The 144,179-nt window shown below is 38.5% G+C and overlaps 1 protein-coding gene, 1 long non-coding RNA gene and 2 pseudogenes across 2 annotated transcripts; 2 read left to right on the plus strand and 2 right to left on the minus strand.

Annotated features, from left to right (window-relative positions):
• Window positions 1-15,345: 15,345 nt before the first annotated feature.
• Window positions 15,346-37,122, minus strand: LOC110544255 (zinc finger protein 431-like). Its single transcript, XM_060376472.1, has 5 exons — window positions 36,966-37,122; window positions 35,164-35,261; window positions 19,222-19,348; window positions 18,975-19,035; window positions 15,346-17,559 (listed from the first exon to the last, which is right to left on the minus strand). Exons 1-5 carry the CDS (start codon window positions 37,087-37,089, stop codon window positions 16,494-16,496), a joined length of 1,476 nt encoding a protein of 491 aa, XP_060232455.1. The 5' UTR covers window positions 37,090-37,122; the 3' UTR covers window positions 15,346-16,493.
• Window positions 37,123-37,463: 341 nt separating this feature from the next.
• On the plus strand, window positions 37,464-37,976 carry LOC110544887 (zinc finger protein 394-like; annotated as a pseudogene).
• Window positions 37,977-37,978: 2 nt separating this feature from the next.
• LOC132651243 (uncharacterized) lies at window positions 37,979-53,942 on the plus strand. The gene is made up of 8 exons (XR_009589034.1): window positions 37,979-37,997; window positions 38,404-38,530; window positions 38,834-39,312; window positions 39,928-40,035; window positions 40,917-41,007; window positions 43,005-43,052; window positions 49,330-49,475; window positions 53,678-53,942. It is a non-coding gene; the product is annotated as an uncharacterized LOC132651243 (long non-coding RNA).
• Window positions 53,943-67,277: 13,335 nt separating this feature from the next.
• LOC110540088 (cytochrome P450 3A11-like) lies at window positions 67,278-94,450 on the minus strand (annotated as a pseudogene).
• Window positions 94,451-144,179: the final 49,729 nt, after the last annotated feature.

The raw sequence follows: 144,179 nt of genomic DNA on the forward strand, positions 1-144,179 counted from the left end.
AACATCAGACTCCTGAGGCCTGAGATGTTTTTTATGCAGCAGCAACTTGGAAACGTAACCTACCTTGGCCAGGCAGACCAGAACACTTAACTCAACAGTGTCCAAAGGTTGGGCAGGGATTTATTGTTGGGTGAAGCATGTGGCAATTCATAGTTCAGTCATCATCATCACAGTTGAAATATGATCAAAGGAAAGGCCATTTCTGCCTATCTTAGCTACGGACTCTAGATGTCTGGCAGAGAAATCGTTGTCATTACATCTTAAATCCATACTCAGCAGAACTCTCTGAGGGCTTTGAGGGAGAGCATCTAACTTATTGTCATATTTTTTCACTTGAATACTTTTTATTAATTAATTCCATTTACATCTTGGTCATAGGCCCCACCCTCTTTTCCTCCCAATCCTACTCTCTCTCCCACATCCTCCTCCAGTATTCTGTCCCCTACCTACATGCCCCAGCCCCTGTAGTCTTATGACTGAGTTCATTTTCCTCCCTTGTGGTCTGTTAGGGCAGTTCCATCAGGGGAAAGTGATCAACAAACAGAAAATATAGTCCATGTCCACTCTACTAACTAGTGGGCCTGTGTGAAGCATAATCAGTACATCATCTACTTATATGTAGACTAGGTTGAGACCATGCATTGTCCTTGGTGGGTGCATCAGACTCTTTAGGACCCTTTGGGCCTTGGTTGATTGGCAATGATGATCTTCTGGTGGCATTCCTGTCACACAAATATAAATGAATAAGTGTACAGATGTTACCAACTGAATCGATTCTTTAGTCTTTAGTATCACTTTTATGTGACTGGAAAAACATAATCCCTCAGCACAAATGAAAACAGAGAGAATTTCTTCTTGAATAAATTTGAGAGTCTAGGAAAAAAAATTAGGTTATCCCAAATTTCCTGATACAATGTGGAAGCAGCTTCGTGAATGTTTATAGTAACAGAATAAATAAAGAAAACTATGAATCCAGTACAGTACTGGAAACCTCAGAGAGGACGTTAACAGCAAAATGGGGCAAGTTATCATACAGGCCCAAGATGGCTATGTGATGTCACTTGTCTTTTAGATTGGCAAAATCCAGGAGTGTCCTGGGTTACTATATTCTAAAATTATTTTATTCATCAGCTATAGGAAAAATAGATAGATAGATAGATAGATAGATAGATAGATAGATAGATAGATAGATAGATAGATATACATATATAGATATAGTTATCATCTTATCCCTAGAGGTGTCCAGGAAATTGCTCCTCGGGGTGCTGCAGGTAGCCTGGGCTAAGGTAATGAGCCTCTCTAACTATAACATTGCAATCTCTCCACATCAATGAAGTTTTCATAGGTAGTTTTTGCAGACACAGCTCCGTCCAGGAGTTCTCATTTATACATGCATACATTCCTGCAGTTCAAGATTTACTATGGGATAATCCTTGGGGAAAAATAATTCTCTTTCTCTCAGTTGTTGCTCATTGCCTGCTTTTGCCTAATAGATTCTCTCTTAACAGAACATTCAGCCACAGATCCCAGATTTTTTTTATCTTTATTTTTTTTATCAGCTATTATACAAGACAATAATATCTATGTATCTTCAAAACTATATGCCCCAGATAGGAGAGATTATTTTCTCTTTCATCTAGTTGTTTTACCTACTATGCCAACAAAGTTTTGTTGGAAAGTGCTCAGATTTCAGTCCCAACTTCTGGTTTCAAACATATATTTCTCAATATGTGAACACTGATTCTGCTAGATAAGAATGACTTTGTAGACATACTCATTTATTTTTTTTGAGCTTTCATTTTTTTTGAATTTTATTTTTTTCTTATCAGTTATATTTTATTAACTCTGTATCCCAGCCATGTCCCGATCCCTCATTCCCTTCTAGTCCCTTCCTCCCTCCCTCATCTCCACCCCTGCCCCTTTCCAAATCCACTGATAGGGGGGGACCTCCTCCCCATTCATCTGATCCTGTTTTATCAGGTATCTTCAGGACTGGCTGCAAAGCCCTCCTCTGTGGCCTAACAGGACTGCTCCTCCCTTGGGGGGTGGGTTGTCCAAAGAGCCAGTCATTGAGTTCCTGTTAGAAATAGTCCCTGTTCCCCTCACTTTGGGAAACAAATTGGTTACTGAGCTACCACAGGCTACATCTGAGTGGAGGTTCTAGGTTATATCCATACATGGTCCTTGGTTGAATGTCAGTCTCAGAAAAGACCCTGTGCCCAGATATATTTGGTCCTTGTGGAGCTCCTATCCTTTCCCCATCAGACTAACTCCCCTTCTTTCTTATGATTCCCTGTACTCTGCCAAAGGTTTGGTCATGAGTCTTTGCTTTGAAAACACTGCTAGTTAGAGTCTTTCAGATGCGCTCAGTAAGCTGAAAAGCAGCAATCCAAATAATCCAATTAAAAAATGGGGAACAGAGCTAAACAGAGAATTCTCGACAGAGGAATATCGAATGGCAGAAAAACACTTAAAGAAATGCTCATCCTCATTAGCCATCAGGGAAATGCAAATCAAAACGACCCTAAGATATCACCTTACACCCATCAGAATGGCCAAGATGAAAAACTCAAGCGACAACACATGCTGGAGAGGTTGTGGAGAAAGGGGAACTCTCCTCCACTGCTGGTGGGAATGTAAACTGGTACAACCACTCTGGAAAGCTATCTGGCGCTTTCTAAGACAAATAGGAATAGTGCTTCCTCCAGACCCAGCTATACCACTGCTAGGTATATACCCAAAGTTTGTTCAAGTACACAAAAGGAACACTTGCTCAACCATGTTTATAGCAGCTCTATTTGTAATAGCCAGAACCCGGAAACAACCCAGATGTCCATCAACGGAGGAATGGGTACAGAAATTGTGGTATTTTTATACAATGGAATACTACTCAGCAATCAAAAAGGAGGAAATCATGAAATTTGCAGCCAAACAATCTTTCATGAGAAAATTGAGCTTCCTTTTTCAGCTGAATCAGAGTGTGTGGGTTTTAATACATGACTGGAAATATAAAGGTAGAATCAGATGAGGCGAGAGAGATGGGGTTTCTGTCTGACAATCCAACCCTTCCAAATGAGTTCTGACTTGCTGCCTCAGAGGAGAGAATATGTGGATGCCTTATACATTTCACAAAGGTGAGGGAGAAGTGAGTCACAGTTTGATCACCATAAATGGTTGTTGAACACTTAATAATGGAAAGTGAGCTAACTTCAAATCTCCATTCTACACTCATATATAATAACCTCAGAGTTCCCCATAAATACATACAATTTACTTTGTATCACAGTCGTAACCCCTCCCTCATTCCCTCTCAATCTCACCCTCCCTCCCTCATATCCTCCTTGCCCCTTTCAAAGTACACTGATAGGAGAATTCCTCTTCCAATTCCATCTGACCTTAGCTTATCAGGTATCTTCAGGACTGGCTGCAATGTCCTCGTCTGTTGCCTACCAAGGCTGCTCCTCCCTCAGAGGGAAGGGGGAGGTCAAAAAGCCAGTCATTGAGTTCATATCAGAAATACTCACTGTTCCCCTTACTAGGGTAACCCACTTGGATACTGAGCTTGTGATTAATATAAAAAAATAAAAATTATAAAAAAGTTAAACACACAAAAAATACATACACTTTACATAGAGTATGAGCATTTAAGTTATTTAGCCTAAAGTATTTTAAATTAATGTTCAATATTATGACCAGTTTTTCTGTGTTGCCTTCAGACTCCTCAATCTGTATGTACACAGAGCTGTGGTCCAGGATTCTGGAAAGTTCTACAAGAAGAAAGACCCATTTGCTGTTTTTCTTGTGTATTTTGTCCAGAGTGGCACATTTCTAACCAGACAGGTAGAAAAATAATACTTGTCCTCAACTGCTTGGGAATGTAGAAGGGGAAAGTTAAGAAGTGACTATGGTGTCATAATGCAATGCTGTTCTCCATGTCTCTTTCCCTCATCCCTGAATCCATTAGTAATCACTGCTGATGCCACAAAATGTGTGAAGATTTGAGTGGCAATTCTCATGCTATTGTGTCATATGAAAACTACTAAAATAAAAAAAACTGCCTTTTTGTGCATGACGTGGCTATCTCCATGGTATAGGTTCCCCATTAAATGTGAGATCTCCACTTGTCCAGAATTGATTTTCATTTCTGCAATAAACAAACCTAATGATTTTTGCCTGAAGATAACTCCAGGAAAAGTACATGTATGATTATTTCTTGAATGCATGAGAAATTGAATTGCATTTATAACACTTACATTTGTCATCTTCAGTATCAACAATAGTAGCAAAAGCAAGTTGCTGTAAATAAAAATATGGTTGCCTGTTTAGGGTTGTGGTCAAATGTGTGATAACATAAACAAGTAGCTTCATATGGCATGTGCAGGTTGTATTTTTAATACAAACAAACACACACAAACAAACATATAATAAATAAGAGGCCATGAATTTGAGAGAGAATAGATATAAAGTGGCTCAAGAAGATGTTCTTGGCAAAGAAGAAGAAGAGGTATAGTGAGATAATTATGTTCTTTTTAAAATGAAAATTTTTATAAGAAAATAAAAAGTCAAAATGAAAATACATTAATATAATGATGAGAATCTTCTATTTTTTATCATATTCAAAAAGGCCAACCCTTAGACAACTGGATAACAAACAAAAATTTTTGTTTTATTGAAAACAATAAAATGTTGAAAGATTAAATAAATATTCTTTATATTCTGAGATCTAGTGCTAGCATAGGTTAAATTCCTTGCAGTGTGATATATGACTTCACATACTATGTTGAAGAGATATGGAGAGAGAAGGTAGTCGTGCCTTGTGCCTGATTTCAGTGGGATAGATTTAAATTCCTCTCTGTTTAGATTGATGTTGGCTATAGGCTTGTTGTATATTGTTTTTACTATGTTTAGGTATGTGCCTTTTATTTCTGATCTCTCCTAAATTTTTAACATGAATAGGTGTTGAATTTTGTCAGATGCTTTTTTGGCATGTAAGGAAATGATCATTCGGGTTTTTTTCCTCTTCAGTTTGTTCATGTGGTGGATTACAATGATGAATTTCTGTAGACTGAACCACCCCAGCATGTCTGGGATGAAGCCTATTTGGTTATGGTGGATGATATTTTTGTTGTATTCTTGGATTCAGTTTTCAAGTATTTTACTAAGTAGTTTTGCACCAATGATCATAAGCAATATTGGTCTGAGGTTCATTTCTTTGTAGGGTCTTTGTGTGGTTTAGGTATCAATGTGACTGTGGCCTCATACAATGAGGTTGCTGATGTTCCTTCTGTTTCTATTTTGTGGAATAGTTTGAAGAATATTGGTATTTCCTCTTCTTTGAAGGTCTGGTAGAATTCTGTGCTGAAACCATCTGGACCTGGTTTTGATGGAATTTTTTTTTATTACAGCTTCTATTATCTTAGGAGAGATAGGACTATTTAATTTATTTACCTGATCTTGATTTAACTTTGGCAAATGGACTCTATCAAGAAAATTGTGCATTCCATACAGATTTAAAAATTTTGTGACATATAGACTTTTGAAGTAAGGCTTTTCTTTTGATTTTCTTGGTGTGTGTCCTTACATACATGTTTTCATTTTTTATGTTGTTCATTTCGATCGTGTCTTTCTAACTTTTAGTTACTTTAGCTAAGAGATTGTCTATTTTGTTGATTTTCTCTAAGAACCAGCTCATGGTTTTGTTGATTCTTTGAATCACTTTGTTTTTAGTATATTGATTTCAGCACTGAGTTTGATTATTTAAAGCCATCTACTCCTCTTGGGTGTGTCTGTATCTTTTTGTTTTTTTCTGGATCTTTCAGGTGTGTCGTTAAATTGCTTGTATGACATGTCTCAAGTTTCTTTATGAAGGCACTGAACACTATGAACTTTCCTTTTAGCATGGCTTTCATTTTGTCATAGGAGTTTTGGTATGTTGCACCTTCATTTTCAATTAATTCTTGAACATCTTTAATTTCTGTCTTTATTTCTTCCACGACACACCTGTCATTGAGTAGACAGTTGTTCAGGTTCGATATATGTGCAGGTGTTTTGCTCTTTTTGTCATAGCTGAGGTCCAGCTCTAGAACATGGCAGTGTAATTGGATACAAGGGGTAATGTCAGTCTTCTTGTATCTGTTGAGACTTGCTTTGTTCCTGACTTTGTGGTCAATTTTGGAGAAGGATCCATGATGTGCAGAGAAGAAAGCATATTTGTTTGTGTCTAGGTGAAAATTTCTGTAGAAATCCCTTAGATCCATTTGATTCATGACCTCTGTAATCTTCATTATCACTATTTAGCTTCTGTTTCAATGATATGTCAATTGGTGAGAGTGTGGTGGTGAAGTCTCCCACTATTAATAAGTTGGGACTGAAGTGTGATTTCAGCTTGAATGTTTCTTTTACACTGCAGGTGCCCTTGTATTTGGGGCATAGTTTTTCAAGAAACTGATGTCCTAATGGTGGATTTTTCTTCGATGAAGATGAAGTATCCTTCCCAATCTTTTTTGATTAATATTGGCTAAAAGTTTCTTTGATTAGATATTAGGATGCTACTGCCACTTGCTCCTTCAACCTATTTGATTGGAAAATCTTTTTCTAGCACTTTACTCCAAGGTAGTGTCTATCTTTATGGCTGAAGTGTTTCATGTTTGCAGCAGAATGTTGGATCCTGTTTCTGTAACCATTCTGTTAGAATGTGTCTTTTTCTTGTAGTGTTTAGTCTATTGATGTTGGTAGATATTAAAAACCAATGAATGTTAGTTCTTGTTATTGTGGAGTTGGTGCTGATGGTATGTTTGTGTGCTTGTGTTCTCTTGATTTTTTTTGTGTGATGTCATCTATATCCTGTGCTTCTTGGGTTAGATTATCTCATTGGTTGGAGTTTTCCTTCTAGTAGCTTCTCTAGGTCTGGATGCTGCAAAGATATTGTTTAAATTTAGTTTTGTCATGGAACATCTTGCTTACTCCATTTGAGTTGACTGTAACTTTTGCTGGGTCACTTTTGCTGGCATCTGTAGTCTCTTAGTGTCTGCATGACATCCACTGAGGCCCTTCTGGCTTTCATAGTCTCTGTTGGGAAGTCAGGTGTGATTCTGATAGGTCTGCCTTTATATCTTATTAGGCCTTTTTCCTTGCAGTTTTTTTTTTTCCATTGGGTAGATTTAGTGTTTTGATTATTATGTTGCACAAGTATTTTCTTGTCTGGTCTAGAATATGTGGTGTTCTGTAAGCCGCTTTTATGTTTAAGGCTATCTCTTTCCTAAGGTTGGTGAAACTTCTAAGATTTTATTGAAAATAGATTCTGGACCTTAGAGCCTGGAATCATCTGTTTATTTTATTGCTATTATTCTTAGGTTTCATCTTTTCATGGTGTCCTGGATGTCATGAATGTTTTGCACCAGAAACTATCCTTTGAGAGATTTACCAGTTACTTCAACTACATCCTCAATGCCTGAGATTCTCTCCCCAATTTCTTGTATTCTGTTGGTGATGCTTATCTCTATGGTACTTGATCACTTTTCTAAGTGTTCCATCCCCAGTTTTCTTTGTTTGTGGTTTCTTAATTAATTCTAATTTTCTAAGGTCATGAATAATTATATTTCCTTCACCTGTTTGATTGTCGTTTCCTGTCTATGATGGCCTCTCTTTTGTTGTATATGCCTGTATTTCTTTGAGAGATTAGTTGTTTTCCTCTTCATATGCCACAAATATTTGAATAAGCATAGATTTAAGGTCATTTTCTTGTGTTACAGCTACATTAGGATATCCATTGTTTTTTTTTTTTTTGGGGGGGGTTGGTGGACCCATGGTGTCCTGATTTTTGTTGACTGTTATTTTATGCTAGACTTTTGCCATGTGGTTTTCTGTAGCCTTCCTTAGCTGTTTGTTCCTGGAACCTGCACCAAAGACTGGACCAGCCTGTCTTTGGAGTCTAGTGTAGCATTCAGGAAGATGAGGAATGTGCAGTGGCTCAAGAATGGGTGCTGCAATACAGATGCCAGTGTCTTGAAGGGCAGTGAACAGGCCAGGTAGTGAGCAAAAAAACAGACATTGGCAGGTGAATTGCAGGTCAGGGAGTGTGCATGCGTGGGAGCTCCGATGTTTGGGGTGCAGGTGCTGCTGCTGGTTATGAACACTGAGCATATGCAAGTGCCCCAAAGGGCTCCAGGCCAAGGTGACAACAGTGGGGGTTAATCAGAAGAAAGCTGGGCTGCAGCTTATAAGCCTGCCTAAAACTGTGTTCCTTGTATGCAGATTCCTCTCTGCTCTGCCATATTGGATCTGAGATCCCTGTGTTTCTGTTATTCCCCTGGTGTCCACAAGTTGTCCAGAGAATCTGTGGCTTGGTGGCTGGGATTCTGTCACAGCAATCCTGATGTTGACCTCAGGGGAGCAGGAGGGATCTGAGGTCTGGTTGCTACAGCTGAAAGACCCTGGGGGTCCAAACTCACTGCAGTATGTGGAAGGGCAGGCTGCCCATAGTTTGCTACCCCTGGACCTGCTCGATGGACTTTGGGACTCTGATCCTCTACCCTTCAGTTATGGTGTACCCTGGTCTCCAATATGTTGGAGTCTCCTTTTGTAATCTTTCAGCTTCCTTAATTTCTTTTTTGGTAAGATGCTTTCGTGAGCATTTGAATTTCCTCATGGGTCTCTTTAGGCCTATTTAGGATGTTGAATAAAAGTTGAATTCATGTTTGAGTCATGAATTGCTTGGTTGCTTGGGCAAATCTAAAACTTACCCATTTCATGTGCATTTTAAGCACTCTGCTATATACTTTTTCTAAATGTTCTCTTAGAATATTCTGAATTTCTTTGGATTCTGTAGCAATGTTTTTCCATCACTTCTGATTCTACTAATTTGAGTCCTCTATTTCTTTCTTTGATTTACTTGAGACATGTGTCTGTCAATTTTCTCTTCAGAAAGAACCAGTTCTTCCTTTCGTTAACTCTATGCATTTTCTTTGTTCTGTTTCATTCATTTCTATTACAATCTTACTATTTCTTTTTAATGGATTATTAATTGATTTGTTTATGTACTACTGCAGCATCTAATCACACTTTTCCTCCTAGTCCTTCTCTGTCACCTCACCTGCCAACCCATGAGCCCTTCCTCTCTTTCTTTTTTTTTTTTTTTAAAAAAAGGAGCCTCCCTTGGATATCAACCAGCCTTGGTATATAAAGTTGCAATAAGACTGCACAACTTCTGCTATTGAGACTTAACAAGGCAGTCTAATTATGGAAAAGGAATCCAATGGCAGGCAAAAGAGTCAGAGACAGCTTTGATCTTGCTGATAGGTACCCCCATGAAGACCAATCTGCACAATGGTTACACATGTGCTCTTAGAAGTCCCACATGAGGACCAAGTTGCACAACTACTACATATGTGCAGAGAGCACATATCTGTCCCATGACTACTTTCTTGTAGGCAGTTCATTCTCTGTGAGCCTGTACCAGGAACCTTTCTGTGAGGCCATCCTCAGCATGGAAAAGAATTGGAGTATGTTTGCAAGCAGGGTGTTCCACAGAGTATATACTATATTAGGGGTCAGTAAGTGAAGGGAGTGAGTCAGGTGCAGTGGTCAGGGGAATCTCTCAGTTGACATTTAAAATTCAGACATTTCTGTAGCTCTGATTTACTATCGACAAGGTCCTTCTGTATACAAGTTTCACAGTTCAAACGCAGACTAATGATTATACAAGTGGTACAGAGTGGATGTTTGATTTTTTTTCATTACTTATCCAGGGTTACAAGTTCAGCAACAATTAAAAAAATACAAACAGAAAAGATAGTATTATAAGCCCATGACTTTACTTTAAGGAATCAAAAAAAAAATCTCCTGCAAAGAAAACATATTTAATGTATGACAGTTTGCTTTTAGACTGGCAGTGTTTGTAGTATGAGTGCAGTCCAGAAAAACAGAAAATACTTTAATAGGTCTTTGTATAAATAGCAAATACTAATAAATAACTCTTTTTACTATATGCACCATCATCATGCTATAAAGTAGAAAAAGTTTATTTTAGTCCATCTGTCCTATTTACTGAGTTTTATTCCATCAGGAGTGTATCCTCTATGACCTCCTATCTTTAAACTACATTTTCAGGGAGCTCTAAACTTATAATGAAAGGACGTCTTAAATCTATAACTGAATCTCCTGGCCTCTCAGGGTTTGCACAATGCCTTGTTTACTCTGCACCAAAATACTGTTTAGGGGAAGATACCCCAAGAAAACTTCTGAAATAATGGCCCCATATCTAATATGCTTATCTGTGCTTAATGATGTCCCAGACAGAAAGAAGATTTATAAACAGTTTTGGATTTTCATAAAGACTCAGACATAAATTTTTGTAGAAAAAAACAAATGGAATCATAGCGCAGAAATCCACTAGTAAGGAAACACACAGAAAAAATATCCAAAAAGTTAGAAGAACAGTGATTTTAACAATCTGCTCAGCTTTGCTGGCATTACACCAAGCAAAGTAAATGACTTTCACCAACTCCAGTGAATATTACTGTGCCATTTTCCCCTTTCTGATGTAATGATTTAAATATTTATAGACCTCTTGTGTGACATATAGGGCTTTTTTTAGTCTTCAGAAGATGACCAGAAAAACAAGTGTGGAAATTAGAATAATTCCTAGGATTACGCTAGAATTATAATGAAAAGACAGAGTCCTGTACCGAGTCAAAGAATGCCAAAGAATGTAGAAATGTATTTGCAACTTCTACAGCTGAGATAGGTACTGGTTGATCTGAGCTTAGAGTTGCAATTTGTTGATGCAAGTGTTGTATGCTTACCACCAAATCAGAATTGTTTCATAGGCCATGGATGTGGGATCTAAGTTCTTCACATGGTACCTTGGAAAAATATGTAGAAGCAGGGTAATAAATATCTACTGAAACTGTGACTAACAAGAAAAATGAGAAGAACCCATGATGGTGTAATCAGGGAAGTGCATTTGGATACACTGATGTGATCAAAATACTATACTTAGTAATTTAAATCACTTAATTTAAAAAGCACCTGAAGGATTGCTTGACAGTTTTACTTTTTCTGAATATGAGTAATATAGATTTCACTTTAATTGCCTTAGACAAACAGTAATAAATTCTTTAAACAAAACTTATTATTAAGTATCAAGAAAAACAAAAGATTGGGATTCATAAAGTGTTCATGATTTTGGCACTATCATGAAGCCGAATATGACAGGCTATACAAATCATTGAAAAGAACTCTTACGAATTAAATGTGCAATGTGTAAAATACATGTGTAAACTGAAATGTTGATTCACTTACTCCGCACAGATCAGCAGGAGTGCAGTGCTTGCCTAAGTCAAGACTACCCAAACCCTGAGAGAAATCAGTGTTTACCCAAGGCAGTGATATTCCTATCCTTTGAGGATCCTCTGGGCATGGCTCTGGCCTGCACAGCTCTGTTCTTCTCTGTCAGCACATTTATGGTTTTGGGGATCTTCCTTAAACACCGAGAATCAGCCATTGTTAAGGCCAATAACAAGACTCTCAGCTATATCCTGCTCATCTCCATCCTCCTCTGCTTCTTCTGCTCCTTTTTCTTCATTGGATGCCCAAATACTGTCTCCTGCATACTGCAACAAATAACATTTGCACTTGTATTCACGTTGGCTATTTCCACTGTTTTGGCAAAAACTATAACTGTAATTCTGGCTCTTAGGATCATGAAACCTGTGAGAACAATGAGAAGGTTGTTTGTCTCACGCATCTATAATGCTGTCATTCCCATCTGTGTCCTGATTCAACTTATTCTCTCTGGAGTCTGGCTGGGAACCTCACCTCCCTATATTGACACAGATGAACACTCTGAACATGCTCATGTCATCATTTTATGCAACAAGGGCTCAGTTACTGCTTTCTACTGTGTGCTGGCCTACTTCAGGACCCTGGCCCTAGGGAGCTTCACTGTGGCTTTCCTGGTCAGAAGAGCCTGCCTGACACATTCAATGAGGCCAAGTTTCTGATGTTCAGCATGCTGGTGTTCTGCAGTGTCTGGTTCACTTTCATCCCTGTCTACCAGAGCACCAAGGGCAAAGCCATGGTGGCTGTGGAGGTCTTCTCCATCCTGCCCTCCAGTGCAGGGTTGCTGAGTGTATCTTCTTCACAAAGTGCTACATTATTTTCCTACAACCCGATAAGTACTCTTTGAGATGTTTTACAAACAAGACATCTCATAAAATATCATTTTAATGAACTTTCTTAGTCTTTCTTATAAACCATTGGTAGAATAAAATTAAATTATTTAACTACTTTTCAGTAATTTTGTCTAAAATGTATATTTAAAAAAACTAAGAGTGCCTCACTTTGTTTCACAATCACAGGCTTTCTATTTCAAAATAGAAGCTATTGATGAAAACATATTTTATTAAGTTATGCATGTTACTTATTAATTTTTGGACAATATAAATATTCAAAATTTAATCATGATAGGTATTAAAATAAAATCTATGAATTTAATACTCGTTCTCTTTGTCCTTTTTGTAGTTAACAGGGCTTTGGGTGGTATTGGAATGCTTTTATAAAACAGGCACATAGTGGATCTCTAGAAAGCGGGTTGTGCAGAGCAGCTTTTAAACAGATTCAGCCATTGCAGAAATCATTGTGTAGAATTCTCAAACATGTAATAATAAATGTACCATATGACCCAGCTGTTTTATACCTTAACATATGCACAAAGTAGTTGATATACCACTACAGAGATAATTGATCAGCCATGCTCCTTGCTATTCTCTTCACATAGGTAGGAAATTGAAACATCTAAACACATAAGTCATACATAAATATAAATACATATACACACATAAACATACATAGAATTGCATACAGAAATACATATGGAAAGATATGGAACTAGAAAATTTATATTGATTTAGGTAATACAGATCCAGAAAGACAAATATCACTCATTCTCTATGTTCTGAGGCAGCTAACTCAAAATCTTCAGATGTGAGAATTTACCATGGAATAACTGTAGGAACCAGGAAACGTGGTGGGGAAGCAATGCAATAGCAGTGAACAATTGATCTGATTTAGATAATGTGGGGGAAGTACTCTAAATACAAAGGTGGATAAATGTAAAAGAAGGAAGAGTGTGAAGTAACAATAAACGTATGTGAAAGTCATAATTAATCATACTATAAATTATCTACATAAAATATCTATAATACTTGTAAGTCCATGCATACGTATAAAAAGGTTCTTTAAATGGAAAATATACAATGAACACTTTAATAAACCAGAGGCTTGATATGGGAGGGAGGAATGCTCCCATTTCCTGGATAGAAAGGGGGAGGAGAAGGGAAAATTGGGAGGAGTTGAGGGAGGGGCACTATATGGGCTTATAGCACATGAACGTAAAGAAAATACAAATTGAAAAGAGGAATACAGCCTTGTGAGGTCACAGAGGAAGCCTATGCAACCAGTCCTGATGAGACCTTATAGGCTAGTATTAGATGGAAAGGGAGGAGGTCCTATGCTATCAGTGGACTAGGGGAGGGACATAGAGTCAAGAGGAATGGAGAGTAAGATTGTGAGGAGACGAGAGAGGGGGCCACAGCTGGGATGCAAATTAAATAAATTGTAATACATGAAAATAATAAAAATAATAAAACAGCAGGGAAAAAAGGAATGCCGATTATGTTGGATGATGATATCTTAGAACAATGTAGTACAATAAGTTTAAATGCTTGGGGCAAGACTGAAGAACACGAAAAATACTTTGAGTCATTCAGAAAGGTAAACCAGAGTTCACACAAATCTTTCACTGACCTTTTTACAAAGATTTACTTGGGATTTAGATAGAGCAATATCAGATCGAGAAGCTAGAGAAATTTACTTGAACCTTTAGCTGGTGAGTGTGTGAATGCTGAATGCAAAAAGGGCTATTACACCTTTAAGCTCTACATCTGCACCTCCTTCTGTATGCATTAAAACTACTATAGGTATTAAGTGTAAAGCTAACAATTTGGTTGTGGTTGGACAATTTCAAAATATTTGTATGCTCAAAATACACATTGCTCTGATAGGGTAAGATCAGCTCATTTCCTAAAGGACTGTTGACAAATGGTCCCTAATGACTATTTTTCTGGTAATAATCCAGGAAGGAAGTTTCCTGAAATATGTAGATTAGAGAGGAGCAGACATGGGTCATATGAATATGGATCATTTAGAGATGAAAGTGACTGAGGGGCCCAGATCAGGCCTTATAAACACAATTTTAAGTCCTCATCACTGGTCGCTGATGTCTGAGCCCTGAGGCCTCATACTTAAGCCCTAATCCCCAATCCCTGACCCCTCTGTTATCCTTATGTAGTAGTAAATGCTATCATCATGTCTTATAACAGTAACATAGACATACTGCAACTGCCTGTAACCCAACAAGGAGACATCAGGACCCAACACCTGAGACCTAAGACAAAAGGCAGAAAATAATATAGATTACACAGTAAGTTATGTAATTATTTAGGAGGTTGACACGTGAAACGCTGGCCCCATCCTTGGCCCTCCCCCAGCCCCTTGCATGTCAGGTGGGTCTTCAGCTCCATCCCTAATCTCCCTGGCAACTCTACCCTCTCATGTGACACATCCAGCCCCTTCCTGGCTCCACCCACACCCCTTTTGGTTCTTCCTCTCTGGCTTCCTCCCTTCTCTGTCACCTGACTTCTTGACACTTCCCACTGACCCTCCTCTAGTTCCTCCCTACACGTGCAAAAAGTCCTCTAGGAGAGTCCTACAGGCCTCCTCATCTGTGCTAACATGGATGAGTCACAAACAGCTGATTTTGTGGGCAGTATTCTCATGGTGTATCTGACACCCCTGGTTCCTCTGATTCTTCTCTTCCTCAAGGATTCCACACTTGTGCCTTGTGTTTGGTTGTGGGAATCTACATCTACTCCCATCATTTTCTGGAGAAAGTCTCTCTGGTATCTTATGACGGTTCTCCTAGGCTCCCCCGGAGTGCTCCTCACACTCACTTGCCTGAACATGTCCTATGTCACAAAGTATGACTTCAACCAGGCTATAAGAAAGTCCTGCCAAGTACGGTGGCACACACCTTTAATCCCAGCACTTGGAAGGCAGAGGCAGGTGGATGTCTGTGAGTTCTAGGAAGAAAGGACTGAGCAGCCAGAGCTACATAGAGAAACCCTGTTTCAAAATAATCAAAGTAATAATAATAATAATAATAATAATAATAAATATAATAATACTAAAACAAAAAATCTGAGACAGGCCTCATGGCACATTACTGGGTTCTTTTCACAAGGAAGGCACACAGCAGAGTTTATAGATAAAATAGCAGATTGAAGAAAGATTTGAAATTTCATTTTATTTCATTTTTTTAAAAATCTCCATTACAAGAATTTCTTAATGGATTAAAAACAAAGGAAATCAAAGAGGCAAGGAGAAACTACAGAAGATCCACAGGGTGGGGTTGTGGAAAGACACAGGGTTCTAATTGTTTTGTAAAGAGAACATATGAAAACCTTCTACTGAGGAAGAAATGTGCGAAACACTTGAGGAAATATTCTGCATGTCAAGGCCACATTACCACAGTGCCTCTCAGCTTCACCTCTTAAAATGTGCTTTTTTCTCAGAATTTCTCTCCATTATGAAACTTTTATGATGATGAAAAAATAAAGATATGTACAAAGGGCTCACATTTTAAAACATTCATGTCTCTCCAGTATGAATTTTTTCATGATGATGAATGTAAAAATGTGGAAGAGCTTCACCCTGTTAAATACACTGACAGTCTTTCTGTCCAATATGAATTCTTTCATGACTTTCAAGATGATTGTGAAGAGCAAGTTTTACCACATTGGTTATATTCATAAGATTTCTCTGCAGTCTGTGTTCTTTCTGTCATATGAGATTACTATTACGTCAAGAGGCTTTATCACATTGGTTACATTTATAGTTTTTCTCCATTGTGTATTCTTCTATGTACATGGAGATTATTATGACATGCAAAGGCTTTAACACATTGATTACAGTCATAGGGTTTCACTCCAGTAGGTGTTCTTGTTTGAGATGACTCTTACATGAAAAGCCTTTATGACATTGATTATTTTCATAAGGATTTTCTGCAACATGCACTTTTATGTATTAGGAGATGACTGTGCTGTACAAAGGTGATGCCACACAGATTAAATCCATAAGGTTTTTCTCCAAGGTATGTTCTTTTAGGTTTCAGAGACTACTCTGGATTGCATACACTTTGCCATATGGGGTACATTCATAAGATTTCTCTCCAGTGTAAGTTCTCTTTAGGTACTTCCAGATGACTATTCTGTGCAAAGACTTTGCCACATTGGTTACATTCATAAGGTTTATATCCAGTGGGAGTTCTTTTCTGTATTAGGAAATTACTGTTACATGCAAATGCTTTGCAACATTCGTTATATTCATAAGGTTTCTCCCAAGTGTGAGTTTTTTTATGTTTTAAGAGAATACTGTCACGTGTTAGCACACTGGTTACATTCATAAGGTTTCTCTCCAGTGTTAGTTATTTTATGTAGCAGACTACTGTTATGTTTAAAGGCTTTACCACATTGGTTACATTCATAAGGCTTCTCTTCAGAGTGAGTTCTTTTATGTACTACCAGATGACTGCTCCGTGCAAAGGCTTTACTGCATTGGTTACATTCATAAGGTTTCTCTCCAGTGTGAGTTCTTTTATGTACTACCAGACGACTGTTCCGTGCAAAGGCTTTAGCGCATTGTTTACATTCATAAGGTTTCTCTCCAGTGTGAGTTTTTTTATGTAGCAGGAGACTACTGCTATGTTTAAAGCCTTTACCACATTGGTTACATTCATAAGGTTTCTCTCCAGTGTGAGTTCTTTTATGTACTACCAGATTACTGCTCCGTGCAAAGGCTTTACTGCATTGGTTACATTCGTAAGGTTTCTCTCCAGTGTGAGTTCTTTTATGTACTACCAGATGACTGCTCCGTGCAAAGGCTTTACCACATTGGTTACATTGATATGGTTTCTCTCCAGTGTGAGTTCTTTCATGTCCTAGGAGAGTTTTGTAACTTGTAAAGGCTTTTCCACATTCTTTACATTCATAAGGTTTCTCTCCAGTGTGAGTTCTTTTATGTATTTGGAGACTACTGTTATATGCAAAGGCTTTACCGCATTGGTTACATTCATAAGGTTTCTCTCCAGAGTGAGTTCTTTCATGTACTAGGAGAGCACTGTTACGTGCAAAGGCTTTTCCACATTCGTTACATTCATAAGGTTTCTCTCCATTGTAACTTTTTTCATGTATTAGGAGATTACTGTTACGTGCAGAGGCTTTACCCCGTTGGTTACATTCATAAGGTTTCTCTCCAATATGTGTCCTTTTATGTGTTAGGAGGTGACTGTTATGTGCAAATGCATTACCATTTTGGTTACATTCATAGCGATCCTCACCAGTATGTATGCTTTTATATGTGTGGGGACTAATGGGATGTGTAAAGAATTCATCATATCGAGTATCTTCAGAGGCTTTCTCTCCACTATGACTATTTTCAAACCTGCAAAGATGATTGACACATATGAAAGCTTTACCACATTCATTACACTAATGAATCTTTTTGTCCATGTCATTTAATTTTACAATTTGGTGTAAAAGATAAACAGGAATTAACTCTTGAGTTTTCATCATTATTTTTACATTCACAGTGTTCTCATTCTCTATGGGTTTTGCATATTTGAAAATACCTGTGATGGAAAAAATATTTGTTACCTGGCTCACATTTATACTATACTTGCTTCTATAAGATGGTTTTCCATGTATCTGTAGAAAACTCCAAGACCTCAGAGCTTTATCACAGTGACTGGATGAATAAATTTCTCTATACTGTGTGCCATCCTAAATTTGCAAAGATAACTGTGACAAACAGAAGAATTTATATATTCCTAAAACTTATATTTTCTGCAGTGTGATTTTGTGAGAATTCCTAATGAAGTTAAGGAACCTGTTAATTGATGTTGGTGTATATTTTATGAAAGTGTATGAGTATATGTAAATGCTGATTGCTGAGCCAGCAGAGAACTAAGTGCTAACAAGATTGTAGTATTGTTCTCTTTATGGCCCATCATCATCTGTCCTATATTTTGTAAACATTTGTCATTCCTTACTTATCTATTGAAAATAAAAGCTGACAACTGATAGTAGGACAAAAATGGAGGGCAGAACTTCTGAGTGCGAGAGGGTAGCTGGGAAGAAGAAAAACATCAGGCCACTCACCAGCAGGACAGTGAGGTCATCAAATGGACATGAGCAAGAACAAAGAGGTAGAGCTAGCCAAAAAGTGGGACACTGTGTTAAGTTTTATTTGTGTTAGGGAAAAAGAGGGTTCAGAATCTGACCAGTTAAATTGCCTAAGCTTTAAAATATTGCAATGCCTCTGTGTCATTAGTTGTATTGCTTGCATCTCTGAATAGCCCATATAAAGCATAATAGGTATCCCCTTTTTAACATCTATTGAAAATGGGGACTACTATTTATGTTAGTTCTGGGTGGTTCATTGTTTCTTTCAATATACATATAGTAACATGATTTATATTCATTGTGATATACGATATAACTATTAAAAAAAGAAAAATAAATGACATGGTTTCACGTTGCATTCACACATTTGATTTTTGTTCATCACAGACATGTGCTATAGGGATTATGGTTTTTCCACAACAACATTCTTGACTCTAAAAAACTGACCTCACAAAACTGAGCAACATTACTATAAGTATATGAGTATATTTTACTATGGACTACTTGATTGGTATAATGTTTTGGACATACTTTCATTAACTATTTACTGTGAATACCTTTGGCAATATCAGAGTTGTAGGAGACTAAACAAATTGCAGTTCTACCTCATAGTGCTAATGACTAATCAAACTTTTCTCAGAATCACTTTCATATCAGCTTACATATAAAAATTACCTTGCATGTCTTCTAGAACTTTGACAATGCTCTTCAATATTATGATATTCCAAATTGTATCCTAAAATATAGGAAAAGAAAATGTATAATTTGTAATTGGAAATAAGGCAAAATTTAGGTCATGATGTATACTCAAAGAACCATTCACCTCTTCCTTCCAAATCCTCAAGAAAAATTACAGAAGTGGATAAAAAATGAATAAAGAGTCTCCCATATTTTAAAAAGTAAAGAAAATTCACTGTCCTACCTATAGCAGTGAAGTTCCTGTAGGTCTCCAGCATCACCTCTTTGTAGAGACTCCTCTGGGAAGGATCCAGCAAAGCCCACTCCTCTCGAGTGAAGTTCACATGCACATCATTGTAGGTCAATGCACTCTAAAATACCCATGCACATGTACATCAGAAAGCATGATACTTAGAATACTGGAAATGTATACTTCATTTACAATATTTTCAAAGAATTCTGGTGTTTCTTCTATTTATTTCTGATACACAAGTTCTAATGTAATAACCAACTCCTTTTAGGAGGAAACTGAATAGTGAGAGTTACTTTTCTAATTTTTGAATCCTTTAATTAGGATATAGATTTGCAAGAGAAATGCCAATTAACAAAGAGACAGAGAGAGTAAACATATCAATAGTACTGAGCCCATATGAGGGAAATAGTATAAAAGATTCCTGACTATAATAACAATGGGCGAACTGGGTGTATTTTCTGATGCCTTTAATTCCAAAATCACTTAGGAGATAGAGGCTAGTGTACCTCATAGAGCTGGATGCTAGCCTGCTCTCTGCAATAAGTTCCAGGACAGTCAGTGGTACATAAAAAGAACCTGAATAATCTGCAAATATCAATTAAACTAAAAAGATAGAAAGAACTGAGAGATCATTCTCAAGTTTCTACAAAGAGTTATATATTCTATCCAGTTCTGTATACATGTCTAGAAACCTGAAGTGCCTCAATTTAAATTTTAACATTAATACAATGTTGTTAAACTGAAATGACTGCTTGAACAATTACAAAAGGACAGATGCAAATATTAGCAATGTAAATGTTGATCATCAATAGGCAACATGGGGGATGGAGGTATGGCTCAGTGGTTAAGAACACTGTCTGTTCTTCCAGATGACATGGGTTCAATTCCCAGCACCCACATGACAGCTCATAGCTATCTGTAACTCCAATTCAATCAATCTGACATCCTCACATCAATGCACACAAATTTAAATTAAATTATTAGAAATAAAAAATGAATGAATAAATAAATAAATAAAATACGCAACATAGGACATGAGAGATGGCTCAGCAGTGAAGAGATCTTGTTGGTCTTGAAGATATTTGGGCCTGATTGTTGTTACTTACATAGAAGGGGATCAGGTACCATGGGGTAGGTGGGTTAGGGGTGACAGGGTCAACACAGAAAACTGATTGATAATCAAACTCCAGAGACAACATTCAAAGGTGCAGATCAAACTTTGTTATCCAGTGGTACAGCCTTTAAATGACTGAAAGCCCAATCAGACCATACCATACTAGCCTCAAGTACTAGTAACAATCAATCAGGTTGGTGCAACTGTAAGGAATGTGAGAGTTGCCACACCATGACTTAGTTTTGTGATATAGATTTCTGTAAAGAAGGGGGAAGCAGCACCGCACTAGCCTTAGATCCCTTTGAGACTTCACTAGTGTGCTAGGAGTCACTAGTAAAGCAACAGTGTGCATTGGATCAGAACCTTTCAAGGAGTTCCTGAAGCTTTACTTGCCATTCCCTATGGGCCTCTTAAAGGCTTACCTTGACCCAACACATAGGGGCTCACACCTATCTATTATTCTAAGTTCAAGAGTTCTGAGTCTTGTGAGGACCAGGCACACATGAGATATTTATTCACATAAACAGGCAAAATAGTCATATTCATTCAAAAATTTTTAAAACAAGCAATCATATGATTCAGAGGTTCAAACAGTATTAATATCCTAATGAAGAGCATATGTTTGACATATACAATATGGACATTCCAGGCCTATCACTTAATAATATAACAAAGAAACAGAAAGGCCAGGCATGTGGGCCCACAACTAATCCTAGCACTCTAGAGACACTTTAAAGTGGATCTCTAAGTTGAGCCCTGCCTGGTCTACATACCTACTTACAGGACAGTCAGGACTACAAAAAGGAAATGACTTCAAAAACAAAAAGAACAAGCAAACACCACAAAACAAAATAAAACAAAAAAATAAACAAGGCCTACATACACTAAGGAAAAAGCAGTCATTAAGTCTCCAAAATAAAATAAAAAGCTCTGAGCCAGCAGGTTTTTGCACAGAATTCTGCCAGACTTTCAAAGAAAAGCTAATACAAATACTCCTTAAACTATTCCACGAAATACAGAAAAAGAAGGAACATTGCAAAAATCATTCTATAGGATCATAGTCACCCTATAACTAAATAAAACAAAGACACAACAGAAAAAAAGAATTTCAGAAAATCTCGTTTATGAAAGCGATCTAAAAATTCTCAATATAATACTCAGAAACTGAATCCAAAAACACATCACTAATATTGCCCACCAAGAGGAGGAAGCCTCCATCTCAGTGATGCAGGGATGGTTCAATATATGTAAATCCATCAATTTAATTCACCTTATAAATAATCTGATAGAAAAAAAAAACACATGGTTACCTCATCAGATGCTGAAAAGGCCTTTGACAAAATCTAACACCCATTCATCTTAAAAGACTTGTAGAGATAAGGCATACAAGGTTCAAACATAAATATAATAAAGGCAATGAAGAGCACGCCTATAGACTACATCAAATTAAATTTAAAAGAAATTAAAGCAATTCCATCAAATTCCAGGCTAGAGCCATAAGACAACGGAACATGTTCAAGAAGACGGATTGGAAAGGAAGATGTCAAAGAATCACTATACGAAGATGATATAGTAGAATACATAAGTGAATCTAAAAATTCTAAAAAAGAACTCCTACAGTGACGAACACTTTCCACAAAGTGGCACAGAACAAAATTTACTAAAAACATCAATAGCCCTTCTTATACAGACAATAAATAGGCTTAGGATGAAATTAGGGAAACAACACCCTGAATGAAAGTCACAAACAATATAAAATATTTTTGTTATAATGCTAACCAAGCAAGTGAAAGATCTGTATGACTAGAAATTCAAGTCCCTGAAGGAAGAAACTAAAGATACCAGAAGATGGAAAGATCTCCCGAACTCAAGGATCGTACAATTAGCATTGTAAAACATGACCATCTTACCAAATGCAATCTATAGATTCAAAGCAATTCCCATCAAAATTCCAACACAATTATTCATACTTTGAAAGAGCAACCATTAACTTCATAGGAAAAAAATGCAATATAAATAAAATATTTCTGTACTGTAAAAGAATTTCTGGCGGTACCAGCATCTATAATTTCAAGTTATACTACAGAGCAATGGTAATTAAAACTCCATGGTATTGGCATAGAAACTGGCAGATTGATCAATGGAACCAAATTAAAGACTGAGAAATAAACACACATTCCTACAGGATTTTGATATTTGACAAAGCAAAAAAGATACAATGGAAAAATAGAAAGCATCTTCAGCAATTGGTGTTTCTCTAACTTGATGTCTGCATGTAGACACATGCAAATACAGCCATATTTATCACCCTGCACAAACCTCAAGTCCAACTGGATCAAAGACTGTAACATAAAACTGTATATACTAAACACAATAAAAGAGAGAGTGGGGAATAGCCTTGAACTCATTGGTACAGGAGACACCTCTGTGAATAGAACACCAACAGCTCAGACGCTAAGATTAACAATTAACAAAAGGGATGCATAAAAGTGAAAAGTATCTGGAAGTTAAACAATTCTATCAATAGTACAAATTGCAGCACACAGACTTGGAGAGGACCTTTACGAACCCTACATCTGACTGAAGGATAATATTCAAATTAAAGAATTGAACAAATTAGACACAAACAAACTAAATAACTCAAATAAACAATGCCATACAGAGTTAAACAGAGAACTCTAAGCAGAGGAAGTGCTAATGGATGAGAGGTATTTAAAGAACTGTTCAGTGTCCTTAGTCATCAAGGAAATGTAAAATGAAGGATTCTTCATTTCAATCTTACACTTGTCAGAATAGCTCAGATCATGAAACTCAAGTGACAGCACATGGTGGTGAGGAATGTGGAGAAAGGAGAACACAAATCCAGTGATGGTGAGAATGAAAACTTGAACAACCACTTTGGAAATCCATCTAGATATGTCTCAAAAAATTTAGAATAGACAAATGTCAATTCCTACATACCTTAATAGCTATACAATTCAGGGGAATATACCCAAAAGATATTCTACTACACCAGAGGAACACTTGCTCAACTATGTTTACAGCAGATTTATTTGTAAGAAACAAAAACTGGAAACAACTTAGACTTCCTTCCACTGAAGAATGAATAAAGAAAATGTGATACAGTTGCACAATGGAACACCAATTAGCTATTAATAAAAAAAGGCTTCATGCAATCAGCAAGAGAATGGATGGAACTAGGAAAGATTTTTCTGAGTGAGATAACTGAGACCCAGAAAGACCCACATGGTACCTGCTTACTTATAAGTGGAAATTAACCATACATTACAGGATAACCATGGGACAATCCACACACCCAGAGAGTCAAGGAGAGCAAAGGCAGCATGTAGGAAATTCACTCTGAAGAGAAAATGAGATATGTATCTGAATTAAATAGAGGTAAGGTACAGAGAGGAAGGAAGGTAACAAGGAGAAAAAATAGAAATCAGGGTGGGTGAGTTTCTGGGTCAATGGAGGCTCCTGGAATTTTATGGGTGTAGCCATAGCGTAACAGCATTGGTTAATGAGCCTGAAGTTGCCAAAAGAGAAATATGCTCTGCAAAATCTCAAAATTCAAGATGTGAGTAAAGATCAAGTAAACAACGGGTTTGATATGAACAAATTTCAGGGCCATTAGCCAATAATATAAAAAGAAAACAAAACAACACTACAAAGACAGGCATGTGGGCCCACATCCAATCCATGAAATCTAGATCCAGATTCAGGTGGATCTCTAAGTCTGAGGCCCATATGATTCACATACCTACTTACAGGACACACAGGACAACACAGAGAAACTTTTTCTTCAAAAACAAAAACAACAAAATTAATAAAATTAAACAACAGAGCCAATAACGCCTTAGAAAATGGAAGCAGTCATTAAAAAGTCTGCCAAACACACACACACACACACACACACACACACACACACACACACACAAAAACCTGGGTCAGATGGCTTTAGCACAGAATCATACCCGATTTTCAAACAAGAGTAAATACCAATACTTATCAAAATATTCCAAAAATACAAACAGAAGAAACATTGCCAAACTTATTCTGATGGCACAGTCAACCTGATACACAAACCAAAGTCTCAACAAAGAAAGAGAATTTCAGACCATTCTCACTTATAAACATAGACACAAATACACTCAATAAAATACTCGCAAACCAAATCCAAAAATACATCAAAGATATACATGATGAACAAATAGGCTTCATCTCAGGGATACCAGGATGGTCCAACATATGAAAATCCACCAATTAATCCACCATATAAACAAAGTGAAAGAACAAAAATCACATGATCATCTCATTAGATAAGAAAAAGCCTTTCACAAAATCCAACACCCCTTCATGTTAAAAGACTTGGAGAAATCAGGCATACAAAGAATCAGGCACATATTTAACATATTAAGGCAGTAAAAAGCAAGCTGAGGGCCAGCATCAAATTACTTGGAGAGAAACTTAAATTCCACTCATATGAGGTACATGACAAGGATGGGATGCCTATCCTCCCCATATCTCTTCAATATACTACTTAAGTCCTAGCTAGAACAATAACAAAACTGAAGGTGATCAAGAAGATACACATTGGAAGGGAAGAAGTCAAAGAATCACTATTTGCAGATGATATACACGTATACATAAGTGACCCAAGAAATTCTACCAGAGCATTCTTACAATTGATATATACTTTTCACAAAGTAGCTGGGAACACAGTTTACCAAAAAGATCATTAGCCCTTCTGCATACAAATGAAAAAATGGGCTGAGAATGAAATTTGGAAAATAACACCCTTTGCAGTAGCCACAAACAATATAAAATATTTTGTTGTAACTCTAACTAAGAAGTGAAAGACCTCTATGGCTAGAATTTCAAGTCTTTACAGAAAGAAACTGAAGAAGATATCAGAAGATGGAAAGATCTCCGAAAATCATGGATATGTAGGATTAACATAGTAAAACAGCAATTCCTAACAAATACAAACTACAGATTCAATCCATTTCCCACCAACATTCCAACATAATTCTTTACAGACCTTGAAAGAGTAAACATAAACTTCATATGGAAAAATAAAACACCCTTGAGAGCAGACCGATCCTGTACAATTGAAATAAGGACACAGAAATAAACCCACACTCCTACTGGAACTTTACTTTCAACAAAAATAAAACCATACAAGGGAAAAATGACAGCATCTTCAACAAATGGTTGTTGAACTATGTGGTCTAACTATGTGTCTGCCTGTAGAAAAATGCAAATAGACCGCTTTGTATCACTATGCAGAAACTCAAGTCCAAGTGGATCAAAGACTTTGACATAAAATCAGAGATATACTTAGGTAAGACAAGGTGGAGAAAAGTCTGGAACTCCTTAACATAGGACACAATAAAAAAACAACAGCACAGGCTCAGAGATCAACAATTAATAAGTGGGATCTCAGGAAATGGAAAAGCTTTTGTAAGTCAAAGGACATTATCAATAGAACACAATGGCAGCCAACAGATTGGGAAAATATTAACAGCAACCCTACATCAGACAGAGTGGTAAAATCCAAAATATACAAAGAACTTAAGAAATTAAACACCAACAAATCAACTAAACCAATTTAAAAATGGGGTTCATATTTAAACTGAGAAGTCACAACAGAGGAATCTTGAATGGATGAGAAGCACTAAAGGAAATCACCGAAGTCCTTAGCCATCAGACAAACGGAAATTAGAATGACTCTAAGATTCCATCTTACACCACTGGAATGGCTAAGATAAAAAACTCAAGTGACAACACATGCTGGTGAGGATGTGGAGAAAAGGGAACATTCCTCCCATGCTGATGGGAATGCAGACTTTTACAGCTTCTCTGGAAATCAATCTGGTACATTCTCAGAAAACTGGGAATAGTTCTACCTCAAAACGGAGCTATACCACTCGAGGGAACATATTCAAAAGATATTCCATTATAGGACAAGGACATCTGTTCTACTATGTTAATAGCTGTTTTATTCATAAAAGCTAGAAACTGGAAACAACCTAAATGTCCCTCAAATCTAGAAAAATGGTTAAAATTACTTCTGGTACATTTACACAATGGAATACTAATCAGCTATTAAAAATAAGAAATCATGGAAACTGCAGGCAAAAAGATCAAACTAGAAAAAAATCACCCTGAGTGAGGTAACACAGACATAGATAGAAACAAATACTATGTACTCACTTATGAGCGGATATTAGACCTACAGTACAGGATAATCATACTATAATCCGCAGACCCAAAGAAGCTAAATAACAAGGAGGGTCCACAGGAGGGTGCCAGAGTGTCACTCAGAATAGAAAATAGAAGAGAAAACAGAAGTGGATCAAGAAAGGAAACTAGGCAGAATGTTTTTTTCTATTTGTGAAAAATGAGATTATGCTTTTCATTGCATTTGCATTGAATTTGTGAATAGCTTTTGGTAGAACAGTCATTTTCAAAATTTTACCATTATCAATCCAGGAACATGGAATGTCTCTTCATTTTCCAGTGTCTTTCTTAATTTCTTCAAGTGTTTGAAGTTCTCATTGTGGGTGTGGGTTTTTTTTTTTTTTCATCTGTTTATTACTAGATACTTTATTTTCCTTCAGACATTTCTGAATGGGAGTGTGTTCAAGATCTCCTTTGAATGTTTGATGTTGGTATATAAAGAAGTAAATAGATTTCTGCAAGTTGATTCTGTATCCTGTCACATAGCTATATTGTTAATCATTTCATAAAATTTTTGTGATAGAATTTTGCGGAATTGTAATGAATATTATTACATCATCTGCAAAGAGTGATAGTTTGAATTCTACTTTCCCTATTTATATTCCTTTATTTATCTTTATTGCTTAAACAAGCACTTTGAGCAAAATATTGAAAAAAGTGACAGTGGTGAACATAGATGACAAACTTCTGACTTGAGTATACTTGCCTAAACCTTTTCTCTATTAGGGATGATTTTGGATGCAGGTTTCTCAACTATAGCTTTTATTGTGTTGAGAGGTATTGATTCTGGCCTTACAACTTTTGAAACTTATATGATAAAGGCACGCTGGATGTTTTTGAAGACTTTTTTTGGTTTTTGTTTAAGATATTGAGATGTTCATATGATTTCTGCTTATACATCATTTATGTAGTTTTTTATTTATTGACTTATGTTGTGCCATATCAGGGATAAGCAATTCATTCATAGTGGATAAGTTTTGATGTATTCTCTTCACAAGAATTTTATTAGACTTTTGAGTCTATTTTTATTAATTTATTTTTTTAATAAATTAGTTGATTCACTTTGTATCCCCATTTTATCTCGCTCCATTATTGCCTCCCAGTCCTAGCTCCCTCATGTCCTACCATGCCACACCACAAGATGACTGATATGGAAGGTATTCTTCCCCATCCACCTGAACCTAGCCTATCAGGTCTCATCAGGACTAGCGGCATTGTCTTCCTTTGTGGCCTGGTAAGGCTGGAGCCCCATCAGGGGGAGGTGATCAAAGAGCCAGTCACTGAGTTCATGTCAGAGACAGTCACTGTTCCCCTTTCTACAGAACCCACTTAGAGTTGCCATGGGCTACAACTGTGTAGGGCTACTAAAGATTCTATATTATCTCCACGCATGGTTCTTGATTGGAGTAGCAGTCTCAGAAAAGACCTTTAGGTTGGGAGCCCTGGCTCTGGGAGCTGCTTTGATATTTAAATCTCAGTGGAAAGACTGCTTTTACCAGGCCTTCACTGAAGTCAGGGAAGAATTTGCAAGTCCATCTCCTTTTGTTTGTGACAGCAGGTGGGATAGCTTGTGAAGATCACACCTCATGCTCCAGCTCCTTGTGAAAATTTAACCCATTGTTCTGAGCTGTTTTTACTGTGGCTTAAAAGCCCTCTACAATAAAAAGTCAGGCTGTTGCTGTTAAGGCATGTGGCTTGCTGCTGCTGCTACATCTGTTTGTTGCTTGTATCTGTGGCTGCGGCTGCTGCAGTCCAGAGCCTCTTTAAAAAGTCTCCTGTGTGCTGTGTGTTTTTTTATTAATTTCAATCCTCACTCCCGACTCAAGAACAGTTTGACTCTGCTGGCAGGCTTCAGTGCCCCTATGCCTAGATTTCTTGGATCTATTGTTCTCCTTGTGGAGATGTTGTCCCCTCCAGGTCCTCTCATCTCCCCCTTCTTTCATAAGATTACCTGCACTCTGCCCAAAGTTTGGCTATGAATGTCAGCATCTGCTTTGATACCCTGTGGGGTAGAGTCTTCAGAGGCCCTCAGTGGTCAGTCCCTGTCCTATTGCCTGGTATCTTCCACTTCCAATGTCTGTCCCATTTGTCATTCTGAGTGAGGACTGATCATCTAACCAGGGTCCTCCTTGTTTACCTTCTTGAGGTGAACATATTTTAGAATGTTTGTCTTACATATGTCTAAAATCCACTTATGAGTATATACCATGTGTTTCTTTCAGCTTCTGGGATACCTCAGTCAAGATGAGCATTTCCAGTTCCCACCATTTGCCTGCAATTTTTATGATTTGCCTATTTTAATATGTAAGCAATATTCCATTGTGTAAATGTACCACAATTTCTGTATCCATTCTTCATTGAGGGACATCTGGATTGTTTCCAGATCTAGCTATTACAAATAAAGCTGCTATGAACAGAGTTGAGCAAATGCCCCTGTTGTATACTTGAGCATGTTTTAGATATATGCCTAGCTAGGAGTGCTATAGCTGGATCTTGAGGAAACAATATTCCTATTTCTCTGAGAAAGTGCCAGATTGATTTCCAAAGTGGCTGTACAACTTTATATTCCTACCAGCAATGGAGGAGGGTTCCACTTTCTGGACATCTTCTCCAGCATGGGTTGTCACTTGAGCTTTTGATCTTAGCCATTTTGATGGCTGTAAGGTGAAATCTCAGGGTTGTTTTGATCAGTATTTCCCTGATGATTAAGGACACTAAACAATGCTTTAACTGTTTCTCTGCAATTCGATATTCCTCAACTGAAAATTCTCTATTTAGCTCTATACCACATTTTTAATTGGACTACTTGGTTTTTTGCTGTTTAACTTCTTGAGTTCTTTATATATTCTGGATTAGCCCTCTGTCAGCTATAGGGCTATACTTTCCCAATCTGTAGGCTGTCGTTTCATTTTGATGACAGAGTTCTTTGTTTACAGAAACTTTTCAGTTTCATGAGACCCCATTTATTAATTTTTGATCTCAGAGCCAGACTATTGGTGTTCCTTTCAGTAAGTATTCTCCTATGCCAATGAGTTCAAGGCTCTTCCCCAATATTTCTTTAACAGATTTAGTATGTCTGGTTTTATGTAGAAACCTTTGATCCACTTTGGACTTTAGTTTTGTGTAAGGTGATGAATATGGATCTTTTTGCATTTTTTTTCTACAAGCAGACATCCAGTTAGACCAGCACCATTTGTTGAAGATGCAGGCTTTTTCCATTGTATGGTTTTGGCTTCTTTGTCAAAAAACAAGTATCCAGAGGTGTATGGGTTTATTTCTGCATCTTCTATTCGATTCCATTGATCCACCATTCTGTTTATATGTCAGTACTATGCAGTTGCTTTATACATTTGCTTGAGATCAGGAATGGAGATGCCTCCAGATGATCTGTTGTTGTACAAGATACTTTTAGTTCTGGGGATTTTTGTTGTTCCATGTGAAGTAAAGAATTGTTCTTTCAAGATCTATAAAGAATTGTGTTGGTATTTTGTTAGGAACTGCATTGAATCTATTGATTGCTTTTGGCAGTATGGCCATTTTCACTATGTTAATCCTACTAGTCCATGAGCATGGGAGATCGTTCCTTCTTCTGATACCTTCTTCAATTTCTTTCTTCAGAGCCTTGACATTTTTTTAAAACAGGTCTTTCACATGCTTGGTTAGAGTCACACCAAAGTACTTATTACTGGCTAATGTGAAGGGTGTAGTTTCCCTAATTTCTTTCTTAGCCCTTTTGTCTTTAGTACACAGAAGGGCTACTGATTTTTTTTTTTCAGTTAATTTTGTATCCAGCCACTTTGTTAAAGGTGTTTAGCAGCTGAAGGATTTCTCTGGTTTTATTCCTGCAGTCACTCATGTATATTATATCATCTTCAAATAATGATACTTTGACTTCTTCCTTTCTGATTTGTATCCTCTTGATCTGCTTTAGTTATCTTACTGTTCTAGCGAGGACTTCAAGTACTATGTTGAAGAGATACTGAGTGAGCAGCCATGCCTTTTCCCTGAGTTTTACTGGGATTGATTTAAGTTTCTCTCCATTTAGTTTGATGTTGGCTAAATTCTTGCTGTATATTGTCTTCACTATGTTTAGGTATGTGCCTTGTATCTCTCATTTGTCCGAGACTTTAAACAAGAATGGGTGTTGGATTTTATCAAATGCTTTTTCAGGATCTAAGGAGAAGATCATGTGGTTTTTCTCCTTCAATTTGTTTATGTGGTGGATTATATTAATGGATTTCCATATACTGAATCTCCCCTGCATACCGGGATGAAGCCTATTTGGTCATGGTGGATATCTTTGATGTTTTCTTAGATTCAGTTGGCAAGTATCTTATTGAGCAATGTTGCATCAATGTTCATAAGAATGGTAGGTCTGAAGTTGTCTTTTTTGTTGGGTCTTTTTGGACTTTAGGTGTCAAGGTGACTGTGGCTTAATAGAATGAGATTTCAGCTCTGAATTTCATTATTTCTAATCATTTACTCCACTTGAGTGTGTCTGCTTAAGATGAAGTCACACCAGAATTCTACCAGACATTCAAAAAGGAGCCATAATAATCCTTCCTAAACTATCAAGAAAAGAAAAAAAAGGAAAAGAAACAGAAGAAGCACTTTGAAACTCTTTCTAGAAATCTAGCATTCCTGTCATAAGTAAACTAGTTAAAAATCACACACACACACACACACAAAAAAAAAAAAAACCCACAGGCCAATACTCTTGATAAAAATAGACTTTCAACCAAAATTAATGAAAAAAGATGAGGAAGGGCAATTCATTCTCATCAAAGGAAAAATACACCAGAAGGACATCATAATCCTGAACATCTATGCCCCAAATTCAAGAGCTGAATTTGATGATAAATGACACGTGATTAAAGCTTAAATCACACATTGATCTCAATACCTTAATAGTGGGAGACTTCAACACTCTGCTCTTACCAAGAGACAGATCATCTAGACAGAAGCAAAATAAGGAAATAATAATTACAGAGGTCCTAAATAAAATGGATCTAATAGAGGTCTACAGAACTTTTCGCCCAAACAAAAAAGAATATACCTTATTTTGAGCACCTCATGGAACCTTCTTAAAAATTAACCATAAAATCTTTTTTTTATAATTCATTTTTATTTTATGTGCACTGGTATTTAGCCAGCCTGTGTCAGTGTCAGATCTGTTACAGACAGTTATGAGCTGCCACGTGGGTGCTGGGAATTGAACTCAGGTCCTCTGGAAGAGCAGTCAGTGCTCTTAACCACTGAGCCATCTCTGCAGCCCCCCAGAAAGCAAGCATCAAAATATACAAGAAGATCAAAATAATCCCTTGTATCCTATCAGACCAACATGGACTAAAACGAGACTTCAACAACAACAGAAATAACAAAAAGCCTACATACACATGGAAACTAAGCAACTCTCTACTCAATGACAGCTTTGTCAGGAAAAAAAATGGAAAAAGAAATTAGAGACTTCCTAAAATTCAATGGAAATGACGGCACAACTTACCCAAACTTGTGGGATACAATGAAAGCACTGCTAAAAGGAAAGTTCATAGCACTAAGTGCCTCCAGAGAGTAGTTCATCTCATACAAGCAATTTAATGACACACCTAAAAGCCCTAGGAAAAAAAGGAAGTAGGCACACCCAAGAGGAGTAGACAATTGGAAATAATGAAACTCGGAGCTGAGATGAATGAATTAGAAACAAAGAAAACAATTCAAAGAATCAAGAAGACTAAGAGATGGTTCTTGGAGAAAATCAACAAGCTAGACAAATCTTTAGCCAATCTAAGTAAAGGGCAGAGAGAAATTATCCAAGTCAGCAAAATCAGAAATGAAAAGGGGGACATAAAAACAGACACTGAGGAAATCCTAACAATCATTAGGTCTCACTACAAAAGTCTATATGCCGCACAATTTGAAAATCTAAATGAAATGGACATTCTTAATAGACTCCATCTACCAAAATTAAATCTAGATTGCGTAAATAAATTCAATAGGCCTATATCTCCCAAAGAATAAAATCAATCATCACAAGTCTCCTACCAAAAAAAAAAGGAAGAAAGCCCAGGGCCAGATGGTTTCAGCACAGAATTATACCCGACCTTCAAAGAAGACCTAACTCCAATTCTTTTCAAACTATTCCACAAAATAGATACAGAAGGAACCAAACTCATTCTAGGAAGCCACAGTCACCTTGATACCTAAACCCCACAAAGACCCAATCAAAAAAAGAGAACTTCAGACCTATCTTTCTTATGAACATCGATGCAAAAATACTCAATAAAATACTTGCAAACCAAATCCTAGAACACATTAAAGATATCATCCACCATGTCCACGGTAGAACAGTAAGACAACTAAAGGAAATCAAAGGGATACAAATTAGAAAGGAAGAAGTCAAAGTATCAATATTCACAGATAATATGATAGTATACATGAGTGGCCCCAAAAATTATACCAGAGAACTCCTACAGCTGACACCTTCAGCGAAATCACTGGATATAAAATTAACTCAAAAAAAATCTGAAGTCTTCCTGTATACCAAAGACAAGTGAGCTGAGAAAGAAATTGGGGAAACAAAAACCTTCCAATACATCAGTTTAACTCTTACCAAGAAAGGGTAAGATCTGTATGAAAATCAAACAAACAAACAAACAAAAACCTTCAAGTCTCTGAAGAAAGAAATTGAAGAAGATATCAGAAAATTGAAAGATTTTCCATGCTTATGGATCAGTAAGAATAACAGCAAAAATGGTCAACCTACCAAAAGAAATCTAGAGATTAACGCAATTCCCATCAAAATACCAACACTATTCCTTAGACCTTGAAAGAACAATTCTCGACATCATATTAAAAAAAAACAGTACAATAAAGAACTTCTGAAGCTATCTCCATCCGTGATCTAAAGCTCTACTATAGAGCAATAGTAATAATAACGGCATAGTACTGGCAGAGAAACAGACTTGTGGGTCAATGGAATTGAATCAAATACTCAAAAATAAACCCACACACCTACAGAAGGCAGGACTAAGGCCAGAAATTTATACACTGAACCCCCACGGTATGTCCTTCTCCCCATCAAGCTACTTAAGACCTCCAGCCCCTGGTACTACAGCACAGAATCTCCACTTCCCCCACAAAAGAATAGCATATCAGTGTTTTGTCTGAGAGAAAAATCCTGCTTTTGGAAATGCCTGTCTGTTTTCTTTTAAGTCAACTGTATCAATCCTGGTCTAAAAGACACTACAACATGTACTAAGGAAAGCAGAGAATGAGAGATTCATATTTTAAAAGTCTTCATTCAACTAAGCATTTAAATGTAAAAATAATAATAATAACAAATGGGTAGACTTCTAGATGTATAAAATCTAACAACATTAAATCAAGAAGAAAATTATTAAAACAGACACATAACAACCAAGATAGAAGTGGTAATTTAAAAATCTCTCAATTAAAGAAAAATAAAATAAAAGCAAGCAAGCCTAGGTGTAGCGATTCAGCATGAATTCCACAAGAGTCTCAAAGAACTTACTGCAATACTCCTCAAAGTATTCCACAAAAGGGAAAAGGAAGAAACACTTCTATATTTTTGTGAAGACACCAGTATTATCTTGATTACAAAAAATCAATTTCTGAAAATTAATAATACAACCTAATATTATGTTAACTAATTAATAACTCATGTTATAAAGAACTTCTATATAGGTACTTAGTTACCTAAGATATTATGACTGGAAGCCATGATTACAGACTATGTCAATAGCAATGTCAAATATTACTGATTACCATAATACTAAATTATATAGTATACACTCACATTTCATCTTTTATTTACCTATCATTGACTGAATGAAAAGTTCAATAGACTTGCTCAACAATCTTCTTCATGATACCCTATTTGAAGGTGATTTCCAAGGCTCATAAGTGTAAATGAGTCCTAGTTTATATTTTTGTTAAGTTAAAACCCACACATTACACTTATCACTAACAAGCAGAGAGATATGGCCCCTGCACTGTCTGTGTTCTAAAATTTAACAATGGGAGCACGGTTTTGGTTTCACCTTCATCTTACCTTATTAACACTCAATAATCTGTGAAAGCAATTAGTTTTAAGTCACAGTTGATTCTAGGACAGGCTATTTATTGTCCACAAAAGGATCTTCTTATGATCTTTTGTCATAATATATATTGTAATTTAGGTGAAATGGCAGCTTTGGATACAATCCCCTTGTATGTATCTTATGGCATTGGACATATTCAATGAAATCATAAAAATATTGGTTATTAAACTTGCTATATTTTTACACTATTCACACATATATCTTAAAGCATTTCATCTCACACTAGGAAAACATTTGTTGAAAGATATTCAAACTTAGTCTTCAAATGAGTGCTTTCAGTCCCAAATTCATGTAATATAGATATATATACACATACACTTTGGCAGGACCTTTTTTCATTTTAATTTGTACTTTGAATTATAAGATGAAAACGTTTTACTGGCTTGACGACAGTGAATTACTTACCAATAATATAAGATCTTGATGTTTCCCTTGATTATAAGTGAGGCTTACCTGGCATGGCAGAAGCCAGTGTGGGTTTCTTTCTTCTTTAGATCCCATTTCAACTTTGCTCAACCACGTTTTATGGAGGGCATGGGCCACTGCATACACTGCATTCCATATGGAATAGCTGGTTTAATCTTTATAGAACTTGGTTATGGTTCATGAATTTCACATAGCAAAGCAAGAGGTGAACAATCAAAACTGTCAATCCAGAATTTATGGAAGTAAAATTCTCCTGGGTAATGGCAAGGTTTTGATGCCTCAAGAAAATGCTTTAAGCCAGTGATAGCTCTTGTCTTTGAATATGAGAAGCTTCCTCTGGAAAAATTCATCAAGTCATTTCTATTTGATGCAGACTCTAAAAAAATGTGTTGGTTTACCATGTTCTAAACCTTCCTTCTGGTTGAAAATATTTTATCATGTGGAAAAACTTCAATTACTTCTATCACTACAGAATACCTGCACATTTACCTGTGTATGTTGGTTCAAATTCAGCAAACCAACACCGAATAGTACCCAAGTTTCAATTAGCTGGCTCTTTTTTTTTTGTAAAAACCACAGATTCATTCATTCATTCATTCCCTTTCTTTTCTCCCTTCCTCTTTCTCTGTTTTTCTTTCTTTGTTTCCTTTCTTCCTGTTCTTCCTCCTCCATCTCTTACTTTCTCTCTTTGCCCATGTGTGTATGCCTTCAGACCAGCAGAGGTGGCCAGATCCTTCTCTACTGAGTTCCCAGCACCCTAACAACTAAGCCTAGTGGACCTTACCTACTCAACCTCCAGCCCCCTAAACATTATTTATAGGGTCCTCCCTGCACCCATACGTCAATATCAATGTCCCTGTAGTGAACCTGCAGGACAGCAGAGGGCGCCAGAACAATCAATACAAGGTCCTACACAGCCTTATTCCTGGGCAGGGTGCACCCATCTCCCCTAGGAAGCACGCAGGCCTGGAGGGAGTGGAGAACTGTGCATCTTCTCTTCCCGCCATCCCCTGCCTGCGGTTCCGCCCCACGCACGAGCCACTCGGGACTCCAGGCGGATGGATGGAAGGCGAGGGGTGGACAAGGGAGGGATGCAGGGAACCCCAAAATCACTCCTACTCCCCTTCCTCCTGAAAGGTTTAGACTAACTTTGTAACCTATATGTCTTCTAAAGCCTATAGTTTTGAGTTTTAGGTCCAGGTTAAGCTAAAGCCTCTTAGTATCTTTCCAGAGAGTGAAGGAATGTGACCCTATCTGTGAGGACAGATATAAAAAAAGGGCAAGCAAGCAATGACCTTCACTCAGCAAAAGAAGGACCAGACCCTTGTCCTTGAGATAGCGTTTCTTAGCAACGAACCTAGACTTCTTCTGAGTAGCTTTTGACCTCCAGCCAAAAGTCTGTAGCCCCTAATCTTCAAGGATAAGTTAACCACCCCCACCTTAAATTACACTTGGCAGGACTGGCCAAGCTTGAGCACCTAAGACTAACCAATTATCTTACTTTATAACTTCCTCATCCAATCCTAAATTGCCAAAACTGCAACTTCAAATTTCCCGCAATTTTTCTTTTAAAAACCTAAAGGTCTTTGTCTCCCAGTGCCACTGTGCCACTCTTTGCTGACCGGCAGGCAGGGGTGACCCTGTTGTACAATGGTTAATAAACCTCTTGCTTTTGCAACGAGTCTTGGTCTGGGGGAGTTTCTGGGAAGGATGCAATTAAATTCCTGAGCTGTGAGACCCCAGGTCTTACACTCCCCCCACCACCACCCCCCGCCACGTATGAGCAGGACTATGAATTCATAACAGTTTGGGATAAGAAGATTGCTGACCTGGGAAAACCGTTCTGGGTAGCAGCGCGTCTCTGGCGGAAGTCCCGCCCCTTATGCCTTCTTTTCCAGATCCGCCCCCCAGAGAGCAGAGACTTCCTTCCGGACTGGGAGGCCGCCCTACCATCTCCCTGGCCCACGGGGCTGTAAACACAAACCCTCTACTCACAGACAGACCTTTATCCCTTCGTTTCTCACTTCGGAGCTCTTGCTGGTCACGGAAGATGCACTGCGGCAGAGTCCCATCGGCCTGAGAACTACAAACGTGGCTTCAGAGCAAGGACTTCTGGGATTGTATATGAGAACTACAAAAATGGCGACAAGGGGGCGTGATGCATTCTGGGATTACTCGTAGTCCCGAGCCTTCGTCCCTCCTTGTTCGGTGTTTTGACTGTGGCCCCTGATTCGCCTACAAATCCCAGAATGTCGTGCGCGATGTTTCCAGCATCATAAACGCTGAGAGGCGGAGATGCCACTTAGTCGTCCAGGGCGCATAGAGAGACCTTGGACGGGCGCCGCCTCTCTATCTCTCTGTTCAGGGTCGGCTTGGGTTGATGACGCACGTCCGGCCTGGTTTGTTTTCCTGTCCAGGATTGTGAGCTGTTGTGGTGGTGTTTTGGGGGAGACGTGGCCGCGCGCCCCGCTTTCCGGAAATCTCATCGGGGTCTCGGGGTCCCGGAGGCTGCGATGGCGGCGGCCTGCGCGATGGTGCTGGCACTGAAAGCAGAAGCGGAGGAGGAAGAGAAGGACCCCGGGGACTGGCGGGACCCCGACACCTCCCGGAGACGCTTCCGGCGGCTGCGCCCCGGGGAGGTGTCCGGCCCGGAGGAGGCGCTGAGCCGCCGGCGGGAGCTGTGCCGCCGCTGGCTGCGGCCCGAGCTGCGCTCCAAGGAGCAGATGCTGGAGCTGCTGGTCCTCGAGCAGTTCCTCAGCCTCCTCGCGCGCCGGCTGCGGGACCCTGTGCGCCACCGGCGCCCCGAGAGCGGGGAGGAGGCAGCGGCCTAGGAGCGCGCCCTGCATCCAGTCTCCCCGCAGGTGAGGACCCCCCAAACCCCGAGACCGCAGGCGAATGAATTTTCCCACCGCCCTATCAAGGGCTCCGAGAAGGAAGGGCGCATTTTGGGGTGTCAGGGTTGGAAAAGAGCCACAGTGCAGGGCCAGGACGGTGCAGCAGGGGTGGGGCTGGTCCCCTTGTTTCCCAATTAGCAGTGAGGAGGTGGTGGACGCTGGTGCTCCCCTTGTCTCCATTCCGCACATTCAGCCCAGTCAAAGCTGCCGGGAGATGCTGGCTAGCTCAGGCTAGTCCCGAAGCCGTGTTTCAGGGGTCCCTGAGTCCAGTCGAGGTGACGTGGGTCGCTTTGTTATCCTGCCACTCGGCTCACCAGCTCCTTGCTACTCAGCAGAGAAAGCGAGCACTAACTGAGGTCTTGCGCCCCTCCAGGGCACCCCGACTTTCAAGGCCGAGGCTGAATGTCCGACCCAGGGAGAATGGCAGCAGCTGGCCGTGGATCCCCAGAACGGCTCGTGCAAAGAGAGCGCGGAGGACTAAGGGAGCACGACGGTGCCGGGTGAGTGAGGCTCCTCTCTGACGCCCTGTGGTCCGCATGGCTCTGGTGAGCCAGGGTCTCCTCCTGGATGCTGTGATAAAGCATCCTTCCCAGAATACCCCAGTTCTTGTCCTGCCTCTGGAACCCCTCTTCTTCCCAGAATCCCCCAGTTCCCATCCCCCCCCACCTCCCTCTCCCTAAGCGCCCAGGGGAACAGTTCTTATAGATTGATCTCCTGACCCCACCGAGACCTTGGGTTCTAACACTGACATTGGAGTCCCAGGCTGGGCCCATTCTCTCTCTGCTCACATTCTCCCGTTTCAGGCCTGGAGAACCAAGCTACCTGAAACCTAACCTGATCCCAAAGCAGTAGGAGGACTACAAGGGGGCACCAAGCCTGTCCAGGCCTGGGTACAAGGCGCGCCCCCCCTCCCCCTGGGGATGGACTTCGAAAGGGAAGAGAAACCACCTAAAGATGCTGTTCTGCCACCGCCACAGCCCCAGGGTGCTCCAGGAGAGTCAGGGCACACAGCCACCTCTTGCGTCCCTTGTGCGCCCAAGGAGGAAGGGCTTTGGAGAAGTGGAGAGCCAGACGCACGGCCACTTCATAAGTCCTCTGCAGAGCCAAGGAGGAGGGGCTTTGGAGAAGTGACAACCTTGAGGAGTTTGCCACCACTCCTGCCCTTGCTCAGGATCAGCCGCGCCACTTTTGTGAAGTAGCCCCCACTGGAGAACAAGTTTGCTATGGCGAGTGGATTCCAGTTCATCTCCTCTGTCTGCTACTTTGAGTCTGGAAATGACTGGTGAGCCATGCTAATCTCTCTTCCCTTTCTTCCTCTACTTCCTCCTTCATCTCTTCATCTCTGTCCTTCCCTTTCCAGCCCCCGACTCTTCTTAATTCATGTAGGAAGCATTTTCTCCTGACTGCCTTGGAGCAGTTGACTCTATGTTTGCAGAGAGGTTGTAGGTGGACTGGACCTTACTGTGGTCACAGATGTAGTCCCTGAATGTGAGCTGTACATCAGTCCCTCAGGCCAGTGTGGTGCACAGGCCTGAAATTCTAGCTTGATTTTGAGACCTGTGTGGGGTTCACAGCAATTCAGAGACAGCCTGAACTGTGTATAGGAAGCTCTTCCCTGACAGGGCAAGCCAGCCTTCAGCAGGAGCAGCTGTGCACTGTAGGGAGCCCATGAAAATACTCAAGCTTAAGTCAAAGGACAGCCTTATAACTTTAAAAGTGATGGTGCGTACATGAGTTACCTTTATAAATGTAGCTAATGTCTGTCGATTTCAGAATTGAAGTGGTTTTTATAAACATATAGATCAGTTTTATTTGGAGGGGGTTTATGGGGCAGCTTGGAAAATGCTGCTATTTTTGTCTGTGAGGACAGTGTAAACTAGGTTTTTTCCTTCCTCAGGTGGGTGAGCAAGCACATTAAGAAGCCGATTCGCTCCACAGTCTTCAGCTTGGGCTGGCACCTCAACAACATTTGGCTGGCTGCAGGGTCATGTGACTTCAAATGCAGGTGAGGATAAATGGGCACTGCCTGTTGCTCAGCACTGACAGGTACCCGTTGGGCTTCTTTATTTGCAAAGTACAGTACCCTCTGAGCAGCTCGGTGATAAAGGGAACTTCCTAGTCTAGAAAAGGAGCTGGGGCTGGGATGTGGCTCAGCAGGAGGAGAACTTGCTGAGCTTCTCTCTCCTGTATCCTTCTTCTTCCCCTTTCCCTTACTTCTCCATTCCCTCTCTCTACTCTCTCCCTTTCCTGCTCCCTTCCCCTTTCTCCTTTCTCCCTCCCCCTCCTCCCTCCTCTCTCCTCTCTCTCTCCCTTCCTCTCTACTTCTTTCTCCCTGTCTCTCTCCCCCTCTCTCCCTCTCTTTTCTCCCTTTCCCTCTCTCTCACTCCCTCTCTCCCAGTCTCTCCTTTCCTGTCTCTCTTCCTCTCTCCCTCCCTTTCTCTCCTTCTCTCTCTCTCCATCCCTCTCCCTCCCTCTCTACCTCCCTCCTTTTTCCTCTCCCTCTCCTCTGACACCAGATGGCTGTGAGTGCTGGGACTCGAACTCTGGACCTCTGGAAGAGCAGCCAGCACTCTCAACCTCTGAGCCATCCCTGAAGCCACCCTGACCTTGAACTTGTAGCCTTCTGGCCTCCACTTTCAGGTGGCTAGGGCTCCACGCAAGCATCAGTACCCAGTGTATGGCTTTGGGGATCTGGCGAGGGCCTGATGTAGTCTTACTAGCTGGGCCACATCCCAGGTGAGTGAGCCCTCCCACTCTAGGACAGGATCTTGTCGTGTGGCCCTGAGGGATTGGGAGCCTAGTGCACCCTGAGCCATCTGTCTGTGCAGGGCTTGGGAGAATGGCCTCACTCCCTCCATAGACATCATGGTCTTGCTCTTCTTTTAGCCAGGTGTCCATTTACGAGGTGGACCAACAGGACTGTCGCAAATTCTGTACCACTGGCATCAACGGGGCCATGATGATCTGGGATTTCAAGGTATGTCTCTCCAGTGGCAGTTGGCAGCGCTGGGGTGCAGCCCGGGCCATGCATGAACTATCCACTGAGCCGCCCTGCCACAGTGCCTGCTAGAATTGCTGACCCCAGAGTCCCTAAGACAAGGGGAGCACAGCCACCGGCAGGTGGGCGGGTGGTGGCTCCGAGCCACCCTCGTCCTCAGGAAAGCTTGGTGCTATGTTGAAGCCAGCAGTCCACACAGCTGTGCACAGACACAGCTTCACAGTTTACACAGTTGGCCGTGGGCTCAGTCCTAGAATGCCCAGGATTGGGAGGCTGATGCAGAGGGATTGCTCTGAGCTTGGTGCCAGCCTGAGCTAGATGATACAACCTTACCCACACACACACCAAAAAATAATGCAATGAGCCGAGAAGATAGAACATGCATGCACACACATGCACACGTGCACATGCAACAAGTGTGATAATACAAAAAGTAGTATAGGGCCTGGAGTGATGGCTCAGCAGTTAAAGAGCACTCGCCTATGCCTCAGGATTTGGTTCGAGACACCCCTTTGGCAGCTCACGACCAGGTCCATGGAACCTGATGCTCTTCCACAGACAACAGGCACACATGTGGTGTGTACAAAAATAGGTACATACATACATACATACACATAAATTAGCCGGGTGGTGTAGCACACCTGTGACCCCAGTACTCTGGAAGGCGGAGGCAGGGGCATCTCTGTGAGTTCAAGGCCAGTCTGGTCTACAGAGTAAGTCCAGGACAGCCAGGGCTGTGTAGAAAGACCCTGTCTCAAAAAAAACAAAACAGCAAAATGACATAAATACATAAATAAATCCTGAAATAAAGGTCCAGACTTAGGGACACATGTCTTTAATTCCAGGAGTCAGATGAGGATTGGTCTCCGTGGAGTTGGAGGCAGCCTGGTACAGAATTCCAGGCCAGCCAGGGCCAGGCAGTGAGGGGAAGAAGAAGTGGGAAGAAAGGGAGGAACGAAGGGAGGAGGGAAGGAAGGAATGGAGGGAGGGAAGGAAGGAAAAAGGGAGGAAGGGAGGGAAGAAGGAAGGCTGTGCAGCCGGAAGTGATGTGAGCTCTTGGGGAAGGAGATTCCATGCCCCGAGACCGGGGAGTACAGCAGTGTGGCAGAGAGCCAAGGTCTCCAGGGCTGATAGCTCTGCTTTTTCCAGGCCCTGGAGTCATCCATTTAGGGCCTCCACAGCCACACGCACTAGGACCGGGGCTACTTAAATGAAGTAACATGTCTTGGACATAGTAATATTCACTTAATAAAATACATACTTTAAATATTCAAATTGTATGAGCAGGGACAGCAGAGAAACCAGCAAAATAGCAGCTGGTCCATTATTACAGTGAGTAATTTTATTATGGATGAGAGAGGTAAAATGTTCAGAGACACCTGGAAGAGTTTAGAACAGAGAGAAAAAGAAGCAGATTTGATATGACCAAGACTGTCTCAAAGAAAATAAAGAATATTAGGAGAAAAGTAGAGGTAGCTTAGACAGAGAAAAAGTATCCTTTCATCAATGCACAGGCTGGACCTAGGGCCCCCCCCTCACTTAAGTAGCGGGTGTGCAGCTTGGTCAACATGTGGGTCCCTTAAGAATTAGACTGAGAGCTTTCACTGACTGTTGCTTGCCCTTAGTTCCCTTTCCCCTAGCCGGGGTATCTTGACTGTCCTTATTGAGAGAGCATGCTCTTAGTCCTGCCTCATGTGATATGTCAGGGTGGGTTGGTACACATAGTAAACCTCTCTGAAGAGAATGAGGTCATGGGGGAGGGAATAATGATGGTGGGACTGTGAGGAGAGAAGGGATGGGTGCCTGTGATGAAGATATGAAATTAATTAATTAATTGGTGGAAAGAAAGACAGGGTAATTTCTAGAATATTTAGAAAATTAGGATAGTGCAGAAAGAGATGAGGCTGTTTGGGAAGGGACAGGAATCTACATGGGTGTTTTGAGGTGTATAACGAGTACATTTACTCCCCGTTCAGGCATCCCGGAAGCCATCATGGGTGTTAATATCCTGATAGGAGCCACAGGTCAGTAGAGAGCAGTATGTTCCTTTTGTCACAGCAAGAAAAATGGTTATTTTGCTGGACAAGGACTCTTTCACTAATTCTGGATGAATGCTGTTTTTGGTATGTGTGTTTGTTTGTCTGTTTTTGTTGTTGTTTGTTTCTAATCACCGAAATTCCTTTGATACTGCATGTTGAGCAGGTCCAGGACTGACATTTTTAAATAATTGCACTTCCTGGGACCTAACAAGTTTAAACTATTAGGAAAGGCTGTTTACACTCTTCACACCTATTATGTCCTTTTAAAAAGTAATGGGTTTAGTTATTACATGCCACTATAGAGATTTCCTTCTGATGTGTTTTTATTTCCCTGTACTCAAATATGTCATATTTTTAAAATCATAATTATTTGGCAGAATATCTTTATGAAGAACCTAACAGTCTGGTAGAATTTTGCTATCTTAATGAGAACTGTGTAATTACATGTATTAATGAAATTACACACTTCAAGAAAGCAAAAATTATTAGTATAACCAAATACAATCATTTTAAAGACAGGCATTCTAATTTTGAATGATTTGTCCGTGATTATTATATGTCCAAGGTATACTACATTTCTTTATTAGGAAACTTACAGAGTATCTCCCCTGTTTCAGTTACAATTCTTTGTTTCTCTAGGATTAATATATAAAATTTACTGTATGCTAATAAGCATGTGCACTCCTTTCCACTCTTCCAAGCTTTCTGACTTCTCTGTGCATGAAGCTTTCTGACAATATCTAAGTAAAGCACATTCATCTTTAAAATATTCTATGATTTTTGCATGTGTTAGATGCCAAGGTTCACAGTTTTAATGATTTTACGTGCTGCCTTTTTTCACCTGGGCCTTTAAGAGGAATTGATAATCTTTGGAGATGAATATAAATTTCATGATATTTTTACATTACTGTCTTTTAAATATTATTATTATTATGGTTTATTTCAATTTATTTAAATTGTATTGTGGCTGTGGCCCCCTCTCTTATCTCCCAATCCCACCCTCCTTCCCTCTTCTCCCCCTACACCCCTCCTCTAGTCCTCCCCTTTTATTTGACCCTATACAAGTATTCCTCCTATTTGACCCTATATAAGTGTTCCTCCTATTGTTACGCTGATATCATTACAGTTATCTATCCTTCTATCTAACATCTATCCTCTGTCGTCTATATCATATGTCTGTTACACATACATACACACACAGTTTTGAATGTTATTTCTTTGAAACAAATGTGGTTCAAATTTTTTTTAAAAAAATCAATGTCTTAAAGTCAAAATTTGAAATGCATGTGTCCCTTTGTCACATGGCTTGAGCCTTGGAATGTTGACATCACAGTGGTTTCTCCCCCTGACTACTACAGAATGTTACACTTCAGTGGTTCATCTACAAACTGCTGTAGCCATTTTGGCTAGTGCCAGGAAAGAAAAGGATAATTTTGTGCCCAGTGAAAGGTTCTCCATTCCAGGCTCCACTGTAAAGGTATTTTAAAATGATCATTATGATTTCCATGCTAGACTAATGGTTTCAGGAAGTGTTTTGTCTTGATTTCTCTAGAACCTGTGATCTAATTCTTAACAGTTGTTTCATGAAAAGCTACTCCTGTTAGCAATAGTCAGTACCATTCCCCCAAAGAAACAAAGTTATCATGACAGGTATGCTCTGAGCTATTATACAAGACAATAATATCTATGTATCTTCAAAACTATATGCCCCAGATAGGAGAGATTATTTTCTCTTTCATCTAGTTGTTTTACCTACTATGCCAACAAAGTTTTGTTGGAAAGTGCTCAGATTTCAGTCCCAACTTCTGGTTTCAAACATATATTTCTCAATATGTGAACACTGATTCTGCTAGATAAGAATGACTTTGTAGACATACTCATTTATTTTTTTTGAGCTTTCATTTTTTTTGAATTTTATTTTTTTCTTATCAGTTATATTTTATTAACTCTGTATCCCAGCCATGTCCCGATCCCTCATTCCCTTCTAGTCCCTTCCTCCCTCCCTCATCTCCACCCCTGCCCCTTTCCAAATCCACTGATAGGGGGGGACCTCCTCCCCATTCATCTGATCCTGTTTTATCAGGTATCTTCAGGACTGGCTGCAAAGCCCTCCTCTGTGGCCTAACAGGACTGCTCCTCCCTTGGGGGGTGGGTTGTCCAAAGAGCCAGTCATTGAGTTCCTGTTAGAAATAGTCCTTGTTCCCCTCACTTTGGGAAACCAATTGGTTACTGAGCTACCACAGGCTACATCTGAGTGGAGGGTCTAAGTTGTATCCATACATGGTCCTTGGTTGAATGTCAGTCTCAGAAAAGACCCTGTGCCCAGATATATTTGGTCCTTGTGGAGCTCCTATCCTTTCCCCATCAGACTAACTCCCCTTCTTTCTTATGATTCCCTATACTCTGTCAAAGGTTTGGTCATGAGTTTTTGCTTTGAAAACACTGCTAGTTAGAGTCTTTCAGATGCGCTCAGTAGACTCCTGTCATACGTTCAATGCACCTCCCATCTGTCTTTCTAAACAAGGATTGATCATCTTACCCCATTGTCCGCTCTCTTGATTATCTTTTTTAGGTGTATAGATTTCATTATGTTTATCATAGCTTATAGGTCTATATAAGTGAGTATATACCATGTTTGTCTTTCTCCTTCTGGGATATTTCACTCAGAATGATCTTTTCTAGATCCCACCATTTGCCTGCAAATTTCATGATTTCCTCCTTTTTGATTGCTGAGTAGTATTCCATTGTGTAAAAATACCACAATTTCTGTACCCATTCCTCTATTGATGGACATCTGGGTTGTTTCCAGGTTCTGGCTATTACAAATAAAGCTGCTATAAACATGGTTAAGCAACTATCTCTTTTGTGTACTTGAGTGAACTTTGGGTATATACCTAGGAGTGGTATAGCTGGGTCTTGAGGAAGCACTATTCCTATTTGTCTCAGAAAGCGCCAGATAGCTTTCCAGAGTGGTTGTACCAGTTTACATTCCCACCAGCAGTGGAGGAGGGTTCCCCTTTCTCCACAACCTCTCCAGCATGTGTTGTCGCTTGAGTTTTTCATCTTGGCCATTCTGATGTGTGTAAGGTGATATCTCAGGGTCGTTTTGATTTGCATTTCCCTGATGGCTAATGAGGATGAGCATTTCTTTAAGTGTTTCTCTGCCATTCGATATTCCTCTGTCGAGAATTCTCTGTTTAGTTCTGTTCCGCATTTTTTAATTCGGTTACTTGGTTTGCTCTTTTTCTGCTTCTTTAGTTCTTTGTATATACTGGAAATTAGTCCTCTGTCAGATAAAGGGTTAGTGAAGATTCTTTCCCAATCTGTAGGCAGTCGTTTTGTTTTGATGTCAGTGTCCTTTGCTTTACAGAAACTTTTCAGTTTCATGAGGTCCCATTTATTGATTGTTGCTGTTAGAGCCTGTGCTGTTGGTGTTCTGTTCGGGAAGTTGTCTCCTGTGCTAGTGAGGTCTAGGCTGTTCCCCACTTTTTTTTCCAATTGATTTAGAGTATCTGGTTTTATGTTGAGGTCCTTGATCCACTTTGACTTTAGTTTTGTGCAGGGTGATAAATATAGATCTATTTTCATTTTTCTGCATGTAGACATCCAGTTGGTCCAGCACCATTTGCTGAAAATGCTGTCTTTTTTCCATTGAATGGATTTGGCTTCTTTGTCAAATATCGAGTATTCATAGGTGTGTGGGTTTATTTCTGGGTCTTCTATGCGGTTCCATTGATCCTCCTTTCTGTTTCTATGCCAATACCATGCAGTTTTTATTACTGTTGCCCTGTAGTACAGCTTGAGATCAGGGATGGAGATAACCTCCAGATGATCTGTTGTTGTACAGGATCATTTTGGAGATTCTGGGTTTTTGTTTCTCCATATGAAGCTGAGAATCTTTTTTTCAAGGTCTGTAAAGAATTGAGTTGGTATTTCGATGGGAATTGCATTGAATCTGTAGATTGCTTTTGGCAGTATGGCCATTTTCACAATGTTAATCCTACCAATCCATGAGCACAGGAGATCTTTCCATCTTCTGATATCTTCTTCGATTTCTTTCTTCAGAGACTTGAAGTTTTTTTCAAACAGGTCTTTCACTTGCTTGGTAAGAGTCACACCAAGGTACTTTATGTTATTAGTGGCTATTGTGAAAGGTGTTGTTTCCCTAATTTCTTTCTCAGCCTTTTTGTTTTTGGTATATAGGAGGGCTTCTGATTTTTTTGAGTTGATTTTGTATCCTGCCACTTTGCTGAAGGTGTTTATCAGCTGAAGGAGTTCTCTGGTTGAATTTTTGGGGTCGCTCATGTATTTTTGGGATCATCTGCAAATAGTGACACTTTGACCTCTTCCTTTCCGATTTGTATCCCCTTGATCTCCTTTAGTTGTCTTATTGCTCTGGCTAGGATTTCAAGTACTATGTTGAAGAGATATGGAGACAATGGGCAGCCTTGTCTTGTCCCTGATTTCAGTGGGATTGATTTAAGTTTCTCTCCATTCAGTTTGATGTTAGCTATAGGCTTGCTGTATATTGCCTTTACTATCTTTAGGTATGTGCCTTGTATCCCTGACCTCTCCAAGACTTTAAACATGAATGGGTGTTGGACTTTGTCAAATGCTTATTTGGCATCTAAGGAGATGATCATGTGGTTTTTCTCCTTCAGTTTGTTTATGTAGTGGATTACATTGATGGATTTCCATATGTTGAACCACCCTTGTATGCCTGGGATGAAGCCTACTTGGTCATGGTGGATGATATCTTTGATATGTTCTTGGATTCGGTTTGCAAGTATTTATTGAGTATTTTTGCGTCAATGTTCATAAGAGAGATAGGCCTGAAGTTCTCTTTTTTTTTTTTTTTTTTTTGTTGGATCTTTGTGTGGTTTAGGTATCAAGGTGACTGTGGCTTCATAGAATGAGTTTGGTAGTGTTCCTTCTGTTTCTATTTTGTGGAATAGCTTGAGTTGGAATAGCTTGGAGTTAGCACTTTTTTGAAGGTCTGGTAGAATTCTGCGCTGAAGCCATCTGGTCCAGGGCTTTTTTTGGAGGGGAGACTGTTAATGACTGCTTCAATTTCCTTGGGAGATATAGGGCTATTTAGTCTTTCTACCTGATCTTGACTTAGTTTTGGTAGATGGAATCTTTCAAGAAAATTGTCCGTTTCATTTAGATTTTCAAATTTTGTGGCATATAGGCTTTTGTAGTATGACCTAATAATTGTTTGGATTTCCTCAGTGTCTGTGGTTATGTCCCCATTTTCATTTCTGATTTTGCTGATTTGGATAGTTTCTCTCTGCTTTTGACATACTCATTTAATTTTAATTTTATCATGAAACTGCGTTGGCAATATTTTATAAAATACCTTTACATTATTGGTGGATACATTTGATGACAACCTTGGCTGATGTTTCTGTTCGACTGTTCAATTCACAGGGATCTTTACTCCTTCCCAAATAAAAACTATGGCTTGTCAGTACATATTCCTTGAATGAAATAAAATGATTTAGGCATAGTAGTATTTACTTAATAAAATATATACCTTAAATATTCTAACTGTATGAGCAGGAACAGTAGACAAACCAGTAAAATAGTAGCCACTCCATTATTACAGGAATTAATTTTATTATGGGTCAGAGAGGAAAAATGTTCAGAGGCACCTGGAATAGTTCATAGCACAGAGAAAAAGAAGCAGACTTGAAATGACCAAGACTGTCTAGAAGAGAATGGAGATTAGGAGAAAAGTAGAGATAGCTTAGACAGAGACAAACTTTGCTTTCATAAATGCACAGGCTGGACCTAGGTCCACCTATACATATGTAGCAGATGTGCATCTTGGTCAGCATGTTGGTCCCCTAACAATTGGACTGAGGGCTGTCTCTGACTCTGTTGCTTGCCCTTAGTTTCCTTTCCCCTAGCTGGGTTGTCTTGCCTGTCCTTAGTGAGAGAGGAAGGAAGCTTTTATTCCTACCTCATGTGATGTGTCAGGGTGGGTTGTTAAACACAGTGAGCCTCTCAGAAGAGAAAGAGGGAATGGGGGAGAGGAGAATGATGGTGGGACTGTGAGGAGAGAAGGAACGGGGCCTGGGATGAAGATGTGAAATTTATAACTAAATTAATTTGTGTAAAAAAAAAAAAAAGTCAGGGTATTTCTAGACTATTCAGGAAATTAGGATAGTACAGAAAGAGATGAGGCTCTTTGGGAAGACACAAGAATCTAGACATGTGTTTTGAGATGTATAACAAGTCCATTTACTTCCCCTTCAAGGCACCTGGAGGCCACCATGGGTGTTGGTATCCTGATAGGAGCTAGATGTCAATAAAGAGCCATATGTCCCCTTTGTCGGAGCAAGGAAAATGGCTGTTTTGCTGGACCAGAACTTTTGCACAGATTCTTGATGGATGCTGTTTTTGGTATGTGTGTGTGTTTGTTTTTTTCTTGTTTCTTTCTAATCACCAGAATTCCTTCGAAAATGCATGTTGAGCAGGCCCAGGACTGGCATTTTTGGATATTTGCACTCCGTGGGACCTAAATAGTTTATACTATTAGGAAAGCCTGATTACTTTCTTTACACATATTTATTACTATTTTAAAAATAATGGGGTTAGTAACCACGTGGCACTATGGAGATTTCCTTCTGATGTGTTTTTATTTCCCATACTCAAATGTATCATTTTTAAAATCATAATTATTTGGCAGAATATCTTAATGAAGAACCTAACAGTCTGGTAGAGTTTTGCTATCTTGATTAGAAGTGTATAATTACACATATTAATGAAATTACACACTGTGCAGAAGGCAAAAATTATTACTATCAACAAAATACAATCATTTTAAAGACAGGCATTCTAATTTTGAATGATTTGTCCATGACTATTTTATGTCCAATGTAAACTACATTTCATTATTATGAAACTCTTATTTCAGTCACAATTCTTTGTTTCTCTAGGATTAATATATAAAATTTACTATATACTAGTAAGCATGTGCACTCCTCTCCACTCTTTAAAACTTTCTGACTTCTCTGTGCATGAAGCTTTCTGACCATATCTCAATAAAGCACATTCATCTTTAAAGTATTCTATGATTATTGCATGTGTTAGACTCCAAGGTTCACAGTCTTAATGATTTTGCATGCTACCTCATTTCACATGGACCTTTAACAGGTTAAAGAATTAGAAGTTGATAATCTTTGGAGATGAATATAATTTTCATGATTTTTTTTAACATTACTGACTTTTAGTATTCATTTTTATTATCATCATTACATTTTCTCAAATTCTATTGCAGTTGTGCCTCCCTCCCTCATCTCCTCCCAATCCCACTCTCTTCTCTTCTCCCCGTATGCCCCTCCCATAGTGCACTGATGGGGAAGGTCCTCCTCCCCTTCTATTTTACCCTAGTCTATCAAGTTTTATACAAGTATTCCTTTTTATTTTTGCACACATGTTATTACAGTTATCTGTCCTGCTATCTAACATCAATCATCTATCTATTATCTCTATCATATATCTTTTATACACACACATGCATATGGTTGTAAAAATGTCAGTCCAAACATGTGGTTCAAGAATTGTTCAAAATCAATGTTTTAAAGTCAACAGTTTCAAAGAATGAAATGCATGTCACGTTGTCAGTTATGGCTTGAGCCTTAGAATGTTGACATCACAGTGGTTTCTCCCCCTGACTACTACAGAATGTGTACACTTCAGTAGTTCATCTCTAAACTGCTGTAGCCATTTTTGCTTAGTACCAGAAAAGAAAAGCTTAATTTGCGCCCAATGAAAGGTTCTCCATTCCAGGCTCCACTGTAAAGGTGTTTTGAAATGACTATTATGGTTCTCATGATAGACTAATGGTTTCAGGAAGCATTATGTCTTGATTCATTCAGATTATGTAAACCCAGCTTCTTGAAAGCTACTCATATTACAATTTAGTACCATTCCCCAAAAGAAAGGAAAATACCTGAAGTACGCTTTGAGCTATAAAGGAGAAAGGTGTTTGTATATCTTCAAAACTGTATCTGATCAAGTTATGAGTGAGGACTCTTCTCTATACCATCTAATTATAGTACTCATCCTGACTACAAGTATTTGTTTTAAATTTGTGTCAGATTTCAACTTTAAAATCTCAAAAGCTCTCTGGTTTTCAGACTTTTATTGTTTCTGACATATTTTGTGTTCTTTGGCACCTAAATCTCAATATTTTGATATAGATTCAGACTAGACAAGAACTGTTTCCAAACATGTTCTTTTACTTTCAGTTCTGTTATGAAACTGAATTGGTACTATTTTTAACATACCTTTACATTACATACCTTTCATTTATGTGCATATTGAAAACCATTGACTGCTGTCTTTCTTTGACACTTTCATTCATTTCATTAAGTGCTTTCTAACTGAAATCTCTGGGGTTTCTGTATACATTCCTTAATATTAGCAGAGTAATGGTCACTTTTACAGATATATTTTAAATATTCAATTATATGATCTGGATAACAGGAAAAAAACACCAAATCTTAGATGATTACAGGAAAGAATTTCATTATGGATAAAAGAGGAAAAATGTTCAGAGGATTCTAGAAAAGTTCAGACCAGAGAGGAGAAAAATATACTTCATGTGACCAAGCTGTCTGGGAGAAAAGAAAGAATATTAAGATAGAAAAGTGGAGATAACTCAGACAAGTAAAGTAACTGATTTCATAAAGAGATAGAGAGTAATCCTAGAATATTTTGGGAGTTAGCAGAGTGTAGGCTTGTTTGGGAAGTGACAGGAATACATGTGTGAGTTCTGAAATGTATAACAAGTACTTTTACTCCCCTTCACTTGACCTGGAGGCCAGCATTATTGCTGATATCCTCATATCACAGGTTAGTGGAGTGCCGTATGTCCCTTTTGCCAGAGGCAAGGAAAATGACTTCTCTTGTTGTATAAGAACTGTCTGAAAAATTCTTGATGAATATTGTTTGTTATCTGGTGTGTTTGTTATTTTTGTTGTGTTTGTTTGTAACCCCATAAGTCTTTCTATACTCCATCTTGAGATGGACAAAGATGGCCATTTTTGGATATATGTGCTCCCTACTGACTAGTTTAAACCATTAGAAAAACCTGATTATTTTCTTCATGTCTATTTACATTCACTTACAAAGTAATGGATTTATTTAGTTATGGTGTTTCAGTGCCAATACATAGATGTATATCAGTATTTTTTTACTGCATTCCAATGATTCAGCCATTTGAAAGAATTATTGAGTAGAAAATCCTTATAAAATAAAATAAAATCTTTATATAAAGTATACAATTTGGTAGAATTTTTCTATCTCAGTACTCTAAAATTATACATATTAAACTACACAGTTTAGAGAAGGTACAGTTTACTATCAACAAAATTCAATCATTTAAAGAAATAGGCATTCTAATTTTACATGATCTGTTCATGATTATCATTTGTCTAAGGTATACTATATATTTAATCATGAGATTTACCGAGTATCTTCCAGGTTGTTTCAGTTACAATTTTATGTGTCTTTAGCCTTTACTATATACTAATAAGCAAGTATCCTCCTCTATAGACATCAGTGCTGTCTGACTTTCTTGTGCATGAAGCTTTCTGACTATCTCAGTAAAGCACATTCTCTTGTAAAACCTATGATTTTTACATCTGTTAGACTCTAAAGTTCACAGGGCTAATGACATCTCCATGCTGCCTTTTTCAGGTGGAACTTTGATAGGTTAAAAGCATTAGGAATTAATAAATGGGGATAAATATACATTTCACCATGTTTTGTACCAAGTATTTTGCCTCTTATTACACACATATTACATTAGAGTGAACAATGACATCCATGTTGCTACTCCAGTGACCAATTTTTAGGGGTCACCTACTTTGGCCTTCATTTAATGTTTGGCATCAATCTGTCTTTTTTTTGTGAATCACTCCAGTATTTGAGTATTTCTTTTTCTCTCCAATATGATGCTTTGCAATGTGCTTCCTGCTTTTATTTTTAAATCATGAATAATATTTGCAAACCTCATGAATAATGGATAGTCTTTATTACTCAAATTTTAAAAATGATTTTAGTTGAAATACAACTACTTTATTCACCCCCTTCTTCACTCTGAACAAGTGGTTCTCAACTTGTTGGTCCTGAACCTTTTGGAGATGACATATTTGATATCTTCCTATCAAAGACTTAGAACATAACATAACAGTAACAAAATTACAGTTATAAAATATCAATGAAATAATTTTATAATAATAAACCATAATAACCATAAAATATTATGGTTGTATTCTATGACATGAGTGACAGTATTAAAGTGTTAACCATTGATCTATATCCTACCAGCTATATTTCTTCCAACTTGAGTCTTCTCATGACTCTCAAGTTGATCACTTCTGGGGGACAAAAAAAAGCCTATTTCTCCAATCCATTCCCAATACTTCTCTTCCTAAGTGGCCTCTTCCTTTCTATTACATTTTAAGTATGTTTGTAGCTCAACAGAATCCTGCTTTGGGAATTGAGCCTGTGTTTTAAAACTATGCACCCTTTGAAATATAGTATGGATATCAGTCTTGTAATTATCTACTGAATATCTGTTCTGTTCGGTCGAGATCTATCCCAGGAGAATCCATATTGACCCACATGGATGCCTATGAGGAGTTCACCTCCGATGGAATATACTGAACCTTGCTATGCCAAGGCCACATGAAACTCAGAAAAGACAAAAGAAGAAAAAAAAAACTACATCTCTCCTTGTTCAATGATGTTTTGGTTGTGCCTAATAAACTGTGAGTATGTCCCTCATGCCTGCCATACTATTAGAGGCTACACTTTGATTAGGCTGTACTATACAGAAATAAAATAGTTTTTTATTTATGTTTTGCTTTATAATTCATTATTTCCCCATTTTATTTCTTATTACACATCATCCCATGTTCTTACTTGGTCTCTTTTAAAATCATAGCTTATTTTTTAATTAATTGTTGTTATACAAATATACATATATTAAGGTACATACACAGACACATTTGCATTGTCACATATGAGCATGGAGGTGTTTCCTGGGACCACATCACATATAATCTCCAGAGGCCATAATCATAGGCTTCATATTATTTTGAAAGGTATAAAATTGGTCCTGACCTCATCAAGTACATATTTTAAGGGGCATTCTCATAAGTATGTAAATAGATTTTAGGACAAACATCAATAAAACAGTCTACTCAGTTTGGGGGGTAAATTTTCTGGACATCAATGAGTAATATTCCTGAAGATCTACTTAATAAATTGTGAGAAAAATGAAGTGAAGGAGAGAGTTTTTCTATACATTATGGAGACAACCAAATGCATCCAATTTTCTCTCAACCCTGAGAGAAAACTCTCAACGCTCAACATTTTTCTTTTTCTGTAAGTTCCCACCCTAGAAAATGGTGACTTGGTGTCTGACCAATGCAGGCCTAAAATAAGTGAATGGCCTAGCTGTCTGTCCAATCTATCCATCTTTCTTGTCATTTCTACTCAGCTCCCCTTTACTCTGCAGTTTGAAATCCTTATTTTATTTTAAAAGATATTAATCAACTTATTTGAAATAAAAAAATACTTATAATTTTCCATTGATTTGTGAAACAGGTGAATTTCACTTTGACTTTTGAGGATAATGGAAACTAAAATGGGTGGTTTTCTTAAAATCTGTTCCCCTTACCTTTGGTTGAATTGCAAAAGCAGTTAAAACTGTTTTGAGATTATCATTTATATTATGAAAAGAGAATTATCAAGGTGATGAGATGATTGTCATTTTTTCCATTTTCAGTGCAGATTATTTCTATTCAGAAATATTACAATTAGAAGTTACAGGTTTTATTAAGTATTACTTCTGGGAGGGGGATCTAAGATTGCGGCAACCAGCATGCACCATATCTGAGGTGCACAGGATCTGAAACTCCGAAATTGGTGAGTGGAGTTGCTGATGAACCTAGAAAAATGACATCAAGGCTTCCAGGGAGAAAGGGGACTAACTGTGAACTGAGACAATTTAAATTCATGTCACCTGCGAACTCCTGGGACTTCACCAGGAACTTCTCTGCCGACTTCTCCTGGGGACTCAATTCCTAGGTGTTTCCCCTTATCCACCTCCCTACTCTCTCCTTGGCAGAGGCAGCAGAGGTGGCCCACAGTGCCCACCACAGAGCATAGTGTCCAGCCCACAGTGCTGGCTGCTCTTAGCAAAGGAACCTGGCTCAGGATGTGGGACAGAGAATACTCAACCCCCACCACCACCAGGCACTACTCTGGGACTGGCTGCCATTATCCTTCCCTCGCAGAGGGGGAGGCTATGGAGGGAGCCTGCAGCATTTGCCACAGAGCACAGTGTCCAGCCCCCAGTGCCGCGGCTCCTAGCACAGCCCACAGTGCTGGCAGGCACCAAGTTCTGTGGCTACCAACACCACTGAGCTGACTATTAACCTACATTCACATTTGCCCCACCAGGATCAAATCTGAGAGTAGAGAACAAGGGGAACCCCTCTGCTTTCAGATCGGCCCTGCTAGACAGTGAATGTGCCTTCAAGTGAGTACTTGCAGAGCCCCAAATCAAGGGACCCTTTATGCAAGCAGCCAGACATCAGATCCCTACCACCCATGCCCCTATTGTGGGCAACATAGTGATTCTTGGGATAGTGTTCTCAACATTGAAACCTCTGCTCTCCAGGTCTACCAGTGAATTCCAGGCAAACAATTCCTGGAGCCCAGATAGAATTGTATACCAGTGGCCTGTAGGCCTCTGAGGTAGTCAGAGAATCTGTGCCTAAGCACTGCACCCACTAACAGCACCTGTGAATAGCGGCAGCATCACATTCCTCCCTTAGGTATAGCAGAAAGACCAATGCACACTCTCAAACCAGTGGACTTCTCTCATCTTCCTCAAAAAAAAAAAAAAACACAAAAAAATTGACCCAGTCTGAAGTACAGACTCCAGGAATAAACAGTGAGGGTTGCAGATAAGCAGATGGTCAGAGGCTGGGGTGAGAACACACACAACAAAAAGCATGACATCATGGCTTCACCAGCAACCCCAAAATCAATGGACATTTCAGTTTATCAGAAACACAAGAAAACAACTTTAAAACTATGTTTATCCAGTTATTAGAGGCACATAAAGAGGAGATAAATCTTTCAGAGAAATAGACACACAAATAGAGGCACATAGGAAGGAAATGGACAAAGCTCTCAAAGAAATACAGGCAAACAAGTAGAGGCACAATTAGTGACATACAAAAAGGAAACAAACAAAAATAGAAGCCATCATAGAAAGGTAGGAATCCACATTCAAACAGATAAAGGAAACGGTATAAAACATGAAAACAGAATTAGAGTCAATAAAGAAAACACAAAGGAAATCCTGGAGCTGGAGAACTTAGAGAAAAGAACAGGAACCACAAAGGTAAGCATCACCAATAGAATACAAGAGGTGGAAGAGAGAATCTCATCTGTTGAAGATACATTTGCAGAAATTGATACGTCTCTCAAAGAAAAAGTAAAATCAGAAAAGTTCCAAACACAAAAAGTACAAGAAATCAGCATGACAAAATCTAATAATAGGAATAGATGAAAAAGAAGATACCAGGCTCCAAGATCCAGAAAATATTTTCAAGAAAAATTTTCCAACTTAGAGATGTCCATAAATATCCAAGAGGCATACAAAAAAACAAATAGACTAGACAAGAAAAGAAACTGCTCATGTCACATCATAGTCAAAACACTAAACCTACAAAACAAAGAAAAAATATTAAAAGCAACCAGAGAAAAAGGGCAAATAACATATAAAGGTAGACCTATCAGAACTACACCAGATTTCTCAACAGAAACTATGAAAGCGAGAAGGGCCTGGGCAAGTGTCATGGAGACTCTACGAGATCACAAATGTCAACCCAGACTAATATACCCTGCAAAGCTTTCAATCAACATAGATGGAGAAAACAAAATATTCCATGACAAAACTAAATTTATGCAATATCTACACAGCAAACCAGCCCCACAGAAAATACTAAAAGGAAAACTCCAATCCAATGAAAACAACACCCAAGAAAACATAGGATATAGATGAGCACAAAACAAAAAATCAAAAGAATAGAAGTAATGAAACACAGTAACACCCCCAATCCCAAAACAAAAGAAATTCACATTCATTGGTCACTATTAACTATCAACAAAAGTGTACTCAACTCGTCAATAAAAAGACAGAGATTAACAAAATGGTTGCAGAAACAGGATTGAACATTCTGCTGCATCCAAAAAACACACCTCTGCAGCAAACATAAACACTATCTCTGAGTAAAAGGGCTGGAAAAAAGGTTTTTTAAGCAAATGGACCCAGAAACAACCTAGGGTAACTATCTAATAAAATAGACTTTAAACCAAAATTAATCAAAAAAGATGAGGGGTACTACATTCTCATCAAAGGAAAAAATCTACCAAGACGACATCACAATTCTGAACATCTATGCCCCAAATACAAGACCGCCTACATTTGTAAATGAATGAAATATTATTAAAGCATAAATCACACATTGATTTCAACACTTTAATAGTCAGAGACTTAAACATTCTATTGTCACCAAGGGAAAGATCATCTAGAGAGAAAACAAATGGGGGAAATAAAGGCACTTACAGAGGTCCTAAAGCAAATGGACCTAATACATGTCCACAGAACTATTCATCCAAATTCAAAAGAGCACCTCATGGGACCTTCTCCAAAATAGACCATATAGTTGGTCACAAAGCAAGCCCAAACAGATACAAGAAGATTGAAATAATCCCTTGTATTCTATCTGACCAATATGGACTAAAGCTGGACCTCAACAACAATGAAAGTAGCAAAAAGCCTACTCACTCATGGAAACTGAACAACTCAATGACAGCTGGGTTAGGAAGAAATAAATTAAAGACTTCATAGAATTCAATGAAAAGGTACAACATACCCAAATTTATGGGACACAAAGCAGTGTTAAGAGGAAAATTCATAGCACTAAGTGCCTTCAAGAAGAAATTTGTAGATATACCACAATTTGTGCAACCATTTCTCCACTGAGGGGCAACTGGGCTTTTTCCAGCTTCTTACAAATAAGGCTGCTACAAACATGGTTGAGCAAATGTTCTTATTGTGTACTTGAGCCTCTTGGGTATATGCCTAGCTGGGTCTTGAGGAAGCGCTATTCCTAGTTGTCTGAGAAAGCGCCAGATTGCTTTCCAGAGTGGTTATACAAGTTTACATTCCCACCAGCAGTGGAGGAGGGTTCCCCTTTCTCCACAACCTCTCCAGCATGTGTTGGAGAGGTTGTGTTTTTTAATCTTAGTTAAAAACTTAATCTTGAGTTTTTAATCTTAGCCATTCTGATGGGTGTAAGGTGAAATCTTAGGGTTTTTATTTGCATTTCCCTGATGGCTAATGAGGGTGAGCATTTCTTTAAGTGTTTCTCTGCCATTTGATATTTTTCTATTGAGAATTCTCTGTTTAGCTCTGTACTCCATTTTTAACTGGATTACTTGATATTTATGCTGTTTAACTCTTTAGTTCTTTATATATACTGGATATTAGTCCTCTGTAGGCTGTCGTTTTGTTTTGACAACAGTGTCCTTTGCTTTACAGAAGCTTTTCAGTTTCATGAGGTCCCATTTATTGATTGTTGCTCTTAGAGAAATTGTGGTATATCTAAACAATGGAATATTACTAAGCAATAAAAAAACAGGAAAATCATGAAATTTGCAGGTAAATGGTGGGATCTGGAAAAGATCATCCTGAGTGAGTTATCCCAGAAGCAGAAAGATGCACATGGTATATACTCACTCATATAGACATATAGTATAGGATAAACCTACTAAAATCTGTACACCTAAAGAAACTAATCAAGAGGGAGGACTCTTGCTAAAATGTTCAATTCCTATCCAGAAAGGCAAAGAGTATGGACATCAGAAGAAGGAGAAAAGACGGAACAAGTCCGGAGCCTGACACAGAAGACCTCTGAAAGGCACTGCCCTGCAGACTATCAATGCAAATGCTGGGACTTATGGCCAAACTTTGGGCAGAGTGCAGGGAATCTTAGGAATGAAGTGGGAAACAGTAAGATCTGGAGAGGACAGGAACTCCACAAGCAGAGCAACAGAACCAAAAAATCTGAGCATGGGTCTTTCCTGAGACTGATACTACAACAAAGGCTATGCATGGAGATAACCTAATACCTCTGCACAGATGTAGCCCATGGCAGTTCAGTATCCAAGTGGGTTCCATTGTAAGAGGAACAGGGACTGGCTCTGACAAGAATTAATTGGCCTGCTTTTTAGTTACCTCCCCCTGAGGGGGAAGCAGCATTACCAAGCCACAGAAGAAGGCAACGCAGCCACTCCTGATGAGACCTGATTGACTAGGATCAGAAGGAAGGAAAAGAAGACCTCCCCTATCAGTGGACTTGGGGAGGGGCATGCATGCAGAGGGTAGAGGAAGGGAGGGATTGGGATGAGAGGAGGGAGGAAACCACAGGGGGGGATACAAAGTGAATAAAATGTAATTAATAAAGAATAAAAAAATGTTGAAAAAAAAATTGTAACATCTCATACAAGCTACTTAATGGCTCAATCGAAAGCCCTAGAAAAAAAGAAGCAGATATACTCAAGAGGAGCAGATGGCTGGAAATAATCAAACTCAGGGCTGAAATCAATAAAATAGAATCAAGTAAAATTATTCAAAGAATCATTGAAACCAAGAGCTGGTTCTTTGAGAATATCAACAAGATAGACAAACCATTAGCCAAACTAAAAGGCAGAAACTAGCCAAATCAGCCAAATCAGAAATGAAAAGGGGGCCATAACTACAGACACTGAGGAAATTGAAACAATGATTAGATCTTACTACAAAAGCCTATATGCCACAAATTTGAAAATCTAAAGAAAATGAACATTTTCTTGATAGAGTCCATTTACCAAAATTAAGTCAAGATCAGGTAGAAAGATTGAATGCTCTTCTATCCTCCAAGGAAATTGAAGCAGTCATCAACAGTATCCTTTGCAAAAATAGCCCTGGGCCAGATGATTTCAGCACAGAATTCTACCAGATCTTCAAAGAAGTGCTAACTCCAATTCTCTTCAAACCATTCTACAAAACAGAAACAGAAGGAACATTACCAAACTCATTCTTTGAAGCCACAGTCACCTTGATACCTAAACCAGACAAAGAACCAACAAAAAAGAGAACTTAAGACCTATCTCTCTTACGAACATGGATGCAAAAATAATCAACAAAATACTTGCAAACCAAATACAAGAACACATAGAAGATATCATCTACTATGACCAAGTAGGCTTCATCCCAAGAATGCAGGGGTGGTTCAATATATGGAAATACATCAATGTGGTCTGCCATATAAAGAAACTGAAAGAGAAATACCACATGGTCATCTCCTTAAATGCCAAAAATATTTGACAAAATCCAGCACCCATTTATGCTTTAAGTCTTGGGGAGATCAGTGATACAAGACACATACCTAAATATAATAAAGTCAATCTACAGCAAGCCTTTAGCCAACATCAAACTAAACAGAGAGAAACTTAAATCAATCCCACTGAAATCAAGGACGAGGCAAGGCTGCCCACTCTCTCCATATCTTTTTAACATAGTACTTGCAGTCCTAGCTAGAGCACTAAGAAAACTAAAGGAGATCAAGGGGATACAAATAGGAAAGGAAGAAGTCAAAGTATCACTGTTTGCAGATGATAGGTTAGTATACATGAGCGACCCCAAAAATTCAACCAGAGAACTCCTTCAGCTGATAAACATCTTCAACAAAGTGTCTGGATACAAAATTAAGAAAAAAATCAGTACCCACCTGTATAGGAAAGACAAAAGGGCTGAGAAAGAAATTAGGAAAACAACACCCTTCACAATAGCCACTAATAACAAAGTATCTTGGTGTGATTCTAACCAAGCAAGTGAAAGATCTATTTGAAAAATACACTTCAAGTTTCTGAAGTAAGACATAGAAGAAGATATCAGAAGATGGAAAGATCTCCATGCTCATGGATTGGTAGAATTAATAGAGAAAATCGACATCCTGCCCAAAGCAATCTATACATTCAATGCAATTCCCATCAAAATACCAACACAATCCTTTACAGACCTTGAAAGAATAATTCCCTACCTCATATGGAAAAAAAAAAAAAACAGAATTAAAAAACAAAACAAAATGATCCTGTACAACAACAGATCGTATCTGGAGGTATCACTCTTCCTGATCTCAAGCCCTACTACAGAGCAATAATAATAAAAACTGCATGGTACGGGCAGAGAAACAGAATGATGGTTCAGTGGATTCGGATAAGAAGATCCAGAAATAAATCCACACTGCTATGGATACTTGATTTTTGACAAAGAAGCCAAAACCATAAAATAAAAAAATAACAGCATGTTCAACAAATGGTGCTGGTCTAATTGCATGTCTACATGTAGAAAAAATGCAAATAGATCCATATTTATCAGCATGCACAAAACTAAAGTCCAAGTGGATCAAAGACCTCAACATAAAACTAGACATACTAAATCAGTCAGAGGAAATAGTGGGGAAGAGCCTCATTGGCACAGGAGACAACTTTCTGAACAGAACACCAAAAGCACAAGGTCTAAGATCAATAATCAATAAATGGGACCTCATGAACCTGAAAAGCTTCTGTAAACAAAACAGCCTACAGACTGTGAAAGGATTTTCACAAACCCTGTATCTGACAGGGTTCTAATATCCAGAATATATAAAGAACTCAAGAAATTAAATAGAAAAATATCAAGTAGTCCAATTAAAAATGGGGTACAGAGAATTCTCTGTAGAGGAAAATAGAATGGCAGAGAAACACTTATAGAAATGCTCAACGTCCTTAGTCATCATGGAGATGCAAATCAAAATGACCATGATATTTTGCCTTACATCCATCAGAATGGCTAAGATAAAAAACTCAAGTGACAATACATGCTGGGGAGGATGTAGAGAAAAGAGAACCCTCCTCCATTGCTCGTGGGAATGTAAACTTGTACAACCACTTTGGAAATCAATCTAGCCCTTTCTCAGAAAATTAGGAATAGTGTGTCCTCAAGATCCAGCTACACTACTCCTAGGCATGTATTCAAAAGATGCTTAAGTACAGAATAAAGACATTTGTTCAACCATGTCCATAGCAACTTTATTCGTAATAGCCAGAACCTGGAAACAACCCATATTTGGTAAATTTACACAATGGAACACCACTCAGCAATTAAAAACAAGGAAATCATGAAATTTGCAGGCACATGGTGGGATCTAGAAAAGATCATCCTGATTGAGGTATCTCAGAAACAGAAAGACACGCACAGTATATGCTCATTTATAAATGGATACTAGACATATAATATAGGATAAACCTACACAAATCTGTATACCTAAAGAAACCAAGCAAGGAGGAGGACCCTGGTAGGGATGATCAATCATTACTCAAAAATACAAAAAGGATGGACTTTGGAAGGAAAAAACAGGAAATAGACAGGAGCCTACCACAAAGGGCCTCTGAAAGACTCTACCCAGCAGTGTATCAAAGCAGATGCTGAAACTCATAACCAAACTTTGGGCAGGGTGCAGGAAATCTTATGAAAGAAGAGGGAGTGAGTAAGACCTGGAGAGGACAGGAGCTCCACAAGGAGAACAACAGTACCAAAATATCTGGGCACAGGAGTCTTTTCTGAGATCGATCCTCCAACCAAGCACCTTTCCTGGATATTACCTAGAACCCCTGCTTAGATGTAGCACATGGTAGCTCAGTATCCAAGTGTGTTCCTTAGTAATGGGAACAGGGACTGTCTCTGACATGAACTCTGTGGCTGGCTCTTTGACCACCTCCCCCCCCAGGGGGTAACATTCTTGCCAGGCCACATAGGAGGACAATTCAGCCAGTCAGTCTTGATGAGACCTGATAAGCTAGGGACAGATGGAAGATGAGGAGGACGTTGCCTATCAGCGAACTTGGAGAGGGGCTTGGGAGAAGAGGGAGGGAGGGTGGAATTGGGGGGAATGAGGGAGGGGGCTACAGCTGAGATATAAAGTGAATAAACTGTAATTAATATAAAAATAAAAAATTAAAAAGTAAACAAAAAATCTTATTCCTCCTGCAGTTTTAATACATACTTTTGCTCACTTTAACATCTGGGTTAAAAAAATCATGTTTCAGGAGCTAGAGTATATTTTTGATTTGCTCCTGAGGTTAAAGTTTGTCATTTTTGTATTATTCAATTGGGCTTGCCACATTTGTTAGTTACTTGATCTATCTCAATACAAATTTTAAGACTTTTCTGTTATTTTGTGTTCCTAATAGTTTAGCTATAATATATTATTAAAATCCACAAGCAGCCAATCTCTCTCTCTCTCTCTCTCTCTCTCTCTCTCTCTCTCTCTCTCTCTCTCTCTGTGTGTGTGTGTGTGTGTGTGTGTGTGTGTGTGTGTGTGTTGGCAGGGTTCCAGTGTGCATGGTAGGATCTGGGACAGGATGCAGAATCTCTATTTTCTTTATGCCTTGGGTTGCCAGGCAAGTGAGCAGGAAGGATGGTTGGAAGGAAAATAAATAGGAGAGGGGACCCAGGATTTCTTCTCTAGGATTAGGGATTGATTATACTGTTGCTAAGGAGGAAAGCTAAAACTGAACACTTTTTTTTTCTCTGACTGAAAATGTAAAAAGTGGCTTTTAGCCAAAACTGCAAGGGTTTGTTAAAAAGGGCCCTCCAATCTGAAATTAGCTCCTGTGCAGGAAGAGGCCTTTGTGGAAGCCTTCTCAGTTACATCCTGACATAGACATGCACAGTGAGAGTTGAGAATTCCAAAGTATCTCATATTCTTCTATGTTGACTAGGCATTGGTTTCTTTGTTAATTACTATCTGTGGCAGGAAGAAGCTTCTCTGATGAGGGTTGAGTGATGAATTATTTTACAGATATAGCAGTGTGTCATTAAGAATCTTTTTATTGCTACATTAATTTAATAGGTTAATGGTAGTAACCTAATGGTTTCATCTATGGCTTATGATTTATCTGCTCTCTGGTTTGTGGCCTCAATGATGGTATGACAGCATGGGATCCATCTTATTGAGTGGGCATAAAATCCAATTTAAAAAGTGATTGGTTACTTCTGTAACATTTGTGCCCAATTGCACCCGTGGGCATAACTTTCAGGCTGGTCATTATTGTAGCTTACATAGTTCACATCTGAGTGAGACTAACTATTACTTTTTCATCCAGTATTGGGCACAGAACCTTTCTGTAAAAGCAACTTTTTTTGACATGTTTTCTTTGTTGTCTGAGAACTTAATTGCCTTCTTTGCTAAACTAGGCCTACTCCTGGAAACTTATAGCTTCCATACAATCTAACCAAGGCCTAAAATGTTTTCAGCCTCTGAGATTTACTGCTATATAAGCTCATCATTTCTTGTTCTCTCTGAGCTCTGGACTGGATGGCTCAACTCAGCTTTTCTGGCTCTAAATCCCCTCCCAGCAGACTCATTCAATTGGGCTTTTCTCTTGGCCTCTGAGTTGCTCTAGTTGGGCCTCAAACTAACTTCAGCAATTTGCTCTAATATCCTGGCTCCTTCTCATTCTCTGGATCATTCTGTCTTCCCCTGAGTTTTGTCTCTGTAAACTGTCTCTATTACCACCTCTGCTTCTGCCTCTCCTTCTCCCTCTGCTCCTCTCCTTCTCTTTGTCTCTCTCCCTCTCCCTGGAGTTTTTAGATGTTATATACCAAATGAACCTAACAGATATTTATAAAACATTTTACACCCACATTCACCCACTCACCAAAACACACACACACTCACACACGCAGACACACACCCTTTTCTCTGCACCTCTGGGAACATTTACTTAAATTGAAGACATACTCAGACTCAAAACAAATCAGAACAGGTATAAGAAAATTGAAATAATTCCCTGTATCCTGTCATACCATCCCAAATTAAAGCTGGGTATCAACAATAACAGAAACAACAGACAGCTTACAAAGTCGTGGAAACAGAACAGCTCTCTACTAAATGAAAAAATTGGTCATATCAGAAATAAAGAAAGAAATAAAAGACTTCCTAGAATTCAATAAAAATTAATACACAGCATATTCAACCATTTGGGACCCAATGACAGTGGTACTAAGGTGAAACTTTATAGCACTAAGTGCCTATATTTTTTTTAAAGGAAACTGGAGTGATCTCATACCAGTAACTTAACAGGATATCTGAAAGCTCTAAAGCAAAAAGAAGCAATCACATCCAAGAATAGTGGAAGACAAGAAATGACCAAACTCAAGGCTGAAATCAACCACATAGAGACAAAGAGAACAAAACAACAAATACAAGAGCTAATGTCAAGAATCTTCATATTATACCACAAAATAAAAACAGAAGGAACATTGCCCAATTCATTTTATAAAGCTATAGTTGCCAGGCATAGTGGTGAACACTTGTAATCCCAATATTCCAGGAGACAGAGGCAGGTAGGTCTCTGTGAGTTTGAAGTCAACAAGTCCAGGACAGCCAAGATTATACAGAGAAACTCTGTCTTGAACACAGTTAGGAATTAGTCTCCAAATGATATTCCTATCTGCCACTGATACCTCAAGATCCATTGGGTCTTGCTTGATCATATAATTTAAGTGGTTGGTAAGCTTGAATAACAGCCTGGATCTGGTGAAGAGGCTTTTCCTTTTCCGGGCCTCACACTAATATAGCACCTTTTTAAGTCATTTGGAATATAAGCCAGAATAGCACACCCAAGGGAAGAAACTACTGTCTTCAGATACCAATTAGGCTTCCCAGATGATGTCCTTCTTTCTTGGTGGTGTGAGCGGCCAAGCGCAATAAATCACCTTTCACTTATGAAGGAATAAGTGTGCTTGACCCACACCATTGGACTCCTAACAACTTCAGTGAGCTAGTCTCTTGTTTTTAGTTGGATTTATTTCCAACCTGTGACACGCATACATATTACTAATGATCCAAAGTGTTTGCTACCTCCTGCTTACATGATCCATTTTGCACAATGCCATCACTATAGTAGACCAATGGATAGTTCATGGAAAAGACAGATTACAAAGATCCTTAATAATCAAATATTGATACAGACCCAAAGAATTACAATATCCTTGAGGCAAAACTGTAAAAGTATACTGCTTACCTTCCCAACTAAAAGCAAATTGTTACCGATGGTCCTTGTGTACATGTACTGAAAACAAGGCATTTCTTACATCAAAAGCTGCACACCATCTATCATGTGTTAATTTGCTCAAGGAAGGACACAGCATCAGTTCAGCAGCTATAATAAGAGTCACTACCTGATACTTGTTGCTTAGAGTAAAACAGTGGCTGATAAATGCATTGGCTGTTTGAGTTAAAGATAACATGCTGCTATGTTACTTATGCCTAGACACCCTAAAAGGCCCTAAGAGCTCCCCTACACTAAATCCAAGCCAAGGACCTTCAATATTTTTGTCTAGCTACAGTACACTTGGAACAAACACTTAAAACAAAATCTATGATGTTTACTAGCCAAATAATTTAATGCTGTATTCTCTTGCTTCCTACACCTGGTTACCAGGTTATTACTTGGTTAAGGTTTTTTGACTAAAAAGCCATCCTTAGGAAAACACTGGCATCATAGTCTGGCTCCTAAATCCAGATTATGGCCTAGACTGGTCAGTTTTTGTTTTATTTTGCTTTGTTTTGCTTTAAAACAGTGGGAGAGAATGTAAAGGTAGTTGGGAACAGAGGTGGGGAAGAATATAGGGGAAGTTGAAGGAAAAGAATATGATTAAAAGACATTGAATGAAGCTCTCAAAGATTTTTTGAAAGAGATGTGTATTTATATTTTCAGTGTAACTTTTCTTGTAGAATATTGCAACTAAAACATCTTACATAGGTTGTACAATTTGAATTATCACAATAGTTCATATTTTCATCAAAAATCATTGATCAAATTACATATACTTGGTTAGTCTCAAAATAGCTCAAAACAAATTGATGGAACCAACCAGATGTGGATGGAGATGATCCCATGAGAATCAGCAAGATGAATTTGCTGTTCTGTCACTGACTTACTCATCTCCTTTACATGATATGGAACTCTGTATAGACAGAGAAAGCTCACTGGGTGTACTGAATCAGGACCAGTAGATTAAGCAATATCTTCATCTTGGTTTTATTCATAATGAAAGTTAAAGAGCCCAGTGTTCTTAAGACACCACTTTCCTGAAGTGTATATCAGAACTCCTTGAAGGAAAGTCACACTCCATTTCTGATTGCATCCATTGACACAACCTTCAGAGAAATGGGCTTTTCTGGTTGAACAAATGGTCTTCTGCTTAATTTCAGAGGTATCTGCAAAAGTGGTAGAAAAATATTAAGAAGCAATAAGTGAGCCAAAACAACTCCAGAAAAAATTTAAAAAAAATTCAGCATAATAAGGCTTTGCAAAAACATATAAGCTACATTTATCATCATATATTTTGACCTCATATTCCTGAAACATGCTTTGGGTAAAAAGTTGATTGATAATCTTTTTGTTTCAGGCCCAAGAAAAGTCATGTTGATTTATATTATTTCTGTTCTGTGTAGATTTAAAGTAAAACAGGTAAGCTTAACGTTTTTATCCTAATTTTTATTTAATGTGTCATACTATTGTTTAAGTATTGAAAAGCTACTTTTGGTTTGTTGAAACTTACAGGGTAATCCTGAGAGGATACATTTCAAATCTATAAACAGTCCTCAGCTCTTAGGTCATATGTCAGCACTACAGTTGAGCCACTAAGGGCACATCTTCAGGAGACACTGACAGTGGTGGTTTTGCTAGCATCTATTCGTGGCTTCAAAGGATAGAATGAATGGAACCTGGGGAAAGCATCAATTGCAGGAAAAGGAAGGTAAACAAAGTTGTCGTGGAGATTAAGAAATGTCAAGTTTCAGATCACTGGAGCTTGCCAGAGCACCTGCCCCTTGTCAGGTGTGCCATGGGCTCTCAAAGCTGGACCCTTGCTTTGTCTTTCTAAATCATTGTTCATGATTTAAATGCTTTAGTGATGAATTACTAAAATGAGGGAATTTGTGTGTAGATAAAGGTATACAACTACGTTAAGTCACAAATAAAAGAATAAACACTTCCATGCCTCCTCTATTTGTTCAGAAGTAAAACTAACAGAAAAAAAGAGCCATACTCCAAATGAACAAGTCCTGTAAAGTGTAGCCATCCCTTCACATGAAACAAAAACAAGTTGTTCAGAAAAATATAAACATTCTCTAAATGCCTTACCTTACACTATTAAAACTTTTAGTACTATACTTAAGTCTTCCATGGAGGCATACAAAAAAGATGTGCATATAAATATATATACCAAATATACATTTTAATTTTTAATTAATGTTTTTATGAAACATATTATAACCATAAGCCATATTTTAAACCTTTTAACAAAAGCTTTCAATGTTCAAATTCCCTTAAAAGAACAACTTGGAGTTTGTGGAAAGAATAATTTGAGGTGATACATAAAAGAGAGGGGGTATCCTTCAATACAGAGAAAATAAACATAACCAAACTGGACGTTTTAATGACAAAGGATTACCATAGATGAGGACAACAGCTTGAAGAAGCCAAAAGTAAAACAGAAAGTAAATGAGGACAGAAAACTAAGGGGAAGATTAATTAGGGGAGTGAAGGAGAACTTGAACTGTGCAAACAGAATAAGGAGGAAAAAAAATACATTGTTTCTTGAAATATGGCAACTACCTGTCTTCTGGAGCAGAGCTCTTGAGAAATCATGTAGAATCAGCTCAATGTCCTCCCTAAGGATAGAGTTCATCATAACCACCAACATTTTTAAGGTTTATATTTTATGTATAGGAGTGTTTACCTACACATTTGCATCTATAGCACATGTGCACTTTCAAAAGATACCAGAGGAGGACATCAGAACCCCTGGAACCGGGGTGACAATTGGTTTTTAGCTATGACGTGAGTGCTAGAAACTGACCCCAGGTACTTTGAAAGAAAAGCAAGTGCTCTTAACCACTGAGGCATCTCATGAGACCCAGAAATTCTATTTTGAGATATTGATTCTCAAATTGGCATCACGTGGGAAATCAGAGATGAGCTTTTGAAGCCACACTATGGGTGAGTTGTTGTGGGATTTCAGAATGACCAACCATCATGAGTTTCTGTTTTTACTTTTGAGACTGGGTGTCACATAGCCCATGCTGGCTTCAAATTTACTAAGTGGCCAAGGATTCTTTGAAATTCTATCCTCTACCCTCTAGTGCAGTGATAATAGGTATGCAACACCAAAGCTAGTTCATGTATTTCTGCCATCTGAGAAATATCTAGACACCATATATGAGTTTTAAAGCTCCTCGTTGATTCTAATGAACAGCTAGAGGTTGAAAGGACTGCAAGAATAGGCCTTGTGTGAGATCTGGGAGAAGAGTTAACCATTCAACAAACACTGAAAAAAAAATGACCATTGTGCTGCCTGGTGACACATAACACCCAATTTCCAATGGACATGACAAGAACTTCAATAAAATGCATATAATTCTGTCACATTGGCCTGCACTGACTTTATAATGCTACAGTTGCATTCTATATAGACACAGAACAAAACGCCTCTTAACTAATTTCTGGATAGAAATAGCTCATTTGGCCAGAAAAGGAAGTATTAAACCTCAAAGAAAAGCATATTTGTTTTTATACACAAAACTCCAGTTAGAAAAGTGCCTCCTGTAAAACTTCATTTATACAGATGGTTTTCTCTCTCACCTGTGTTTCCTTACAAGGCTCAAAGGAGAAGTTCTTCAGAACTTTAGCGATAGCAAGTTTCATAATCATGAGTGCAAACCTCATGCCAATGCAGTTTCTGGGTCCATATCCAAAGGGCAGGTATAGATAAGAATCAATGCTGCCTTTGTCCTTGCTGAACCTGAAGACACAACAGTAGGTGACAAGTTAAAAAAAGAATAAAATCACAAGGGCTACATATGTGAACTTGCCTTTTGACATCTATCCAGCAACATACAGACAGACAGTTTGGGATAGGTTCTGTGAAGTTCTTCTTGTAGGTATTTGCCTCTGAGAATTGTACACTAAATGTCCTTTCCATTCCACTTGCCTTATCAGAGTCCCCATACAGTTGAGATGAGACAAATGTTATTCGAAATAAATGAATCTTATGTGTCCACTAGTTTAATTGTGGTGATATGGGTAGATAGAAGAACCATTTTCTGATTATAGTGGCCGTCCAACTTTGAGAGGAAATTTATGTCTGGTATTGTAAATCTGGCTAGTGAGGTCACAGATACTAGAGGAGAGCCTACTACTATTGCTTTGCTCAGAAGACATGGTATCAGACTGCCTTCTAAATATATAAGTTTAGATACAAAAATTAGGGTTGATACTAGCCTTTGTCAAAAGAGCTTCTGTTTGCAGTGGGAGACAGTTAACATAGAATCTCATGACTGCTCAAAGTGTTGAGAATAAGAGATGGTGGAGTGCTTAACCTAACCTCCTCCAAGGCTCAGGGAACATCACAGAAAGGGATCAGAAGGAACTTGAGAGCCACAACATGAAATAGGTGCTGTGAAATACTATCATCTGGACATGGCATGCCATTGCACTCATGAACTAACAGATAACTACAGAAGATTAGACCTCTCAATAATCCATCACAGATGGGAAAGAGAGTTCATGGTACTCCACATCCTTATGAAACTACTGCCATTTAATAGATGCTGAAGGAGGGAGAAGTTTTTCTTCAGTAATGTAGCCATGGGTGAGTTGCCCATTCTCCAGTAAACAGCTCCTACACTTACACTTATTCAAGCAACCATACTTAATTTTATGAGTCACAAGAAAACTAAAAGATATAGAAGCAGGAGAATTATTGAGGATAAGCTGGGATTCAACATGAGTAGGAGAGAAAAGTGACAGGATAATGTAAAGTGAAAATGATCAAAATACATTATACATTCACCCAATTCTCAAAGAACAAAAATAATAAAAGAAAAAGAATAAACAAGGAAATGCACCTTTAAACACTAAAAATTCATTCAGGATAATGGGGCATTCCAAGTCTGGAAAGCACACATCATTTAGATTGAAAGAAAAGTGGGTTCCTGCCTCACACTTAAGTTGTTCATTTATTGCTTAAATAATGAGAAAAAAGCATTCTGTATTTAGGTTGTCATATTTTCTATCCATCTCATGTCCCCTCTCCTCTCTTTCTTCCCTTTCTGCCATTCTCATCACAGAATGCAGATGGATTCAAAATCATACCTAGACCATCTTCTTACAAGAGACACCATAGTGTGTAAGACCAACATAGTTTAGAGTGGGTTCCCACTCCTGGAATTCTGGTACCTTTCAGGGTGGAATTCCTGAGGCTCTGGCCAGTGCTGTGGATCATGGTGAAGAGCATAAGATGATATCACCACTAATGACCCTTTAGGAATAAACACACCATCAATTTCAACATCTTTTTTACAGACCCTCTGAATTCTATTAACAACTGGGTATAATCTGAGGGTTTCTTTTAACACCATATCCAGGTACTCCATGTCCATCATGATCTCATAGCTGGGAGGTGCCTAGGTAGAAAGAAAAAGATTTGTGCTGAGATTTTAGATTAACTTTACTCAGTCTACATTGTACTGGTAAGTTCTCTGCACCTCCAGAGCAAAGCCCAGCATCTCAGAGTGCCTTTGTTAGCATTTACAACACATCTAAATGGTTTTAAAATTGTTTTATTATGTGTGTCTACGTGTTTTGAGTACATATATGCCCCACATGGGTACAGTGCCCACAGAAGCCAAACAGGGCATCTGATGTCCCATGACTAGGGTTTGACAGATTTGGCAGTTGCCATTTGGGTGCTGGGACTCAAATATGGATGGAACCTCTGGAAGAGCAGCCCAGTGCTCTTAACCATTGTGCTATCCCCCAGCCCCTTACACAGCAGTTTATATAACTATCATGTGGGGCTGGGTGGATGTCTCAAGTAGTGAAGTGTCTGCTACACAACCCTAGGGACCTGGGTTCAGACATATATCATTAATAAAGCCATACACAGTGGCACACATCTATTACTCAAGCAGTTGGGGGACAGAGACAGGGCCTGGTGCTCACTGGCCAGAAACCCTAGCCAAATTGATAAGTTTCAGGTATAGTGAGAGAGAGAGCCTGTCTCGAAAAACATGTTGAAGAATAATTTTAAAAAATATCCCCTTTAGGTCTGTGACCTAAACGCACACACACACACACACATACACACCACTCACACTTACACACACACACCATTGCATGTGATGAAAAGCTGTCTTTGTTGAGCCTTCCCCTTTCCCCTCCTACTGCAAGGACCAACCAGTCACCTTATTGGGCAGAGCCGTGTCGATCTCCACTTGCAGTTTCTTCTGGACATCAGGGTGAGTGGACAGTAAATGCAGGACAAAGGAAAGTGTGGTGCTGATGCTGTCATAGCCAGCAGAAATAAAGATAATTGACTGTGCTAAGATCTCCATGTCAGTCAGTTCTGGAAGTTATATATATATATATATATATATATATATATATATATATATATCAGATAAGTCAGATCAAGGTGGACAATCACAGATAGAATGAGGGAGGGGAAACCAAACAAGGCTCCAGTTTTCCTAAAGGAAAACATGGAGAAGCTGTTTAGTCACCCTGACTGAGTCTTATCACTGTGACAACCATGTGACACATGCAGAGATGTGGGAGAGCACTTCAGCCAGGTTGTCCCGAGGTGTGTGCTATGTTCCTCATTGTCACCAGTGGGCAACTTCAGGACATGGGATTTCTTCTTTTTAACCCCACAAGGAGAGCAACAGACCAGCAAATCTGAACACAAAAATTCCCAGAGACCCATACTCCAACCAAATACCAGGCATGGAGATATCCTAGAACCCCTGTATAGATGTAATACATGGCAGTTTAGTGTCTAAGTGGGTTACATAGGAATGGGAAGAGGGACTGCCTTTGACATAATATGATTGGCCTGCTCTTTGATCATCTCATCCTGAAGGGAGAGTCTTACAGGCCACAGAAGGTGACAATGCAGCCACTCTTGATGTGATCTGATAGACTAAGATCAGAAGGAATGAGAGGAGGACCTCCCCTATCAGTGGACTTGGGGAGGGGCATGCATGAAGAAGAGGGAGGGAGGGTGGGACTGGGAGGGGAGGAGGGAGGGGCTTATGGGAAGATACAAAGTGAATAAAGTGTAATTAATAATAATAATAATAATAATAAAACAAAAAATATTTATTTCATTTATGTATATTTGTATGTGTTGTGTGTATATTTGTATGTATATTTGAGGGATATGTCTGGGAGGTGTGCCCATGGAAGCCAGAAAAGGGCATTTGAAACCTTTGTGAAGGATTTGTAGAAAGTTGTGAAGAGTCAAAGGTAGGTACAGGAAACAGAACTCCAGTCCTTTGCTTGAGTTTAAGATTTTTTAACATTTTTATTTATGTGTGCTTACACACGTATGTACAAGTGCCCATGTAAGCCAGAAGATGGTATTGAAGACCATGGAGCTAGATTTATAGGCAGTTGTAAATCTTCTGCTATGGTTCTCTGATTCTGTTGTTGGTAAATTCTTTCTCCTAAGTAGTTGCTTCTATGCTGAAACAGGATTATAAGCCCACAACCAGTCACTATTTTCAAAATTAATACTTATTTTAGCAATCAAAAATGAAACAGAATGGCTGAGGATATGTAGCTCAGTAGGTGGACTGCCCTGGATTTAATCCCCAGCACAGACTTTTAATCTCAGAAGTTAAAAGTCATGCCTTCTCAGGCACATCATGAATGTGAGGTCAACCTCACCTTCAAACAGGGCCACGTAAAAACTGTTTATGAAGGAAGAGGAGGTTCAAAAGAAAGGAGTTAAAGTCAGTTGATCACATGAAAGGCTTTCAAGTAGACAAACTGGGAGAAATATACGTAAAAAATCAGTGACTTTGAAAAGTAAAATCATGCTGTTATATATGCAAGCAAGTGTATGCACTAGAAATAAGCAAAGAGGTAACAATGCAAGGCACATGGAAAAAAAAGTCTGGAATTGGAATGATGTCATTTTGCAACCATGATAGTAATGATGGTTTTAAATTTGAAAATAAACACAAATGAGAAATTAGAAAGCTGGCTCAATGGGTAAGAACACTGATTGCACAAACTTGAGGACCTTGAATCTTCTGTCCCCATGTGAAAAACCAGGTGTGGCAGCACACCACTGTCATCCCAATGCTGTGTATCATTGGGAATTACTGTCTGCCAGCCTAGCTCCAGGTTTAATGAGATGAAATAAGGCAACGTGGCTTGGTGCCTTCTCTGTTATCTGCACACACGACTAGGGTCTTGCACATGTGTACATACTCATGAACATACATGCATGTGCCACACAAAGAAGATTAAAATAATTAGTGTGTAAAAGAATGGATAGAGGCAGCAAGTTTGTGCAAAGAGGCTTTCTTCAGAAGCTACTTATTCATCAGGAAAAGGAAAAGTAAATCTCTACCATAGATTAAGGTACAGAACACATGCACATCAGGGGCTCCCAGAATGCATCAGTGCTGTTTGTGTACATGCCTTCTGTCTGGATGCTTAGCCTCAGATGTCTAGGCTGAGTTCCAAGTCAGGGTGGGAGAAAAGACAGAAACAGCACCTGTGCTGACCTGGATAACACAGAGACAGCTCAGGTCTTCCATTGTGACTACTCCCTTCATGTTTGGAACAAAGTTATGCCCATGTGCTTCCAGAAAATTCCATTTAGAGAATAGCCATGTCTGCCTTTCAGCAACTTGACAGAAACATTCCTCTACCTACAGAAGCCTCCTTGCATATTTTCTGAGCGGCATGCCCACTCCCCAAGAGCTTCCCTGTGCATAGACCAGGAAGTCCTTGGTTACCTTTGTGAAACTCTGTGTCTTTGGCATTCTTGTGAGCGTTCATCATCAGCTGGAGAAAATCCACTCGGTGCTGGAAGCAGAAAGAGTATTTACACATGTAGGTCAACTGATGAGGTAGGAGATGGATCGAGAGTACAGAAGCTTAATTCTCTCCTTTCTGAGTATGTGACTCCCTTACACTCACAAGCATAGTTAGTGTCCCTTGAGTCATCAAAGACCAAACTCACAAGTGACTAAACCAGGAAGCAATCCAGCCACCGTACAACTACTTTTACAATAAATTACAAATAGGTGCAGTTTTAAACAGTGGATTTTATACTTTGCAAATGATTTTGAATGACAGGAAAATAATCAATTTTATTTGTTATTAGAGAACTTCACACATGTACACAATGGGATATCGTCATATCCACCCCATTCTTTCTTCGATCCAATTCCTTCTATATCCTATGTAACAATTTTTCCTTCCTTAATAACCCACTGAGTCCAACTAGTGCTGCCCATATGTGCAGGACTGTGGGGACATCCACTGCTACAAGGGAATCCTTCCAGTGCCCACAGCCTCCATCCACAGCTATTAACTGCCAATAGTCACTCAGCAAGGAGCAGAACTTGGAGAGTTCCCCTCTGATATATGTTAGAGTTTTATGATCTTGATTTTGTGCAGGTCTTCTGCTGTGACTAATTCTTTTAATTTTTTTTTAATTCTTATGCCTATCACTCTAGTTTTTTTTTTTTTTTTTTTTTTTTGAAATTACTAAGGGTTATTTCCTGGCTTATTCTCAATCAAATATTTAAAACTCCAACTGCTCCTCCCCCAGAAAATATAAATATTCTGTCTCTGTCTAATGGACTCTTTTCTATCTACCTTTACTGATAGATGAAGGGAAATACACAGCTCATATGCTCACTGCTCAACATGTTTTCAAACTGTGGACCTCCCGTGAGAGCCACTTTTTACCTTCTTGTTTGAATCCAGGCGATTTTCCTTCATTTTGTCCACAAATTTTTTGAAAAAATGCTAATGAATCCTTTGAGAACATGGATATATTTAGCATCTCATATATTGGGTTGAGGAATGGAAAGAGTACTAGAAAGAAAAAAAAAAGTTTTAATGGACATGCATGGTTCATCTAGAGAAGTCAAAACACAATACAAATAAGCCAGTGTCTCAGCCACAATCTGTTTTCCCTTTGATCTTGTTCTCACACTGTGACTGTGATTACATTGTGTCACCTCCACACTGCTCCTTCTGCAGTTTGTATCAGCCAGAGCTTCAAATCTGCCTCTTGTATTGAACTCTGTTCCTGTAGTCCTTGTAGACTCAGACAGAAAAGCTGGGGGCTTTTGAGATAAAGGATATTGCAGGCAAGTGTGAAAACCTCAGCTTGATCCCTGGATCCCACACTGTGGAAGGACACAACCACAAGCAATGTGAACATGTATAGACACACACACAAACACATACATACATACACACACACACAAATAAGGACAGCTGATGATACACAGAGAAATCCTATCTCAAGACATAAAAAGACAAGCTCAAAAACAGGTGACCACAACCCAGAAAGAAAGAAAATCACATAATGTCCCTCATTTCCCAGTTCTAGCCTATAATGAATAAATGTAAATATGTGAACAGGTATAAGTGTGGCTATCATATAATACTTACAAGGAGACCAAGAGGAGAATAGTAAATGGTGAGGAAGGATGGAATGTAGGCAAAAGGACACACGATCTGTGTGTGGAAATGTAATTAACAAGGAAAAGCATTAAAGCCCTAAATGAAGCAACATGTTAAATGGATCCAGAATATATATATATATATATATACATATATGTACATTAAGATACATAAACATACACACACACACACACATATATATATGGCCACTGTACACTGGCTGAAGATATGCCACAGAAGTTAGCACTGGCTACTTTTGAAGAGAACCCAGGCTTCATTCCCAGCCTCCACATGACTGCTCTCTAAGGAGAAGGAGGTGGGTGAATGAAAAGAAGGGTTATGTGAGAAGACAGAGACAGCAAAGAGAGATGGGGGCTGTAATCAAAATGTAAAGTGAATATATAAATAAAAATTTAAAAATAAAATATTTCTACACAAAAAAATTAAAAATAGGGTTACCTTTTATCTAAGCAATGATGATTCTTAATATATACCATGAAACATAAAAAAGTAACTATACCCTTCTATGCATATGTTAATAGCAATAAAATTCATGGCAAACATGTGAAACTAACTTCATGTCTATCAATAGATACAGCGCAATTTTTGCTCAGGGGTACAGCAGGTAGTGATGTTTGTTTCATTTACTATTGCACTATATAAAAGATGCCTGCCACAGAGACCACAATCTATGATCCCATTGACGTGAAGTGCCAAGGATATGTAAATATACAGAAAGTGAACAGGTGTTGCTTAGGTCGAGGTGGCTTAGGTCTAGGTGAAGGATGATGGTCAAAAGAGCCAACAGAGCCAACAATGTACTATACAGTCCTCATTGGCAAGGGGCCGTGTGGTCCTTCAGTCAATGCAGATTTCCAAGTGATCAAAGTTTGGAGAATCAGTGACTGCTGACTGCTCAGCCTTAAATGGAGTAACTGTATCAACACCCCACCCTTCAAGGCTCAAGGAACATTCTGAAAGAAGGTGTGGAAAGAAAGAGACAGCAATGGGCATGTGCAGTGCCATATCCCAGATGTGGCATGGTCCACTCAAGGACCAAACACCTACATAAAATCAGGCCAATAATACTGTTCCCCATCCTAGCATGCAGTGACTGGGTGCACTGGGTTACCAAAACACAGAAAGGGATGTGAAATAAGGAGGAGAGCATGCTGGGGTGTCTGAGGGAAGTGGGAGGGAAGAGTTATGGGTGGGTCTAATCAAGATATGTTGTATTCCTATATGACACAGTCAAAGAATAAAGAAAAGCATTCTAAAGCAAAGCCAGGAGTGCTGGTGCATACTTTAGTCCTCAGGAGGTAGAAGCAGGAGGATCACTATGAGTTCAAAGCCAGTCTGGTCTACACAGAAATTTCCAGGCCAGCTAGAGATACACAGTAAGACCCTGTCTCAAGATAAAATAAAGTTATAAAACAAACATAATTGGCTACATGTCTTTGAATGCACTAAAAGCATTGAATTGTGCTTTTAAGAAAACGGATTACATGGCAACTGAATTACATTCCAGTAGAGAAGCTAGTTTGTGGGGAAGTGTGAAAGAGAAGGGCAGAAGTGACAAATGCAGCCACAGATAAGACTAATGGAGCAAAAGATAGAATTTTCTACATACCTACTGACAAGAACAATGGATTAAAAAAAATCAAATCTTAAGAGATTCTTGGCTTTCTCCACAAAAGGATCATTTGGGTTGTTGAGGGAATCAACGTTCACTCCAAATGATGTGCTGGTGACCACATATATTCCGTAGGCCCCAAACACTCTGAGGAGGAAGAGACATGGGAATTTAAGACAAGCAGCATGAAGCCTGAAATGGTTCATAGTTTTGGGACAAGAGAAACAAAGCCACCTCAGTATTGACCAAGTGCCTTCCCATCCTGCCCACCCTCTAGCCTTGTGGCTTTCAGGCCATCATGATTCTTCTTTTTAAACTATGTATTTATCTAATATATATATATATTAGATACATATAATATACACATACATGTAATCTATGTATAGTATCTAAAGGTAGAGTATATGCAGCTAGGCCATGTGAGATACACAAGGAAAAAGACTCTCTGATGAAGTTATCCTCCCAGATAACCTCCCAGAACCACCTTGGATGCACCACCACTTACTCTTTAATAGGGACAGGCTTGCCTTTCTCTGCCTCTCCTCTCAAGTATTTTACCAAAATATCTCCATACTGTTCAATAATGGGGAACATCTGAGCACAAAGCACAAAAGCATCCATAGTTAGGTTTGGAGAGTCAGGTCACACAAAGATCTCAATCATAAGTCCTTTCAGTCACCTCTTTGAGTTTTCCACTGGTGAAGGTGGGAGACAGCAAGGCTCGGATTCTCTTCCACTCGTCATCCTCAGAGAAGAAGACAGCTTTTTTCATAATCCCCACTGGGCCAAAATTCTACAGTCAAAAAAAATGGTTTTGTGTAAGTATGGAACTCACCATGGTTGCAAAAGTACTGAGCAGATAGCACCATATTACAATTTGTTACACTGTTTACTGTTATACTGTTTACTATGGACTGAACTGAATGTTGGATGCAAAAGAAAAAAAGTTTAAAATTTCAGCACTTCCTCACAGCCTATAAGAAATCCAGAGCTCACCAGGTAACCTGTTGTGGTTTCAAGCCTGTATATCCCAGGATTCTTTTAAATGCAAATCTCTCTATAAATTTAAATTAGGTCCAATGTTAGGGAAAAGATAGGAACAATAAGGAGCAGGTGCCCCAGAGTTGTGAACATGGCAAATGGCTTGGACACAGAAAGAAAGTGAACTTTGCATCACAGAGGTTCTCCAGTTCTGTCTTTATAACATAAACAGTGTGTGTGTGTGTGTGTGTGTGTGTGTGTGTGTGTGTGTGTGTGTGTGTTTGTGTATGTGCACAAGTAAGTGCTGGTGCACCTGCCCATGTGTGGTCAAGTGAAGACCAGAGGTCTGTGATCTTCCTCTATAATTCTCTACAGCACTTTTCTCAGGCAGGGTCTGTCACTGAATCTTGAAGGTTCTAGTTTGGTTGGAATAAACTGGCAAGCAAGCCCTTAGGATCTACCTGTTCCTATGCACAGCTCTGGAGTCACACATGCATGCTGCTCTGCCTTCTTTTATGTGTATACTGGGGATCCAAACTCAGGCCCTGTTCCCATTGATGGTGCCAGTAACACTTAAAAGATTTGATGTATGAGTTTTTAACAATTTGTTTTACTATTTTATGCATGCATGTATGTATGTGTGTGTGAGTGTGTGTGTGAGTGCATGTACATGTGTGTAGTGTACTCAAAGGACAGAGGAAGGATTTGGATCTGGTAAAGCTGGCAATACAGTTGGTTGTGAGCTGCTGGATATGTAGACAACCAAGCTCCCATCCTCATTCAGAGCTTTCAGCAACTAAAACATCACTCTAGCTTCTGGATGGTTTGATTGATGGATCAGTTGTTTTTGTTTAGAAATAATGCTATAGAAATCCCTTTTCCTTAATTCTTTATACAGTGATAAAGAGGCAAAAAGAAATTTTTCCCTAATAGGACCTTTCTTCTATCTTTCATATTTATATATATTTTTAATTTTTTATTTAACTTTTATTAATTACACTTTATTCATTTTGTATCCCCCCATGTGCCCCTCCCTCCTCCCCTCCCAGCCCCCCTCCCCCCCTTTCTGCATGCATGCCCCTCCCCAAGTCTACTGATAGGGGAGGTCCTCCTCTCCTTCTTTCTGATCTTAGTCTATCAGTTCTCATCAGAAGTGGCTGCATTGTCAGGGTTCTAGGTTATCTCCATGAATAGTCCTTGGTAGAAGTATGAGTCTCTGTGAAGTTCCCTGTGTTCAAATTTTCTTGTTCTGTTGCTCTCCTTGTGGAGTTCCTGGTATCTCCAGCTCTTACTATTTCCCACTTCTTACATAAAATTCCATTCACACTGCCCGACGGTTGGCCATCAGGCTCAGCATCTGCTTTGACAGTCTGCAAGGCAGAGGCTTTCAGAGGCCCTCTGTGGCAGGTTATATTTTATGCTAATGTGGAGTCCTCAACACACCCTTAAACTACAGTACTCAGCACTAAAGGAAGAAAGGAAAACAGCTTGACATGATGAAGGGCAGCTGCAAACAAGGCCTTCAGCGAACTTCACCAAATGACCAAAGACTAAATGAGGTCCAATAAGCTATCTCAAAAGGTAAAGGTGATTGCTGCCAAGCCCAACAACCTGAGTTTGATACCCAGGACCCACAGTGTGGAAGGAGAGAACCAACAGGCTTCCCCAGATAAAACAGTTAGCTAGCCATGGTTTAAGAGAGAGGCCATGCATGGGAAGAGCCTAGATCCCCTCTTCAGAGGAAGCCCATTGGGGCTTCAGTTTCCAAGTGGGTTCTCTGGAAAGGAGTACAGGGGCTGACTCTGATGTGAACTCAATGGCCTGCTCCTTGATCACCTATCCATGGAGGAAGATGATCCAGCGAGCCTTGGTATGACCTGATAGACTAGGGTCAGAGAGAAAGAAAGGAGGTCCTCCCCTATCAGCGGACTATGGAAAGAGCATGGGGGAGAAGAAAGGGGGTGCAGAGACTGGGAGGAGATGAGGGATGGGGCTACAGCAGGAATACAAAGTGAATAAATTGTAATGAATAAATATATAAATAAAATTATATTAAAAAAGAGAAGTGGGGACATTGAAGTAAATAGTATCCTGCATAGAAAAATTAACATAAATAAAACCATAGATTTGAGATCAAATCTCAAGAGCAAATCTATGTGCATGTGATAGGTAAAAAGTCATGAGATTTGACACCTAAGAGCACAGTCCATGAGAAGGAAAATGGATAAAAAAAGGCAAAGAGAAGACAGGCTGTACACAACAGCTAATGGGCTCTAGAGGGAGCTGTGTGGTCAAGGAGGTTCTCTGTATTCTGAATGTTTGACACCACAAAAATCAATACCATACAGACATAAAAAAGGACTTGTAAATGGGAAATGTAAATTACTCTAGATGACAAGTGTCTACCTACAACTAGATTACAATGCCATAGTATATTTAAACTTGCTCAACACATTCCTATTAGCAATACTAATACCTAGACCCTGCTTGTACATTATTATGGAAGCCACTTGAATCTGTATTTATTTCATTTTTAAGTAAGTAAAATATAAAGGTTTAAATTATGAAAAGGGGAGGTTGTGGAGATGACTCAACAGTTAAGGGTGCTTCCTGTTCTTCTGGAGGATATAGATTTGGTTCCCAGCACCCCTGTCAGGCAACTCACAACCATCTGCAACAGCAGCTCCAGGGTATGTCATACCTTCTGCTGGCCTCCACAGGAACCTACACACATGGCATTCGCTCACATATCCATACATATGTAACTGTAGGCATAAGGTTGTTGTGTAATTCAAATGCTGACTTCTGTACTCCCGCATATCTGGTTGCCATCCTTGTTCTGAGACTCTCCTGTCTCAGTGCTATATAAACACTGCTCCCAATGGTCCCCTGATATGTCAAGAAAGAAGCTTACAGCTCATTGCTGAACATGGGAGAAAACGGGGTAAGACTTCTACTAGCCAGGGAAGGAGGATTTAGAAAAGGAAGTAGGGGATGCAGTCACAGAATAGGTTGAAGAGACATGAATAGAAGAAGCCAGAACAAGAAAAGCTAAGTGCAAGTACATCTGTGATGTACACTGGGAGGAAGCCAAATTAGCTTAGAGGGTTAGAAATAAATTAATAACTTCTTAGCTATTGCATTGTGAAGCTTATTACTAAACAAATATAAAAGAGTGAATTATTTGTGTGATGTCTATATTTAGAGAGAAACTAAGAGTAACAAATACAGCTTTATAAAATTAACATTAACATATACACATAAATAAATAAAATAACAAAATAACCATAAATAAAATAACAAAAATGATCATTTAAATTTTTTTTAATTAAAAAAAGAAGTTACGTACCCGCCGGTTTGTGAAGGCAGAATAGCATTCTTTCACTAGCACATTCCGGATCATCTCTGTGTCTGTGATGGCAAATAGAGGTGTTGGACCTTCAAACAGCCTATGCAAGGAAAACAGCTGATTAATCCAAAACCAGGCTCTGAAGTGAGAGCTACACACAGACTTTGATTTTAATGGAGCATGACCCTCACTCTGGTTATACAACACACTGTCACAGGAGTTCCCAGGGCAATTTCCAGATTCTGACCTGGGACACAATGAAGTCTTTGTATAATGTAACGTCATTCAAGACACAGTGAGTCATTTAAAGACAAAACAATTCTGAAAGACATAACTAGAAATAAGAGGTGGGAATTTGATAAGTCTAAATGTCCATGTGTGACAGTTGCCTATACCATTTTCTGTGATTTTTTAATAGATAAAATTCTGTGAGGAGCTGGAGAGAAGGTACCACAGTTAAAAGCACATACTTCCCTTTTAGAGGATCTTAATTTGGTTCCTAACACTCATATTGGGTAGCTCACAACCCCCTGTAACTAGAGCTCCAGAAAAATCCAGTGTTTCTGGCCTCCAAGTTCATTTGCACTCATGTGCAGAGACACATATGCACATGCATAATTAATAGTAATAAAAAGATATGTTTAAATATAAAATATTAATTAATAATAATTTAAAATAAAATATTACTATTAAATTAATACCAACAAATTCTCAATAAATAATTAATTACTTATTAACATACACTATTAATAAATATAATTATTAATAAATAATCATTTATCTTTATTAATAATTATTTATTTTTATTGATAATTAATTATTTATTTTCTTATTTATTGAGAACATATATTTATATCATATATAAATCTATAATATGAACATATATATAAATATATATGTGTTCATATGTTCATATATGTTCATATAAATGTTCATGTTCATATAAATATATATGTTCATATATATATATGTTCATATATTCATATAAATATATATATGTTCATATGTTCATATATGTTCAGGAGACAACTTCCTGAACAGAACACCAACAGCACAGGCTCTAAGAGCAACAATCAATAAATGGGACCTCATGAAACTGAAAAGTTTCTGTAAAGCAAAGGATAAGGTCATCAAAACAAAACGACTACCTACAGATTGGGAAAGAATCTTCACTAACCCTTTATCTGACAGAGGACTAATATCCAGTATATACAAAGAACTAAAGAAGCTGAAAAGCAGCAATCCAAGTAATCCAATTAAAAAATGGGGAACAGAGCTAAACAGAGAATTCTCGACAGAGGAATATCGAATGGCAGAAAAACACTTAAAGAAATGCTCATCCTCATTAGCCATCAGGGAAATGCAAATCAAAACGACCCTGAGATATCACCTTACACCCATCAGAATGGCCAAGATGAAAAACTCAAGCGATAACACATGCTGGAGAGGTTGTGGAGAAAGGGGAACCCTCCTCCACTGCTGGTGGGAATGTAAACTGGTACAACCACTCTGGAAAGCTATCTGGCGCTTCCTAAGACAAATAGGAATAGTGCTTCCTCCAGACCCAGCTATACCACTGCTAGGTATATACCCAAAGTTTGTTCAAGTACACAAAAGGACACTTGCTCAACCATGTTTATAGCAGCTCTATTTGTAATAGCCAGAACCTGGAAACAACCCAGATGTCCATCAACAGTGGAATGGGTATAGAAATTGTGGTATTTTTATACAATGGAATACTACTCAGCAATCAAAAAGGAGGAAATCATGAAATTTGCAGGCAAATGGTGGGATCTAGAAAAGATCATTCTGAGTGAAATATCCCAGAAGGAGAAAGACAAACATGGGATATACTCACTTATATAGACCTATAAGATATGATAAACATAATGAAATCTATACACCTAAAAAAGATAATCAATTGAGCGGACATGGGGTTAGATGATCAATCCTCGTTTAGAAAGACAGATGAGATGTGCATTGAACGTATGACAGGACTCTACTGAGCGCATCTGAAAGACTCTAACTAGCAGTGTTTTCAAAGCAAAGACTCATGACCAAACCTTTGGCAGAGTACAGGGAATCATAAGAAAGCAGGGGAGTTAGTCTGATGGGGAAAGGATAGGAGCTCCACAAGGACCAAATATATCTGGGCACAGGGTCTTTTCTGAGACTGACATTCAACCAAGGACCATGTATGGATATAACCTAGAACCTCCACTCAGATGTAGCCTGTGGTAGCTCAGTAACCAATTGGTTTCCCAAAGTGAGGGGAACAGGGACTATTTCTAACAGGAACTCAATGACTGGCTCTTTGGTCTCCCCACCCCTGAAGGGAGGAGCAGTCCTGTTAGGCCACAGAGGAGGGCTTTGTAGCCAGTCCTGAAGATACCTGATAAAACAGGATCAGATGAATGGGGAGGAGGTCCCCCCTATCAGTGGACTTGGAAAGGGGCACGGTGGAGATGAGGGAGAGAGGGAGGGACTGGGAGGGAATGAGGGATCGGGACACGGCTGGGATACAGAGTTAATAAAATGTAATTGATAAAAAAAATTTAAAAAAAGTGGAAAAAAAAAGAAAACATATATTTATATCATATATAAATCTATAATATGAACATATATAAATATACATTTATATTAATTTTTAATATCTTCATTAACAATTATTTATTTTTATTAATAATTCAGCAACATTTTATTAATAATTAATTGTTTAGTTTATTATTTATTAATATTATATTAATAAACATGATTATTAATGAATAAGTAATACCTATAATTAATTATTTATTAATGTATTATTGAAATATAATTATTAATGAATAATTGATAAATATTAATATTAAAATGATATTAATGTTAAATATTAATATTAATATTCCTCCATTGCTCGTGGGAGTGTAAACTTGTACATTCATTTTGGAAAGTAATCTGGAGGTTTCTCAAAAAATCATGAATAGCTCTATCTGAAGATCCAGGTATACCACTCCTAGGTAGATACCCAAAACATGCTCTACTATTCAATCAGGACATCTGTTCAACTATGATCATAGCAGATTTATTCTTAATAGCGAGAATCTGGAGACAACCCAGATATCTCTCAAGTGAAGAATGGATAAAGAAACTGTGGTACATTTACACAATAGAATACTGTTTGGCTATTAAAAACAAGGGTATTATGGAATTTGCAGGCAAAATGTAGAACTAGAAAAGGTCACCCTGAGTGAAGTAACTGAGAAGCAGAAAGACACTCATGGTGTGTACTCAATTATAAGTGGATATTAGCCATATAGTACAGCATAACCATACCACAATTCACAGACCCAAAGGAGATAAGTAACAGAGAGGACCCAAAGAAGGGTGCTTAAATCACACTCAGAAGGAAATAGAAGAGATATCAGAAGTGGTTGAAGAAAAGGAACAAGGTAGGAGAGGGAGCATAGAGAGAAATGAAAGCGGAGATCAGACCTTGGGAGAGCAGAAGCAGGAGGACAGAGAGAAAATAAACAGAGTGGGGACATCTCTTTGACAAGCAGGAGACCTATGACAACCTAGTGGCTTCTGGGAGGATATGGGGATGATCTGGCTGAGACACCTAGTAGCAGGTGTTATGGAGACTGAAGAGGACATCCTCTTACTATATAGGACCCCTTGTAGAAAGGGGAACACCAAGTAACCCACAAAAACGTTGACTCCAAATTTACTCTACCTACAAGATGTGCAAGGATAAAGATAGAGCAGAGATTGAGGGAATCTACAACCAATGCCTGGAACTATCAATGATACTCTGCTGTGATCACAAATAAGTGCCCAGCATAGCTGTCTCTGAGAGTCTCCGCCCAGCAGCAGATAGAAACAGATGCTGAGACTCACAGCTAAGCCCTGGGTAAGGCATAGGGAGTCTTGTAGAAAAGTGGGGTGTGTGTGTGCAGAGATAGAAGTATCTGGAGAGGACAGGAACTCCACAAGAAGACCAAGAGAGCCAGTTAAACAGAGCCCAGAGCATCTGAGGAGACTGAAGCACCAATGAAAGACCATGCATAACTAGGCACCCTATGCAAATATAGCGAAGGCATCATGTGGGTTTCCTAGTAAGGGAGTAATTCCTGTCTATGGATTATATTGCCTGCTTTTTGATCACTTCTGTTTGGTGGGGCTGTCTCAACAGGCCACAGGGGAAGAGAATGAGCTCAGTCCTTATGAAACTTGATGTGCTAGCGAGGGTTGGTAGGGGGCACTCCTTTACTGAAGAGTAGGGTAGGGGAATGGGGTGGGGAAAGGAGGAAGAGTGGGATCAGGAGTAGGGAAGGGAAAGGCTACAATTGGGATGTAAAAAGAAGAAATTAGTTAATTAATTAAAATAAATAAATGAAAAAAATTAATGACGCACCTACATCAAATTCTCCAAGGCTCATATAATGTTTGGAAGACAAGGCAGAAAGAACATGAGAGTGAGGAAGTAGAGAGGAGAGCAGCCAAATGCTGACTTCTATACTCTTGAACTCACTGAAGCTGGGGTTACTCCACAAGGGCTGTGGATGATTTTTCTGTCTTCATTCTAGCAGGAAGTATAAGGTCCTGACACTGCCTGAGTATTGACACACAGCTAGTTCCTGGAGGGAAAGCACAATGGCCCAGTGATACAGGCGCCTGATGAGGTCCATTCAGTCCCTGGAATCTACATGCTGGAATGAGGGAACTGACTGTCACGGTTGCCATTTGACCTTTACGTGTATACCACAGAACACGTGTCACATTGACGAATAAATCTGTATAATAAAAAAACATCGAAAAGAAAATAGTTGCTGAGGGAAGACAAGGTATCATCTTCAGTGATGGACCATTGGTGAGTTGCTCATGGTCATGTAAATAACCTCTCACTCACTCATGATTCTGTAAGTCCAATTAAATTCACTGGTATGCACACACACACACACACAAAAAAAAAACTATTTTTTTTTAAATAAGCAAAATGTTTGCTATAAAAACCATAGTAGGTCCAGGCATGGTGGCACATGTCTCTAATCTCAGCACTTAGAAGGGTGACTCTGACTGATCTCCAAACTCAAGGAAAGCCTAGTCTACATAGTGAGTTTCAGGATAGTCAGGGCTACATAAAGAGATCTTTGTTGTGGTTAGTCTAAAAATATTTATTAACCCACTATCACAGTCAATAAAAGACACAGACAACTGATAGATTTTAGAATAGCCTTATATCACCTGGGGCAAAGTAGATAGTAACCTTCTAAACAACCTTTACTTCCAAGCCTCAACCCAGGCTGCCTTCCACCCATGATTCCATAAACACTTGCATATTCTCTCATTTGTATCATTTCTTCCATCCATACCAACATGTGCTTCTTTAAAGCTAAGCCGTGATAGCTCTCTGCTTTCTTCCTCTACCTCTTCCAGTACCTGTCTTTCTACCCAACATACTTCTGTGCCCGAAGCCCAAGAACCTTAGCTCATCTACCTCTTTCTTCCCTGCCTGGGTATAGGCATACTAATCATCCAGTAATAGATAATTGAAGAATATTCCTTAACATCCCATGGTTACAGGAGATAGTTAAACATTATAACAATGTCCATGGCAGGGCAGTAACCAGATCTCAAGGCACTGAAATAGCATTTGAATACATAACACATGACTAGTTCCCAACAGACACTGTTAGATAGATAGATAGATAGATAGATAGATAGATAGATAGATAGATAGACAGATAGATGATAGATAAATTATTAGGTCAGAGAAAAATGAAAAATCACTATCAATTGCCAACAAGCAATAATATTGCAAGGAGAAGTTCATACAGAGCCATTGGACAGACAGCAAAGCCTGCAGTTTGCATTGAATGATATGGTCTTTATGGACTATATCAACTTAGTAGAGCCCTATGTTCAGACCTGTGGTTCCTAAGAATGGATAAGAAGAGATGAAGAGGCAGGTAGAGCCAGAGCCTCTTCCCACAGGTTTGTGTCTCACAGCATGATGACATTTGCTCCAAGGCTCTCACTAAACTTCCAGCATCAATGACAGAAAACAACTGCTGCTACTCGCTTTGCTGCTTTGTAGAAAGAACCATTAATGCCAGAGATTCGAGAAAGAAAGGTGTGGTTTTAAATACATTGTCTCTCCAAAGTCGGTTTAATTCAACAGGACACAATGATGTACAGCCATAAAAATCCTAGCTGGTGCTGATGAGATTGGTCAACAGATAAAAAGCAGTTGTACCATGTCAGATGGACTGAGTTAAATCACCTGAAGGTACAAAAATTACTTCCACAATTGTCATCTGATCTACATATGTGCCTGATGGCATATGTCCCCCTTGGTTTGAAGTAAAATATCACAACAAAGTCTCTAACATGTTTTTTGAAAGCAATAATGGGATGACACAGATAAGGCCTTGGCAAATGATTTATGCTCTAGCATTAAAAAAATAAAACTTCTGCACATGTAAAGTCAACAATAAAGTGAAAGTGTGGGCTTCTAAAGAGAAGTGAGTGGATGTGGCAAGGAGATAGTATTACAAATTTTCAGAGCACTGAATGTATTTCATGTAATGAAAATTCATTACATTCAGAAAATGTAATGAAATTTCAGAAGAGGTTAGGACACTGGATAAAACACCAAAACCAGATAAAAAACAGTGTGCAATGTTCTCAAGTTAATTAGAACTATAAGCAGTGACATTTAATGACGGACATGTGAAAGTACCTTCACAAAAGAGATGTCCATTACTACAGTTCTGGGCTGGTATTGTCCTTGCATAAGTATGGCATTTTCTCCTAAAAAGAGTTGACTTGATGGAACTTTCCAGAATACTCACCCCCATATTTTTCCATACTTTTTATAGCATTCCGCATCATATTTCCAAATACCCTGGAAAGACAAACAGTATGAAATCCATTATTGTCCTGTATGCACTAACTCTTGTGCAGCCAGAGCACAAAAACCTCAAAGCCCATGAAATCAGGTTTATTGTCTCTGACAGAGAAAAGTTCTTCTTCAGAGATGATTGAAGTATCACCAGCAAGATGTCTCAGTGGGAAAACACAGTGATAGAGCAGCACATCTTTCTGCAGCCTCTGCATGCACACTCATAGACACAGTTACCTACACAGACACAAGATACATACAATACACACATGGACATAAATTCGATGGTGATGATGATGAAAATGATAATGAAATTGTTTAAAGAATGTACAAGATAAGTGTAGAACCTTAAGAAGAAACCTGAGCCAACAGCAACACAAGCTTTGCCACATGTCCTTTTGATGTGAGTTCAGGAACATCTATCTGGGACAATGACCATGGAGCAGGTAAGTCACAAATTGTCCACCTAGAATTAAAGTCTACATGGTATATACTCACTTATAAGTGCATATTACACATATAATGTAGGATAATCATACTAAAGTCTGTACAACTAAGGAAGCTAATCAAGAAGGATGACCCTGTATATGATGCTCAATTTTCATTCAGAAAGGCAAATAGGATAGACATCAGAAGATGGGGAAACAGGGAATATGACAGGAGCCTACCCCAGAGGGCCTCTGAGATACGCTACCCAGCAGGGTATCAAAGCATATGCTGAGAATCATAGCCAAATTTTGGGCAGAGCGCAGGGAATCTTAGGAAAGAAGGGGGAGATACAAAGACATGGAGGGGCCAGGAGCTCCACAAGGAGAGCAACAGAACCAAAAAATCTGGGGTCTTTTGTGAGACTGACTCCAAACAAGGACCATGCATGGATATAACCTATTACCCCTGTGCAGATGTAGCCCATGGCAGCTCAGTGTCCTAGAGGGTTCCCCAGTAATAAGAAGAGAGAGTGTCTCTGACATGAACTCATGGGCTGGCTCTTTGATCACTGCCTCCTGAGGGGGAGGCAGCCTATGAGGCCACAGAAGAAGACAATGAAGCCAGTCCTGATGTGACCTGATAGAATAGGGTCAGATGGAAAGGGAGGAGGACCTCCCCTATCATTGGACTGGGATAGGGGCATAGGAGAAGAAGAGGGAGGGAGGGTGGGATTGGGAGGAAATGGGAGAGAGGGCTACAGCTGGGATATAAAGTGAATAAACTGCAATTATTAAAAATAAATTAAAAATTAATAAAAGTCTGCACGGAACATTGAATTTTCATTAATTTCCCATTAATTTTGTTTAATCATTCTTTCTCTAGTGGTTTTGCCTTTAATGAATCTTTAAAAGGAATAGGAGAAAAAGATTTCACTTTATAGTTAAGTATTTGAGGTGACTGACAGCCATCATCCTGTCTCAGATATTCGCAACTCAGACTCATGCATAGGATTCTGCCGTTAAAGAAAGAGAAGCAAGAAAATTTGAACACAGGGAACTTCCCAGAGACGCATACTCCAACCAAGGACTATTCATGGAGATAACCTAGACCCCCTGCACAGATGTAGCCCATGGCAGTTCAGTGTCCAAGTGGGTTACATAGTAATGGGAAGAGGGACTGCCTCTGACATAATCTGATTGGCCTGCTCTTTGATCACCTCCCCCTGAGGGGGGAGCAGCCTTACCAGGCCATAGTAGAGGAAAATGCAGCCACTTTTGGTGTGAACTGATAGACTAAGATCAGAAAGGAGAGGAGACCCTCCCCTATCAGTGGACTTGGGGAGTGGCATGCATGCAGAAAGAGGAGGGAGGGTGGGATCGGGAGGGGAGGAGGTAGGGGCCTATGGGGGGATAAAAAATGAATAAAGTGTAATTAATAAAAAAATTTTAAAAAAAAGAAAGAGAAGCAGCTGTAGTTATATTTCAGAGGCAGAGCATGTTGCCTAGCATACTTAAGATCCTGGATATCATTCTCAGGACTGCAAAAACAAAACAGAAGCTAAAATTTTGTCATTGGAAGCTGGAGATATGGCTCAGCAGTTAAAAGAGGGTCTGTGTTCCCAGTACTGATTTCCAGATTCTTACATGCAGCTCTAACTCTGGCTCCAGGGAACACCGCCCCCTTTTCTGTCTCCTGTAAGTACTACACTCACATGCACAAACCTGCACACATCCAAACACAGAATCTTACTATATGAAGCAATCATTACCCAGAACCCATAGTGAAGCAAAATACTCTAGTTACTTTGGTTCTCAAGAAGATCCCAAGCATGCCATGAATAGTAAATGCTGGGGCTAGAACCATAGAAATAAGTTCAGAGGTTCAATGACTATGCAGAAAACTCCAGTATATGAAAAGTCCCCCAAAATTGTGTATATTGGCCTGTTATAAGTGGATGCTTCTGAAATAGTCAACCAAAAGAAAAAAATGTTGAACATAGCCCTGGTACAAAGAGGAGATTTTAAATCTAGTGCATACTTCAGTGTCCTAGAAGTTGGAAACCCTCTCAAGATTTTTTCCAAATAAGTGCAACAGTACCTTCTCAGAATCTACACTGGGTAAGAAACAAACTCTTCTTTGATTGTTCACAAAGTCAGAATATCAAGACTGAATGAGTTGGAGATCTTGGCACTTCTGATGTAGAAGTTTCAGGGTTTTTTTGAAAATTTAGATGTGTCATGTGATGTTTTGCTACAGGCTGTCTTGTGAGAGGGCATATGATGTCTTGCTACAAGCTGTCTCATGCAAGGGGCATGACTGTCCACCTGAAAACACCTGTGTGTGAACTCTGAGGAGAGGATATATATAAAATCCCACAGACAGCGAAATAAGATTCTTTGTATCTACATCACTTCGCTAGTCATCTGTCTTCAACACTTGACTTCCCAGAGACAAACATTCCAGAGAACTTCCTGGGGAAATCCAAATGAGGCTTGCAGCTCTCACTGACTTGCTATGATCTTCTGAATCATGCTGATCTGTGTTGTAGTTTGGTGTTGGCCTTTGGACTGGACTGCTGGTTTCAGGTCAATGAAGAGTGGACTTGCTCCAAGGAAATACTTCTAAAATGTCTACAACTCCTTATTACTAATAACCTTCTTTTCTTTTCCTACCTCTGGTCAGTGGGTAGAAGAGAGCCCAAAGTGTTGAAGAACCTTAAGTAAAGTAGATTTGTTGAAAAATCTAAGCCTAAACACTTCACTTACTGTGAATTTGAATCTCAATAAACTGACAATAGGGCCAGAGAGATGGCTCCAAATGAGAAGCACTTGACACCAAGCCTGATAACCTGAGTTCTGTCCCTAGGACTAAGATGCCTGTACACACAGTATAATAACTTCTCTCTCTCTCTCTCTCTCTCTCTCTCTCTCTCTCTCTCTCTCTCTCTCTCTCTCTCTCTCTCTCACACACACACACTCCAATTGTTAATTTGGCAATAGAGCCCTAGGAGACACACAGAAATTCTCTAGAACTATGAGAACACATAGTATGAAGGCCTGAAGTCTCAAAGTTTTCTCTAAAAGAGCACTTAATAGAATGAGCCAGAATTGTCAATCAAGAGAAACCATATGAAAAGCTCAATCAATACCCACCTTGTAGTAATTCAGTACAGTTCCTAAAAAGGGCAGAGGTGTGGGCCCAGGAATTCCCTGTTTCTTAAAAACACCATGTGTACGAGTCCCAAACCTATAAGGAGAAAGAGAGCCTTGTGACCACACACAAGAGAAACATGATCATAACCAAAACAATAAAACAAATCAACAACATGGCTGCCCCTCCAATTTGCAGAGTTTAGGGAATGGTGAAGGAACCTGTGTGCATGGCATCACACTGTTCATTTCTGTGCCTACTGAGTTCTTGTGGATCTAGGATTAACACAAAAGTCAATCAGGCCATATCAGGTGTAAACCTTATCAGTAAACCTCACCAAGAGGGAATAGAAGAAGGGTAGAGGTGGGGTTAGAGGTACGCAGAATATCTGCATAACATCAGTATGAACTGTGAGATTTAATATCACTGGAGCTATTGTTCAGTAGTAAAGGCATTGCCTACTAGATATAGGCTCTGGCTTGATTCCCCATACCACCAAAAACTTAAAATGCAAAATTAATTCAGTTGTCATTTCATTTGGGACCTTCAAGATGATGATACCACAGGTAGAGACACTGGATGCCAGTACTGATAATCTGAGTTGGATATCCAGGATTCACACAATACGAGGGAACTGAGTCTGCAAAGTTGTCCTCTGAACTACGCATGTACACACACACACACACACACACACACATACACATACACACACACACACTGTAATAGTGATGCCCCTAACCAAAATGAATAAAAACACAAAATTTTATAATGTTTATACAAGACTTCATTTCAACTTCTGCTATTACTTTTTAAATTTTTATTCTGGTGCCTGTGGAGGGTGTTGGATACCCTGGAACTACAGTTAGTGGTGACAGCCAGCTCCTTGTTGATGTTCAGACCTGTGTCCTCTAAAACAACAGCCAGTACTCTTAGTCACTGAGTCATTGTCTTTCCAGCCCCAGCTTCCAAAACCAGTTGTGACCTTCCATACAAAATAGGTCTGAGTATTACCCCAATCACTAGGACATGGTCTGGGGAGGAACTTTGGAGGTTACTCACCAGTAGAGGAGCATGAGACTAATTGCCAGGAGGACCCAGGTTTCCGGGGAGAAAGCTGAAATCAGATCCATCTTTGCTTGTCTGTCAGCAAATTACTCCTATGTGCTCTCCCTCCTGCTTTGCATGCTACCTTTTGCAGGGCTTCCTTTCTGCCCAACTGTGCTGTAGTGAGCACAGCCTTCAATGTTATATAATGGGAAGATGGGTGGGGCAGGGCTCCAACCAGTAGATGGCTCAGCTTTGTTTCATCTGGACTTTGGTATCCTCTCCAACTTGAATGTTTGTAAAAGTTTATTCACAGCCTATTTTGACCTCCTTTGAGTTCATATTCTGTGCAGCAATCAATAAACAACTGTGTCATGTAAGTGAGACCAAATGCTCTTCCTTTCCATAAAAATTCAACCAAATTTATTGATATGAAATCCTTTTCACCAAGGCTCTCCTCATCCAAGAATACCTGAAATAAAGCCAAAGTAGTGTCAACCACAGATCTTTACAGAATGTCTTTGTCTACCCATGACAGATACTTTGTCATTTATCAAAACTTAACTCAGGAAAATGTGGCAGTCTGTCTGAGTCTGCCTGGACCTGGACCCCTAACAATAAATTAACTCCCACACATGGTCATCTTCTTCACTCTAGACCACAGTGAGGGTCTTCTTGTATATCCCCCTTGACAGACTGTGAGGCTACTCTGGACGTGGTCACCACTAGGCAATAGCATAGTCATTCAGACACACTTGTCAAGTGGGGTCAGGTCTCATGGACGAGTCAGTGGGCACAGTTTAGTGTGGGTCATGATTTATGGATGTTAGGAATGAGATTCATGGCTGCAAGTGACTCCTGACAGCTACGGGTCACAACAGAAGACTTACAAAAAGCTACTATGAAGCTTATAAACCATTTTGTTCAGTTGCTAATATATTGTAGAGAAGGTGTTTTTTTTTTTTTTTTTTTTTTTTGGAGTGATGAAATGTTCTAAAAGGGACCAACTGTTCACCTTCTTTAGCTTTATCAATGCTTCATATTGAGAAACATATGTTTGAAACCAGAAAGTTATTGGGTTTTGGCCTAAAATCTGAGCAGTTTCCAGGAAATCTTTGTTGGCATACTGGGTAAAACAACTAGATGAAACAGAAATTAATCTCTCATAACCTGGGCAGATAATTTTGAAGATATGCACATATCAATCTCTTAAACAGTTCAGAGCATACCTCTCTGACATGATAACTTTGTTTCCTGGGGAAAATGGTATTGACTGTTGTTATCAGAAGTAACTTTTCATGAAGCAACTATTAAGAATTAGTCCACATGTTCTAGAGAAATAAAGACAGAACATTTCCTGAAACCATTAGTCTACCATGGGAATCATAATAGTCATTTTAAATACCTTTACAGTTGAGCCTGGAATAGAGAACTTTCACTGGGCACAAAATTATCCTTTTCTTTCCTGGTACTAACCAAAATGGCTACAGCAGTTTGTAGATGAACCACTGAAGTGTAAACATTCTGTAGTAATCAGGGGAGAAACCACTGTAATGTCACCGTTCCAAGGCTCAAGCCATAACTGACAAAGTGACATATGCATTTCATTTCCTTAACACTTTTAAATTCAACAAGTTCTTTTGAACAATTTTTGCACTAAAAGTGTTTTATTAAATTTACGTTTTTACATAGCATTTACATATATATGATAGCTATATAATATGATACATATGATTTTTAGATATTGATTAAAATCAGCAGTAATGTGCACCTCCAAACTACAGTGTACTATCAAAAACAGACATCCAATGACAATATTATGTTGCTTACTGTTTTGTAAGGACAAATAGCCTAGTCTTATCCATTTATTTTTGGGGACATGATAACCAGCAGAGGTCATTTCATAGCAAATAACCTCATGGATATGACGTTTAGGAGAAAGCACATGTGAGAAGAATCCAGACAGTGAATAAGACATTTCCTTACTCTCTTCCTCTCTTGATGCAAAGATTACAAATAATTTCAGTAAAACATCAATCTCTAAATGGTAGCGCTTCCAATGACAGAATATCTTCAATACAGACCTTGTCTCTTAAAAAGTGACACTACCTACCATCACTGCAATACTTGAGACTAAACTTACAGCAAATTATCTCATGAGCATCAGCCTTTTCCAACCAAAGAACCAGGATATAAGTCTTTATACAGTGAACAGTAAGACATTCCCACTACTATAAGGATCCTTTATATTATTCTTCAACAAAAACACCAACTGACACCCCAATTTGAGCACTGTTTTAATGGCACTATAGTATTTTCCAATTCTTCTTTTTTTTGTTGTCTTGTTTGGTTTCTTTGCTCATTTTGTTTTTAAGATATATATTCCGGAATATATGGAATATTCAGCATATTTATTTTTTCTAATAAATATAACTGAAAATTAGTTTAATATTTCATATTGTTGCATAGTATTTGAGGTTCAGGCATAAGAGTAAGGATGTATATGGTTATCAAATATGGTGCTTCTTTTAAAAACCATTTTACTAATAATAGATATATGGTTGCTTCAAGTCTGGAAATACAATGGTTAAAATAATTTGTAATAAGAATTTTTAAAGGGCATGAGAGTTTAATTTCTCAACTATATAACAATGAAGATGATGATTGGTTTACATATGATAAAAATCTTTCTCTTTAGTGTCCCAACCCGTGGGACTTCAACAGGTTCCTAAATGGGGGGGGGGTGTTGGAAAGAATGAAGTAAGACAAAGAGACACAAAGAATGAGGCTAAGTCTGTTTGTCTGATCAAAGCCTCGTTTATTTGAAAATTTTACACAACTATATAGGGAGAAGGCAGGAAAAGGGGAAGGCTAATTTACTGCTGCAGAAGATAGCAAGAGTGCTTTATGGTTTGAGATACCTCCTGCAAGATACCTCAAGAATGTTTCCTTAAGATATCTCAAGGATGTTCCAAGGTGTTCTCACATAAATCTATCACCCATGACCTAGGGTCCTTGTGCAGCTGTTGGTAACTTTTCCACTAAATGGCATTGGCTCCACTAAATGGCTTTGGCTCACTAATTGGCTTTGGCTTCAGTAAATAGCTTTGGCTCCCAGCATCTCCTCCCTTCTTAAACAATTTAAGAGGCTAGCAGGTAGGTTTTGAACATGAGGTCTTTTGCAGATGGTGGGCATTAACCAGAGGGGGGAAGTAGTGACCTGATCCTCCCAAGGCATTTTGCAGCCTTTTCGGGTGTCTCTTTGGGGAGGAGAGGAAGACCCCATCAACACCTGAGGGCATCCCCAGCAGGTTGTGGTTAGGGGTAATCAGACACCAACCTCTATGCAATCAGGTTTGCTTCTCAGGGGACTCAGAAGGGGGCAATTGGGCCCTCCCCCTGCAGTACTTTGTCTTGCACCCCTTATAGGTACCCAGGCTACATCAGGCAAGCATTTATCTGAGTATGCTGTTCTCATGAGAGCCAAATGCAAGTAGTGAAGACCCATGTGATAGACTGTCAGCAGTCTTCCTTGGGCTCAGCTAAGCCTCTGTCAGCCAAATCAAGTCTGTGATAATGAACTTGTATAGGTTTAGATGCCAAGGAGTCAATTTGTTGTTTTACAAAGCTAGTAAGTCTTTTAATGGCCCATGGGTCAAAAGATATGAGGAGAAGGAAACCCACCATGGGTCCCACAATTGAAGGAAGGAAGGTGGTGAGCCAGGGAGAGGTTGAAAACCAATTATAAAACCAACTCTCCTCTTGTTCTCTCTGTCTCTTTCTCTCTTCTAGGCCTTCCCTAATCTTATCCATGCTGTCCCTTACAATCCCAGTATAATCTGCATAAAAGCAGCACTCTTCCTTCAGTGAAGCACAGAGTCCCCCTTTCTGAAGGAAAAGCAAGTCTAGCCCTCTTCTATTTTGTAGGACAACTTCAGACAGTGAGACGAGGGATTTCTCCAAGTTGGTGATGCCAATCTCCAGTCTCTCAACATCCTTGTCAATTGTCCAGCAAAGGTCAGAGTAATGCTTGTTGGAGAGAACGAGAGAGGTTATACCCATCCCAGAACCCACAGCTCGAGGTCAAGGAGGACAGTTAGTGTAATAGCTGTTATGGCCTCTCTTTTTGTTCTAAGCAATGCATGGTCATTAATGGAGTCCCAAAACTGAGCAAAATCTTCCCCAGAATAATAAGTCAGGCAGGGAATTAATTAGACAAGGACACAGATGGTAGTAAGATTGCTTTTGAGGGGTGGGGTGTGTATACAGGGAATAAGGCCATCACTGCAAGTCCACCAGCTGTTGTTGCCTGGGAGGATATAATTGGGAAAGGGGTTTGATGGTGTAATGGTTACATTACAAAGATGTCTGTGTTTCTGAAGAATACTATTGCCTATGCATAACTCAAGGCCAGAAACAGAAGTCAACGTCAATCTAGCCTCAGCCTGTTGTGACCATCTGCATTTAGAATGGTCAGAAGAGTAGAAGATTTCCTCAGTGACAGCAATGCCTTCATAAAAGGGTGGGGCAGAATCATACCAAAGCCAACAGGACTCAGTAAGTTCAGGGTGTGTATGATTCAGGGCTAAAAAGGTATGATTAACAAGGTCTAAATTAATATGGCGTGTATCAATCCCATCTTCAATCAAGGAGGGGATAGGCTTATCAGCAAAGGAAGGAGTCGGGGAGGCAGGGACATTTTGCTTAGGCTCTGTCCGTGCAGGAAAATTATTTTTCTTGGGTTCTATCTGTGTGGGAGGGGCAAGGACAGGATTGGGTCCAATAGCTACGGGTGGAATAGCTGATTCTTTCCTTAGGGTGAGGTAAATGATAACTCCTGGACTGTTCACACCTACCTGCATGCTCACACCTACCTGCACACTCACACCTCCTTGCATGCTCACACTTCCCTGCAGGCTCACACCTCCTACCACACTCACACCTACAAGCACGCTCACACCTACTTGCATGCTCACACCTCCCTGCATGCTCACACCTCCAACCATGCTCTCTCTGTCTCTCTCTCTGTATCTCTGTATCTCTGTATCTCTGTCTCTCTCTGTGTCTGTCTCTCTGTGTCTGTCTGTCCTTGTCTCTGTTTCTCTGTCTCTATCTCTCTCTCTGTGTCTCTCTGTCTCTGTCTCTTTCTCTGTCTCTGTATCGCTCTGTCTCCGTCTCTCTGTCTCTGTCTCTCTGTCTCTGTCTCTCTGTCTCTCTCTGTATCTCTGTCTCTGTCTCTCTCTCTCTCTGTCTCTCTCTGTCTCGGTCTCTCTGTGCCTCTGTCTCTGTCTCTCTGTCTGTCTCCATCCCTGTATCTGTGTTTGTCTCTGTATCTCTCTGTCTCTGTTGGTCTCAGTCTGTCTCTATCTCTGTCTCTCTGTGTCAATGTCTTTGTCTCTATCTCTGTCTCTGCCTCTCTGTCTCTCTCTGTGTCTGTCTCTCTGTCTCTTTCTCTCTGACTCTGTCTCTCTGACTTTGTGTCTGTCTCTGTCTCTCTGTGTCTCTGTCTCTGTGTCTCTGTCTCTATCTCTCTGTCTCTGTCTCTCTCAGTCTCTCTGTCTCTGTCCCTGTCTCTCTGCCTCTCTCTATATCTCTGTCTCTGTATCTCTGTCTCTGTCTCTGTCTCTGTCTCTCTCTCTGTATATCTCCATCTCTGTCCCTGTGTGTGTCTCTGTCTCTCTCTGTCTCTGTCTCTCTTTATCTCTGTCTCTGTCTCTCTGTGTCTGTCTGTCCCTGACTCTGTCTCTCTGATTGTCTGTCTCTGTCTCTCTCTGTCTCTTTGTCTTTGTCTTTCTGTCTCTGTCTGTGTCTATCTCTGTGTCTCTTTCTGTCCCTGTGTCTGTCTCTCTCTGTCCCTGTCTCTCTATCTCTCTCAGTCTCTCTATCTCTGTATGTCTGTGTCTGTCTCTATCTGTGTATCTGTGTCTGTGTCTCTGTCTCTCTGTCTCCGTCTTTCTGCATGTCTCCATCTCTGTCTCTGTGTGTGTCTCTGTCTGTCTCTGACTCTCTCTGTGTCTCTGTCTCTGTCTCTATCTCTGTCTCTGTCTCTTTGTGTGTCTGTCTCTCTGTCTGTCTCTGTCTCTGTGTCTCTGTGTCTCTGTTTCTGTCTCTGTCAGTCTCTGTCTCTGTCTGTTTCTGTCCCTGTCTCTGTCTCTCTCACTGTCTCTCTGTCTTGGTCGCTCCTTGTCCGTGAACCTCAAGCATTTAAGCTCATTTAAATATATTTGAATGTGTTTGATTATATTTAAATACACGGATATTTAAATAAATTTGAATGTATTTAAATACATTACCAGATGTGCTGGAATGAGCTGTGGAGCTCAAAGGATGCCCTTCCAGGCCAGTCCCTCCCAGCTCCTCAGATGTCACCTCCTGGAGGTTGGCCTGATGGTAAGTGCTCTCCCTCTGGGTAACCTGCCTGAGGGGTCACACAGGGTCCTTGTCCTACGACCTGGGTCACATGACACTGCCGGGAGGATGGCAAACATGTTATTAGTATGTTATAATGATAATGATGTGTTATCAGCTTCTTCCCTCTGGGCTCCGTCCACACAGGGTCAAGTCCATTGTCAAGACCGATGGACTTGACCCTGTGTGCAAATCCTTCAGCCCTCTGTGCACTCATTCATTAATTCATTCATTCATTCACTCATTAATTCTCCTCCTCCTTCTCTTCCTTCTTCTTCTCTTTCTCCTCCTCCTTCTCCCCCTCCTCCTTCTCTTCCTTCTTTTCGTTCTCCATCTCCTCCTCCTTCTCCTCCTCTTCCTCTTTCTCCTCCTTCTCCTCCTTCTCTTCATCCTTTTCCTTCTCCTCCTCCTCCTTCTCCTCCTCCTTTTCTTCCTCCTTTTCCTTCTCCTTCTCCTCTTCCTCCTTCTCTTCCTCCTTTTCCTTCTCCATCTCCTCCTCCTCTTTCTCCTCCTCTTCTTCCTTCTCATCCTTCTATTCGTCCTTTTCCTTCTCCTCCTCCTCCTCCTTCTCCTCCTTCCTCTCCCTTCTCCTCCTTCTCCTCCTCCTCCTTCTCCTCCTCCTCCTTCTCTTCCTCCTCCTCCTTCTCCTCCTCCTTCTCTTTCTCCTCTTCCTCCTCCTCCTCCTCCTCCTCCTCCTAGGCCTCCAGGATCCAGGAAGCATCTTAAAGTCTTGGGGAGACAGTTGAAAGGTCCGACCCCCCGTCCTCACCTCCACCCCGGAGTGTGTCTGACTGTGACCCTCTCCTCACCTCCCTGCCCCCCTCACAGCGTTCTTCGCCCACAAGGTGGAACACGAGAGCAAGACCCACAAAGGCAGGAGCTTCCAGAGGACCGGGACGCTGGCCTTCGAATGCGTCTACACCTCCAAGTGAGTCCAAACCCGGTGGGGGCTGCCGGCTGGGAGAGGGAGGAGAGGGGAGGGGAGAGGAGGTCGGTGATTCGGTTCCTGCAGCATTCTGGAGCTCTGGGAGGCCAGAACGCTGGTTCACAGAGCGAATCCGGGACTTGGCCGGGCCACACGGAGAGACCCTGTCTCGAAATAACTCACAAGCAATGCGGCAGCCTGGGAATTCTTTCTCTCTTTCTTTCCTTCCTTCTCTCCCTCCTTCCTTCCTTCCCTTCCTCCCTCCTTCCTTCCCACCTTCTTTCCCTCCCTTCCCTTCCCCTTCCTTCTTCCTTCCCTCCCACATTCCCTCTTTCCTTCCCTTCCTTCTTCTCTCCTTCCTCCCTTCCTCCCTTCCTCCCTCCCTCCTCTCCTTCTTCATTCCCTCCCTCCTCCCTTCCTTCCCTCCCTCCTTCCTTCCTTCCCTCCCTCCCTCCCTCCCTCCCTCCCTCCCTCCCTCCTTCCTTTCTTTCTTCCTTCCTTCCTTCCCTCCCTCCCACCTTCCTTCCTTCCTCCCTCCTTCCTTCCTTCCATATCAAAAAGGGGAAGGCCAAAGGTAGCCCAAACAAATGTAAAAATCCAGGTACAAGATGCCTAGCATATCCTTAAATGCTAAAGGTGAAAGGGAGTTTATATAAAGTTTGGATACAAAGGCCCATCCCGTGTAAAAAAAAAAAAAAGGGCAAGCCAAAAAATAGCCACAACCAATGTAAAACCAAAGTACGAGATGCCTAGGGTATGCTTAAATGCTAAAGGTAAGAGGGAGTTTAAATAAAGTTTGGCTATTAAGGCATAACTCGCCATTCTATATAAAAAGGGGGACAGGAAAAATAGCTACAACGTATATAAAAATCTAGGCCTGAACCTTTAAACAGGTACAAGATGCCTAGGGTCTGCTTAAACTCTATATTAAAAAGCAGTTTATATAAAGTTTACCTAAAACATGCCTTTTCTGTTGCTCAAGGCAACCAGCTTGTCTCTCTAATGGGAGACCTCTCAGGAGATAGGTAGCAGCTTGGCCTAATGCAACACTTACCCAAGACTCCAAAAAAGATACTTTGATTTATCCAACCTTGTTTTTATTTCAACGTGATAATGATTGTATGTTCAATAATAATGGTAACTTATATTGCTGATCCCTTTACATGGAAACAACTCTCACCCTGACTGAGACATAAAAAATAATGTCTCCAGTCAAAACATCAATCATACATGGCCAATAAATCCTTGGCTATAATATCTTCAAAAATTTCATTATGCCATTATTTAAATTGGCGTAGATAAAATTGGCTTACAGTCTAGTTTCATCCTGCACATTTCATACATTCATAATTTTAGAACTGTATGATGTTTGTGAGAAATTATATGTGTTCAGAACAAAAGGACTGGGCACTGGAGATGCTGGATAAAATCTGACAGAATCCTCTTTCCAGTATGCTGAGACCTTAACATATCTATTCCAGCATCTTGCATGTTCCAGCATTCTGCTTGTTCCTGCCTCAACTGCTTCAATTGCTGTTTCTCATCAATATTTCAATATTATTTGGTGATATTTGACAAAAAAATGGGCTTCTTCTTCAGACTATGTTATCTGAACTGAAATTTCTAGGCTAGGTGTATGAGCGAACATACCTGTAGGGTAAGCAGTCAGGAGGCAGAGGCAGGAGGATCACATTGCCAGACACATTTTCAAGAAGGAATTTATGGTATTAATTTGTTGGTGGTCCCATCATTATTTCATTCATTCTTCCTTCCTTCCTTTCTTCCGATCTATTTATTTATTTATTTATTTATTCATCCACCCATTTATTTATTTATTTATTTATTCATTCATTCATTATACAGTGTTCAGCCTACATGTACACCTGCAAGCCACCAGAGGGCACCAGATCTCACTATAGATGGTTGTGAGCCACCATGTGGTTGCTGAAATTTGAACTCAGGACCTTTGGAAGAACAACCAATGTTCTTGTCATATGAGCCCAACCCTGGTCCTACTTTGTTTTAGCTCATGTTCCATAAATTTTCTTAAACATAAAAGACATTAAGAAATGTCTTAATGATTCTTTACTGTGGTCACACATAAGTTTGAACAAATACTGCTGAGTTCATCTCAAGAGCTCACGTCACCATGTGGTGAATTAAATTTATCATTGTGTTTTCAGGATGATAACTATTTCTTACCTATGACCACTAGGAAGCTGTAAGCTGCCTTAGCTGATCAAACTGGATGGATGAGTAAACAGCAGCTTTTAAGCCAGCCTTGAACTTGTGATCCTCCTGTCTCAGCCTTCTGAATGCTAGGGTTCCAGGGTTGGGCTGCTAAAGTGAGAACAATGAAGCAAATGATACATTTATCTGTTTGCGTGGGGGGGGGATTATCACATTTTTACATTTCCAAACTTTATATGCATGACCTATCTCCCACTTTTAATAAAATATTAAAATGTGTCACTCTGTCATGTAGCCTTGACAACCCACAAATATGCCCTTGATTTTTTCTGTTGCCATCTGTTGCTGCTCAGGGGGCTAACTGGTTAGTCTGGTTTGTGGCCCCTTGGAGAAAACTAACTTTAAAATTTATTATTAGTATAATTTAAAGAGGTAGTGAGTGTTCTTTTTGGAGGGAGGGGAACTTTATTGATGATCCATAGTGTATTATTTTTTTCTTTGAAAATTTATTATTTGTAGAGTATGCTGCCTGCATACCAGAAAAAGGTGCCAGATCTCACTATAGATGTTTGTGAGCCACCACATGGGTGCTGGAAATCAAACTCAGGACCTTTGGAAGAGAAGCCTGCACTCTTAAGCTATGTGATGTCTCTCCAGCCCCGTCATTTATTATTATTTTATTTTTTTAAATTTTTACTGATTCATTGTACATCCCTGTCATAGACCCCTCCCTTCTCTCCTCCTGGTTCTACACTCCCTGTTTCCCCTATCACCCCTCACCTGGCTCCTCAGAGAAGGGGATCACCCCTCCCCTGTGTCCACCCACCCATGCCACCATATCAAGTCGCATCAGGACTCAGTGCATCCTCTTCCCCTGTGGCACGGCAAGGTAGCCCCAACAGGGGAATGTGATAGAAAGCTAGCTTGTGAGTCAGGGTGCATTCATATGTATGTTGGTCCCGCTGTGTTTAAAAAACCTTGTTACCCTCGTGTCCTTCATCCCCTCTGGTGCTTACACTCTGCAAACAGAGTTCCTTGAGCCCTTGAGAAGGAATTGCTGGAGACATCTCATTTAGGGTGGAATGGTCTAAGGCCTCTCACTGTGAATCAATTGGTTTTGGGACTCTGTATTTGTTCCCATCTGCTGCAGGAAGTTTTCTATGATGGCCGAGCAAGGCACCGATCTGTGAGTATGGCTGCTCCTTTAGCACAACTATAGCATTTACATTTCTCTGATGTCCCTGGCCTGTGTAGACTCAGGCTCCTGGCCACCCAAGCCATGTTGGATCAAGGTTCCTTTTCATGGAGTGAGATTCCTGAAACTCAACCAGATATTAATTGGTCACTTGCATGAAATTTGTGCCACAAGCACACCAGCAAAACTTGTACCCAGGTTACCATTGGAGAGTGAAGGGTGTATGGGTGAGTTGGTGTGTACTTTCCTCTTTAGGTGGACTGTGGTGAATGTTAAGGGGAATGTGAGCACCCACAAGCATGCATGCCATGTCTTCAATATCTTATATATTGTTGAAAAAGCAGGCAGTTGAGAATAACTATAAAGTTATGCTCCAAGAATCTGACATTTGGTGGAAATTAAACTTTCAGGAATTAGCATGGCACCTCTTCATTTTCCTAGTTCCATTGTATCCTGTTATTTTCAGGTATTTCAGACCAAACAAAAAACATCTGTTCAGGCTGGAAATGGACTGTAGTTTCCAGGTTAGATATAGCAGTAGCATAAAATTAGGTCAGTGGTGAACTATACTTATCTGTATGCATTATTAAAAACATTTAGATTGCAACATGTTTATATTCATGAATAGACTTACATGTATTATAGGGATTTTATGTAGATAATTCACAATATGATTGCCGAAAACTCTCTCAAAAATTTACTGTTATTTCATCAACTTACTTCTTTTATATTTATCCTCCTTCATAATTAGAGTACCTCCCTGGTTTATCCCAATCAGATCAATTGTACCTGCCATTGTATTGTGTCCCTACCATGCTTTCTTGTTTCTACAGTCATTCCATGATGAATACTCACAAACCAACATTTGGAGCTAGATGCCCAAGAGTAGAGAATGAAAGATATTTGTCTTCTGGATATGAGTTACCTAAATTATATTTTTCTTACTTACATCTATTTATATGTATGATATTTATCATGTTAAACATACTTATGAGTTTCCATATCCTACCTATTGTGAACAGAATAGCAGAGCACCAAGGGCAAGGCCATGGTGGCTGTGGAGGTCTTCCACAATGAAGGCGACTGAGCAAGTATTTGTAGAGTGGGATGTCGAGTCATTTTTATGTATGTCAAGGAAAAGAGAGCAGGGTCAGGCATCAGATTCATATTTCTGTTTAGAAAATTCTCTACTCTGATTTCTGGGATGGTTCAAGCTGTTTAATAGACATCCCACCCCTTTACAGAGATTGATTTTCATGCCTGTTCTGTAGAAGAATCTCATATACCACCCAAATCTTCTTAAACTCCCAAAAATAACAAAGAGAACAAGTATTTAGTTCATGTACTATTTATATCAATTACTATCATATAATTACATTTCGAATATGTATACTGTCCACACATTAATAAGTAACATGCATAACTTACTAAAATATGTTTTTAACAGCAGTTTCTATTCTGAAATAAATGTCTGTGATTGAGAGTCAAAGTGAGGGGCTCTTATTTTTCTTTAAATACACATTTCAGAAAAAGTTACTTTAAAGTAGGTAAATGATTTAATTTTAGTATGCTAATGGGTTTCATTAGAGAACTAATACATCAAAATGATCAATTTTTATTTGCTAGTTTTTGTTTTTCAAATGTCTCAAAGAGTTTTTATTAGGTCTTAGGAAAATAATGTAGCACTTTGGGAAAAAGATGCACACCAACAGCCCTGCACTGGAGGCCAGGATGGAGAAGACCTCCACAGCCACCATGGCCTTGCCCTTGGTGCTCTGGTAGACAGGGATGAAAGTGACCCAGACACTAAGGAACACCAGCATGCTGAATGTCAGGAACTTGGCCTCATTGAATGTGTCAGGCAGGTTCCTCACTAGGAAAGCCACAGTGAAGCTCCCTAGGGCCAGGGTTCCTAAGTATGCCAGCACACAGTAGAAAGCAGTAGCTGAGCCCTTGTTGCATAAAATGATGACATGAGCATGTTCAGAGTGTATATCTGTGTCAATATAGGGAGGAGAGGTTCCCAGCCAGACTCCAGAGAGAATAAGTTGAATCAGGACACAGATGGGGATGACAGCATTATAGATGCCTGAGACAAACAACCTTCTCATTGTTCTCCCAGGTTTCACGATCCTAAAGGCCAGAATTACAGTTATAGTTTTTGCCAAAACAGTGGAAATAGCCAACGTGAATACAAGTGCAAATGTTATTTGTTGCAGTATGCAGGAGACAGTGTTTGGGCGTCCAATGAAGAAAAAGGAGCAGAGGAAGCAGAAGAGGATGGAGATGAGCAGGATATAGCTGAGAGTCTTGTTATTGGCCTTAACAATGGCTGATTCTCGGTGTTTAAGGAAGATCCCCAAAACTATAACTGTGCTTACAGAGAAGAACAGAGCTGTGCAGGCCAGAGCCATGCCCAGAGGATCCTCAAAGGATAGGAATGTCACTGCCTTGGGTAAACACTGGTTTCTCTCAGGGTTTGGGTAGTCTTGACTTAGGCAAGCACTACACTCTTGCTGATCTGTGCGGAGTAAGTGAATCAACATTTCAGTTTATACATGTATTTACACATTGCACATTTAATTCATAAGAGTTCTTTTCAATGATTTGTATAGCCTGGCATATTCGGCTTCATGATAGTGCCAAAATCATGAACTCTTTATGAATCCCAATCTATTGTTTTTCTTGATACTTAATAATAAGTTTTGTTTAAAGAATTTATTACTATTTGTCTAAGGCAATTAAAGTGAAATCTATATTACTCATATTCAGAGAAAGTAAAACTGTCAAGTAATCCTTCAGCCGCTTTTTAAATTAAGTGATTTAAATTACTAAGTATAGTATTTTGATCACATCAGTGTATCCAAATGCACTTCCCTGATTACACCATCATGGGTTCTTCTCATTTTTCTTGCTACTCACAGTTTCAGTAGATATTTATTACCCTGCTTCTACATATTTTTTCCAAGGTACCATGTGAAGAAGTTAGATCCCACATCCATGGCCTATGAAACAATTCTGATTTGGTGGTAAGCATACAAAACTTGCATCAACAAATTGCAGCTCTAAGCTCAGATCAACCTGTACCTATCTCAGCTGTAGAAGTTGCAGATACATTTCTAAATTCTTTGGCATTCTTTAACTCAGTACAGAACTCTTTGTCTTTTCATTATAATTCCAGAGTAATCCTAGGAATTGTTCTAATTTCCACACTTGTTTTTCTGGTCATCTCCAAAAGACTAAAAAAAGCCCTATATGTCACAGAGGTCTATAAATCTTTAAATCATTACATCATAAAGGGGAAAATGGCACAGTAAGATTCACTGGAGTTGGTGACAGTCATTTACTTTGCTTGATGTAATTCCAGCAAAGCTGAGCAGATTGTTAAAATCACTGTTATTCTAACTTTTTAGATATTTTTTTCTGTGTGTTTCCTTACTAGTGGTTTTCTGCGCTATGATTCCATTTGTTTTTTTCTACAAAAGTTTATGTCTGAGTCTTTTTATGAAAATCCAAAACTTAACTTTATGTGTACACTGTTTGTAAATTTTCTTTCTGCCTGGGACATCATTAAGCACAGATAAGCATATTAGATATGAGGCCATTATTTCAGAAGTTTTCTTGGGGTATCTTCCCCTAAACAGTATTTTGGTGCAGAGTAAACAAGGCATTATGCAAACCCTGAGAGGCCAGGAGATTCAGTTATAGATTTAAGACTTCCTTTCATTTTAGGTTTAGAGCTCCCTGAAAATATAGTTTAAAAATAGGAGGTCATAGAGGATACACCCCTGATGGAATAAAACTCAGTAAATAGGACAGATTGACTAAAATAAACTTTTTCTACTTAATAGCATGATGATGATGCATATAGTAAAAAGAGTTATTTATTAGTATTTGCTATTCATACAAAGACCTGTTAAAGTATTTTCTGTTTTTCTGGACTGCACTCATACTACAAACAATGCCAGTCTAAAAGCAAACTGTCATACATTAAATATGTTTTCTTTGCAGGAGACCTTTTTTTTTTGATTTCTTAAAGTAGAGTCATGGGCTTATAATACTATCTTTTCTGTTTGTATTTTTTAATTGTTGCTGAACTTGTAACCCTGGATAAGTAATGAAAAAAATCAAACACCTACTCTGTACCACTTGTATAATCATTAGTCTGTGTTTGAACTGTGAAACTTGTATAAATACAGAAGGACCTTTTTGATAGTAAATCAGAGCTACAGAAATGTCTGAATTTTAAATGTCAATTGAGATTCCCTTGACCACTGAACCTGACTCACTCCCTTCCCTTACTGACCCCTCATATAGTATATATGCTGTGGAGAACCCTGCTTGCAAACATACTCCAACTCTCTTTTTCATGTTGAGGATGGCCTCACAGAAAGGTTCCTGGTACAGGCTTACAGAGAATGAACTGCCAACAAGAAAGCATTCATGGGACAGATATGTGCTCTCTGCACATATGTAGTAGTTGTGCAACTTGGTCCTCATGTGGGACTTCTAAGAGCACATGTGTAACCATTGTGCAGATTGGTCTTCATGGGGGGGCACCTATCAGAAAGATCAAAGCTCTCTCTGACTCTTTTGCCTGCCATTGGATTCCTTTTTGATAATTAGACTGCCTTGTGTAGTCTCAATAGCAGAAGTTGTGCATAGTCTTATTGCAAATTTATATGGCAAGGCTGGTTTTATATCCAAGGGAGGCTTCTTTTTTTCTGAAAAGAAAGAGAGGAAGGGCACATGGGTTGGCAGGTGAGGTGACAGAGAGGGACTAGGAGGAAAAGTGTGATTAGATGCTGCAGTAGTACATAAACAAATTAATTAATAATCCATTAAAAAGAAATAGTAAGATTGTAATAGAAATGAATGAAACAGAAACAAAGAAAATGCAAGTGTTAACTAAAGGAAGAGTTGGTTCATTCTGAAGATAAACAAAATTGACAGACTCTTGTCTCAAGTAAATCAAAGAAAGAAATAGAGGACTCAAATTAGTAGAATCAGAAGTGACGGAAAAACATTGCTACAGAATCCAAAGAAATTCAGAATATTCTACGGGAACATTTAAATATATATATATATATATATATATATATATATATATATATCAGAATGCTTAAAATGCACATGAAATGGGTAAGTTTTATGCCCAAGCAACCATGATTCAAACATGAATTCAACTTTTATTCAACAGCCTAAATAGACCTAAACAGACTCATGAGGAAATTCAACGCTCACAAAAGCATCTTACCAAAAAAGAAATTAAGGAAGGCTGAAAGATTACAACAGGAGACTCCAATATGTTGGAGACCAGAATGCACCATAACTGAAGGGTAGAGGATCGGAGTCCCAAAGACCATCGAGCAGGTCCAGGGGTAGCAAACTGTGGTGCAGTCAGCCCTTCTACATACTCCAGTGAGTTTGGACTCCCAGGGTCTCTCAGCTGTAGCAACCAGACCTCAGATTCCTCCTGCTCCCCTGAGGTCAACATCAGGATTACTGGAACAGCATCCCATCCACCAAGCCACAGTTCCTTTGGTCAACCTGTGGACCTCAGGAAAACAAGAGAAACACAGGGATCCCAGATCCAATATGGCAGAGCAGAGAGGAATCTGCATACAAGGAACACAGTTTTAGGCAGGCCTATAAGCTGCAGCCCAGCTTTCTTCTGATTAGCCCCCACTGTTGTCACCTTGGCCTGGAGCCCTTTGGGGCATCTGCATATGCTCAGTGTTCATGACCAGTAGCAGTACCTGCACCCCAAACATCGGGGCTCCCGTGCATGCACACTCCCTGACCTTCAATTCACATGCCCCCATCTGTTTTTTTTTGCTCACTACATGGCCTGTTCACTGCCCTTCAAGACACTGGCATCTGAATTGCCAGCACCCATTCTTGAGCCACTGCACATTCCTCATCTTCCTGAACACTACACTAGACTCCAAAGACAGGCTGGTCCAGTCTTTGGTGCAGGTTCCAGGAACAAACAGCTAAGGCTACAGAAAACCACATGGCAAAAGTCTAGCATAAAATAACAGTCAACAAAAATCAGGACACCATGGCTCCACCAACCCCCCCCCAAAAAAACAATGTATATACTAATGTAGCTGTAACACAAGAAAATGACCTTAAATCTATGCTTATTCAAATATTTGTGGCATATGAAGAGGAAAACAACTAATCTCTCAAAGAAATACAGGCAAATACAACAAAAGAGAGGCCATCATAGACAGGAAACCACAATCAAACAGGTGAAGGAAATACAATTATCCATGACCTTAGAAAATTAGAATTAATTAAGAAACCACAAACAAAGAAAACTGGGGATGGAACACTTAGAAAAGTGATCGAGTACCATAGAGATAAGCATCACCAACAGAATACAAGAAATTGGGGAAAGAATCTCAGGCGTTGAAGATGTAGTTGAAGTAACTGGTAAATCTCTCAAAGAAAAGAAAAAGTATAGTTTCTGATGCAAAACATTCAAGACATCCAGGACACCGTGAAAAGATGAAACCTAAGAATAATAGCAATAAAATAAACAGATGATTCCAGGCTCCAAGGTCCAGAAGCTATTTTCAATAAAATCATAGAAGTTTCACCAACCTTAAGAAAGAGATAGCTTTAAACATAAGAGCAGCTTACAGAACACCACATATTCTAGACCAGACAAGAAAATACTTGTGCAACATAATAATCAAAACACTAAATCTACCCAATGAAAAAAAATAAAAGCAGCAAGGAAAAAGGCCAAATAAGATATAAAGGCAGACCGATCAGAATCACACCAGACTTCCCAAAAGAGACTATGAAAGCCAGAAGGGCCTCAGTGGATGTCATGCAGACACTAGGAGACCACAGATGCCAGCAAAAGTGACCCAGCAAAAGTTACAGTCAACACAAATGGAGTAAACAAGATGTTCCATGACAAAACTAAATTTAAACAATATCTTTGCAGCATCCAGACCTAGAGAAGCTACTAGAAAGAAAACACCAACCAATGAGATAATCTAAACCCAAGAAGCACAGGATATAGATGACATCACAACAAAAAAATCAAGAAAACACAAGTACACAAACATACCATCAGCACCAATTCCACAATAACAAGAACTAACATTCATTGGATTTTAATATCTACCAACATCAATAGACTAAACACTACAAGAAAAAGACATATTCTAACAGAATGGTTACAGAAACAGGATTCAACATTCTGCTACAAACATGAAACACTTCAGCCATAAAGATAGACACTAACTTGAAGTAAAGTGCTAGAAAAAAAGATTTTCCAATCAAATAGGCTGAAGGAGCAAGTGGCAGTAGCATCCTAATATCTAATCAAATAGATTTTTAAAAAATATTAATTAAAAAAGATTGGGAAGGATACTTCAAATTCATCGAAGAAAAATCCACCATTAGGACATCAATATCTTGAAAAACTATGCCCCATATACAAGGGCACCTGCAGTGTAAAAGAAACATTCAAGCTGAAATCACACATCAGTCCCAATTTAGTAATAGTGGGAGACTTCACCACCACACTCTCACCAATTGACATATCATTGAAACAGAAGCTAAATAGTGATAGTGAAGATTACAGAGGTCATGAATCAAATGGATCTAAGGGATTTCTACAGAAATTTTCACCTAGACACAAACAAATATGCTTTCTTCTCTGCACATCACGGATCCTTCTCCAAAACTGACCACAAAGTCAGGAACAAAGCAAATCTCAAAAGATACAAGAAGACTGACATAACCCTTGAATCCAATCACACTACCATGTTCTAGAGCTGGACCTCAGCTATGACAAAAAGAGCAAAACACCTGCACATATATCAAACCTGAACAACTCTCTACTCAATGACAGGTGTGTCGTGGAAGAAATAAAGAAAGAAATTAAAGATGTTCAAGAATTAATTGAAAATGAAGGTGCAACATACCGAAACTCCTATGACAAAATGAATGCTGTGCTAAGAGGAAAGTTCATAGTTCTTCATAAAGGAACTTGAGACATCTCATACATGCAATTTAATGACACACCTGAAAGATCCAGAAAAGATACAAAAGATACAGACACACCCAAGAGGAGTAGATGGCTTTAAATAATCAACCTCAGTGCTGAAATCAATATACTAAAAACAAAATGATTCAAAGAATCAACAAAACCATGAGCTGGTTCTTAGAGAAAATCAACAAAATAGACAATCTCTTAGCTAAAGTAACTAAAAGGTAGAAAGACACTATCGAAACAACATAAAAAATGAAACATGTATGTAAGGACACACACCAAGAAAATTAAAAGAAAAGTCTTACCTCAAAAGTCTATATGTCACAAAAATTTTAAATCTATATGGAATACACAATTTTCTTAATAGAGTCCACTTGCCAAAGTTAAATCAAGATCAGGTAAATAAATTAAATAGTCCTATCTCTCCTAAGATAATAGACGCTGTAATAAAAAAATCCCCATCAAAAAAGCCCAGGTCCAGATGGTTTCGGCAAAGAATTCTACCAGACATTCAAAGAAGAGGAAATACCAATATTCTTCAAACTATTCCACAAAATAGAAACAGAAGGAACATCACCAACCTCATTGTATGAGGCCACAGTCACGTTGATACCTAAACCACACAAAGATCCTACAAAGAAATGAACTTCAGACCAATATTGCTTATGATCATTGGTGCAAAACTACTCAGTAAAATTCTTGAAAACTGAATCCAAGAATACAACAAAAATATTATCCACCATAACCAAATAGGCTTCATCCCAGACATGCTGGGGTGGTTCAGTCTACAGAAATCTATCAATGTAATCCACCACATAAACAAACTGAAGAGAAAAAAAAGACATGATCATTTCCCTACATGCCAAAAAACATCTGACAAAATCCAACACCCATTAATGTTAAAAATTTAGGAGAGATCAAGAATAGAAGGCACATACCTAAACATAGGAAAAACAATATGCAGCAAGCCTATAGCCAACATCAAACTAAACAGAGAGGAACTTAAATCTATCCCACTGAAATCAGGCACGAGGCACGACTGCCTGCTCTCTTGATATCTCTTCAACATAGTATGTGAAGTCATATATCACACTGCAAGGAATTTAACCTATGGTAGCACTAGATCTCAGAATATAACGAATATTTAATCTTTCAACATTTTAGTGTTTTCAATAAATCATAAAATGTTTTGTTTGTTATCCAGTTGTCTAACGGTTGGCCTTTTTGAATATGATAAAAAAATAGTAGATTCTCATCGTTATATTAATGTATTTTCATTTTGACTTTTTACTTTCTTATGAAAATTTTCATTTTAAAAAGAACATAATTATCTCACTATACCTCTTCTTGTTCTTTGCCAAGAACATCTTCTTGAGCCACTTTATGTCTATTCTCTCTCAAATTCATGGCCTCTTGTTTATTATATGTTTAGTTGTGTGTGTGTTTGTATTAAAAATAAAACATGCACATGCCATATGAAGTTACTTGTCTATGTTAACACACATTTGACCATAACCCTAAACAGGCAACCATATTTTTATTTACATCAACTTTCTTTTTCTACTATTGTTGATACTGAAGATGACAAATGTAAGTGTTGTAAATGCAGTTCAATTTCTCATGCATTCAAGAAACAATCACACATGTACTTTTCCTGGAGTTATCTTCAGGCAAAAATCATTAGGTTTGTTTATTGCAGAAATAAAAATCAATTCTGGACCAGTGGAGATCTCGCAATTAATGGGGAACCTATACCATGGAGATAGCCATGTCATGCACCAAAAGGCAGGGTTTTTTTTTTTTAGTAGTTTTCATATGACACAATAGCAAGAGAATTGCCACTCAAATCTTCACACATTTTGTGGCATCAGCAGTGATTACTAATGGATTCAGGGATGAGGGAAAGAGACATGGAGAACAGCATTGCATTATGACACCATAGTCAGTTTGTAACTTTCCCCTTCTACATTCCCAAGCAGTTGAGGATAGGTGTTATTTTTCTACCTGTCTGGTTGGAAATGTGCCACTCCGGACAAAATACACAAGAAAAACAGCAAATGGGTCTTTCTTCTTGTAGAACTTTCCAGAATCCTGGACCACAGCTCTGTGTACATACAGATTGAGGAGTCTGAAGGCAACACAGAAAAACCGGTCATAATATTGAACATTAATTTAAAATACTTTAGGCTAAACAACTTAAATGTACATACTCTATGTAAAGTGTATGTATTTTTTGTGTGTGTTTAAGTTTTTTATAATTTTTTTTATTTTTTTATATTAATCACAAGCTCAGTATCCAAGTGGGTTACCCTAGCAAAGGGAACAGTGACTATCTCTGACATGAACTCAATGACTGGCTTTTTGACCTCCCCCTTCCCTCTGAGGGAGGAGCAGCCTTGGTAGGTGACAGACGAGGACATTGCAGCCAGTCCTGAAGATACCTGAAAAGCTAAGGTCAGATGGAAGTGGAAGAGGACTTCTCCTATCAGTGGACTTGGAAAGGGGCAAAGAGGAGATGAGGGAGGGACAGTGGGATTGAGAGGGAATGAGGGAGGGTTTATGACTGTGATACAAATTAAATTATATGTATTTAAGGGGAACTCCGAGGTTATCATATGTGAGTGTAGAATGGAGATTTGAAGTTAGCTCACTTCCTATTATTAAGTGTTCAACAACCATTTATGGAGATCAAACTGTGACTCACTTCTGCCTCACCTATGTGAAATGTATAAGGCATCCACATATTCTCGCCTCTGAGGCAGCAACTCAGAACTCATTTATTGTATGAATTATGGAAGGGTTGGATTGTCAGACAGAAAACCCAACACTCTCGCCTCATCTGTTTCTACCTTTACATTTCCAGTCATGTATTAAAACCCACACACTCTGATTCAGCTGAAAAAGGAAGCTCAATTTTCTCATGAAAGATTGTTTGGCCATTGGTGAATTATAATATATTTCTGTGATGTTTACCCATGACTCCCAGTGGTAGGAATTATACTGTACCTTTCCTTTCAAACGTTAGAGACATCATCACATAGGATTTTTACCAATTGCATTCTTAGTTAATCACAATAACTACTAAACTAATACAGTTTTAGTTCATTATATTTTAGAAATTGTGTAGGACAGGAAATATTTCTATCTTTCCTTAGACATCTCATCTGCCTTGATTTGGATTCAGTTTCTGTCTCATAAATATGTCTATATTAACAGTATTATGCTTGTAGATAACTGGCTCAGCAGTTAAGAGTGCACATCGCTCTTGCATAGAAATATGAGTTCAGTTCCAAACATACGTATTGGGCAGCTCATATACATTGGTTCCAGAAATGTCTTTTATCAAAATCCATAATTATGTCTTGTTTATGCTACCTCAAAATCTTGTAAAACTATTGATATGCTTGTGTTGGAGTTGTGTGAATGGAAGGATGCATTGAGCTTCAGCTTGCCTGTATAATTAACATATGTGACTATATAGATAAGTTTGTATCCATGTGTGTGTTATCATGTGTGTGTGTTTACATGTGGTAACACCCACAAACATGCCTATATATAACCATGAACACTCATTCATTCATTCATTGCATCATCAATGAACACAAGCATTCAGGTTCAATTCATCTAATTCTAGCTAAGGAATTAGCTGACATTATGTGTGCGTCTGTAGGTGTACTTATTTGTGTATGTAGACATTATATATATTTGAAATACTGGTTTATTTCAGATTTAAAGTCATCATACAGAAATAAAGGGATTACTAAGTATGTAATGCTCTTGCCACATAAGCATGAAAGTCTGAATTTAATCATGATGAAGGGATGAAAAGAAAGTTTGGGTGCAAAAAATATGCCTGTAATCCAAGCTTTATGATCATGAAGACAGAGAGAGTACATAGGTAATACTGTCCACTGAGCAGAGCAAAATCAGAAAGTAAGGGTTTCAGAAAGATATCCTATTTAAAAAGAAAGTGGACAGCAACTGAGGAAGATAATCACAGTTAACTGTGGCCTTAACCAGCACATGTGTTCATATGCATGAATACCCACAAACAAACTCACAGTCACAACAGAGCTAAGAGCTTGAAATTTCACAACAGGAACTCAATGACTGGCTCTTTGGTCTCCCCACCCCCGAAGGGAGGAGCAGCCCTGTTAGGCCACAGAGGAGGGCTTTGCAGTCAGTCCTGAAGATACCTGATAAAACAGGATCAGATGAATGGGGAGGAGGTCCCCCCTATCAGTGGACTTGGAAAGGGGCACAGTGGAGATGAGGGAGGGAGGGAGGGACTGGGAGGGAATGAGGGGTTGGGACATGGCTGGGATACAGAGTTAATAAAATGTAACTGATAAAAAATAATAATAATAATAAAAGAAATTTCACAATATATATTACACAATCAAGTTTATAATTCTTTACAAATAATTCCCTTTATATTAAATGCTGAAAATTTTTCCAACCTGATTAAAATTGCTTGGCCATTGAATCAGAACTTCATTGATGAAAAAGCCTTGGTCTTGTGGACTCTTGAAGACAAATTCTCCCACTTTAAGTATTAATGAATTTTGCTTACTATATGCAATAAAGTTTTGTATATCATATGTTTCCATGACATTCTTGTTCTCATCAAAGCTTATTTCATCTCCAGCAGCATTTGTCACTTTAATTTTCCTCAAAAATGGATGCAGCTGAAGAGAGACAAAATTTTATATGAGTGGCCCACACAGATTACTGGTTGACCTTTAAGAGAAATTCATTTTCCCTCTCTCTGATATGGGTTTCTTTTTAAAGGTGCTTAGTTTGTTTAGGAGTCTCCCCAGTTGTATAGCAAGATTAAAATTATTCCCCTTTGAAGTAATGCTAGAGTTACTAAACACAAGTAGAAATATCATTTATGAGAGAGAAGATAGTATAGTGTGTAACGTGTCCTTAGTTGGGAAAAAGGTCCTGTGTCTTTCTCCAGCACCAGAAAAAAATATTTCCATTTAAAAGATGGATATTTGAAGAGGATTCAAAATGGTGGTGCCCAGTCCACATGGTTTCTGAGTGCTAGAACTCTAGTGACTCCACAGCAAGTAAGAGGCTGTGCTGTGGACCCCAAAACACCAATGTCTATGCTTCTCAGCTTTAACGTACACTAGAAGGAAAACTCCAAGCAAATAAAGTTAACCACACCCAAGAAAACAAATAAGATATAAAAAAACACCATTGCTGCAAAACCAAAAGGAGAGAAACACAGAAACTCACTACAACCATAAAAATCAAAATTACCAGCACTAGCAAACATTAGTTATTAATATCACTCAACATCAATGGATTCAATTCCTCAAAAAAAAAAAAAAAAACACAGACTAACAGAATAGATGCATAAGTAGGACTGCTGCAAACAAGAAACACATCTTAACAAAAAAAGAGGACATTACCTCAGAGTGAAGGGCTGGAAATAGCTTTTTCAAGGAAATGGACCCAAGAAGCAAATTGAAAGAAGCCATCCTGATATCTAATAAAAATAAACTTTTAACTGAATTTACTCAAAAGATATGGGAAAGGATGCATATCATAGTAAAATGATACATATCATATAAAAAATCCACCAAGATGATGTTTCAATTCTGAATATTTTGCTTCAAACACAAGGGCACCTACATTTGTAGAAGAAGCATTACTAAAGCTTAAATAATACACTTATATGTCCACAGTAATAGTGGGAGACTCCAAAACACGGCACTAACCAAAGGACAAATCATGAAAACAGAAACTAGATAGAGAAACAATCAAACTAACTAATGATCAAATCAAATGGATTCAACAGATATCTACAGAATTTTCACCCAGACAAAAAAGGATATACCATCTTCTCAGCACATCACAGAAACTTCTTCAAGATTGCCCATTAACTTGGTCAGAAAGCAAGCCTCAACAAGTATAAGAAATTTGTAATAACACCTTGTATCTTATCAGACCACCATGGATTAAAGCTAGAGTTCAATAACAATGGAAACAATAGAAAACCTATAAAACTAATAGAAACTGAATGACTCAGTAATCATTGGGTCAGGGAAGAAATAAAGAAAGAAAATATAGATCTTCTAGAATTCAGTGAAAATGAAGAGACAACATACCTAAACTTCTGGGACACAATGAAAGCAGTGCTAAGGAGAAGGAAGGTTCATAGCATTAAGTGCCTTTCTAAAAAGAATTACGGAATTCTCATAGCAGCAATTTAAAAGTACATGTAAAAGCTCTAGAACAGACTGAAGTAAACATCTAAGAGGAGTAGACAAGAGGAAATAATCAAACTCATAGCTGAAGTTAGTGTCAAAGAAAAAAAAATGGGAACAATACAAAGAATCAGTGAAACCAAGAGCTGTTTTTTTTGAACATCAACAAGATAGACAAAGCTCTAGCGAAGCTAACAAAAAGGGAGAGAGATAGTATCCCAATAAACAAAATCAGTTATGAAAAGGGAGTGTAACTCCAAAGAATCATTAGGTCTTATTTCAAAAGACTGTATTCTACAAGTTTGGAAAATCAAAAGGAAATGGAAGATTTTCCTGATATATGTCACTTGCCAACATTAAATTAAGATAAGGTAAGCAGTTTAAACAGTCCTATAACCTCTAAGAAAATAGAAGCTGTCATCAGAGGTCTCCCAACCAAAAAATCCCAGAGCCAGATGGTTGTAGCATGGAATTCTACCAGACTTCCAAAGAGGACCTCATTCCAACACTCCTGAAACTATTCCACAAAATATAACAGAAGGAATATTGCCAAATTCATTCTATGAGGCTACAGTTACTCTAATACCTTAAACCACACAAAGACCCAACAAAAAAGAAAATTTCAGAGCCATTTCCCTTACAGACTTATATGGAAAAGTACTCAATAAAATACTAGAAAACCAAACCAGGATCACATCAAATACATCATCCACCATGATCAAGTAAACATCATCACAGGAATGTGGGGATGATTCAACACATTTAAATCCATCTCTGTAATTCACTGGAAGAAAAAAATAAACATGTTTATCTCATTAGATGCAAAAAAAATGCCTTTGATAAAATCAAGCACCACTTCATGATAAAAGTTCTGTAAAGATCAGGGTTACAAGGCCCATACATAGACATAATAAAGGTAATATACAGCAAGCAGATAGCCAAAATCAAATTAAATGGGGAAAAATTCAAAGCAATTATACTAAAATCAGGGACAAGACAAGGCTGCCCACTCTCTCTATGTATCTTCAATGTAGTACTTGAAGTTATAGCTAGAACAGTAATATAACTAAAAGAGATCAGGGGGTCCAAATTGGAAAGGAAGAAGTAAAAACATCCCTATTTACAGATGATGTACTATTATATATAAGTGACCCCAAAAGTTCTACCAGAAAACTTATACAGCTGATAAACCACTTCAGAAAAGTGGTTGCTTTAAAATTAACTCAAAAGATCAGTAGTGGCCTGAATACAAATGAGAAATTGGCTGATAAGAAAATTGGGGAAATAGCATCCTTCAGAACAGCCAGAAATAATATCTTGGTGGAACTCTCCCCAAGCAAGAGAAAGACTTCTGTTACAGGAACTTCAAGTCTCTGAAAAAAGAAACTGAAAAGATATCAAAAGATGGAAAGAGCTCCCATGCTCATGGCTCGGTAAAATTAACATAGCAAAAATGACCATATTAGCAAAAGCAATCTATATATTTAATATAATTCCTATCCAAAAAACAACACAATTCATCACAGACCTTGAAAGAACAATTCACAATATTATATTGAAAATAAAAAAAAATAATAATAACCCAGCATTTCTGTGCAATAAAAGAACTTCAGGCCACAGAGGAAGACAATGCAGTCAGTCTCGATGAGACCTGATATGCTAGGGACAAAGGGAAGGGAAAAATGACCCCCCATCAGTGGGCTTGAGGAGGGACATAAGAGGAGATGAGGGAGGGAGTGTGGTGCTGTGACAACACATGCTGACAAGGACGTGGAGAAAAATAACCCTCCTCTATTTTTCATGGGAGTACAAATTTGGACCACTATTTTGCAAATCAATCTGGTGCTTTCTCAGAAAATTGGGAACAGTTCTACCTCAAGAACCATCTATAATCTTCCTGGACATATAACAAAGATACTTCACCATAAATGGACATTTGCTCAACTGTATACATTAAGCTTTATTTGTAATAGAAAGAATCTGAGAACAAATAGGTGTTCCTCTACCAAAGAATGGGTAAAGAAAATATGGTACATTTACACTACTCAGCTATTAAAATCAAACAAATCATGAAATTTGTAGGCAATTGGGTGGAAATAGGAATGATCATCCTGAGTGAGGTAACCCATGGCCAGAAAGACACATATGCTATGTATTCCCTTATAAGTGGATATTAGCCATATAATAACCACACTACTAATCATGGACCTAAAGAAACTAAGTAACAAGAAGGGCTCAAGGTAGGACCTTCTTAAATCTCACTCAGATGGGGAAATTAAATGGACAGTGAAAGAGGAAATATAGAGGGAATTGGACAGGAGAGGTTGTGTGGAGTGAGATGAGGGAAAGCAGATATGAGGAGAATTGGGCGGCAAGGTTTAAGGGCCTGGAGACAAAGGGTGAAAGAAGGTTGGGGAAATCATTGAGACAAACTGTTGAGATGGGTCAGGCTACAGGCTACAGGGAGGATATGGGGATGTCTCTAGCTGAGCCTTCCATCAGTGTGGGAGTTGAGAGTGTAGAAAGCCCCCTTCTAGCCAGGAAGGACCTATAGTGGTGGGAAGGAAATACCAATTTACCTGAAAACCTCCCAAACAAAATTTATCTTAACTCCACGGTGGACAAAGACAAAGATACAGTAGGTCTGATGGAATGAAAAATTAATACCTGCCCCAATGTGACACCCACCCCATGGGAGATAGCCAATCCTTGACAACATTAATGATATGTGCTATGTTTAGGGACAGGAGCCTAACTTAACATTTCTCTAAGAGCCTCCTCACCCTTAGCAGTTAATCGAATCACATGCTGAGACTCACAGTCCAGCATCTCACAGAGCTTGAAGAGTCTCATGTAAGAGTGGTTGGGAAGGATAGAAGGAACCCAAGTGGACTAGAATGCTGCAAGAATACAGAGTAAAGTGACCTACATCCACCGGGGCTTTATACTTGGAATGAAACTAGGTGCAATACATATATGTAAATGATGGGATGTTGGATCTTCATGTGGGTCCCTTAGTAAGTTGAGCAGTTGTACCTTAGTAAGTTGTGAGTAGCCATGTATGTGCTAACAACGACACTTGGGTCCTCTGCATGTGCAGCAAGTACATGTAACACTGAGTCATCCTCCAGTATGATTCAATTACATATCTAACTTAATACAATGGGTAAACAGTTCAGCTACTGAGACATGATATTGTGTTACCTAATTAACAATGTGTGTTATAAAGGTTGCTTAGGTGCTAAGTTATTTGTACACAGGACATACTAACTTAGATAATATCACATCTCTAGAAAGCTATATTCACAAACTGTGTCAGTGTTTATGCCAAATATTATTGTTTTACATGATACTCTAAATTACACAGTGCACTCTATGTTCAGAATTCATTTTATTTATTTTTGAATGGATTTAAAGTCCAATTGACTTGTCCAACAAACTTCTTCATGGCACCCTATTTGAATGTGACCATCAAGGCTCATGTATATAAATGAATCCCATGTTTATATCTTGTCGGTTTAAAACCCAAACACATCCATCTACCACTAATACACAGAGATAGTGCCTAAGCTTATGAGCACTGTGTTCTAACATTTAATAATAGAAACACAGTCTTGGTTTTTCCTTCATTTTAAGTAATTAAGAATGAAGAAATTATAAAAGCCATTACTTTTCAGTTACTTATGTCACTTGCACAGGCTATTAATTTTATGGTCTTCTGTCATTAAATATAGATTGAATTTTACGTGAAATAGCAGCTTTGGATATGGTCATTATATCTAAAGCTTATTTCAATGGGTATATTCCAAGAAAATATAAATTTTGATTATTGAACTTGCTATATTTTGACATTAATCACATATTTATATTCAGAATTTCATGTTAGGTTAGGAAATATTTGTTTAAACACATTCTAATTTAATGTCTTCAAATCTGTGCTTTCAGTTCCAAAATCATGTCAGATAATTGTAGACATATATAGATATACTATGACAAACCCTTTTGCATTTTAAAATATTCTTTTAATTATAAGAAGAAAATGCTTTCTTGGTTAACCACAATAAATTGCTTACCAATAATATGTGATCCTGGTGATTCCCTTGCTTATGAATGAGGCTTACCTGCCATGGTAGAATCTCACCCTTGTTTCTGTCATCCATAGGTCCCATTTCAGTTTTGGTCAACAGCATTTTATGGAGGGCATGGGCCACTGCATATACTGCATTCCATATAGAATAGCTGGGCTCAGAAGTAGTCATCACATCATTTATTTCATCCCCAGTCTTTAGGGAAATATTTGCTGGACAGGGTTTAAATTTTTCACATAGAAAACCAAGAGGTGAACAATCAAAATTGTCAACCCAGAATTTAGAGAAGTAAGAATCTCCTGGGTACTGGGAGGGTGTAAGTGCCTCAAGAAAGTGCTTGAAGCCAGGGATACTTCTCCTCTTTGAAAACGAGAAGCTTCCTCTGAAAGCATATATCCAAAAATTCCTGTCATTGAATGTAGATTCTAAATATGTCAGGTGTTGCTTTGCCATGATCCACACCTTTCTTCTTAAAAATTTTTTAATGTATGGGAGAGAGATCACCAAGTCATCCATATTACCATAGAATAAAATCACATTTACTTGTATATGTTGGTACAAGTTCAGCAATCCATAATCATATATTATTCTATATTTTGAGTTATCAGACAGTTTTTCTGTAAAAGCCATACAGATATCTTCTGATCCAATCTTTACTGTCAGGTCTGAGAGAAACTCCCTTCCTATCCCATCATCAGACACAATGACCCCCAGCCACTTCCAGCCAAAGTGGAGCAATAAAGAGATCAACCCTTGGGTTAGAGCTCTGTCTTTAGGAGACATCTGATAAAGGGTTGGGAATGTATCTTTGTCACTTAGCATGGAATCAAAGGGACCATATGTGACCTGAAGAAGCAAAGGGAAAAAAAAAGGTGATTATAAGTTTTATGTATTTGGAATCATCATCACCTGGAGGGAAGAAGTGAGTTCGTACTTTGCATATGAGAATCAAAGAACTGCTTATTGGTGAAGAGGATGTCTTCTCTGAGATTAGCTTGTCTATCTGATCACATGATGGAATATGTCTTTTTTTTCCTAATACTATGATCTCCAACATTACTCAGATATCTGAAGTAAACAATATTCTGTTCACTGTCTTTGAAAGACATGATAGATCTCCCTTGTTGCAATACAATGAAACAGAGTATCTGATGTAGTGAAAGACTGCAGAAAACATTACCATGTACTTTCTGGTCACATAACACCATATTTCTCAGAACCATCAGCTTTAGGAAAGCAAATACAGAAAGAGACTAACAAAGTTTTTAGAGATTCATTTACCTAAGTTAAAATGGTGCAGGTTGTGAAGATCTGAAATCACATTGCCAGGGGTTATTGCATCATCCCTGTCTAATGATAGATTTGACTGAGACAAAACTCTGAAACAGATGTAAACTATTGTGTGTTTCATTTTTTTTAACATTAGGATAAAATACATTTACAAATTATTTAACTGAGTGATAACAATCAGAGTTACACTATGGGTTTTATAATCTTGATTATTCCTGACCCTTGTGCTCACAGAGTATTTTCTTTGCATGTAGTAATGCCTGCTGATGGATGCCTTTATTCAGTGTATCCTGGAAAGAGTCAATTGTGGCAATCTATTTAAGTGTTTGGTCTCTGTGGGTGCTATTCTGAGATCTACTTTCCTGCATGAGATCGTTAATTCCTTGATTTAACATCAGATTTTCATCAGTGATGACCTTGAAGATTGTTCTAAATTTAGTTACATGTCCCAGACTTTCTTTTTTTCATACATCAGTATTGACAACTGCAGGAATTCTGAGATGGTTATATGCTTTCTTTGGTACTTAGGTATCTTTGTTGTACAATTTGACTTATGACAAAATGCAGCCTGAGTATCCACAGTACATCTTCCAGTGTTTGACAATAGAGTCATGGTTTCCACTAAGTGATCTGCTTAGAAATTTTCAGAATGTACTGAGCATGATTTTTACCACACTCTTTCTACTGTTAACCATTGCCATATGAAAGTAATATATTCACTTCTCTTTTAAATCTGCCTATCCTAAACATAAAACACTTCTCTGTTTTCTTTTGTTTGTGTTGTTTTGTCAGGTTTGACCTGTGATTGTGCACAAAAAAATACTTCCCTAACTTACTTGTGGGACTTTGTAGAGCTCTGAAAGTGTTCCAATTGCAGCAGAAAATTCTGACTTGGTTCCTGAAATGATTTCTAGAGCTTTGTGTTGTGTTTTGCATTTGTAGTTAGGAACATACTCTCTTATTCCAGACATCAACATCAAAAGGCCCTCTAAGGTTCTTTTGTTAGAATTAAAGGCATTGTAGACATGAAAACCCAAGGTCACATTGGGAAGCAGTTGTGTGTCCTTATTGATCTGACCAATGGCAAAGTATAAGGTCAGCAAATATAGATAGTTTCTCCATTTTGGTCTAAACAGAAGAACAGAATGATGAGTGTAGTCAGTCCATTTTTTTTCAGAAACTCTTTATCAAATTCAGGAACCTAGAAGTGTTAAACCTTGACTTTTACTGTGACATGTACAGCTTTTGTGAATAAGCCCCTGATGAATCAGGAACACCATGGAATGGCTCCTAAACTCTCAGAAATTGAACTATAACTAATAATGGTTTCCTTGCTGTAGATTTTGTGGATAAAGTGTCAATTTTTATGTCCTGTGACTGCTGACTATATAGGTGCTTATGATGTTTTCCTTTATGGAAGCATTGGGATACGGAAGAGTCACTAAGGTGTTCACTAGGAATGTGAATAAGAGCTTCATATTCTTTTGTTTTGCAATTATTCATTTTCGTACTCACTTACAAAAATTGTAACAACTTTGTATGCACTCTTAGTGTTAAAGTGTTGCACTGAAGGATGGATAGACGTCCAGGCATCTAGGCACACTGACCCCTTTTGTACAAAGAAGAGCATCAGTCTCAGTGCCCACAGGATGTCCTGGAACCATCTGTAGCTCTAGGACATGAGATCCCTTTTGTAATTTAAGACCACCAGGCACACATGTTGTATTCACACAAGAAGGCAAGCACTCAAGTACATGAAATAAAAATAAATACACCTGTGTAAAATAGTGTTTGGGGAATGACTTCAGAAATGACTGAGATGTTATGAGTACTTGATACACTTGTGGAGGACTCTGATTCAGTCATAGTAGCCACTTTTTGGATTACCATACCATTTAACACCAGTTCTAGGGGTCCTCCTCTCCCCTCTGCACACACCAAGCATACCTGTGGTACACAAAAAAACAAGTAGGCAAAACACTCATAAACACAAAATAAAAATACAAAAATTTTTTATAAAAATGTAAAAAGTAATAACTTATAGAAAAGTGCTTCTATAAGTTTTCAGACTAAATAGTTAATTTGAGTTTCCTGGGTAAGGTAAGGCAGTGAAGGAAAAGAAGTTAAACTAGCATAAAAAAAGGAGGAAAACACAAGTCCTATCAGGCAGTAAAAAATTACTCATTATAGGAGGAAATGTAATTTTGGTGCAGGTAGTTGGGCTGAACTGTCTCACTCATAGACTTCCATGTTTGGGGATGGGTCTTCAGATCCTTCTTTCCAAACTCCAGGTAGGTGAGAGGCTGCCTGGCACTAATAGAGGCAGAGTAACAGAAATCATTAGCATGAAGTCCACTGGTTTCTACTGAAGGAAAGATTCTGCCTTCATTCCAGCCATCACCAAGTAGAAATTCCATGTGGTTGCAATATATTAAATTGAGGTCTATGGCTAGATGCTGTAAAGAGAATCTATTGTTCTAAACCATGAAATTAGCAACCATTGACAGAGGGAGGATTAGTCTTTCCCAGGAATTACTCAATACCAAATATTCAACTGTGCGAATGTGTACATGTATGAATGATAACTCCTGGAAAGAGCTATGTTTGCAAAGACTGGCTATAAAAACTTCATTGATGATTTTAACCTTTGGCTACCTGAGATGTGACTTTGGATCCTAGTCCCTTAGCTGAGATGCTTTGTCTGCCCTCAGTGGGAGAAGATGATCCTGGTCTTGTAGAGACTTAATGTCCCAGGGCTGGCTGATGCCTATGTGGAACCTTCTGCTGCTGTGTAGAGGAGAAGGGAAAATGGGGGAAAGTGTGTGTGAGAGGAGGGACTGGAGGATAATGGGAGGGCTTCTATCAGAATGTAAAATTAATAAATATATAAATTAATGGAGAAAAACTTGTAGCTTATATATAAGCTATATATAAGATTTATATAAATTTTAAGATTTCTAAGAATATTTTTTATACATTCTATAACTCAGGATTTGTAAATTCTTGGGTGTGGTTTAAAACTCTGTAAAGTCATCAACAAAATGTCAGGTTAAAAATTGTAAGAAAAAAGATTAATAGGTAAAAAATACAACATGCTTGTGTATGATGTGCATTCAATTAATATTTATAAAAATAAACGTGTGAGAACATAGTGTATATGTTACAGGAATACAATTTCTATTTCTGGAAAATAGAACTTACTAACATCAAATGTTTGACAATGGTTTATAAATTTCTAAGGTCATAAATATCTATTCAGGTTAACAGAGACTGACTTAGAGATGTATGTCTAAGTTTTTAAGTGTCTAAAAACACACATATATCTCTACTAACTGTGTTCAAAATGAGGCTTGTAAAAACCTAGGTAAGGAAAAACAGATGTTAAATAACTAAGTTATGTTTTATAAATAAGGTCTATTGGAGGTTGTTCTGATGTGTGTTACTGGCACTCAAGGTCTGTTACAACTATCTTAGTTTTGAAAACCTGCCTAAGACATACCTGATTGTTTGATTAAATGTCCTATATCTGGGCAGGGCAGAATGGGTTAGGCATGGCAAAGATTCTGGGGCTTTTGGGAAAGGAGAATCATAAGACAGATGGTCGGGAAGTGAGGAGGAAGAAGGATGCCATGATGGGTTGTTGTGAAGAAAAGAACATGTGGGCTGAGGAAGGACTCTAATAATGGCACGAAAAGGCTCATATGTAGAATGCTACTATGTACCATGGAATTATAGATTGAAGGTGGACCAGATGAGGAGGATTAAGGTGGAAGGCATTGGATGAGGGCTGGGAGATGAATGGTGAGGTTATTGAGGCAGCATATGTGAAATATCTGTCTGGCCCAAAAGAAATAAGGCAAATATAAAATCTAACCAGTATCTGAGTCTTATTTGTGATACTGGGTTAAATAATACCACAGTGATAGTGTTATTGCAAATAATAATAAATAGTATAGAGCCCAACAATCATTTTTTTAATTTTCTGCAACAAAGGTCTATAAATTCCTAAGTTCTATCTAGGATACCAGAATTTTACATGAAGATGTAAATATAACCTCTCTGTCTTTTCTTAGTATGTTAGCGTTTAACTATCTGGACAAACTGAGTCATATAAGAAACTAATATTCTGTACGATACACTACAAATGGATCTGGAAAGTGACATTCCTAGTCTTTCTGTGAACTCTATGTTTTAAGGTTCTTTTTTTTTGTAAAAAATCTTTACCTAAATCTTCATATCAAAATGTTAAGGCTCAAACTTACCATGGGCAAAAGTGCAAAAGTCTAATCTTAAAAGCTGTGAGCTTGTTGAAAACTGTAAAAGATAATTAATATTAGGGATAATGGTCAGACACCTTACAGATGACCAAATACTTTAATATGTTCAAAGGTAGGCCTGTCATCATGCACAGTATAAACATAATGCCTACACAGAGATAAAAGTGTCTGTGTGTCCAATCAAGGACAAACCTTACACAAGTAACTAAATATCCATGACGTTTATTTAATATAAAATATGGTTAATAAATTAGATGTTGTTCCCCAAACCCTTCAGAGAGTTCTTCTAAATACGGATTTAAGAAACCTAAAGAAAAAGTCTCCCTCTAGTAGACAAAAATATACACTTCCAGTCATAAGCTAAGGCAATTCACAAATACTATGGACAGAAATGGCCTTTGTCTTGATCATATTTGAACTGTAGTAATGCTGACAATTGAACCAAGAATTGACATATGCTTTATTATATCTCTGACCAACCTCTGAACACTGTTGAGATGAATACCCTAATCTCCCTGGCCAAGACAGGTTAGTTTTCTCAAGTTCCTCTTCCATAAGACATCTCTCAGACTTTACGAGTCTGGTGCTTGAAAGCTGTTGATTCCCTATGTTGCAGCTGAAGTCTTAATGTTGTTTGGGTGACATCCAAAGAACCTCTGCTCACCACAAAGTATTTGAACACCATGGAGGAACCTAGACTGGGTTCTTTTTGACTGATACAGAGGCCATTTGGTTTTATACTACTTACTCAATTTAACCCTCTCAGATCTCTGGTGGTGTTGACAGCAAGTTGTCACTATAGAAGTTGAACAGCAACCAGGAAACCCTAGGCAGATCTTCAAAATGAGGCTGCAAATGCATGGTCAGTCCATACTATATGTGACAATCAATCCTTGTTCTTTCTACAGCTAGTAGGTCACCTGCTGAAGGAAGCATTATGCCAGAAAGGTTTGCCTTACTGACAGGCATCACAGTGAACAACATAATCACACAAAAATAGATACATATGAAAGTCAAACTAAAGCTATTATGTAATTAATATCCATCAATCTAATTGTTAGAATTTTTATTTAAAACAACGTGCTTTTCAAGCACTGCTTAATTAACAGAGTCTCCTGGTAAAGGTTTGGGGGGGAACAAAGTCTTTAAACCTGACATGAAATTAATGGTGGGCTCTTTGACCTCCCCATCTCCAAAGGGAGGAGCAGCCCTGCTAGGCCACAGAGGAGGACTTTGGAGCCAGTCGTGAAGATACCTGATAAAAAAGGGTCAGATGAAAGAGGAGGTCCTTCCTTATCAGTGGACTTGGAAAGGGACAGAGAGGAGATAAGGGAGGGAGAGTGGAATTGGGAGGGAAAGGGAGAGCGGGGTACAGCTGGGACACAAAGTTAATAAAATGAAACTAATAATAAAAAATAAATAAATATAATAATCAAAAACTTCACACAAATTTTTACTGTCTAAGACAGTGAATGGTGGTACCTAAATGCAAGTTGTGAATATCTGAGACAGTGGTTTAAGGTATGAGAAAATGAGACTTTATGATTTCAAAATGTCAAAGTTTTAAAATATTAATCAGTGGAGTTCTGATATCCTATGGAAACCACCTGATGAAAGATGTGGTTCCTGTTTTCATAGTTACAGAATCTCATTTTAATGTCCTATCATTGTTTTAAAGACACAGTACTTCCCATTATGCAGAAATCTTATCTGTCATTATATATATATAGACAGAGGTAAGTCTGTTCACTTTTCATGACTTTAATCCAGAACCATCCTTTTTTGATCTCCAAGCTTTAGGTATATCTGTAAATCATGAATCTATCCCAGCTGTTTACAGACACTTGCTTTTCCTACAGTGAGGATTACAGTGTGTGTTCTGGATGGTGTTCATATTAATATATTTGAAATGTTCATCTCCTTAAGTAAAGTTTTAAAACATATTTTAAAATTCAAGCAATTGAGACTTAATCCCCCTAACACAGGTCAAACAGATTCTAGATTAAGACTTCTGACAATTAATAATTCATTCTTTCTGTCTCTTTCCTATCTCTGAGGAGGGATTCTTTTCTTTCTCTGGTCTTGGGACTCTTTCTACCTCCTGCTGTAGGGGGCTAATGAACTATAGTTTCTCCCTCTTTTGAAAGCATTCGTAAGAGTACTTAACTTGAAAAATAAATCAGGCAACCTAGGATTTTTTTTCTCTTCACATGCTCTATAACAATACAACTACAAGTTAAACAGGCTTATAGGTTTGTTTCCTCCTCACAGAGAGGTGCATAGAATGAGCCTTCCAGAAGATACTTCTCAGTAAAGTATCATCCTAAGCCAGAATCATTACTCAAGTGAACAAATATGCCAAGTATACCATGAATGGAAAAACAGGAAATATGGAAAACCCAAATGACTCCTCCATAATATCATACATAACCAACAAATGAACACAAATGTACTCAGAGAGATAAAGTGGCCAATGAATACTTCAGAAAGTAAAGAGGTGAGTAACCCAAAGGAAGATGAAATCAAACAGTGAATTTGACTGGGCATTGAGACAAGAATCAACAGTGCACAGGAGAACTTGGATGAGGGATCAAAAAGAATAATATAAATAAAACATTCAGTACCAAAAAAAAGAGAAATCCTAAGACAAAATTCAATTTCTAGAGCAGGAGAAGGACAAATGTTAATATTGAAATGAAAACCACTAAGCCCCCAATCACACCACAAGGCACTGTTTCCAGCAGAACTAAGTAGACAACAGAATATCATGCATGAAGGACATGACTTTCAGAGCATTGCATTAAAGTATCAGTGAGAAATAAATAAGCCATAACTATGACTGCAGTGTCCAAACTCTGAGACACTTTAAAGAAACTAATGCCAGAGAATGTGAAACAGTAGATGCTCAGATTTGTATTAAGGAGGTGGAGATACTCAACTTCATTTTAGCTGAAATCTCCAAATCTGGGGAAATAAACATTCAAGCAAAAGATACTTAAATGCCCAAATAAAGGTGCACAGAGAAGAAAATTACCTTGACATATTAGAGTCAATGCGTTAAAAATATATAAGCCTGATCACGGAATTCTACAATGAAGCAAACATAAAAGGTGGTGGATTCTCTCATTGATTTCTTCCTCTCTTGACATAGAAGGAAGAGAAATATAAATATTTGTAGATGTGTAATGAAGGAGGACAGTTTGAAACTTTCTTTTACATTTCTCTGTAAGTAGTTCAATATTGTAAAAGAAATTATATGTTCACAGAAGAGCAGTCACTGTCTTCTAGCCATAACACCAAATGCACATTCACACAAATACTCACAGAAAGACGTTCCATAGCAGACTTGGTTCGCTGTCAAAATTATTCATGAAGTTGATGTGTGCTTCTACTGTGGTGTAAATTGGGATAAATGCACCTAGGATTATGTCTGCCTTCATGTATGTGTTGGGCTGCTGCCAGTAATCAAAACAACTGTGGTGAGTCCCCTCCATTGATGTAAATGGAGATTGCAGGAGTAGTAAGAGACATAGCAAAGGAAAGGACATGTCAGGGTCTTCACAACACAGAGACAATGCACTGCATCTATGTTGATCCAAGGAGATTATTTGCTTCGGTCATGCAGCAGGCTCAGACCTCAACCTTGTCCAAGAAGTCTTTGTATGCTACAGCTGCTTCCTACTGTTACTTCAGGTTCTGAGTCTGTGTACAACCAAGGGGTCTCATGACAAACCCACTCACAAACTGAAGCAAAGTCCAGACATTAGGATGTGGGTCACAGTGCTGAGATATTTCTGTAATTGTAACCAGAGTCACTCGAAATTTCCTGGCTTTTCATTGTTGTATTTTCCTCTCCTACCTGTGTTCTGGGGATCCCATAACCCTGGGGCTCTGCACCTGCATACTCGATGTGGATGAAAACATGTTTGATTCTTTCTTTTTTCCCCAACCTCCATGATTTCATCATGGTCCACAGTGACTTCGGAGAGTCCCATAATCTGAAACAGAATTGTAGGTCATCTAAAACTACCTTTTTTGTTGTGGATTGCTGTTGTGAAGGTAGTTCGAACAGGTGATTTTTAAAACAATAACTGTATTCCACAAAACTGCACTTAAAATATTTCAAGATTGGCAACTGGTGGTGTCAGTCTCTTGTGTCTGCCATTCAAAAGCACAATAGCCTTGTATCTATCTTGACTCCGTTATCTATTGTCTTCTCTTTTCACCAATAATTATTTTTAAAGATTAAAGATATTACAGTCAAGTACACATGATCATTTCCTATGTCACCCATTCATAATATTAAGATACTCAAACATTAATCTCACAATCTGTGTTCTGCTAATAGCACACTCATGTACTCCACAATTACATTTTTTAAATAAATCCAGTGTTGAATTTTGAAGCACCAAAACAATCCAAAAATCACAAAAGCCCAGGAAAGCATGATCTTTATTTGAATTATGCATCAAAAACTGACCATTCTGGGACAAAAGCACAAATTTGGGTATTGACTGATTTTCTGAACATTCCTCATAGTAAATATGGAAGCTGATGACAAAAATCTTACTGCATTCAGGCCACTACTGATTAATTAGGGTCCCAGAACAGACTTTGTAGCTGAACTACAATGTTAAAGTAAAATTGTACAGCATTTTTATAGGATTAAAATACAAATCAAGGGGGAGCAGGGAAGGCTGTAGCATTTTCCAGTCATATTTTGAAAGAGAGCTTTGATCAAGGAAATAAACATTGGTGACAGAGCCCTATCCAGGACACATGCTTTTTGAGTTCTTGACTAAGCTTTTGCAATCACAACCCCTCCTGGCCTTACAGGAACTAAGAGGGGAAAAGCTGTTCATAATCAATTTAAGTCATGACAGGCAACACATTTACAACTTGTGTGCCTCAGTTTAGATGATCAGCAACTTCCCTCTTTACTTTCTTTACCTATTAACAGGTAACACCTGAAGAAGAAGGTTAAGAGTTGGGTCTGGGGCCTGGGAATATGAACTCAATTTTCACCCTGCCAGTAAGAAGCAGGTTGTTCCTGAGATGGCTTGACTCTGGCAACCATCTACTAACAACTAAAAAGAATAATACTTTACTTCTATACTTTTTCTGCTATTCTTTAATACTGTTTATCATAAATATGCTGGATCTAATTTTATGGTTATATTATATATTACTGTTACTATAATATAAAAAAAATTTTGAAATGTTACTTATATAAAAACAGTTTATGAAAAAGTGGCCATGAATTTTTAAAAGCCCAAAAAGTGTGTTCAGGAGACTTTGAACGGAGGAAAGTGAAAGAAAAAATGATTTATTTATAATTTAATATATAAATAATATATGAATAAATGAAAGAGCCATGCCCAAAGGATCCTCAAATGACAGGAAAGTCATTGACATGGGCAGGCAGTGGTTTCTCTCAGCGTTTGGGTACTCTTGACTTGGGCCAGGGTTAGGGTTAGGGTTGATGCAATCCCGTTGATCACCGGGGAGGAAGACAATCAACATTTAAGCTTGTGTTCTTATTTACTAATTGAATATTTAATTCATCAGTGTGATTTCCTATGATATGTGTAGCCTGACATATTCTGCTTCATGATAGTGCCAATATCATGAAAATTTTTATGAGTCCGAAATAGCAATATTTTGACTTCTTCCTCACTGATTTGTATGCCCTTGATCACCTTTAGTTGACCTACTTTAGTTTCATGAGGTCCCATTTAATAGTTGTTGATCTTAGAGACTGAGCAGTGGATATTCTGTTTAGGAATTTGTCTCTTGTGCTAATGAATTCAAGGCTCTTCCCCACTTTCTAATCTAACATATTTAGTGTATCTGCTATTTATAGTGAGGTCTTTGATCTACGGGGGCTTCAGATTTTTTGCAGGGAAATAAAGATGATCTATTTCATTTTTCTACATGCAGAAAAACAGTTAGACCAGCACCATTTGTTGAAGATGTTGTGTTTTTTTTTTTAATTGTGTGGTTTTGGCTTCTGTCAAAAATCAATTGACCAAAGGTATGTGTGTTTATTCCTGCATCTTTGATTCAATTCCAATGATCAATCATTCTATCTCTATCGCAGTACCACACAGTTTTTATTACTATTGCTTTGTAGTATAGCTTGAAGTCAGGGATGGAGATAACTCTAAGGGTTCTATTATTGTATAGGATTGTTTAAGCTATTCTGTTGGCATTTTGATGGTGATTGCATTGAATCTGTAGAATGACTTTGGTAAGATGGTCATTTTTACTGTGCTAATCCTCTGGATCCAGGAGCATGGGAGATTTTTCTATTTTCTGATGTCTTATTCAGTTTCTTCAGATACTTGAAGTTCTGTTCAAACAGGTCTTTCACTTGTTTGGTTGCAGTCATACCAAGATAATTTATAGTATTTTTGACTATTGTGAATGGTGTAGCTTCCCTAATTTCTTCATCAGCTCATTTCTAGCTTGTGTACAGGAGGGCTACTGAAGTTTTTTAATTAATCCTATATCAGCTACTTTGCTGAAGCTGTTTATCAGCTGTAGGAGTTCTCTGGTGGAATGTTTGAGGTCACTTACATACATTATTATCTCACCTGCAAATAGCGATATTTTGACTTCTTCCTTGCTGATTTGTATGCCCTTGACCTCCCTTAGTTGTCTTGTTGCTCTAGCTAGAACTTCAACTACTATTTTGAAGAGGTATCTAGAAAGTAGATATCCTCTTGTCCCTGATCTTACTGAAATCACTTTTGAGTTTTTCTGCATTTAGTTTGATGCTTGCAATCAGCTTGCTGTATATGGCCTTTGTTATGTTTAAATACGGATCTCTCTAAAACTTTCATCATGAAGGGATGTTGGATTTTTGTTAAAGGCATTTTATGCATCTAATGAAATGTTCATGTGATTTTTTTTTCTTTGAGTTTGTTTACATGGTGGATTACACTGATGAAGTTTTGTATAATGAACCATCCCTGCATACCTTGGATGATGCCTACTTGGTCATGTTGATGACGTATAGGATGTGTTCTTGGGTTCAGCTTGTGAGTATTTTAATGAGTATTTTCCTTTGCTGTTCATGCATGAAATTGGTCTGAAAATTTCATTCTTTGTTGAGTCTGTGTGGTTTAGGTAACAGGGTGACTGTGGCTTCTTAGAAGAAATTTGTCAATTTTGCTTCTGTTTCTATTTTGTAGAATACTTTGAAGAGGGTTGGTATTAGCTCTTCTTTGAATGTCTGGTAGAATTCTGCTCTAAAACTGTCTGGACCTGGGCTTTTTTGGGGGGAGGGGGATATTTTGATGACTCCTTCTATTTCCACAGCTGTTATAAGACCTTTTATACTGTTTCCTGATCTTGATATAGTTTTGGTATATGAAATCTATCAAAAATCATCTGTTTCTTTATCCCAATTTGTGGAATACAGGCTTTTGAAGTAGAACCTAATTATTTTTTGTGTTGCCTCTGTTATGTCTGTTATGTCACCCTTTTTGTTTATTAGGATACTCTCCCTCTGCCTTTCAGTTAGTTTGGCTAAGAATTTGTCTATCTTGTTGATTTTCTCCAAGAACCAGTTATTGGATTTATTGATTCTTTGTATCAGTCTCTTTGTTTCCATTTTCTTGATTGCAACCCTGAGTTTGAATATTTTCTGTCCACTACTCCTTCTTTGTGTGTTTGCTTCCATGTGTTTGAGAGCTTTCAACAGTGCTGCTACATTACTCATATGGGATCTCTCCAATTTTATTACGAAGGCACTAAATCCTGTAAGCTTTTTTCTTACTACTGCACTCATTGTGTCTCATAAGTGTGGGTATGTTGTGTCTTCATTTTCATTGAAAGCTAGAAAGTCTTTATTTTCTTTCTTTGTTTCTTTCCTGACCTAGTAGTCACTGAGTAGTGTTGTTCAATTTCCAGATTTTGTATGCTTTCTGTTGTTTCTCTTGTTGTTGAGTCCAGCCTTAATCCATGGGGGTCTGATAAGATTCAGAGGTTTTTCAATCTTCTTATCTGCTAAGGCTTGCTTTGTGAATGATTATATGTTCAATTTTAGAGAAGGATCCATGAACTGCTGAGAAATGTTCTGTGGATATCTTTTGTTCCATTTGATTCATGATATCTATTAGTTTCTTTATTTCCACATTTGGTAGTACTGTCCATTGAACATAAGGATATGTTCAATATCCTTAGTCACCAGAAAAATGGAAATCAAAAGTAGTTTGAGATATAGTCTAAAAAGAGTCACAATGGCTAAGAATATTCATACACTGCTAGGAGGACAAACATGTTTAGCCACTAAGGATATATTTGGGGCTGTTCCTCACCAGGATTTGTTTTGCACCAAGAACCAGCTATACCACTCTTTGGCATACATCCGAAGGATGCTTCATTGTACCACAGAGAGATTTGTTCAAACATATTTATGTCTACTCTAATCAACATATTCAGAAATTGGATATAACACAGATGTCCATCAACAGAAGAATAATTAAAGAAAATGTAGTACATTTACACAACAAAATATTACTCAGTCATTTAAAAAAGTAAGCAAAGTAATTTTAACGTAAATGTGTATTTACAGGTAAACTAGAAAAAAATCAGAGTGGGTATAGTAATATAAGTTCAAAAATAAAAGTATGTCGTGTATCCACTGACATGTTAACATTATTTGTAAAGTGAATTATAAGCATGCTACAGCACATAAAACATGTAGTATACAAACAGAATAAGGGACTAGGGTTCAAGAAGAACCAAATGGATCTCCCTAGGATAGGGTAATAAAAAATGTATTTATAGCTAGAAGCTGGGCTCCAAAAGGAGAATAAGTTGGAAGTAGGGAGGAAAGAGGGTAATGTGGGAGGTAATATAAGGAAACACAGCTAAAATTAAATGTCATTTGAATGTTACTGTTGTAACCTAATCCAGTAGAAGCTTCCTAAAAGATACATATCTGAAAGTGATTTAATGAAATATTATGAGTGAGTACCAACAGGATGTCACTTCTCATCAAATGAAGATTCCAATACTGGTAATGGGTAATATCTACTTGAGGTGTTGGCCGAAGGAGTTTTACTGGAATGCTCAAACAATGCAGACTTTTGTCAAGATTATAGGTTGCTCTCCCAAAATTGACTGCAAGGCCCTATTAATGAATACAATACTTACACAACTCACTGAACATAGAGAAATTGAGCTCGTGCATATATATATATATATATAAATTTCTATGTATAAATATATATTTATATAGAGAAATCTAAAATATAATATACATTACATATTATATTATATATTATGTATTTTATGATATATAATATATTAAGATATTATATATTATATATAATACATATAATATTACATGTATTATTTATTATACATATTATATATTATGTGTAATATTATATATAATACATATAATATATAATGTATAAAATTTTATATATTATATATAGTATATAATATATATTATATATAGTATATAATATAATATATATTGTATTATAATATGTATAATATATAACATGTATATAATATGTAATATATTATATATGATTATTACATATTATTATATGTATTATGTTATATTATATGTAATTATGATATATAAATTTTTATATAGAAATTATATATACATAGAGAGATATATAGACAGATAGATAGATTGATAGATAGATTGATAGATAGATATGTTTTGTGTGTATAATCTGTATATATATATAAAATTCCAGTAACAAAATTTTGTAAGATTATCCATAGAAGACATTAAATAATTTTTTTCTTTGTTTGTATATTAAACAATCATTACATCATTTTTTTTTCACTTTCTTCCTTTCAAAGCCTCTTGAATTTTTTCACTGTTTTGAAAATTCATGGCCATGTTTTCATGAATGGGTTTTTCAAAAGTGAGATATCAAAATTTGATTGCATTATATTGTATTACAATAACAATATTTAATACTACCATAAATTATATCAATTGTGTTAATTATAAATAGTATTGCAGGAAAGTAGAAAAAGCATAGAGATGAAGTATTATTTTGTTGTTGTTGTTGTTAGGAGACAATCGCCTGAGTTCAGCCATCTCAGGACTTCTGCTGTCCAGTTCAAAACTGAGTTCATACTCACAGGCCCCAGAACCTTCTCCTATCCTGATTCTTCACATATTTCATGTTTGTCTGTTAATCAGGAAATATGTAAAGAGTGAAGTTGCTGATCATCTAAACTAAGGCACAAAAGTTGTAAATGTGTTGCCTGTCATGACTAAAATTGATTATGAACACCTTTCCCTCTCTTTTGCTCCTGTATAATTCTGAATTTGGTGCCAGACATCCCAGAGGAGATTTGAATACAAAAGCTGAGTTTTGAACCCTGAGCCCAAGTGTCTTGGATAAGGCTGACAGCAGTGTTTAGTTTCTTGGTCAAAAGCTCATGTCAAAGTATGACTGCAAAATATTACAACCTGCTCTGTTCCCTCTTGACTTGTGGTTCCATTCTATAAAAATGCTGTACAATTTCACTTTAAGGTCATAGTTCAGCTCTCAAATATGTTCTGAGAACCTGACCAATCACTTGCAGCCTGAGTACAATAAGATTTTGTCATTGCTTAAACATTTACTAAGATAAATGTTCAGAAAACTAGTCAGTGCCCAAATCTGTGTTATTGCCCCTGACTGATCAGTTTTTGCCCCCTAGTTCAAATAAAGTTCTTGCTTTGATGGACTTTTGCAACTTCTTGGATTTTTTTTGTGTTTCAGACCCCAACATTGTGTATTATTGAAAATGTAATTGTGGAATGGCTGGTACAAAAATTTGCTAATAGCAGAACACAAATTGTGAGATGAAGGCTTAAGAATCTTAATACTATGAAAGGGTGAGGTTGAAAATGATTATCTTTACTTGGCTGTAATAAACTTACTCTTTTTTAAAATTTATTATTATAGTTTCAAGGGAGTGCTTCTGACCAGCAGACATTAGAAACTGATATTACCAGTTCCTCTCTTAAAACAAACACTAAATTGAATATTTTAAGTTTGTGCTTTGTGGAATGCAGCTATGGCTTTTGTTAAAATCACATATTCTTTTCTGGTGACTTCTTTCATTGTTATTATTATTACTAATTGTATATTATTGACTTTGTAACCCAGCTGTAGCCCCCCTCCCTCATCTCTCTGTCTCACCTTCTCTCCTTCTTTCCCCCGTTTTCCTCCCATAGTCCACTGATAAGGATGGTTCTCTTCTCTACTATTTGACTCTAGCCTATCAGGTCTCATCAGGACTGTCTGGATCCTCTTTCTCTGTAGCCTAGTAAATCCACCTCGAGTGGGGAAAGAGATGAAGGAATAAGCACCCAAGTTAATGCCAGTGACTGCCCCTGCTCCCTTTACTAGGAGGAATCAGGTGTTCAAACTATCTTTCACAATAGCAATCCAAATCAAACAAGTTGTTTTTTGATGACCTAAAATTTTGTCTCAGACTATCGTGCTGTCCAAAGTCACTGTGGACCATGATGAAATCATACAGTTTTGGGAGGAAAGAAAGAACCAAACATGTTTTACACCCACATAGAAGAACCAGGTGCAGAGCCTCAGGACTATGGAATTCCCAGAGCACATGGATGACAGGGAAGTAGAACAATAAAAAGACAGCAAATTCAGAGCAAGTCTGGCTATAGTGACAGAAATACCTCAGCACTGTGACCCTCAGTTGTCTGGACCCTCATTGTGCTGGCCTGTCATGAGAACCATAGGGTGTGCACAGACTGATAGCTTGAAACAACTGTAGGAAGCAGCTGGAGCATAAAAAGACTTCCTGACACTATTGAGATCTGAGCCTGTTCCATGACATAAGTCAATAGTCTTGGATTAGACTAGATGCAGGGGACTGTCTCTGTGTTGTGATGAGCCTAACATGTCCCTTCCTTTGCTTGGTCTCATCCTATTCCTGCAACCTGTGTATACATCAATGGAGATTTCTCTGCTCCCTTGTGATTATTACTGGGAGCCCAGCACCTACATGGAGGCAGATATTATCCTTGGTACATTTATCCCCATTCACATCCCAGTCCATCTACCCCAAGATGTCCAGAACCTTTTTGAGAGTGAACCAAGTCTACTATGGAGGACCTTTCTGTGAGTACTTGTTTGAATGTGTTATGCTTGTTCTGGAGAAAAGATAGTACATGATCTGCTAATCTCATGTACTCCATTGAGAATAATGAACTATATAAGGAGGAATATGAAAGTCTGTTTCACATTTTCCTGCTTTATTGTAGATTTGCAAACATTTCCATTTCTCTTTGTTATGTTTCCAGTCAGGAAGAAATCAGAGAGAGAGATAACCTACTTTTGTGTCCGCTCCATGGTGTGATTCCATGGTCAGACTTACATATTTTTAACACATTGTCTCTAATATATCAAGATAAGATTCCACTCTGCTCACCTCTATTTGGCCATCTAAATGTCTTATGTTTGAGTATCTGTTTCTTTCCAGGGACTTGGAGATTTTGTGGTGAAATGAACTTGAATACACTTATGACCTTAGTTCAGATCTTAGCATCTCCTGTTCCACATGTTCTGGCTGTAGTATATTTAAAGTATCTCAGAGTTTAGATACTGTGGTCATACTTTTGACTTATTTATTTACCATTGATATTGTAATGAAGTGTTCTGACAGTCATGCCATTCATGTCTGAAATGCAGTGCTTTGTGTTTTGAAGGTTTTATGATTTTCATTTCCAACATTTGTATCTGCTTCTCCCCCCCTCAGAATCTCAATTTTGTCTTAGAATTTGTCTTTTATGGTACCGAGACTTTCCCATGGATTGCTATTTATTCTATTGCTATTCCAAATTCTCCTGTACACAGTTGATTCTTCTCTCAATATCCACATTATTTCATTGTTTGCTCCTGTCTTCTTTTGTGTTACTCATCTTTTTTACTATCTGAAGTATTCATCTGCCAATTTAACTCTTTGAGAAACTGTGAGTTCAGTTGTTGGTTATTTATGATACTGTGGAGGAATCATTTGGCTTTTCCATGTTACCTGTTTTTCTGTTGATATGATTGGCACATGTGTTCATATAAATATGAATTTTGGGATCAGGATGGTCCTTTGCTATGAAGTGTCTTCTTGAAACCTCAGTACATATTTCCTCTCTGAGCAGGAAACAAACATATAAGCCTGTGGACCAGGTAGTTGTAGTGTTATGGAATACTAGAATAGAAAAAAACCAAGATGTCTGATTTATTTTGGAAGTAAAGCACTATTAAGAATGCTTTCACAAGACAGAGAAACTATAGCTCAGTAGCCCATTGCAGCCAGAGAGAGAAGGAATCACAACACCAGAGAAAGGAAGCAGCCCATCCTTAGGATAGGCAGTAGGTAGAAAAGACTGAAGTGTTAATTGACAGAAGTCTTAATGTAGATTTTGTTTCACCTGTGATAGATGGATCAAGTCTCATTTCCTTGAAGCTTAAGTTATAGTTTTTAAAGTTTACCCACAGATATAAAAGTTTTTAATATATTAACATGACCCCAATCTCTAATTTACACTGCAATCATCACTTTAGGAAAAACAGGTAACAAGCATCTATAAACAGCTGGGTTAAATTCATGCTTTACAGCTAAACCTTGGACACCAAGTAGGATGGTTGGTTCTGGGGTTAAAAAAGGAACAATATTTCCTCTCTGTATATTTAATAACAGATAAGATTTCATCACAATGAAAATCATTGAAGTATGTCTTCAGCAGGAATGAAAGGACAATAAAACTTTTGATTCTGTAACTATGAGAGAGAATCCAGTGCTTTCACATGGTGGTTTTCATAGCATATCAGAACTCCAGCGATTAATATTTTCAATCTCTGAAAATTTAAAATCTTTAACTCTCATTTTCACATACTTTAAACCACTTTCTCAGATATTTACAACTTGCAATTACATATCTTAAATCAGTTTCTTAGATATTCAAATTTTACATCAACTTTAAAGTGTTTGTTTGTTTGTTTTATTCTTTATTAATTACACTTTATTCACTTTGTATCCCCCCCATGGTTCCCTTCCTCCTCCCATCCCAATCCCTCCCTTCCTCCACCCTCTGCATGCATGCCTCTCCCAAGTCCACTGATAGGGGAGGTCTTCTTTTCCTTCCTTCTGACCCTAGTCAATTAGGTCTCATCAGGAGTGGCTGCAGTGTCTTCTGTTGCTTGGTAATGTTGCTTCCCCCTCAGGGGGAGATAATCAAAGAACAGGCCAATCAGTTCATGTCAGAGACAGTCCCTGTTCCTATTACAATGGAACCCACTTGGACATTGAACTGCCAGGGGCTACATCTGTGCAAGGGTCTTAGGTTATCTCCATGCATAGTCCTTGGTTGGAGTATCAGTCTCAGGAAAGACCCCTGTGCTCAGATTTTTTGGTTCTGTTGCTCTCCTTGTGGAGTTCCTGTCCTCTCCAGATCTTACTGTTTCCCACTTCTTTCATAAGATTCCCTGCATTCTGCCCAAAGGTTGCCCATAAGTCTCAGCATCTGCATTGATAGTCTGCAGGACAGAGCCTTTCAGAGGCCCTCTGTGTCAGGCTCCTGGCTTGTTTCCTCTTTTCTCCTTCTGATGTCCATCCCCCTTGCCTTTCTGGATAGGAATTGAGCATTTTAGCAAGAGTCCTCTCTCTTGCTTAGTTTCTTTAGGTATACAGATTTTAGTAGGTTTATCCTATATTATATGTCTATATGAGCGAGTATATACCATGTGCATCTTTCTCCTTCTGGGCTAGCTTACTCAGGATGATCTTTTCCAGATCCCACCATTTACCTGCAAATTTCATGATTTCCTTGTTTTTTATTGCTGAATAATATTCCATTGTCTCACTGCCATCTTTTCTGGTCCCCTTCCTAATATATTTGGAATACATTCTGGTCCCCTTAAAATGTTTTTTTTTCCTGTATTTGGGTCACACATATTCCATTTCTGTGAGACTTTTTTTCACTTCATTTTACTTTTTTAAATTATATTTTTCATTTTAAATTTTTTATGGGTATGGGTATTTGTCTTGCATAAATTTATGTGCATCAAATCCTTGCCTGGAGCCCAGAGGAGGGTGTAAAATCTCCTGGACCTGGAATTACAGACAGCTGTGTGCTGTCATGTGGGTACTTGGAATATAAATCAGGCCCTCTGCAAGAATAGTTAGTGCTTTTAACCTCTGACCCATTTCTCCAACTCCTAACACTTCTTTTTAAAAGCTATACTCTGAAACAAAATAACTTTTAAAATCTGGCATAATCTATGCAGCATACTAATCTCATATTATTGATTGATTGATTGATTGATT

The sequence above is a fragment of the Meriones unguiculatus genome, assembly GCF_030254825.1.
Source record: "Meriones unguiculatus strain TT.TT164.6M chromosome 13 unlocalized genomic scaffold, Bangor_MerUng_6.1 Chr13_unordered_Scaffold_41, whole genome shotgun sequence".
NCBI lineage: Eukaryota > Metazoa > Chordata > Mammalia > Rodentia > Muridae > Meriones > Meriones unguiculatus.

Excerpts from the sequence above, each read along its gene's own strand:
- LOC110544255 (XM_060376472.1), bottom strand. The coding sequence starts at position 37,089 with ATGGTAGGGCGGCCTCCCAGTCCGGAAGGAAGTCTCTGCTCTCTGGGG. Across the intron at positions 35,262-36,965 it reads ACCCAGAACGGTTTTCCCAG|TGTATGCAGTGGCCCATGCC; the intron begins GTCAGCAATCTT and ends TATGGAATGCAG. Across the intron at positions 17,560-18,974 it reads AGTTCTAGAAGACATGCAAG|GTTTGAAAATAGTCATAGTG; the intron begins GTAATTTTTATA and ends TCATCTTTGCAG.